The sequence below is a fragment of the Pinus tabuliformis genome, chromosome Q, assembly GCF_031772625.1.
Source record: "Pinus tabuliformis cultivar Carrire ecotype Pingquan chromosome Q, CPIR1, whole genome shotgun sequence".
In the NCBI taxonomy this organism is placed as follows: Eukaryota; Viridiplantae; Streptophyta; class Pinopsida; order Pinales; family Pinaceae; genus Pinus; species Pinus tabuliformis.
The window spans coordinates 283,843,767-283,987,945 of record NC_142296.1 but is presented as its reverse complement, the minus strand read 5'-3'; positions in this window follow the sequence as shown (position 1 = coordinate 283,987,945).

The following is a 144,179-nucleotide window of genomic DNA, read 5'->3' as shown; positions in this document are numbered from 1 at the left end:
CTCAAAGATACAACAATATGGAGGTAAATTATAGGCCTAATCCCAGCTTCAGTGATGATTTTCTATATTCAGGCGCAAAACAGGCTGCTACTAGATTTCATACAGGAAAACTATAGGATGTTCTAGTTCTCCTACAGGATCCCTTGTTTTACTACAAGGACGGGTCGAAAGCTTAGGAAGTGGTTTAGAAGGTAGAATGAAGCTTGGGAAAGGTAGAGAATGTGAGACTAAGGCATGGAGGGGGTGAACCGTATCCAAAGCTCAATCAAGTGCGTGAAGGTGGTTGGATTTGCTCAATGGATATGGAAATTTTCTCATATAAAACAAGAATTCAGATTGAGATTTTAGTGGATTTTGTTGACATGGGTAGATAAGGCTTGGATGAGGTCTTCCTGCAATGTAGAAGCTCTTGCAACAACACACATTCTTGTCTCAATCTATACACAAGTTCATCTATACATAGGAAAGATTTACTTAATGGAAGAAAACAGAACTATTAGTATCTAATGGCTAAGTGTATAAATTGAAGTGTTTTGAAACCAATACAAGACCTAGGAGATTAGAAATGACAAGTTCAACTTATCCTAAGAAGCTTAACGATAATGACCTACTCATCAAGAAACCCTGAATTATGCAAAAAATCAAGAATTTTGTTTTTTGGCTATATGAAAGTGTCTTTAGTCATGATGCCAAAAGAGAGAGATGAGGTGAAAATCACTATCACTAGCTTCTTAGAAATGTCTTCTGTCACTATGATACCACTAGTATAACTATCCACAAATGGAAGCAAACTAATTAATCATACCAATACTTGCAAACTAAAAACACAAAAATCAGTTCAACAACTAACTATGAATGTAATCTAAGCATACATCTACAAAAAGAGGAACCTCTGCTGCTAGGGTTCGGCCCTAACCCAAGAGTTTCAGCCCTTTGAGTCAACTTAGTGCTATATCAAGGGAATGCTTCTCATTTTAATTTAAAATAGCAAAAATACACAAGAGTGATCAGTCATAATTTTCCAACTTGAAAATTCTTCTTAGATACAATGAACAAAAGTCCAAATCCTAATGAGACTCTAGGCCTTCTTATTTATACAACTGAAGTTACCAACAACTTCCTTAAATTTAGGGAGGCTTGGCTCCTAATCTTGAGACGAAATGGTATTTAACTATCACTGGCTTGGATGCCAATGGCCTTAATGGTTCAACTGCTTGCATCTCCGAGCTGATGATATTTGATGGAGGAATATTCGAGTGAGTGAGGAGTTGAGGGAGATCCCATCTCCTAAAATCCCTCTTTCTTGTCTTCTTCGAGTTCCTGCACTTTAATTAGCCAAAATTTTCTCCAAAACTTGAAATCAATGCACATTATACCACTAGACATGACATCGCATGTTTACCCTTCTCATTAAGAAAAATATAATGAAACATGTAAAGAACTATGAGAAAAGTTGATTTTAGTAAGCTGGAGAGTTGTATTAAGGTCCATATAATTTACCCATTGATGAGCCTCATCAGTGACTCTCTTCACATGCTTCATTTTCCTTTAGTTTAATTGATTCTTGACTATGTAATCGGGGAGCTCAATGCCTTTGCCTTGGCTTTTGGAATTACATAGAGTTTGGCTTCGGCTAGCTCCATCTGTACACTAAACAGTTTCAGGAGCCAGCCTTCCATCTTGGCCACTAAGTGCAGTCTCTCTCGGCCTTGGCCCAGACTGAATTGTGCATTGCAGCAAGCTTCTTGACTAACTTTTGGGACTACATAGTGTTTAGTTCCCATAGTCAGCTAGTCCCCACTTCCATTGAAAACTATGCAATCCTTCGCATCATGAGCCCGACTTGCTGCTTCATCTTATCTTGAAGTTGTTTGTCTTTTAGCTGACATTTGCTTGCCATGAGTGTCCCCTTTGTCCCAAGGGTACAATAATTGTTGACAATATCTATAGAAGTTATAGCTAACATGGCATCTAAGAGAGATGAATCAAAGGAAACTATTGAGAATAGTATTAGGGAAGCAACTGAATATATTTCAGTGTATTTTATAGTATATGTAGATACTATGTTGTTCATTGAAAAGGATACAACACTGACATGGCAGTAGATCAAAGAGACTTTTGCAGAGGACGTCAAGGAAGAATTAGAGGACTGTAAGTTTTATCTTAGCATCTAGCGGACAGGGTTATAAAATGTTGCATGCAGGTACCCATCCTTCCCATGTGTAGACATCATTAGCTAGATTGTCTCACACATCGATGAACAGACTATGCTATTGAGCAGTTCAATTGGGATAGAGCTTACCACTTTCAGGGCTAAGAAATTTCAGCTGATTTATCACATTGTTGAGTTGGTTAAGTGCATGGAATCACTCTTATATGCCACCCATAGGTATGTGAACACAAGAGATAGTGTCAAGTGTTGGGTGAAAGAGTTGCCAAATTTTAGATAGATACATACCCATGTTTACAAGGCAAAGTCCCTCAAGAAGTCTTAGCATTTCTTAATCACCTTTACCTACAGAATATATGGTCAAGAGAAAACTGAAATCTTTCATAAAGTGTCGGTGTTATTAAAAGAGTAGTTGGTGAATGATGGTAGGCCATTTAACTGGTCGGATTTTTTGGCTCATCAATTGAAGACCCATATGGCTAAGGCTCAGAATTTGCCCAAGAATGAGAAAGAAAGGTTTTACATGTTCACATACTTACTCGATGCAATATATGCCTAGTAGTAGTTCCCTGGCATGAGCCTGATATGGACACCAAAAGAGACTTTCTTCAACATATAATGCAAGTTTCTTTTTGATAGTATCTATCGAGGAGTGATGGCAAGGCTAACTCACCATTTTATCAACCCGTTGTACAAGATTATCTTTGAGTAGGATCCACCTTACATGTCCCGAAACACAATGGAGGTGATAGTAAACATTACAGATTGTTATGCCTCACCAGGTGGCACCTTCATTAGAGTGTTTGGTAGAGAGAATCCTTTACATGTCCTACCAAGGTATTCCACTAACAAGCTAATCATGCAAGAAGTTTCATACGAACTCTTTACAAGGTTGTTAGCAAGACTGTGTAGGAAGAAGAAAGCGCCATGGCCTGCTCTTCCTTTACAGATCAAGTTATATGAGGTTAAGAGATTAAAATATTGAGATTCCAAGGCTAAGGACATAGCGAAATTTGTGTTCGGCACCAGAGAATTTAATCCATATGATCCCCATAGTATTTGCAAGGACCATTGTGCGAGAGTTTACTTTCCATGGATCCCCAAGAAATTTCATTGGCTAGAAGAGGACCCTTGGAGGTATTGTTACAATCCCTGAAGACTCATTGAGCCAGTCAGTATAGAAAAAGCTTGGAAGGTTGTTTTACAGATAGAAGCAGCTCTGAAGGAAACAAAAAGAACCATCAAAAGAAAACAATCTAGCGAAGGAAAAGGGAAAGACGAAGGTTGTTGAGAACCAAGAGGGAAAGAAAAGATGCAAGATGAAGGCAGATCATATCTTGGAGAAGGAAGCTTTGGCAATGGAAGAAAAGAGGTAGAAGTGGATGAAGAGAGCATAGAGAAGGAAAAGATAAAAGTAGAGGCTACAGGAAGCAGTACTGATGTTGCATGATTCGAGAAGAAGTTGAAGAAAGAAGAAGAGTTGAGGAGGAGAGAAGGACAAGATAAGTAGAAGCAAGAAGAAGAACAAAGGAAAGACATGATCACAAAGGAAATAATTCCAATATAGGTTGATGTGCCGGAACATCCAGCAGTTGAGGAAGGGGGTGAACAGATGCAGGATCAGGAGCTTTCTCAACAGATTGAGCAATTTATTGAAGTGACAGACATCGAGTTGGAACAAGAGCCATAGAATGAAGACACTCACCTTGTGCCTAGAGCACCAAATATCATCTCTTAGTATTGACCACCTCGAGTGTTAGAACCAGTCTCGAGCAAGCAAGGATATATTGTTCTCCTCGATGATGATCCATTCATGGATATATAAAATCTATCATCCGATGAGTTGTAGAAGAATATTGTACAGGCATGGAGGAATCACTTTTTGGATGATCACACACCACCTGAATTCATCAAGGAAAGGGTGATGGTTTTAGACACCGGGAAGCATCCAACTACCCTTGCCTAATCTAGCTTGGCATATGCAAGAACCACAAGCTCAAATGTTAAGTACCTGACGGTTAAGAATGAAAAATTGGCAAAGAACTTGTAAGTTGCAAGGCAAGAGGGAGATCAACTCTGAGCATCAATGCAAATGTAGTTTCTGCATTGGGGTAGATGAGGATAGTGATACTTGCTTAAGTATCAATACTTGGTGATACCATGTAGAAACTCTATGACAGATTTGTCACTATGCATAAATAAGTTGTCCTTTCACACGGCATATAGGAGTAGAGAAAAGAGGTTGTTCAAACTCTTAATAAAATACATGCTTTCATAAACCATGTACAAGAGAGGAAAATTTGGTACAAAGGGTCCCCTCGCTTGACTTAGCAAAGAAGATGACGCCACAGGTAGAGCTCAAGAAAGGAAAGGTTCAAATGTTGATCCAAAACTATAAGTAGCTCGCCCCATTCATTAACAACATCCAATTTCATATGCATGATTTTACAATAGTTTGGATTTCATGGTGAGAAGGTACAAGATCCCATCAATATATTCTCTCGTCGATGATAAACCTAAGAACCAAGTCTGGTTAGAGATCGATAAGTACATGCAGTAGCTAAGATAAGAGGCCACTAGGGAAGACTTGGGACTGAACACACACAACATGCAAAAGTACATCGGTGGTCTTGTCATGGTCAAAGCCATGCTACTAATGGTTCAGAATGCATTGGATATAGGTTCTAAGACCATATACCCAAATGCCATGGAGGAAAGTGTATGCTTCCAAAAATACACCATCAAATAGTTTGGGGGCACCATCACATAGTACCAAGCTTGGAACCAACATGTGACCAAGAAGAATGAATTGGATGTTGCTGAGATGGACTTTCCCCAAATTCTAGAGTCATAGTGTTGTGTCTTGATATCCTATGTCTAGTCTATTTTTTCTTATATGGGTACATGTGGAAAATGTAATATTATTTGTAAATACGTTGTAAGTGAAATTCCAAGTGTCAATATTGAAATATTAAAAGTCATCATGTAACATAATGTATCATTTAGGGAATAAGTTGAAGATTCATGAGGAAAGTCAAAGAGTCACAAAGAGGATTGTCAAGGGTCACCCCACACTTTGTTATAAATAGAATCTCATAACTCATACAAGAAGATTTTAAGAGCCAAGATTTTGGCTAGGCTTAGGCTTAGAGAAGGCTTGGGAGTATTATGAAGAGCCTTGGCTTCTCCATAGCGTAGAGCGAGTAAAATTCTTTGGAGGAGAAAGTGTTCTTGATTTTAATGTTCCACTATTGGGGCTAGTGGTCATCGATGGTGTATGTATGGATGAAACTTTGACTTGTAATAATAATATCATAGCCATCATGCTTTCATGACTATGTTTTTGACGTAGTTAGACTACTCTAGTTACTTGACAATGTATATTATTTAACTTATGAATATGCGTATGAACTACTTTGTATGCATTTTTAGGAATCTTCTTAAATGTGTGTTGTTGGATTAACTCATCACTTTAATTTGTGGACAATTCTACATTTTATATTTTGTCATGCCACTGGTGTGTTCCTTTGAAGCTACATAATATTACATGCTTCTAAGGGGTGCACCTCCTGTTTCCCACCATATGTTAGAACCTTCATGCATCACACTTGACTCTCCGTAGGGTCACACACTTTCTCCCCCCCAAAGTTATCATAATCTCCTTTATGCACTACCATAGTCAAGGCATTACACTACCACTCATTGTTGGGACTCCTACTCTAAATGATGTGAGGTATAATTGGGACTTCATATCAGGGAGATTCCATGAATATTAACAGATCTAGGACCATCAACATTTCTGGTGCTAGAAGGAGGGCCAAATGACACACTGAGACCTTGATGTTTTTTTTGAATTTTTGCACATATTTCATGACTTCTGTTGAAATAAAAACCCCTGCATGTTTTTGTAACTCTTCTTATTTTGAATTGTAATGAGTCTTTTAGATGAATTGTCCAGATATAAGTTTAATGGCGAAGGGGGAACAAGCTTGTTCAAGAACACAATTGCCTTTGCTTGTTTCTATGATAGGCATGATGTCTCGTGATGATATTTCCTATTGGTTCTTCGCTTTCACGTTCAGAGTGCGTACAAAAAAATGGTGTCATACCTTGTGAGCATCCTCTATACACTCTTTTGATCACATTTTCAGAGAATTATGTCAGGATTTTGTTCTTTACGACTGTAAGCCCTTAATAGCAAATTCTTACAATTGCAAAAATCACCTCACAAATCTCTTCAAGATTTTGATGACCGTTTTCATCATTACTATTTTGAATTTCTCAAAGATGAAGTTGATTGGGAATTCTTGGATAAAATATTTTAATATCTTGTTCACGTTCCTGAAAGTCCACATTAGTTAGAATATTTCAAAGCTCTCCCAATATACATCATTTTAGAGCTCCTAAACCTGAGATGGACATGGTTTATATCCCAAGTGACCCTTTGTCCCCTTCCCATCAAACATTCCTATCTTTGTAGGTCGAGTTGGGAGAAGTTTAGAATCCACCTATTGAGCTGTCACCATCTCCTCCCACCCCACTTGCACAGGATTTCTACGTATATTTGAACTGTAACTCTGATGTTTTTCATGCGGTCTTATCTCCTCATCCTCTGTCCTTTAGTCCCTTTCATCCTTTGAATTTTGGTGTTTTGTGTTCATTCGTCTCAGATCTCACAAGTGATGTTTATGAGGGTCAAGTTCTGGATGGAATTCGTGTTGAATAACCAACCTGCGATATCATTTTTGATGAGTATGTGTGGCAATCTGAACAAGAATCTATGGTGAAGCATGACCTTATTTTGTCTACACGTCGTCTAATTTATCCTAACATATTCCATGACTTTGTCAGTTTTGTTCCATCTAGTGAAATTTCATTTTCAGATGTTTCTATTTTTGATCATTCACAGAACACGTGGAATGCCAGTTTTTCATTTGAATGCGAAGATGACAAATCTATCTTCCCTAATCCTCCTAATCTCTCATGTTACCTTTTCAGAAACATAGAGGGTGAAATTTTTCATTTTTCATCATCCCCTCTGTATGATTCGTCAAATCATGATGATACCCCTATCCATCATATTGAATTTCTGATCATGGATGGCGTGATCTTCTCATTCATTCATCTGATCACAATTTTGATTTGTATAATGTTGATTCTTATAAGCCACCAACCTTTGAATATCCATCTTATGATGAATTGGAAACTCCTCAAGTCATCAAGGCACTTCAACCAATGTTGATGGTTATGTCAGGTTCTCATAGCCTTGAGGTTAGATCTACTTTGGATCAGAAATATGTTGAATCTTTCCAGGCTCCTCATCACTCTATTGTCCATATTGAAAATCAATCTATCTTACAATTTTCACATCATCCACTGGAATCATTCGATCCTATTTCTCAGTCATTGGAGGAGTCATACATAGCAATGACTATTGCAAAACAAAACATTTCTTCTTTCTTTATGTTTTCTCATTTTTCATGTTCGAGGGTATGTACATGCTTGTCTTCCAGTCACAATGTGTTAGGACACCATGATACAGTCACAAAGGGCCTTTCATTTTCTTTCCATTTTTACTTTTCTTTGGATGCATTCAAGCTTCAAATGTATTGGTTTATGTTGTTTCATATTTTTTGTTTGTTGGTTTACTTGCATATATTTCCTATGAACCATTCCCTCGCCTACATGGGCCAACCAATGTGCCGATGGCTATATTGGAAGTATCACTTTATGTGAGTTGGCCTATGTTCTATTTAGGTTAGGAGTAGGAATAGCTTTTATTTTCTTGTTAGCTTCTTGATTTGTTTAATTTGTCTTTCTTATTTCGATTGTTTGTTTTCTTTTCAGTCGTAGGTTAGTTTCTTCATGAAACTTTGTTTGGCCTCTTAGACAAGCATGGTGAAGTTCAAGAGGAACTTGTACAACTATCAACACTTGGTTTTCTATCTATTCCATCTCTTTGTGTTAGTCTTGCATATTTTCTATTCGATGATACCTTGATGGAAAATATGTTCCTTTCAGAGAGAGTCATGGTGAAATCATGATGCTTTCACTCTTAACTAGTACCACCTACTCTAGTCAGTTTTCTATTTTTAGCTAACTCTTGTCAACTCAGTCAAGTAGAGTAAGAAGAGGGGGAAAACCTTAAAAAGTATTTCACAGGTATATATAAATATCCTTCTCTGAAGGGACAACCTCTTCTGCTATCAATAAGGTGGGATCCCTCTTTTGCCTCATGAGAATAATTAAGTGTCTATCCATAGTTCTTTGAAAATGAAAAAAATGAAAAAATAAAATAAAGGGAAAAAGAAGAGAAAGGTTTCCTGTCCAGAGAGGTGAAGTAAGTAACTCTACTAGTGTACTGTCTAGGTTTAGTGGCAGCAAAGCAATGCTTTTGTTTATGAAGTGACTCCGTCGGGGTACTATCCAGGCCTATTGGTAGTGGAGCAACACTAGAGATAAAACTAAAAATATGACAATCTATTTTACTTGCGCATCTATATACCTCTTATCCCCAATCGAAGCAACTGAATTTGAATTTTCTTGCCATGTGTGCTCTCAATAGAGAAAATGGTAGCAACTACAAATTTAGCTCAAGCTAAGAGAAGAAGCTATTATAATCGAAGAACTAAACAATACTTTCAGAAGAGTTAGACTCACTTTGCATGAGATAAGGTCAATACGGAGAGCTAAAGTTGTACCGATGTGTCGCCAATGTTGTAGCAGCTATAACCACCCTCCTAAAATTTTCCTATGAGTCGATATTGGAGATGTCCTTCTAAACCACAACAACTAATTTTGCACTGATCCAGGTACTTGTGCTTCATTTGAGCCTTATTATTTTAATCTTGGCTTGTGTTTTCTTACTTAGTTTATTTTCTGACTCACAAGACGATCTCTTGACTTGGTCCCTTGACAATTGTGGGCTTTCCTTAAAGAAATTCACAATTCTTGAGGGAAATTTGTCTTGCACTTGGAAATTGCGCAATCCTAAATTCTAATGAGCCTTGAACTCAAAAAATGCATAGTATAAATGGAATATAGCCTTAAGCTAGTAAATTGCATAGACAAGAGAGGTAGCCCAAAGCCACTAGGCCCAAAAATTTCACAAACCCCATTGTGCTTAGAAACTACACAGCGCATGAGTTAGAGAGTTGACCAATGCTTCCTAGAATTGCACAATCCTTATAGGCAATGCATGGCAGTTTTTCCTAAAAAAAAAAAAAAGAATAAGAAGAAAAAAATCCCTAAAAAAATGGATCTTTTTTTAGTAACCTGAAGGAGGCACTTGAGTTATTTTAGAAACTACCACCAAGTTTCACTTTTTCCTTGATTTTATGCATGCACATCATAAACTCTAACTTGAGAAAATCTATTTAATCAATGCACCTAGAGTTAATTTTCACACTTGGTCTTGGAGTTATAGCATTCCCGAGGAGATCAAGGAGCCTTTTGTGTGATCGGTGTCGCTTTTCTGGGTGAGTTTTTCCTTTCTCGTATTTTGTCACATTTTCTGTCAATTTTTGTTGTTAAGATTGTGGGAGTGTTCTTCCACTTGTTTATTTGAATTATTGTTGGCATTTTAACTTTTTTAGCTTGTAGAAGTGTTGTTTCAAGTTATATATTTCCTTTTCCGAGTATCGCATGTGTTTTTCGGTTTTTTCACTAACAATCAGTGTTGCAGTGACTCTCTTCACATGCACAATTTTCCTTTAGTTTGATCGATTCATGCACTTGTTTCACATGAATGCATAAAAAATATTCATATATGTACTCAATTCACATCATCCTTTAGATCTACTTTTTTTTCACACTCCCTTTGGGAAGATCTGGGTCCCCTTGCCTGGATCTCACACTTCACTGCTTGCACTACACAATATGGGAGCTCAAGGTGTCTCCCTTGGCTTCTGGAATTTCATAGAGATTGGCTTGGGCTGGATGCAACTACACACTATTGTGTTCTAGGAGCCAAGCTCCTAGCTTGGCCACTGAGACTGTGCAATGCGCAGTTTCTCCTGGCCTTAGCCCATGACCTACGCTTTACGTAGTTCCCGTCATCAAGCTTCTCGATTGAATAGTGGGACCGTGTAGTGTGTGCTTCCCACGGTTAGCTAGTCCACTCTATCAGCAAAACTATGCAATCCTTCCCATTATGAGCCTAGCTTGCTGCTTGATCTTCTATTCAAATTGTTTTTCTTTTAGCTCACATTTGCCTGCCATCAGTGTCGTCTATGTTCCACAGGTACAATAGTTGTTGAGAATCTATCTAGCAGTTACATTTAACATGGCATCCAAGAGAGATACATCGAAGGAAATTGTCGAGAGCAGTACTAGGGAAGCAGTTGATCAGATTTTAGTGGATTTTCCAGTATGTGCAGATACTCAACTCTTCATTTAGAAGTGTACAACACTCACATGGAAGTAGATCAAAGACACTTTTCTAGAGGAATTCAAGGAATACTTAGAGGATCAACAGGTTTATCTTAGCATCCAACGGCTGGGGTTATACAAGGTTGCATGCAGGTACCCCACCTTCCCATGTTCATACATCATCGACTAGATTGTCTCACACATGGATGAACAAACTATGATATTGTGCACTGCCAACAGGAGAGAGCTTGCGGCTTTCAAGGTTAAGAAAATTTAGTAGATGTATCACTTTCCCGAGTCAGCGAAGCACATGGACTCATTCTTTTATGCCACCCATAGCTATTTGAACATGATAGACATTATCAAGCACTGGGTGAAAGAGCCATCAAATTTTAGATAGAAACCTACCCATGTTTACAAGACGAAGTCCCTAAGGAAGGCTTACGATTTCTTGATCTTCTTTTCCTATATATGGTCAAGAGAAAACAAAAACCTTTCTTGAAGGGTGGGTGGTCGTAATGGACCTATTGTTGAATGATGGAAGGCTAATTAATTGGTCGGATTTGTTGGCTAATCAGTTGAAGGCTGATGTGGCTAAGGCTTATAATCTGCCGAAGAATGAGGAAGAAAGGTTTGACATGTCCACATACTTATTGTATGCAACTAGTGCCAAGAAACAGTTCCCTTGCATGGGCTTGACATGGACATGAAAATAAATTTCCATTAATATCTATTGCAAGTTTCTTTCTTACTATAGCTATTGAGGAGTGATGGAAAGGCTAATTGACCATTTTATTATCTTTTTGTACAAGCTTACCTTCGAGCAAGATCCACCTTGCATGTCCTGAGAAGGAATGGAGGCAATAGTAAACATTGCAGATTGGTATGCCTCAGCGGTGGCATCTTCATCAGAGTGTTTGGTGGATAGAAGCCTCTCCATGTCTTACCAAGGTATGCTACTAACAAGATAATCATGCAAGAAGTTTCATAACACCTCTCTACATGGTTGTCAGTGAGACTACATAGGAAGAAAAAAGCAACATGGCCCGCTCTTCCTTCATGGATCAAGTTATACGAGATTAAGAGCTTGAAAAATGTAGATGTCAAGGCTAAGGACATAGTGAAATTTGAGTTTGGCACTAAATACTTTAATATTTATGATCCCCACGGTATTTTCAAGGACCAATGTGTGAGAGTTTACTTTAAATGGATCCACGGGAAATTTCATTAGCCAGAGGAGGACCCTTGGAGGAACTATTACAATGCCTCTAGACTCAATGAGCTAGTGACTATAGAAAAATCTTAGAATGTTGCTCTACATTCAATAACAACTCTAAAAGCAGCAACAACAACGACAAAATGAAACAATCCAGTGAAGGATAAGGGAAAGAGGAAGGTTTCTGGGAACCCATAGGGAGAGAAAAGTTGCAACATGAAGGTAGATACTATCTTGGAGAAGGAAAATTTTGCAATGGAAGAAAAGATAGAGAAATGGATGAAAAGTTCAGAGTGAAGGAAGAGAGAAAATCTGAGGCTGTAGGAAGAATAATTGAAGTTGCAGGAGATAGAGAAGAATCTCAAGGAAGAACACGAGTTTAGGAGGAGAGAATGAGAAGAGAAGAAGAAGCAGGAAGAAGAACAAAGACAAGGTGTGATGACATAGGAAACAACACCAATACATGTTGATGATCCAGAACAACCAACAACTGAGGAAGAGGGTGAATACATGAAACATCAAGAGCTTGCTCACTAGATTGAAAAATTGATATAAGTGACAAACATGGAGTTGGAATAGGAATGACATAATGAAGACACTAACATTATGCCAAGAGCACCAGAGGTCATCTCTCAATATCCATTACCTCGAGTGTTAGAACCTATCGTGAGCGAGCAAGTAAATATTGTTCTTCTTAATGATGATCCAATCATGGATGTGTACAATATATCATTTGATGAGTTGTATAAGAATATTGTACAAACGTGAAGGAAGAAATTTTTGGATGATCAAGCATCACCTACATTCTTCATGGAAAGGGTGATGGTGTCAGACACTAGGAAGCATCCAACTTCCCTTACTGAATCAAACTTGGCCTATGAAGGAGTGACAAGATCAAATGTTAAGTACCTGATGGTAAAAAATGAACAACTGGAAAATAACTTGTAGGTTACGAAGCAAGAGGTAGATCAACTTTGAGCATCCACGTAGAATGCAGTTTACACATTTGTGGAGATGAGCACAATGATACTTGTTGAAGTATCAATATTTGGCGATACCATGTAGAAGCTCTATGATGGTTTTCTCACCATGCATAAAGGAGTTGTCCATGTGCATGGCCTAAAGTAGCGGAGCAAAGAGTTTGTTCAAACTCTCAAAAACATAAATGCTACCATTGCCCATGTATAGGAGTCGACAATGTGGTACAATGGGACCCTTATTGACTTAAAAAAGAAGATGAAGCCATAGATAGAGCTTGAGAAATAAAAGGTTTGAATGTCGATTCAGAACTATGAGTAGATCACCCCATTCATCAACAGCATACATGCCTCATATGCGCAGTTGTATAGTAGTTTGGATGTCATGGTGAGAAAGCACAAGATCCCATAAATCGGTTCCCTTATTGATGCAAAACCAAACAACCAATTCTAGTTAGAGATGGATTAGTACATGGAGTAGCTAAGACAAGAGGCCACCAGGGAAGGCTTGGAGTTGAATGCACACAACATACAGAAGTACATCAGTGGTCCTGTCAAGGTCAACACCATGTTTCTCATGCTCCATAATGAGTTGGATACAAGTTCTAATACCATATACCCAGATGACATGGAGGCACGCGTTCGCTTTCATAAAGACACCATCAAACAATTTCAGGACACCATCACATAGTACCAAGATTTTCACCAATATGTGACCAACAAGAATCAAGCAGATGTTGTTGCGCTCGACTTTCGACAAAATACAGAGTCATAGTGTTGTGTCTTGTTAGGTTGCTTCTAGCACATTTTTCCTTAACATGTGGAAAATGTAATATTATTTGTAAATGTAAAATTCCAAGTGTCAATATTGGAATATGAAAAGTCATCATGTAATATAATGTGTCATTTAGGGAAGAAGTTGAAGAGTCATGATCAAATTCAAAGAGTCACAAAGGGGAATGTGAAGGGTCACCCCACACTTTGTTATAAATAGACCCTCACAACTCATAGAACAGGCTTTTGGGAGCCGAGCTTTTGGCTAGTCTTAGGCTTAGAGAAGGCTTGGGAGTATTGTGAAGAGAGTTGGATACTAAATACCATAGAGGGAGTATACTTCTTTGGAGGATAAGATGTTCTTGGCTGTAATGTTCCACTATTGGGGCTAGTGGTCATCAATGGTGTATGTATGGATGGAAATTTCACTTATAATAATAATATCAGATCCAACACACTTTCCTGCATATGTTGTTAATGTAGTTGGACTATTATGGCTACATTGGAAATGTATGTTATTTAACTTACCCATATTCTTATGAAATACTTTGTATGCATTTGTAGGAATCTTGTTGAATGTGTGTTGTTAGATTAAATCATCAGTTTAATTTGTGGACCATTTTCCATTTTATCTTATGATGTCATTCTTCTCATGTGTTCCTTTTAAGATGTGTACTATTACAAGAATCTAAGTGGCACACTTCTTTTCCCCTCCTTATGTTAGAACCTTCATGCATCACACTTGACTCTCTGTACGGTCATACACTTTCTCTCACCCAAAGTTATCATACTTTCCTTTGCTCACTACCATGATCAAGGAATTACATTACCACCCACTACTGGAACTCCTACTCCAAATGATGTGAGGTCTAGTTGGTACTTCATATCAGGGAGATCCCTTGAATATTGGTGGTTCCAACAATGTCAATATATCTATACAACTATTGACTTGGAGGTAACCCTATCAGAGCTCCTGTAATGCGTCCATGATTGATTTGTCTTCTTCCATCTTATGAGGATCATGTATGATCCCAAGGTGGCCTTAAGAAGCCTATTATGATTGAAGAAGAAATACTCGTGTCTCATTATAAATGTACATTGTATCGTAGATGAACCTACGATAATATCTAAGAAGAATATTTTGGTTGGGTTTTCCCCTTTGTTGGGTTTTTCCTTGGTCTCTAACCTAAATCATGGCATCTCTATTATGTATTCTTTTCTTGTATTGTTCCTTACTATCCCACTCCATTGCCAATGTTATTATTATCTCTACATAATTTCTTATGGGGATATGATGTTATGGGGTGAATGTAATGTGTTGAGTTATTGAAAAAGTAAAAAAATGTAATTATCTATAGAAGATAACTCTCTATCCCTAAAAATTAACATGGTATAAGAGTTTTCCTGAAGAAAATTCATTGATATCACACCTCTCTAAACACTTATGATCGATTTATTGATCAAGAAGATTAAAAGTGATGAAGATGTAGGAGACCTAAAAGAATGTTAGGGTTTGAGGGAAATCACTAGGAATCCTTTGTTCTTATAAAGGTTAAGGTTTGGGATAAATCATTGGAATGGACTTAGATATGGAAAAGGCCTTGGAACCCTAGATATGATATGATAAGCAAGAATCTATTTATTTAAGCAAGTACCCAGGTCAAATTCAGAGAAACCCTAGATGTTCTTGTCTCCTAATGGGAGATGATATGATGCAAATCCAATGGTCATATTGAGAGTTAAGCTTGGAAGTTGATTAACTATCTAAATTCATATGGTGCTCAAGAGGAAGAATTTCTTTCATTGGTGACATCAACACATGGTAGGTGATATGGTGCCTTATGAATAGAAAGAGACATTATCAAGAGGAATTTGATAACCTCCTACAATCCTCACTAAAGCGACATCATCAAGGAAAGAAGATTCATCTTGTGGTCCATCAAGATGTAGATTTATGCAGAAATAATTACCTCTAATAGGGAGATTGTGCACGAGGATCAAGGATCTACTCTCTAATCTAGAGAAGAAAGATCATCTTGACTTATCTTTAGGTACACTTTCATTATTCTTATTTAAATTAATATTGTTGTTCTTGCTCTTATTTTGCAGTCAATAGGTACATCAAATGAATTTAAGGACCTAGACCTCAATATCAATATTCAGGAGGATGTAGATCTATCCCATGATTAGAGTGGCACTTCAAAATAGAAAGGAGCTCAAAACTTTGTAGGAAGGATTAGAATCTCCCAATATAATGACTATGAATGAAGAGGCTTCCTACTGAAAGGGAGAAGACATTAGAATGAATGTGATAGTCTGATGAGATTCAAGGAGATAAATGTCCTTCATGCAAAGACCTTTCTAGATGACAAATATGGTGCAATGTCAAATCCTTCCATGAATAGGCTCTCAGATAGAGAAGCCTACTATAAGATACTAACACATGTTGTTAGATGCTCTACTATCATATGTATGTGAACTTTTATTCCAACATGATGTACTTAAGGAATAATCATACTTGGGGCTACATCAAGGTTTTGATTTGCATGAGTATGAGACTCATGATTATAGGTTGAAGCAAGTCAATTAGGCTTGGTAAGATTAGATTTGATATTTCTTTTATATATGCTAATTATTTATTTATGACAAGATCAAATCATCTCATCAGTACTAAATAGTGCTTACCTTAAAGTGTAGGAAATCCACTTCTTGAGATTCGAAGTGCAATAGAGAGATGATGAGGAATTCATTTTCAAGGGAAGTATATGTTAGAGGCTTTTCATGATGGATTACATTGAAGTAGTTAAGGGACTCCTCTTACTAGATCCCTCAATTAGCCAATAGTCAGATGGATCCTTTCTTAAGTGTAGTCTGAGCCAGATAGAGCATGGAAATGTATATTGGGATATTAAAAATATATCATTGAGATACCTACAGTCAGTCATAGATCAAGACAATTTTGCGAATGAAGAGATATTCCTAATCCAAATGAACCAGGAGTGTTTTGATTAGGATGACCACATTAAGGTGCTTCTTTAGTATGCATCTTGCATTGATTTCCTTGATGAGGAGGTAACATAATTCCATTGCACTCATTCCAATAGTGGTTTATAATATTATGAGACGTGTCACTTTGAAAGTTATCCATAGGATCATTAGACAAGGTGCCATTGAGAGACCGCTGAGGAGCTAGTACAAAGGGCGTTCTGAGGCTCCTACAATGATTTATTGTAGAACTAAAGGTATGAGTCCTTAACCAATGAGTAGGTTTCTAACATTATTTCCAAATATTTCTTGAAAGAGAAGTTCTTGGCATTCAGAGAGTAGCTTGGAATTGTGCAGAAAATATCCCTTATGGGAAGGGATCCTAGCTAATCGTGAATAATGAGATTTAGGAGCTGATGGGGGTGTGGGGTACTTCTTCAAGATATAGGATTCTTAGGATCCTTATCATTTGATAACTTTGTCTCCCCTAGTCAAGCTTGGGACTTGACAGCTTACATACCCTAGCATGCATCCTACTTACAAGTCAGGCTTTTTAGGATTACCACTCATTTGGCCAATGAGTCAAAAGACTTAGGTATGGAGGATATTTACCTATTGAAAATTCATATGGTAAATTTATCTCCCTAATTCAGGATGCATGGTGCTCAAACACTTAATCACTAAGGATAATGTTTGATATGACATAGGGTAAGGAGGGTCTTTACCAATTTTGGTAAATTGATATCCTTTATGGTCAATGAGGATCAGTTGGTTTACATAGAATATGCGGGATATTTACCAAGGAGTGTAACCTGATCTCCCCTATTGTCAGTTCATATAGAGTTTGGAGTCTCTTTACCATAGTGGTAAGTTGACATCCGCTATGATATTTTTGCTTCCTTGGATTGGGACATCATTGTTCAGCTAAGATGAGGTCATGGAGCTTGACCTGGAGAGACTTTCATGGACTTGGTTGCGGATTATTCTTCTTCTATGAAATGAGATGAGCGTCTATTATGAAGAGCCATGTACATATGACATGAGGCACATTATGCAATAGCAAATTCCTCCTTAGATGAGAGGGAGTGTTGAAATTTGGGGCAACTTTGGGATGAATTTCCCTAAGAGAAACTCAATTAACCAAAGGAAAATCCATCTTTCAAGAAGATTTAATTTTTATAAAAGAAATATTATTTCGATACTTGTACTATTATTATTCAATGTGGAAAATTTATTTTGGCAGGCCATCATGAAGGCATTGGACAAATCTATTTAGATCGTATTAAGAGAAAATTAGAATGGCATTTTCATTAGGTCACTATCTCGAAAGGAATTTAAATTTGACGCAAGGAAATTATTACTCTTATTATGCTCAAGCCGGCCCTTAAGATAATTAAGTCAACTTGCCCCAAAGGATGTCACCTTTCACATGTGGAAAAAACTATAAATTTGCATCCATAATCCTTCATTTGGCACATTGAATTTAGAATTCTCTATGGCATGTTTACGACCTAATTAAGGCAACTATTGTAGCCTTGTTTGTGGAATTGATGCAACCTACTTTATGGTATCTCTACGACCTAGTCTATGTTCTTTGTGTGGCTTATTCCAGTGATATATGTAGCCAGATTTAGTGGATTTATCTGTGGTCTATTAGGACCTACTTCTTAGTATTACCCGTGGAATAATATGACCTATTTTAGTCCCTTCTAAGACCTTCTATATTGAAAATTCTATGGCCTAGAATTGTATTCTTATGCAACCTAATTATGGCACCATCTGTGACCTAGAATTGCAGTCTTCTATGGCCCAATCATGGCACCTTTTTTGGCCTAGTATGACATTCTTGTATGTCCTAATCATGGCATTATCTATGTGGTATATTAGACAGTTTCAAGCCCTAATTATGTAAAAATCTATGGTTATATTATTGAGAAATCTTGTACATGAGGGTTGAGACACCTTGAAGACTAATCATAGGGTCTGAGGCTTGTATAAATAGGAAAAAAAAAATCTATGAAGAGGTTTTGAGCACAAGATTACAGTTGAATATGCGGTTATAGAAATCCCTAATGAGGGTCGAATATATTCAAGAATTGGTTCTCATGGTGAAGTATAATGAAAGGTAATACCATGTCATCCATAAAAGATATGAATTTTTCTTTTGTTTTGATTAATTCTATGTGTAGAAGGTCCAAGTTGATCGTTCTTGTATGACAAATAATATACAACTTTGGGGGCTAGTTAAGTCTCTTATGAAGGGATACAAGATGTTATGCCTATGAGGCCTTCTTAAGGTCTGTTGAGAGATCATTACAATCTACATGAGTAAAGGGTTATGTTCCTTAATTATGAGTGAAATATGACAATCTGTTTATGTATGGTTGTGTTATTATATTCAAAGTGATGTATGGCAAGAGATATATTGCATTGTTTCATTCTTCAGAAATATATGGTACTTGGTTGTGTCATTATTAAACATTGAGCCCTAAGAGCTCTTGGGGGCTTGGAGTACTCCTTGGAGCTATAATCCAACGACCTACTCCCACATATACCCAAGTAACCATCCAATGGTGGTAAACATGTGACGATAATTTACTATGATATGATTTGACTCCCTATGTGTCAGTTCAGGAAGTGGAATCAACAGAATCTCACAACACATACATTCTATACCTACTACAAGACTCCTAGAAGCCTTTGTAGTCATCCCCATGACTATTCCCTAGGTCCCACTGAGTTTTAGACCATTAAACCACTGGAATCTCCCTTGATATGGATAAGGGTCCATCTGGGAGGCTCTAGATGCTCACACAGTAAGGCATGCATGTGTATATGGAATTTCTCCTCATACTTCTTCATGTGGTTCTAGGATTTGTGCCACTTTTAAAGACCATAATCTAGGTCACTACCAGGAAGCCCTTGTAGCTTTCAAAAACTATAATTTACATAACAATAAGAATTACAAATCAAAACTGACTCGAGGACTAGGCCTGATCATTCCTAACCGGGACTAATAGTTTGTCAAACACTTCACATCAATGCAATCTATAGGAAATGAATACAAGACAAAGCGTAAATGACTAATAACTCATATGAGACTTGACAAGGAGGATCACCAACTTCTTCCCTTGAATGTTTTGACATCAATTAGGTCTTGCATTCATTATCCTTTTAGTTACAAGTAAATACATGAGATAACCATGACCATAACCAACCATATAACCATTCTTATAACTAGCATTAAACCGTGAAAATAATAATGAGATAATAGTCAATAAGGCCACATAATAACAAGTACAAAAGAAAGAGAACTTATCTTTTTTTTAAACATAGGTAAGAGCCGATGAGGTTCAGTTGTTCCATGTACCACCCGACAATAGACATGGTTTAACCAAAATTTTCTTTCAGCTAGTTACCCCAGTGACATATGTTAGCACTCTGTAATTTTCTAAGGTTGCAAAAGAAAATTGTAAAGGTAACCACAAACCTACTCTGTAAGTTGCGATCTAGCACTGCCAGCTTCAGGGAGGGCTTGCTCTGTAAGATTTAACTTTCTTGTATTGAATATTAGGCTAGTTATGAAGTTTATGGTTTGATTTGTATTTTAATGGTTGGTTGATAACTAGATTACCATTGGGATATGGAGTCTGTTTCATAAAGTACGAATTGATTGCAATGTTTAAAGATTGGATTCTTTTAGTTTATGATATGGGGAAGGAATAATAGATTAAGATTCACTCTAGATATAGAGCATTGTTACTTGAATTCTATATTTAAAGTTAGTAGAAAACACAGAAATTATTCAAAGCCGAGAGCATAGTGTAGATTTAAAAAAATTATGTCCTTTAATTATCTATTGAATAATTTAGATTAAGAAAAAAATATGTGTGATAAACAGAGAAATATAAATACATTGAACGATAGAGGCACTTCACCAAGAAATTGAGACAAGAATCTTGTGAAGGAGATTTTTATATTACTAGTAAATTCGCTGATGATTCAAGAACATACAAGCGTGTTCTTGTATATAAAAACCAACCCCTATTACTTCAAATGATGAAGTATTTCTATAAATTTATTACAAAATATCTTGATTTAAAATATTAATATTTTTTAGGAATATCTATACAAATATCTTGAAACAAAATTCAAGATTTTATTACGAAAGTATAAAAATAGACTAGAGTGTTTAAAAAAAAATATCAGTCGGTTGAGTGTTGTTGTTGTTTTTGAGTGTTCTAGTAGTGACTAGGCCCTTAAATGGGTGATGTTGTATGTCTTGCTCGAAGATGTGTCTCATTGTCCCACTATTCCCGCAGTGTTCTATTTCATGACTATTGTGTTGAAAACATGATGTTGTTCTCTATTACTTTGCTGTTGTTTTTTCTCTTAAAAGTGACCCAGGGGGACTGATTCTTTCAGACTATGAATAGATTCTCCGAGGGGCCACGTGGTAGCTAAGGAATGGAGGATGGGATATGAAGTGGAGGTGGAGCCAGGTTTGAAAGTCAAAGAAATATACTTTTCATAGGGGGGATGCTACAGTGATGTATGAGAGGGGGAGGGGTCTGAAATATGGAGAGGATGACACATATCTTTGAGTTCGGACACCCCCTTAAATAATTTGAAATGGAGCTTAGGGAGGTATGAATTTTTCCTTTGTCATTGATCTATGTAGGCTTGATCTGGCCTGTTGAGAGATAAGGAGCTTCTATAAACACGTGACCCTTTTCTTATCGTAATTGCAATAGCGTCGAGGCTTATACAATACATTTTGCAGTGATTCTAAGTGAGAAGAGCTGAAAAATCCTGTAAATACATTCTATAATATATCACATTTGGTCAGGGCTTTCCACATCGCAATCACAACTGGGATGGGAGTACACGGGAGGGGAACCATAAACCCTGAACCGAAAATGTAACAAATTTCAACATAAGAAATATTTCATCTAGCGGGACTTAACCACAAACCCAAACCTGAAGTTTTTCAAAATCTAATTAAGAATCCCAGCGGATCTGGAAAGGGGTCTATTTATTGTATCACAATCGCAATCGGGAGGAGGAACTTTTGTGGTAGGGACTTAAAGTTGGTGTGATTCACTGATTGCGATATTGCAATTGGTGGGGGGACTCATCGATGATGAGAACTATCAACGATAAGACTTAATCACAATTGCATCGATAGTGGGATATGTATTACATCGGGGATTTATGATATTAAAATATAAAAAGGGGAACACGACTAGAGTTTGGTAATGAGAGTAACAAATGGAAATGTGGCTAGAGTTTGGGGATTTATTATTAACAAAGGGAAAATGGATTAAGGCTAGATTTTATGGAAAAATATGTAAAATGGGCATGATTGGGTAAATGGAAATATGGAAATGAGGTGGTGGTTATATGGGTCTCGACTAGAGTTAAAAATCATATGGCATATTCATAATGGGGAAAAAGGTTTTTAACAAAGGATAGATGTGAATATAATTGAAACTGTAGAGGAAATAACTCTTAGGCCTTTATCTACTTCTGAGGCTCAAAATTCGTTCTGGCCTATCTTTCTTTCCAAGAGTTAGATTTGAGCGCAGGACATACCTTTGGAAAGATGTGTCTAAGCACTTTGTGAGGAAAACACCTACAGTTTGATCTGATCCAAACATTTTCATGCAAAAGATATCCTCAAATCTTAGTACTTAGTATCGCTTTGTAAATAGTTTGCAGTATGAAATATTATTTACAGCATCACAAACACAATAATGATCAGCTACAATCAAGAAATCATATAAAAATTATAGGACCCTAATACTGGCTCTAGCTATGGATGGCACTCTCCTTGTGAGATTTCAAGAACATCGTAGACTAGTAGCCTGATCCATTGGGCTGATCGCAAATTTGCAACCTGTTTTTCCATAAAATCTCTGTGACTAAAATTGTTAAACTGAAATCAAACCATTATGCACACTGAAAACTGAAATATCAAATTCACACTGAATTGAAATCTATACTACAAACTGAAACTAAAACTGACCATAATGGTTGAAAAAGGAGGCTCGTGACAGTGAGCTTATTTGCACACTACTACCTACCCTATACTATTGAAAATCATATTGAATGAAATAACACAAATATGCTAATATAGCCAGTCACGTGGATGGCTGCTAATTTGAAGCTTGCATTCCATTTCTGCAAATAGAAAAATAAACTCAAAAAATGGAAACTCAAAATTCTGATAGGAGCCTTCTTCATAATCCATAACCAACACAAAATTTATTTTTTTAAAGATTCCAATATATTTTCCAAAGGATCCTCCAAATCATGGAGAATTTCTCTTTATTGTATTATGCCTTAAAATAACTTCTCATATACTTCCTCGAAACTGCATCTATCCCTTTTTGAATTTTCTTCCCTTGTGTTTTCAAGGGATGTAAGATTATAAACACTGTGTTTATCACTTGTAGGATGTAAAAAAAATTGTTGTTCTTCAGCATCTGCTTGAAACTCAATGATACAATTTTTTTGTATTGAAAAGGTGGTTGGAAGAATTTGTTGACAATTATGTTCATCACCATATGAATTTGTTCGAAAATTGGCTATGCAGGTTCATTATATACATTGTCTACACATACAACTTCAGCAATATGAACTTGACAATCTTCTCTTTGAAATAAATTTTCAAAAAGTGAAAATTCAGAAGAAAATTTTGAAAAACAATCCTCATCCACATCATGATCAGGTAAAAATTTGCAAGGCTGATGTATAGTATTAAGCATTGCTTCCCAGGAGACTATATGATCTTCCATCTCATGGTTACTTAATAACTACGATTTTTTGAATAAAGATGTCTCCAATGTAACACAAAACAAGGTCATCCTCTATATAAAAAGGTCGTTGCCTCGTTATGATTGTTTCAACTTGCTTTCTTACTTGATCAATGATCTTATAATTTTCTTTCAACTCTTCAAATTTAGCATAACATAGGAGTAAAGAGTTATCATGACTTTCTTTCAATGCCTAAAATGTGGCATATCATAGGGGTAAAGAGTTGCCATCAACATAATTTGCATTTCTTGATGTTCAATGCCTAAAATATATACAAGCTCATTTGTATCAATATTTTCATCTTGTTTTACATCATTGTCATAAGTTAGACACATGGTGACTATTTTCCTCAATTGGATGAAATTTAACATCATCCTACGGATAACCTACAATTGGTTGTTGTTCTAAACTTCTTTCAAGTGAATCCACAAAACAACCAATTTCTACCTTTTGGTGATGTGACCCAACAACCTTTCTGTCTTCTTTCATATTTCTTGAAAAGGAGGTATATTTTGTTCTCCAATAAAAAATTTTTTATCTTGCAAAATAAATGGATTCATAAACCTTTCCATGGTTTTCATTAATGTCTCTAACTTAGGGTTTAATAAAGGGGGAAACTCCTCTTTAATTACTTTCCTTCTTTCAGCTTCCATTGTGGATCTTTTAATCGATAGGTTCATTTCCACATCAATAACACTTTTTTGCATTCCCTCCAAAGTGGAAGGGTTTCTTTCTCTGAGATAATAGGAAATTTCAGCATCAAAACCATCTAGATAATGAAGCATAGCCATTCCTGGGGGAGGCTTTATATCGGTGGGTATGGAATCATAAACACTACTAAATCTGGTTGAGAAATCTTGGACTATCTCATTGGGCTGATTTTTTAGATTCCAATACTCATCCATAATGTGAAAAGGGTTCCTTTTAACATTCCATCTATTAAGGAAAATGCTTTGAAACTATTGGAAATCAAGAATACTTCTATCTATCAAAGTTCTATACCATTTCCTAGGTTTTCCTGAAATTCTTTGAGCAAACAACCTCAATTTGACATCTTCATGATCAACTCCTCCAAGTCAATGAAATCAATGATTTTTTCTACATGTTTCATCGTTGTGATATCACCTATACCATCAAATTGAGGTAGCCTCTCATCATAGTTCTTCGGTAGCTCATGCAAATGGAATGACAAATTTAATGATGCATACTAGCTAGTGGTCATAACTAAGCTCTGAGATGAACTTGTACTAGTTGGAATATGTCTGTTGTTTGGATCTTGTTTGAGACAACCAATATTAAGATGAGATGGATTTGTAGCTTCAAGGGAAGGATATACATTTGCATAAAGGGGCTCATGTGAAGATTCGTCATCTTGATTCGAATTTAATAGAAAAAAGAAAATCTTTAAGATACTTTAAGGGAAGGACAAAAGGCAACAAAAAAACATAATATTATATCCTGAAGTAAATTCAGGTCTAAATACTTGACTTTCACATGTTTTCTTCCATCCTTGTGTTGACAAGACCTATGCTTCTTGGAATCTGATTTAAAGTTTCTTGGAACTTGGTCTGTGAAGCCATCGAATCTAGATTCTTTGATAGTGGAGTCACCCTAAAAACATTGAAGCTCTAGATACTTTGAATGTGGAGTCGCAAAGTGAATGATATAACCTTCTTGTGTCTCATCGCTTTCCACCATCAGTAATCATATTTTAGACTCGATATGCTTTTCATGGGAATCTGAAATGTTCAGTTCTCCAGTATGGTCGCCAGGATGTTAGCACTCTATAATTTTTTGAGGTTTCATAACAAAATCATAAAGGTAACCACAAACCTACTTTGGAAGCTAGGATCTAGCCTTGCCAGCTTTAGATAGGGATCTTTCTATAAGGTTTAACTTTGTTCTATTGAATATTAGGCTAGTTATGAAGTTTAAGGTTTGATTTGTATTTTAATGGTGGTTGATAACTAGATTACCATTGGGCTATGTAGTCTGTTTCATAAAGTATGAATCAATTTCAATGTCCACAGATAGATCTCATAGGGAAAGGTAGCCAAACTGGTTGGACTCTTTTAGTTTATGATATGGGGTAGGAATAATAGATTAAGATTCACTTTATATATAGAGCATTGTTGCCTGAATTCTATATTTAAAGTTTAGTAGAAAATAGGGAAATTATTCAAAGCCAAGAGTAGAGTGTAGATTTAAATGAATTATTCCATTTAATTATCTATGGACTAATTCAGATTAAGAAACAAATATGTGTGATAAAAAGAGAAATATAAACACATAGAATGATAGAGCTAGTTCACCAACAACTTGACAAAAGAATCCTATGAAAGAGCTTTCTATATTACTGGTAAATCTGATGATGCTTCAACAATGTACAATAGTGGTCTTCTATGTAAAAACCAACACCTATTACTTCAAATGATGAAGTATTTATACAAATTTATTACAAAATATCTTGATTTAAAATATCAATATTTCTTATGAATATCTATACAAATATCTTGAAACAGAATTTAAGATTTTATTACAAAAGTATAGAAATATACTAGTCTATTTAAAAAAAATATATCAATTGGCTGAGTGTTGCTACTATTTCTGAGCATTCTACTAGTGACTAGGCCTTTAAATGAGTGACATTATCTATCTTGCTGGTAGATGTGTCTCACTATCCCAATATTCCCATTGTGTTCTGTTTGACGACTATTGTGGTGAAAAGGCAGTGTTGTTCTCTATTCTTTCGTTGTTGTTTTTATGTTAAAAGCGAGCTAGGGGGACTAATTCTTTCAGACTATGAATGGATGCTGGGAGGGGCCAAGTAAGCATTGAGGACTGGGGCCCGGGAGATGAAGTGGAGGTGAAGTTGATTTTGGAAGTCAAAGGAATATTCTTTTCGGGTAATTTGTGGGGGGGTTGTGCTACAGTGATGTATGAGTGGGGGGGTGCGAAATATGGAGAGGATGACATGTCCAATGGAGCTTAGGGGGGTCTGAAGTTTTCCTCTGTCGTTGATCTGGGTCATTGAGGGATAAGGATACTTTATAAACACATGACCCTTTTTCTTATTGCAATTGCAATAGGGTCGGGACTTATACAATACATTTTGCAGTGCTTTTCTAAGGGAGCAGAGTTGAATTTTTTTTAAATCCATTATATAATATATCGCATTTGGCTGGGGCTTTCCACATTGCAATCGCAACTCGGAAGATAGTACATGGGAGTGGGACCATAAAATAGGACCCAAAAATGTAACAAATTGCGACATATGAAATATCGCATCGAGCAGTACTTAACCACAAACTTGGACCTAAAGCTTTTCAAAAAATAATTAATAATCTTGGTGGTTCCAAAAAGGGGGTTGTTTATTGTATCGCAATCGCAACTTGGAGGAGGACCTTGTGGGTGAGAGACTTAAAGTTGGTGCGATTCACCAATTGAGATATCGTAATCGATGGGGGAAATCAACGAGGGGGGAGGCTTATCGGTGGCGATACCTATTGGCAGCGAGACTTAACCAAAATTGCATAGGGAGGAGGCTATGTATTAAATGGGGGATTTATGATATTAAAGTATACAAAGGGGAACACAACGAGAGTTTGGTAATTAGAGTAACAAATGGAAATACAGCTAGACTTTGGGGATTTATTATTAACAAAGGGAAAATGGATTAAGGCTAGAGTTTATGGAAAAAATATAAAATGGGCATGATTGGGTTAATGGAAATATGGAAATGAGGTAGTGGTTATATGGGTACCAATTAGAGTTAAAAATCATATTGCATATTCATAATGGGGGGAAAGGTTTTTAACAAAGGATAGATGGTAATATAATTGAAATTGTAGCGGAAATAATTCTCGGGCCTTTATCTGTTTCTGAGGCTCAAACTTCGTTCTTGCCTATCTTTCAATCCAGGAGTCAAATTTGAGTGTAGGATATACCTTTGAAAGATGCTTCTGAGAACTTTCTAATGAAACACATGTATTATGATATGATCCAAACATTGTCATGTAAAAAATCTCCTCAAATCTTAGTACTTGGTGTCACTTTGTAAATAATTGGCAGGATGAAATATTATTTACAACATCTCAAACATAATAATGATCATCTATAATCAAGCAATCCTATAAAAATTATAAGACCCTAACACCATCCTCCAAGCATGAATATGGGATCTTATGGATAAACCACTCCAAAAACAACCAAGGTAATCCCGTTGTTAAATCATCTCCACCCTCACCAAACCAGGATCTCACCAAAACCGACACCGGGATCACAAAGCCAAACCAAGCTTGTAATGCCTCCAAAATCCATCACCATCCTTAAGTAATTTTCCATCTCCTTGTCTTTGAGACTTTAACTCAATCCAAACTAGATCACTAGGCCATAAAGCAAGACTCCACCCTTAGGATTTACTATGTATACCACCAAAACTAGTCAAGGGATTCCTAGGCCTTTTGGAATTTTCCTTACATCATCTCCGCCCAGTATCTAAAACCATCAGGCAATTCCAATGCTCAAAATTGAGAAACAATCCCATCACACTATGGCTATCCAAAAAAAGGAAAGGCAAGGCTGAAAACCACTTTTATAACCCCATGCCATAGGTAACAAGAGAACCATATACCAACATGCAAAGCCATGCATGTCAAAACCAGCTAAGAAATCACACATGCAATATGTTACCTACAAGTATTATTTCTCAAGTTAGTTGACCCTACTCCTCCTTTCTTGATCTTTGCTCTCCTTTCCTTTCCTTGTCCTTCCTGTTCTTTCTTTTCCCTTCCTTTCTCCAAAGCAAAACCTGAGAAAAAAATTGAGAAAAATCTTGCCAACTGATTCTCAAAAGCCTTTTTATTAATGTGGCCTCTATTCTCTTCATTTTCCATTATTTTCCTCTAATTTCCTCCTCACATGCAACCTATCACCTTTCACCTTACTTTCTCCTATTTTCCTTTATTTTTCATAAATAAATGTGCCAAAATACCTTTTTGCCTTTTAATTTCCTTTGTTAATTTCCCTTAGCCATAATCACATCCATTCATGCCCACTAGGATATATTTGGTGCCCAATATTAAGCTTGGAATAAGTGTCCCTTAACCATGGTCTTGTTTTGCCTTTACTAACTTCTATTACATAAGCTTTTAATGAGGGGCTGTTAGAGACCCCTCCCCCTTGGGAAACACCATCCTCGATGTTAAGGCACACCATGACCTCAAGAAAAACACTAAAAGGCAAACATACTACCCATGGCACTATATAACACAACTTGTTGTAGTATTTAGAATGGTCACTGCTAAAACATGACAAACATATTGTTTGCTGGAGTTTTTATAACATAATTCATTATGGTATTTACAATAATCACATATACACATATGCACATTTTCTAAACTAGGAAATAAAAGGCTAGGATGGTTGCATTAGCAACAAGTGAATCCAAAGGCTTACACCTTCACACTGAAAAGTAATGCTAGGATTCACTGCCTTCCCAAGAAGTCCAAAATCCACTACCAAAGTCAAAAAACATCCAATGTCCAACGCTACAATCTTGTTCCACCTGTCCTCTCAGTGAATAGATACCAACTCATTATTATAGGGTGCACTCCCAATGTGCATCTGATTCCATCATGAAATGCTAATGACTAAAACAAATATATCCCCAACCTTTCCTCATTTGCTACATAGTCCCTCAAGAAATCTAGTCACCCCTTTTTGTGAAGTCAATCAACTTTCAAGTTCCCTAACATCCCCTATCCCGGGTGATCCATCCCTTGGCAAGGCTTCCTCGCATTGGAAGGTCAACAACCATGGTATATACCTACCTCAAAAACACCATACCATTCATAGAATGACCATGGAAATTAATGGACACTATTTTGTTCTAGTGTCCCTCAATGGCCCTACGCTTGAGGTGCTTTACCAACATACTGCTGCATGTATTAATTATTTTTTGTCTTGCTACTAATGCTTACATTCAGTTTCAACCACCCAACTTGGAATTTCATGCTTTCCTGTACCAATCACATAACTTCGATTAGATTTAAAATAAATTAAAATAAATTCACATCATACCTCATTGGTAGCTCATCAATAAGGTACAATTGCAATCTTGTTTACTTCCTGTCACAACAAGTCAAACTAGAATCTTTGACCAAATCATCATGTATAACATATCACATAATGTTAGCTCAAAACAAAACCATCATAGATCAAAATCATAAATCACATGTAACCATCATAAACTAGAATCATAGATCACATATAATCATCATAGACCAGAAACATAAATCACATGCATAATAAAACTAAAATAAAATATTGATACTTATCCTTTAATGGAGCCTTAACTTCTACCTTTTCCCTTTCTGTACACACACTAGATTAGTTTCCACACCCAACAAGCACCTAGTTCCTTCTCTTCAACTATGTGCACATAGACATAGTGTGCATCCCACACATACAACCACACATACACCTACACCCAGTGTACAACAAAACACAATATATACTCCTACATCCGGTGTACACCACAACACAATACATACACCTATACTTGGTCTATAACACAAGACAAATACATGCATATAGTACAACACAATGAATACATATGTCACGATACCATGACTACAAAATGCACATACATAGTACCGCATGCCCACGACACAACATGTACGACATGTGCACAATACCACATGTACACCAATACCACATGTACAACATGTACACAGTATCACATGTACAAAACACCATCTGCACAACCTATGCACAATATCACTTGTACATGACACCTCCTGCATAACACATACACAATGCGACATGTACACCACACCACCTATACAACATGTACATAGTACCACATGGAAATAGTACCACATGCATGACATGTATGCAACATCACATTTACATAGCATCAAATGCATAACATGTAAGAAACACAGCCTACACACAGCACCATGTGTACAACATGTACACATCAACACATGCACATAGCATCACATGTACGACCATGCACAAAACACCATATGTACATGGTACCAATTGTAAAACATGCACATAACGCCATATGTACATAGCACTACATATACAACATGTACATAATATCATATGTACACAACACTGTATATCCAACATGCACACAACACCATATTCACACAATGCCACATATCCATCATGTGCACAGTACGATATGTACATAGCACTGCATATCCAACATGTACATAACACCATCTATACCTAGCAATGCATATGGAATAGCACACAACACCATTTGTACAATCATTGAATATAAAATATGCACAACATATACTCAACAATAGCACTTCACAATAAAAAACACACTGCCTCTACCAAGCAACCTTGCTTCCAGTGTCCCTTTGCCATCCACACTTATGCTAGCATGCCTCAGATCACATTTTTTCATTTCGTTGATGTATCTCTAAGTATTAGCCTGTCCATAACATACAAAAAGACATAGTATAATCACATAATATCAATTCATATCCACATGATACTGACCTCATAGATTTATCATGACTACTCTTCCCATTTGACTCCTCATGAACAAGGAATCCATTCATGCCATTCACCTACATAAGTGATCATTCCTCCACAAGAGTGGCTCCTGAGGACCTTGTCAGACAAACACATATGTACATACATAAATGTATACATATATAGAAATCAACACAATTATGATCACAACATAGTTATGGATACGATAAGGTCAAGGTTAGGAGAACTCCCTTTATCTGTTCACAACATGCAAAACATTGAGAACAAAAATTCCCAACATAGACAAGGAATCTGAAGCCTCAAAGCTATTTACTTTACATTTCTTGATTTCTTTTCTCATGAATGTTCTACCATCGTTCATTTACCCCAATGGACCCAACCAACTCAATTGATTATCATATTCTTTCCTTCAATTTCCCTTTACACATGCACTGAGCTTCATTTGAGTCTCATATTACCTCATGGGTTTCATTTAGCTTCTCCCGAGCTCCATTAACTTTCCTCTTTCCCAAAAAATTCCCAAGGCCCTAAAAAATAAACGAAAAGAAGAAGAAACAAACAAGAAGCAAACCATGAAAACCAGTGACAATATGACACGACAGACAAAGTGGCATAGCTATGCATTAGAAATAAACAAGTTGCAATCAAATGCAAAAAGTCACAAAAGACCAAAATCACATGACTAACAACAGACACCATGAATCAATCCCCATGGGTTCCTAGTTCTTCGAAAGGAAAGCTCAACCTAATCCTTCTTCAGAATTTCATGGAAGTATCTTTGCCATGAAATCCCCTGCATCATATTTCCATAAACACATAACTGCTAGTGCCTAAATAAACATAAAAACATACTAGCTACCTTACATTGTTGTGCCAAGAATATTGCTTTGTAAGTGAACACATCCATGCCATCTCTCAAGGGACTCAAATTCCTTGAAAAATCCATCCATAACTAGAAACTAGTTGATATACCTGTCAAATACATGTTCATGACTATAACACATATCCACATAATATCAGACAAAATCAAGGCTAAGAAAACTTATTGTATGCAAAGCACTCATTCGTTTGGAATTAGGGTTTCCAGACATAGTCAAAGCAGTTCTTTCCTGATTCCTTTATTACCTTTTTACCTTGTTGCAATCAAGTCTTACTATGTGTTGTCACATCACCCAACTATTAGTTATGTAAGCATATGAATTGTTACCTTATCATGCTAATAGCAAGAATGTCTCCTGCAACTCTTTACACATGTGAGTAACATGTTCCACAAATCAAGTCACCTTGTATATGAATTTGAAATCAACCTTTACCAATATTAACAAGCATGTCATACTCAACAATAAACTCACATTCATAAGTTATAATATATAATGATATAACTATCACCTACTTACACTCAAGTACATATTAGCTATCTCAACACATATGTTTTAGTACAACCATATTAAGTAAGAACATTTCTTCTTGCAATCTTACAAACACATACTCATATCATGCAATTCATCAAACGTTCAACCAACTTGAAAACATACCATGTTAAATAAATCAACTAGGTGACATAATAGACAACATAATCAAACAATCAAGCACCAAATATACAACATAAGTGTGAAGTATAGGTTGACTTATAGGGTTTTCCACCCTAAGTGTTGTAACGTAATGTGTCATGTCAGCCTACCCATGGTCTGTGGACCATGGGATTGTATAAATAGAGTGAGCCTCTAAGTTGTAAAGATAGCAAACTAGAGATAGATGAGTGCGAATGGTTTGAGCATAGAGTAAGAGTCTAAGTGTATTGGGTCGTAGTAGTAGGAAGAGGCTCTGCTGCTGAGTGCGCAGAGGCCTAGTAGAGTCCACAGCTAAGTGCGTGGACCCCTGTAGCTGAGTGTGCAGGGCGAAGTTGAGTCTGTAACCCAAGAAGAAGAATAATAAAGAGAAGTTTGAATCTAAATACTGTGTATCTGGTTTTGTATGATTTTATATTCATTTGTACTGTTTTGTTTATCACATGCACTTATATGAATGTTGGATATGATGTTAATTATTAATAGGCTTACCCAGATAAGTTAAGTAATCATATAATAACAGGTTAGTAGTAAGGAACTTGGGTAATATTATGGATCACGCCACAAGTACGACTGCATGAAGGCAACATCACAGGTCCCAAGGGACTAATAGATGCCCGTAGCGACGTGCGTGTAGGGTCAAACCGCAGAATGTCAGAGCTCATCAAACATCCCTAGGGTGTGGAAACCTGGTTCTGGCACCCTCCTATACTACTTCAGGTGAGACCTTAGTCCTCGCTCTGTGGACTGTTATCGAAAGGGTCAGTAGTATCAGGATTTGTTTGGCTAAATCACCTATAAACCTGGGTAAGGCCCCCACAAGCCAACAAATGGTTCCACTACTGGGACCGGGATCTGCATAAGGGATGTCTGATGTCGTGCCACTAGAATCCAACAAAGAAAGAAATTGAAGGGTGGTTGGACAAGAAGATTCACGAGTTTGCAGCGCAGGAAAATAGAAATCTGCGACTATCTTAGGAAAAGTGGTTGGAGCACTACTTGTATATAGAAATCCATGAAATTTTATTTGCATCCTTTCCTTCTAAGCTGTATGAGTGGATCGCGAAGCTAGCAGACAGTCAGGGAAGGTGTAGGCTCAACAAACAATCATGTGTACTCTGGACATAGTGTGCAGACTAGAAGAATCAGGAGATAATATTGCACGAGCTGTGGACCATTGGCTCGACCGAATTATAGGAGGATTTATCACTGAGTTTGCGGTAGACACGACTGTAAGCTATAGTGAGGCAGAGAGACGTTTCCTCAAGGTACTGCGAGGTAAGTATATTAAATCTTTAAACACCTAGATTAAGATTCTATTGTGTGAAAAGTGGGTTATGCGAATAAATTAATGTTTGGGACTACGCGAAGTGGGAAGATCTACAAAAGAAGAAGCACTAAATAATTAGAAACTAGTCCCTTAATTCCCCCCTCGCGGAAAAGTGGGGAAAAGCTCGCGAAAGTTTCTCCAAGAAGCATGGTCAGTCTGATAAGGTAGAAAATTCTATGCTTACCACCTCCACCTACACCACCACACGTCTCACCCTCCTCACCTCCATCTCCACCCACCCCACCTCTACCACCACCATAGTTTAGTATGGTGAGTGCGATCAAACTACCGGTATTCAGAGGAATGAAGATCTAGACCAATTCTGGTTCATGGTAAGGGTGGTATGGAAAGCATAAGGCATCATGGATGAAAATATCAAGAAGGCTACACTAGTGAGTGCATTGTAGGATCACGCATTAACATGGTACATCAAGCATTATAATGACCATCCAAACATAGGAATCACAGAAATCCAGACCGCATTGAATAGGGAATTTAGTAGGCCAAAGTTGGAAACACAATCAATCATCGGGTTTAAGGAGATCACAATGCTCGCAGGTGAGACCTCCTGAGATTTGGACCAAAGACTGAAGGGTATGATTCCCGAAGCCAAGATGGCATTCGTGGATGGATAGTACCATGCATGGTTTGTAGCATCAATAACACCACACTTAAGGATGACATATCACAGTAAAGAAATTTCCACCCAGGCCAAAGCTTTGGAAATGGCAGTGAGATTGCATGAGACCCATATGCAAGACCCTAGTCTGGGAGTCCAACAAATCCACGTGCAACTACAAAATTTGTGTCTAGAGATGTAGAGTTTTAAATAGGACAGGACACCTCAGCCAAAGGCGCGCGAGGAGTTATGGTGAATAAAATACAAAGGCCAGGGGCATGACAAGGGCCACTTTCCACTGTTCGAAAATTACTTGGCAGGACGAGGGTCAATGCTGTTACGACCTGAGGTATAGGCAGGACCAAGCACAGTGCCTGGATTATGGTGTGTGATCTGTCAGATAGGAGGAAAGCAGACTACAGATAATCATCATCTATTGTAGAAGTATATGCAAACATCCCAGCAATTTTTTTGTAATTTTTGCAAGTTGGTAGGCCATGATGAATGCACTTGTAGAAGCTACGAATTAATGATGGATCAGACTCCTGCCTACGGGGTGCAAAATGGAGTGCGAGACATCAACCCAAATGTAGGAATGATGCATACTGGATTTCAAGGGCATGGTCAAGGTCGAGGTGGAATGGGACCAGGAAGGGGTCGCAGACAGTTAATTTGTTACAATTGCGGAGGGCCAAGACACTATGCTCGTGATTGTACAAAACCGACAAGGACATCATGTTTGTACTATACTCAGTTTGATCATGAGGTAGAAGACTATCCTATGTTGATAGTGAGACTACATGAAAAAGGGGTACTTCAGCCCCCTCCGACTCAGAATTTGTAGATGATGAGGTCTGAGTTGCGCGAAGAAGACCCGAATGTAAAAATGATGCTTATGAGTGGTATGACCACTGGCGATGATAAAGGTAAGTAGTTAGAAGAAAGTGTGTGGCTTCGCAAGGCTCCTACAAAGGAACCTGAATTTGATTTAGAACGTGTGAAGGAGACATTAATAGAAGCTAAGAAGAGCTTCACGAAGGCCTCCACTTCAAGTAGTAAGGATCAACAAGAACTAGGGATGGATCCATCAATGCTCACTACCTTTGTGGAGACATGCATGAAACTGCTATACAACAGAAAGGTAGTAAAAGGACTACATGAACTTATCACTAGGTGCATGGGGTTAGCAGAACCATGCGTGGTCTGGAAACTTGGAAAGAATGCATTGCACATAGGAAGGGAAATGAGCTTGACTGCACAAATCAGTGAGTATGAAATGGATCAGGTAATCCTGGATCTCGGGTCAGACACAAATGTACTACCAAAACAAACATGGGAACACATGGGCAAATGCACGCTATAATGGTCTCCTATTCAGTTACAAATGGTGAACCAACAGAAGATCTTGCCCATGAGAAGATTGTAGGAGGGAACAATAGATATTGAAGGTGCGAGCACATAGGAAAATTTTGAAGTGATAGAGATTGTCAATGACAGTAATCCCTATCTCGCGCTACTAGGAATAGACTGGGACACCCATATGAGTGGAGTCATAAATCTGAAGAAGCACAAAATGATCTTTGAAAAAAATTCACTACGCATACTAGATCCAGTCAAAGGAGCATGATACACTAAACTGGTGTGTGACAATGATAGTGATAACAATCTCAATTGTATTTACATGATAACTACATGAGAAGAGGATTGGGTGAATCCAACTATCGATGGAAGGATTTCGTGGGAGCGCGAAAGCTCTTGCACTTTGGATTCAAACGAAGAGATAGAGCGATGGAAGAATTGAATGCACAAAATAACAATTCTTAATTGCAACATGATGGTTAGATCACTGCGCTGCGTGACAACAGAGGAAAGGGATCTACCTACATATGATGGGTTGATAGCAGTGGATGAATTCCTCCACAAATTTGAAAGCATAGTACCAGAATAAAAGCAGTTCAATGCTCTGAAGTGGGCACTGCATGCAATGCCCAAACGATGGTGGGGTACACATCAGGGAAGTTTTGAGGACTGGCGTGGATGTAGAAGAATTATGTGCCTACGATTTGGGAAACCGCAGATATGGCTAGGAGAAAAATATGACGGATTAGATGATCCACACACACACCTCGCGAAATGGACCAAGGTCTACAATGGAAAGCCGCAACCTGAATGGGTACATTTATTTTGTCATACCCTGGATGTCATACCCATGAATTGGTATACTAAGATGGAGCTCTGCCATGGTATGAGTGAATGGATGTCTTGTGTGTGAGATTTCTGTTAACTTTCACATTTGAAGACCATTGGTCAGATACTGTTGACGATGTGCTACAGGTAGTAAAAGCAGCTATCTTCAAAAAACCCTAGGAGTCGATGGAAGTACTTCAGCTAGAATGGGCAACACATTTGTGCTGCGTGCTAGAGTGTTACAATGTAAATGTTGAGGAGGATGATGAAGACCCATAAAATATTAACATTTCAGAAATGGAAGGCTGTCACGAGATTCGAGGACCATCACTTGAAGACCCTGACATCACCACGTTGCTAAAGACAAAGCAGGTCAACATTGGAATGGAGGTGGAGCTGAAGTACACAATGCTTGGGAACTATTGGGATGATGCCACGGTGGATAAGGTCACTGATTTACTCTGGGTATACCAATACTTGTTCCCGAGCAACTTAGGGATGATGAGGGTCACCCTGAAACCCGACATGCAGCCAGTTAAGAAACGACCTTACCACCTGAATCCAAAGTATAAAGAAAAGGTCCATGAGGAATTAGACAAAATTCTCATAGCCAGAATTATTGAACTAGTGGAAGAATCCAACAGGGTGAGTCCTATGGTACTACAGGAGAAAAAATAGAAGGGAAAAATAAGAATATGTGTGGACCTTAGCAAGCTGAAATACGATTTTGTACACAATCCATTCCCAACCCAATTCACAGATGAAGTACTAGAGAATGTTGGCTGTCAGGAAGCACACTCATTCACCAATGGGTTCTCAAGGTGCCATCAGATCAAGATTGCTCTAGAAGATAGGATCAAAACAACCTTCACAACATAATGGGACCGCTTTCAATACACCATTATGCTGTTTGGAGTGAAGAACGTTCCAACTATATTTTCTCATATCATTGTGTTTGTGTTCAAAGAATACATCCACAAGTTCTTGGAGGTATATTTGGATGATTTGACTGGCTTTGGATTGGTTAAGCACCATGTAGCAAGCTTACACTTGATTTTGGATACTTGCCACCGACACCAGATTGTGCTGAACCTTAAGAAGTGCACATTCCTCATTCCCTTTGGAAACCTGCTGGAACATGTGGTCTGAAAACAAGTACTGATGGTGGACCCTGTGAAGATTGTCATCGTTCTTAATTTGGAAGCACCACGAAGTGTTAAACAACTGCGCGCTACTTTGGGACACACTAGATATTATAGGAATTTCATCGAAAATTATGCCCAAAAAACAACACCGATGCAAAATCTATTGAAAAAGGATGTTACATATTGTTGGAATGATGATTGCATGAAAATTTTGGATGTCCTGAAGAGGAAACTGGCCTTCGCTCCAATCCTGATCTTCCCAAAATGGGATGTGGAATTTCATGTACATGTTGATGCATCATGTATCGCAATGGGAGCCATACTAACACAAGAGGGCCCAAATGGCATGGATCACCTGATCACATTTTCAATTCAAAGATTGTCGAAAGTAGAAAAGAAATATTCCACCACCGAGCACGAGGGGTTGGAAATGGTGTACGCGCTCCAAAAATACTGACACTATTTACTCGAAGAAGATTTCAAGATGTATACCGACCATTCTGCGTTGAAATAACTGGTGAATAAGCCTATTTTGGGGGGGTGCATATGCAGATAGCTCTTAGTGTTTCAAGAATATGATTTTGAGGTCATAGTCAAGCTGGGATGCCTAAATGCAAGACCAGATCACTTGTCATGAATCAAGACGGGCGAGGAACCAATGAATTTGGAGGAGGGACTACCTGATGCAAAGCTCTTTATAGTGTGCATCACGGATGAACACTTCGAAGATATAATACATTTTCTAACAATAAGAACTGCGCCAAAGGAATAATCAATCCAACAGAAGAAGGAATTTGTGGTGTGCACGGTGGACTTTTCTATCATAATGGGGCACCTCTACAAAATGGGTAATGATGTATTGTGAAGATACGTACCTAAATTTGAATGAGGTTAGATCCTTGTGAAAGCACATGGGGGCACTGCAGGAGGACACTATGCAGGATGTGTGACTGCACAAAATATTCTTCTCGCAGGACTATGGTGGCCAACCTCGCACTAGGATTCGAAAGCGCACTGCAAGGTCTGCAATATATGTCAAGGGACTGGAAAACCATCATGAAGGGATGAGATGCCATTAAATCCAAAAATGACACTGTAGCCATTTGAAAAATGGGAAATCGAATTTTTGGGACCAATCAAACATTGGGGAAAGATGGGCCCATGCTACATCGTCACTCGATGGAGTACCTGACACGATGGGCAGAAGCGTAGCCAGTCAAAGACTGCACGGAAGCTACGACTGCGAATTTTTTATTCGAAAACGTGTTGACGCAATTTGGCTGTCCGAAAATCTTAATGAGTGATCGTGGAACACATTTCTTGAATGAAACCATTAGTGCACTCACAGAAGAGTTCCAGGTGTATCATAAGTAAAGTACACCATACCACCCACAAGCTAATTGGATAGTAGAGGCATTCAACAAAATACTAGAGATTGCACTGATCAAAGTATGTAATGCACAATGAAATGACTGGGACCTGCACATGCCTTATTATGGGCTTACAAGACAACATGCTAGAAATTGATGGGACAGACACCTTTACGGTTAGTCAATGGCATGGAAGTTGTCATGGTGATGGAATACATCGTACCTAGTGTGTAAATAGTCGCACTCATAGGCATGACAAACCATGAAGCTCTAGAAGAAAGGCTCACGCAATTAGAAGAACTCGAGGAAGAACGGTTTCTAGTTGGATTTCATCAACAGGTACAAAAGCAACATGAAAAGGCCTGGCATGACCACCATATCAAATTGTGCACCCTCAAGGTAAACGACTTAGTGCTGTTGTATAACAGTAAGTTTGAAAAATTTCTAGGAAAATTCAAAATGCACTAGCTAGAACCATACATAGGTAAGGAGGTCATAGATAGAGGCATGGTCCAGCTAGCCAAACTAAATGGAGAACCCTTCCTAGGCAAAGTAAATCATAGTCGCTTGAAGCCCTGCGTGGGTGCGCTGGCTATCTGACTAACCAACTGAAGCACAATCTTCACGACTCGAGGAGCCAGACAAGGGTGTGGGACTATAAACACACGCAACAGATGCCAGTACTAAGGTAAGGACACAGTTCAGACATAGATGATTCAGAAGTAAGAATGTAGTAGGTGCAGCAGGTAGCAGCTCAATGTGCTGCCGACATTCAGGCCATTTGGGACCAGTTGGAGGGACTCCATGCCAAGATCGCCACGCCAACTGAGTGACTAGGGGACGAGTCACGATGTTTGTGTTGGGGGCCTGTTGGGCATCAGATCCCCCCATAGAATTTTTTGGTGCTCAAAGCCCAAGTTTTGGTCAAATGTATTGTAAAACTCCATGAATTATGGGCGCAGAGCGCGAAGTATAGGTTGAGTGATAGGGTTGTCTACCCTAAGTGTTCTAATGTAATGTAATGTCATGTCGGCCTGCCCATGGTTCGTGGACCATGTGGTTGTATAAATAGATCAAGGCTTTAAGTTGTCAAGATAGCGAACTAGAGATAGATGAGTACGAATGGTTCGAGCATAGAGTAAGAGTCTAACTATATTGGGTCGTAGTAGTAGGAAGAGGCTCTACAATTGAGTGCACAGAGACATAGTAGAGTTCTCAACTAAGTGCACAGACCCCTACAGCTGAGTGCGCAGCACGAAGTTGAGTCTGTAAGCCAAGAAGAAGAATAATAAAGAGAAGTTTGATTTTAAATATTGTGTATCTGGTTTTGTATGATTTTATATGCATTTGTATTGTTTTTTTTATCACGCGCACTTATATGAATGTTGGATATACTGTTAATTATCACTAGACTTACTAAGATAAGTTAAGTAATCAGATAATAATAGGTTAATAGTAATGAACTTGGGTAATAATATGGATCGTGCCCTGAGTAGGGCTGTGCGATGGCGACATCACAGGTTGCAAGGGAATAATAGATGCGCGTAGCGACATGCGCGTAGGGTCAAACTGTGGATTGCGAGAGCTCATGAGACATCCTGAGGGTGAGGAAACCTAGTTCAAGCACCCTCACATATTACTTCAGGTGAGACCTCAGTCCGCCCTCCACAGACTGTTGCTAAAAGGGCCAATAGTACTGGGATTTGTTTGTCTAAATCACCTCTGAACCTAGGTCAAGCCCCCATAAGCCAACACTACACAATCAATCCACATTAGCATGATATAACTTCATGACCTATCAACTTGACCGTAAATAAGATCATGATATCCATAACAGTAACTAGCTAACATTTTCACATCATAAGGTTACTCATAAACATTTTTATTCATATATAATAATAACATCTTCACATTCGACTTAGTTACCGGAGAATCCACAGTAAGAACCATTTTCTGCCAACGTTTCTGATCCTGGGACTGCAAGATTGGCTGAAATCTGCTTGCGATCAACAGTTTTCACCTTCCAAGGAACATACTATGAGCAGACATCTGGAGTAGCAATGGGATCCCCCCTTTCGCCATTCGTGGCCAACTTATACATGGAATATTTTGAAAAGAAAGCCCTAGAATATTACCCTTTGAAGCCAGCACGGTGGAAGCGATTCGTCGATGATACCAATATAAAATGGACCCATGGTAAGTCAGAGCTTGACAAGTTTTTTATTCACTTAAATTCCATCTCTTCAGAAATAAAATTCACTATGGAGCTTGAAGAAAACATGAGCATTCCTTTTTTAGACATTCTCATCATGAGAAAAGAGGATGGCTCCATAGGGCATAAAGTTTTCAGGAAATCAACCCATACAGAAAACTACCTCCATGCTTATTCCCACCATCATCCAACGCAAAAATTTTGTGTTCTAAATACTCTTGCTATCAGGGCCCTTCGAATTTCTGACGCCGATCATCTAAATGAAGAAAAGAAGCATTTAGTCTCAACCTTCAAGGGTATAGGCTACAAAGAAAATGAGATTAAAAGAGCAATTCAGAAAGCAGAGAAAAGGATGTTATCTCATGAACCTAAGGCCCAAGATCAATGTGAGAGTGGTAGGGTTTTTCTACCTTACATTCATGGGGTTATAGATAAGATTGCGAAAATCCTAAGAAGGAAAAACATAAGCGCACAATTCTCAGCTCCTGGAACTATTAGGCAAGGTATGAGATCTGTCAAGGATAACATTGATAGACATCAACTTAAAGGGGTCTATAAAATTGATTTCTCATGTGGAAAAAGCTACATTGGTGAAACAGGTTGCTCCCTGTAGACCAGACTCAAAGAACATGGAGCTGATTTTAAGAATGAAAGGTCTCGTACTTCCGCCTTTGTAGAGCACTCCTCAAAGACTAAGCACCATGTCTGCTTGGAAAGCGCCTCAATTATCGCCAGGGAAGAGCAACACCATAGATGAAAGATTAGAGAAGCCCGTGAAATTATCAAGCACCCGCATAATCTCAACAGAGACAATGGTATGGAGATTAGTGGAAGCTGGCTTCCCCTAATCAGAAAAGTCTAACTCGTTTTATTAATTTAAATATAATAATAATAATAATAATAATAATAAGATTATTATAAAAATAATATAATAATAATAATAATATTATTATTATTATTAATATTAATAATAATAATAATAATAATATTACTAATAAGATTAATAATAATAATATAATAATAATTATTATTAATATTATTTCTAATTATTATTAACAATAAAGAACGATAATAATAATAATAATTACAATTAATATTAATAATAAATAATAATAAATATTAATGATCAAACATTTATTATAAAAATATTCTAAGATTAATATTTTTAACATTAATATCATTAATACTAATTATTATTAAATTATAATTATAATTATTATTATTATTTATTACATTAATAATAATAATAATAATAATAATAATTATTATTATTATTATTATTATTATTATTATTATTATTATTATTTCTAATTATCATTAATAATAATAATTAATGATAATAATATTAATAATTACATTAATATTAGTAATAAATAATAATAAATATTAATGGTCAAACTTTTATTATAAAAATTAAATATTAATACAATATTCTAAAGATTAATATTTTTAACACTAACTATGATTATTATAGTATCATTAATACTAATTATTATTAAATTATAATTATAATTTTTATTATTTATTATATTAATAATAATAATTAATAATATAAGTATTATTAACTATAACTATCATATTATATTAAAAGTAACTAATTACTAAAAGATTATTATTAATTAATTTAAATTAATTAACAAAAAATTAATTAATTAATTAATTAAAAATAATTTGTAACAGCCGACTCTCATCAATCGATATCGAGAGCCGACTTTCATCTCATTTTACTCTCCTCATTACTATTTAATCACTCAGCTAAGCTCTTCTTCTATCAAGCATTCAAGTTGTCCTGATGATGGATCCGAGTTGGGATTTGAAACGTTGGCAGAAAATGATTCTTACTGTGGATTCTCTTGTAACTAAGTCGAAAGCAATAAACCACAGAGGTCTTAAATCCAGAAACATCACAGTCAGTCTAGATTAGTATGACATAATATCACAACATATTAACTCATAATTGAATGTCATAACCCCATGCGTTTGCATAGGAAAATCCAATTTATCATGATACATATAACATCAATATATTAATGTAATAACCCTAATCATCAAGTTACTAGCATATAACAATAGCAAGGTATATATCATTCTCCTCAACAACATATAACCTAATCATCAAGTTATCTAACATAAAACAAAAATAACAGTGCATACAACCACATATTACTATCATTCATGACTATTTGACACATGTGCATATGACGACACTAATCGACTAGAATTTATCATGTATGTAACCATAACATCAATAGAATGCAAGGCATACACATAACCATAATGCATATAACTACCCTTAACCTACATACTTGCATGCCCAACATACAAACCTGTATGACGATATACTCTTACCTTGAGGTCCAATGATGCAACTTCCCTTTGATGGTTTGCATCACTTTCTTTATCTCAACCAAATCATTAGCATCATAACATATAATTAACATCATGATGAACTAATTGCATACAATGACCTCACAATGCATGCATAACACATATAGACACTGACATGCATAAAAAATGCATATAAAATTGACATGCATCCATGACTAACGCATCCGAACAACAATATCATCAACTTCCACATGGTGACACAACGACAACCATGATCAACACCATGAAAATGAAACAAGCACATATACAAGCTACATGTATGAATGAAAAACACATTTTTCCCATCCAGTCCAAGGGGTGAACCATGCTCTTATACCACTCTCTGGTATAAGATACGACCAAAAGAGAGCACAACTCGCCCTGATACCACTTTGTAATGACCTGATCCCACATCTACCTAAGTAACTGTCCAACCAGGGTAAACATGTGATAAGAAGTTACTAGGATATGACTTGACTGCCTATGTGTTAGTTAAGCAAGTGGAATCAATGTAAACCCAAAACACAGACCTTCTATACCTACTACAAGACTCCAATAAGTTTTCACATTCCTCCCCATGACCAATCCATGTGTCCCACTACGTTTTAGACCATTAAACCCCTGGACACTCCCATGATATGGAAAAGGGTGTGTTTAGGAGGCTCCAGATGCTCGCACAACAAGGCATGCACCCATCTGGGGACTTTTATCCTTAGACATGTGATTATGACTTCGATATTTCTACCACTTTTCAAGCCAAGAATCTAGGTCATTGCCCAAAAATCCCTACATCTTTCAAAATACATAATTTACATAATGAAAAGACTTACAAACCAGAAACTGACTCTAGGAATAGGCCTGACCATCCCCAACTAGGACTGAAATTATGTCAAACAATTATCATCAATAAAATCTACAATAAATGAATAGAAGACATAGCATAAATGATTGATAACTGATATGATACTTGATAAAAAGGATCAACACCCTCTTCCCTTGACTTTTTTGATATAAATTAGGCCTTGCATTCATTATCCTTTCAGTTATAGGTAAATACATGAAATAACCTTGACCATAACCAACATTAACCCATGTAAACAACAATGACATAGCAGCCATTAAGGCCACATAATAAAAAGTAAATAAGCAAGAGAGCTTAGCTTTTATTAAGCATAGGAAAGAGCTGACCAGGTTTGGTACTTTCACGTACCACTGAACCATAGACATGCCTGAACCAAATGTTTCTTTCAGTCAATCACCCCCATGCCATATTCGAAGAATGAATGTGGGATCTCATGGATAAACCAATCCAAAAAAAACCAAGGGAATTGAGAGTTTAAACCACCTCCACCCTCGCCAGACTGTGATCTCACCAAAATTGGCACGAGATCACAAAAACAAACCAAGCTTGGAATGCCTCGGGAATCCATCACCATCCTTGAGATATTTTCCATCTCCTTGCCTCTCAGGCTTTATTGCAATCCAAACTAGATAACTAGGCCCTAAAATGAGACTCCACCCTCAGGATTTAGTGTGTATCCTGCCAAAACCAGTCAAGGGATTCCTAAGCCCTTGGGAATTTTCCCGAGACCACCTCCACCCCTAATTTCAAAACCATCCTAAAATTCCAAAGCTCAAAACCAAGAAATAATACCATCACACCATGACTATATAGGAAAAGGCAAGGAAAGGTTGAAAACCACTTTCATATCCTTGCGAATTCATGTCACCGAAAACAAGAGAACCTATTAACGATGTTGGACCCACCAACATTAGGGAATCTCCCCTGTATGAAGTCCCAACTAGACCTCACATAATTTGGTGTGGGAGTCCCATCTAGTATGATGGCCTGATTTCCATTATCTTAAATATTTGACTCAACTCTTGCTTGTCAGCACATGAGATTGGTATGCTTTGTCTTGTGAGAAATGAGGTTCACATGCCTGGTGATTGTAAGTGTCTCTTGTGTCAATTGTTCTTTCACCATAAAGAGAGAGGGTGGGAGTGAGTCCCAAGTCAGTTGGAAGAAGTCCCAACTCAGCTAGGAACACACAACAAAACATGACGTGCACAGCTTCCGGTGGAACAATCCATAGAGATGCGGTAGTCGCAACACACAAGGGAAGATAACATGTATCAGCAAAATAGTCCACACGAGTGCAACGATTGTTACAAAAAGTTTTATGTGAAAGGTCTATCTGATGTCCGGGGAGGTAGCCACCATAGGCGAGACAACATTAGCAACATATAAAACACATTTTCATGAATAGATTATGCATTACAACAAGTGAAATAACTTCAAGTGTCCGACCTGTCTATGTAATTTGCTCAATTACTAGAGCGGGCAAGGCCAGCACCCTCTGCACAATCTTTGAGGGGAGTCAGTCTCGGGGTGGTTGTTGGGTCCGACTCTTCGGTGGCCGGCATGAAGGTTGAGTGAAATGCTTGCTAGTAGTGTAGCTTGAAAAGACTTGCTTGGTACTTCTACACCGTTGTGGGTGACAGTCGACTGAGTCGATGGCAGGGTGATGGGCTATCAAATGGGAGCTTGGTCATCAGAACTTTAGCAAAATGACTAAGTGTGTGAATGAGAGAATGATGCAAATGTGATCTTACAAACACACAACCTCATGACTTGACGACAAGATGACTCAAACCAACCAGACACACATGTTCAACATGACTGGACGATGGTACAAGCGACAAGTGTGACACTCGTGATTGATCATTGATCGGCCGTGACAGCACTTGCCTGATAGTGAATGTGACATCGTGTGTGAGTGAGATAGATTTTTTCATAGTGAACATAACTTGTACACACGAAGTGAAGACCTTGAGCATCATGAGAACATGGTCGCAAGCAAGACATTGACATCACACGCAAAAGATTTGGTGAAATGAAAAAGCAAGGTTGGTGTGAAGGCTCACATGAGCTCATGGAATGAACCAAAGTGTATGCAACCATCAAGTGAAAATCTCAAGGGAGGCTCTAAGTTTGGGTACAGGCCAAAATTTTGGAGGGTGGTTATAGCCGCTACAACACTTGGCGACAGACTGGTAGAACTCCATCTTCTCTATTTTGGTTCATTGATAATACAGGGCCTTGGTATTTTGGAGATGATTGAAATGTTTTGTAGGTTACTCCGGCTTCCCCACTTACCCCATGGACATACATGGTTCACATTTTTCCAACTTAGTCAAACACAATCAAAACTTCAACTTGATAACAGTTTTTCGAATCCAGGAAGGGTAGTTGAGATCACGAGTTGAAGATTTTCAGAGTATAAGTTTTCATCTCTATTGTTGCTCCGCTGCCAACAGGTCTAGACAGTACCCTAGACGAGTCACGCACAAACACATGCATTGCTCCATTTCCAGTGAGCTTGGTGAGTACCTTGGTGGAGTTGCATGCTTCACCTCTCTGCGGAGTAAGTCTTTCTCTTCTTTTGCCTTTGTATTTTTCAAGAGGACTGTGCATAGGCACTTATTTATTTTTGGTGTGGAAGATGGATCTTGAATTATTGAGAGAAGAAGAGGTTGCTCCTTTAGAGAAGCATGTGAGACCTCTGGCATAGGTTTACTCGTTTATATTTTCCCCTTCTCTGTTTCTACTAGTTGGATGAGCTTGAACACACATAGGAGAAGGCTAAGTATAGGCATGGGGGTTCCCAGTGTGGACACAATTTCATGATTGGACCAAAGCTTCCCTTGTAGACGGTTTGTATTTTCCGTCAATACTTCATCGGCTGAAGGTTATAAGAAACCACAAAGAAGATGGACACAAGACTAGCCAAGTGTTGCAATGTCACAAGTCTCTTCAAATTTCAATGACATACTCTATTCAAAAGCTAGAACGTAGTAGTTGGAAGCACTTATTTTTGAAAACAAAAATAGTAATTGTTTCACAAAATATTGTCACCATGACTATTTGCAGTCAGTATGGGTCTATCATCATTCATACTATCCTCCTTAGCGAGTCTCAAACCTCAGCTCTTCATGTCAAGCTTTGAAAATGAGAGAAAGACCTTAAAATTCAATAAAGCTCTGGTTCCACACTTTCTCTTACTATTTCCTATAGTCCCGCACCCCTTGTTCATATTACCTGTAGACCTGCCTGCTCTGTCTCTAAAGGAGTGGGTGCGGACCCTTGTGAAAGTCAAAAAGGCGCAAGTTTATTCTTAAAAATTCACTTGTGGTTAATTTTGGATGATTCTAGAAGTAATCTTGACGTGGATGGTTCGCTCCTAGGTGGTTCATGCATCCCAAAACTAAAGGAGCTAATCCCTTGATGATAGGAGCTTATCCCTTTGAAGGAGGACTCTATCCCTTTGAAGGTGGACCTAGTAACTTCCCTCCATTGCACTATAAATTAAGGCATTGGGCTGGTTGCTAGGTCGGTTAGAAGCTGAACATTTTTGAGGGTAAATGCTGTTGGAATTGAGACTTCCTAGTTAAGCTTGAGAGGAGAGATCACATACCTTTTGGCTTCATTGGGAAGAGAGAAAAACTTGTCAAAGTAGAGGAGACTTCTTGCTGGACCCTGGGAGGAGCTTGTACAACATCAAGGCACCAAGGTTGTAAAGTTCTTCTTTGATTAAAGTTAACACAATCAGATTCATTTTTCTCAACAAATTGTCTTATGTGATTTGTTTCATGAATTCCTTGATCATCATGATAAGTATGCTTTATTATATTGGCTTTTCAGGTGCTATTTAATTTGTGTGCTTGTTTGTGTTTGCAGATTCTTTACAAGGGAGCTCATTTAGATCAACGGAGCGTGGCTTCCACAAACTTGCACTGGACCTAAGGTAGGCTTAAAACACTTGTTTGCCTTTATTTTTAAATTGCATATTTAGAGAAAGATAGAATTTTTGTGGTTTTCTTGTCGCTAGATATCATTAGATACTAGGGAGGTCGGTCTTGTCTGCAAGAATGACTTATCCGGCCGACAAAATGGCGACTCCACTGGGGACTTGAATTTTTTATTTTTCCTTTGCTTTTACTTTGACTTGAGAAACTATGTTTTTGTTTCTGTTTTTGGCTCGATGTGTGTGGGATTGGGTAGGTTTAGTTAATCTTGAATTATTTTTTGTTTTTCATACTTTTGGGAGAGGACCGCACCCTCTGCTTGTAACACAGTGAGGGCCTATCCGCACTTTTTCTTTACACACAGAGCGGTACCGCACTTGGGTGAACTGCAGGCCTGTGGACCCTGTCAAAATTTTGAAAAACTTAAGATTTTCTCTTCATTCAGCTTAGGATTTGTTAATTTGTTTTTAGCCTCTGCCCAGATCTGCGCATAACTTGTTAGGAACTTTTCTTACGTTAATTCCATTGGCATTAGGGTTTTAGGTGAAATTCCTAGAAGTTTTGGTTGCCGGGCTTGATTTTCATTTTGGCCTCGTAGTAGCTTAGAGCTTGGAAGCCTTAGAAGCCTCAAATCACCTTGGTTTTTACTAGTCTTCTTATGAGTCTGACCGTTTGAAAAATCTTCCTTTGTTGAGAAATCCATCTTGATTTTTTCTTTGCGAAACTTCGAAAGGACTTGTGTTGAAAGTTTTGGATTTCATTTTTAGAAAAGAAAACAAAAATTGGTTATTTTTTGACTGATTTGTGATTCTGGACAAATTAGTCCTTAGTTTTCTTATAGCTAAGTAAAACATCCTTGAAAAAAAATCTTGTAAGCTTTTACTTCAAATAGTTTTTTTTTTTTTTGAATTTATAGATCTCAAGATTAGATTTTTCCATAGTTTTGAGTGTTTTATAAGAATAAAAATAAAAAATATCTTTTGAAAAAGTTTGTTTTTGTAGTATTTGAGTGTTTTAAAGAAAAGGAAAATTTTCGTGACCATAACTAGTTGTCTCGTTTTTTAGTGTATTGGAAAAGACAAAAAGCTCTTCTTTTGATTTGATTGTTAAGGAAATATTTGTTTTTACAAGCATTTGCATTCTCAACTCTTTCCTAGCTAGAAATTCATTGAAGGGAAAAGATTGCTTGTCATCTTAAGTGCATTTTTTAGTGATTTGGAGTCGAGTCTTCACACCATAATTTTCATCTCCGCACCTTTTGACTTAAGAAAATCCAATAAAAAATAGCGCTTAAAGTAAAATCTATCTAGTAATATTTTTACTTCTAGGGCTCTATATCACCAACATAGCTTAGGCTAGTATCTTGGAGTAGGGAGTAATTAACTCTCGAAGGTAGTAAAACAAACAAGTAGCTGTATCTTGCGGTAGGAGATAAATTCCAATTGTTACATCTATGCTCTGGGAAAGCTCCTCTTAAAGGAGAAGCACGAGATCATATCTGAACCAGTGTGGGAATCAATCCTTCCTCATTGGGAACAATAGAAGATATTCACGTATTAAAAATGGTAAACCTCGGATTGACCATTGTCGAGGAGCCTGGGGTCACTTGTTGGTAAACCTTGGATTATGTCAAGGAGCCTTCAAGGGGATTGAGCTTATTACTCTTCCCTTGCGTGCATATCAGATTATAGACTGTTCCCCTAGGTATATTTGTTTTCATTGGTAACCTTAGTGACCATATTCTATAGGATTCTTTCCTAAGGTGACGGTGGAGGGAAGATCCCACTGTACCTGGAGCAGACGTCGGCTAGACTCACTTGGATTTTCTGGGGGGTTCTCTTCACTCGAGACGATTTAGTGGAGAAACTTGTGCCAATCTATTCATTAAGCAGGTTGCCGGGGTAACTGTTCCAACCGCCATTTCTGTATTGAATTCTGCAACGTTGGATTTCATCACCAACTAGTGTTTTCGGTACGGAAAGTTACTGTTTGTGTGTGGTTTGACCTCCTAGATTCTTTAGGCATGTGATTCAAAATTGTTTGGTTCTTTAGAGGCTTTAGGTGGTTTTCATTGAGATTTTTCTTTGTTTGCGAGTGAAGTAGTTAAAATATTTAATCGTGGCTGAATTACTGAGGAAGTCTCGTAGACTTTGGGGCCAACCTCTTGAGTTTTCACCGAGCCAGTTTGAAGGGCTATGAGCCCTTGTAACTCCTAGAGACAATAGAGTTGGGTCACTTGAAGAAGGAGAGTCCTCTTTAGTGATACATCTTGATTATCAAGCTCTAGTAACAAATTATAATCCACAATCTATTTGATTTTCCGAAGTTACTGGTAGTTTTTCATCTACTAGTTATTTAGCTGAGGAACCTGAAATATCTGAACCTAAAACTGAATCTGCTACTACTCCAACATTAGGATTTGCCTCTCCAACTTCCAGTGGTCTTGGTTCACCCAGGGTAGAAAGAGTCATTACCCAAAATCTTCCTTCTAGACTTATTGCTATTGAAGAACTTATTACTCTGGAAGAAAGTATCCCTATCCTTGAAAATCAACTAGCTATAGAACTTAGGGAGCATGAATCGATCTTTTACAGTCCACCTAGGAGCGACGCTTGGTATCTTTCATTGACTAATTTTTTGGAAAACCCGGGACTAATTTTTTCACCACCTCACATTCCTTTTCACCAAACACCTACGGGTTATTATCCTCTGTTAAATATGTCAAGACAATCATCCATGTTTTCTCAATCTCCAGAAACCTTTTTATACGGTGGTCCTTCTGTTCCCTCTGGGTATTAGTCACTTACTGGTACTTTTTCGGGAGCATCTCCTCAACCTATTGAACAAGGGTTATTAACTGGTAATAACGGAACTAAGCCATTGAGTGTAGAAGATATTCTTATGATGTCAGGTACTATTCCTAATCCGCAACCTCAAGGTGGCCAGTTACCGCCTGGGGGACAGCCTCAAAGTCCTCAATTATCACCTGGGGGGCAACATCAAGGTACCCAATTTTCTCCTGGGGGCAACCTCAAGGACATTACATACCTACGGGATAGTACAATCCTCAAGGTCAACCCCAGACTCAGTATGTACCTTAAAATAAAGCCCAGTATCAATATGTACCTCAAGGTCAACCCCAGTATCAGTACGTGCCTCAAGGTTATCAACTTCAAGGTCAGTACCCAACCCAAGGTTTCCAACCACCTTCCGGTCAATCATTTTTCCAAGGAGACGGAAATGTACCTTTGAATTATCATGTTAGCCCCCCATACTACTAGTGTAACCCCTTATTTTTATTGGTACAACCCACTTGTTATATTGATGTACCCATGTAGTGCCCATATTTTTACTATTGTGCCCCATAGAAGCCCACTATTGTTATTATTGTGACCTTACATTATTATTGTTATGTTGGCTCTGATTATGTTATGACCCCTTAGACTCCTATATATAGAAAGGAGGTCTTTCCATTTGTATCATCCAAGAATTGTTCATTTATGTAATGTAAAGGAGGTTTCCCCCTCGAAGAGGCTGAATTCTAATGCATTGATATATCTTTTCTATCTTTTCTTGAGCTGGTTTCATAACATTTGGTATCAGAGCTTTGGATTCTAGGGTTTCGCTGCTCCAAACAGGTCATCGTGGAATTTTCACTATAGCTTTTTTCTATGATGTTTCAGAAGTCGCAAAAAAACCCATTTGAGAATAAATCACGCTGAACCTTGGGTCCGAATTTTAGATCTTTTCGCGCGATATTTGTGGAGATATGATCTGAGGAAGTTGGTCTTTTTGCAGACTCCTGAATTACATTCCAAACAGGTGACCTGGGGAAAATCGTCGTAACTTTCTTTTTGAGCATCGGATTGAAATTTCGCAAGAAGGTACAGAAAGAGAGCAGACTATAGTTTTTTTTTATATATTTGTTAGAGTCAAATCTTGAAACAGTGACATGTGGCACTTCATACAAGTTCGCTCTACTGAACTAGTCTACAATCAGGTCACTGCGGGAGATTGTGCATAACTCTTTCTTGGAGAAGCCAATTTGGATCAGACTAGTGGCATTGGAAAGAGGACACAGAAGGCTACTACAAGCTGCAATTTCAGAACTTAAGGATCGAAAAGTATAGAGTTACAGTCATTTCAAGGTCGAGCTCCTAAACTCAAGAAAAAGCAATATGAGGAAGTTTTATGGCAAGGATCCGGTAAATTGGATACTTCAGATGGAGCAATATTTCGATCTACATGGTGTACAACTGTTACAAAAGGTATGTATTGCATCTTCATATTTAGAACCAGATCAATTTTTATGGTACAAAGGGCTTTTTTCTCGTAAACAACTTGTTACGTGGTCAATTTTCACAGAGGAAATGATAGCACATTATGAGGATACAAAGAGCAACACCTTCTTTAGATCAACACCACAACAATTGGAAAGAGTAAAAGGGCTTTTTGACATAGTGGAAAGCAAAATTATGGATACCAGGAAGCGTACCCCTTACAACTATAAATATGGAAGTGTTATTTCTCGTAGCCTTCCACAACCTACAAGGGTAACACCACAACAATTGGAAGAAAAAAGAGAAAAAGGGCTTTGTTACAATTGTGATAGCAAATGCACTAAAGGTCATAAGTGTGTTGAGAAGAAATTATTTTACATAGAATATGAAGACGAGGAAGAAAAGGATCAAGAAACATCAAAAGAAGAAGATATACGCTAGGACCCCACCCCAGAGAAAGAAGAAACGAATCAGACCATATCTTGTAAAGCATTGGCAAGAATCACCACTCCTCAAACTCTCAAGATAGAAGGACATATCAAGAGGAAAAAGGTGCAAGAAGTGAAAGATCACATCGAGAAAGAATAAATGAATCCAACCATATCTTGTAATTCATTGTTTGAAATTACCACTCCTCAAACTATCAAGATAGAAGGACATATCAAGAAGAAAAATGTTCAAGAAGTGAAAGATCACATCGAGCATCAAGAAATGAATCTGACCATATCTTGTAAAGGATTGGAAGAAATCACCACTCCTCAACCTCTAGAGATAGAAGGACATATCAAGAAGAAAAAGGTTCAAGCAGTGAAAGATCACATTGAGCATCAACAACAAGTTCTCCAACTCTTAAAGGATAATGCCACTTCGGTGCAAAATCAAACGAAACAACAGGTAGATGAACATCGTAGTGAAAAATGTTTTGATGTAGGTGATTGGTTATTTTTACCACTACATCTCAAGCAAGCTATTTATGAGAAGGAAATGTTGGGAATACTACATGCACTTAAAAAATGGCAACCTTACCTAATGGGAAGACTCTTCAAGGATGAGGATGTGGAAGAATTGTTTTGTGCTATTTCTATTATCCAACCAGATTGGATAAACAAAGCAAGGGATGAATGGAAGAAGGATGAAGAAGTATGGCAACTTATTCAAAAGTTTCATAAGATACCAATTCAAACAATATTTCCAGAAATTGAAGAGGAATGAAAAATCATATTGTAACCTGGAGCAGCCATAGAGACAAGAACCCGATAGCTACGAAATCGATCAATTTCAGAGTATCTCATCAAGTGGAAGAACTTACCCGCTGAAGATTCCACATGGGAGGACAAGAATTTTATACAGAAGCATCAAGAACTACTCAAGCGTTGAGGACAACACGTTTTGAAGGAGAGGGGCATGTTAGGCCCCTATACTACTAGTGTAACCCCTTATTGTTATTAGTACAACCCACTTATTATATTGATGTACCCATGTAGTGCCCATATTGTTACTATTGTGCCCCATAGAAGCCCACTATTGTTATTATTGTGCCCTTACATTATTATTGTTATGTCGGCTCTGATTATGTTATGACCCCTTAGACTCCTATATATAGAAAGGAGGTCTTTTCATTTGTATCATCCAAGAATTGTTCATTTATGTAACGTAAAGGAGGTTGCCCCCTCGAAGAGGCTGAATTCTAAGGCGTTGATCTATCCTTTCTATCTTTTCTTGAGCTGGTTTCATAACATATCAACCCTACCCTCAACCTGGTTATGGTCCTCAATATTCTCAACCTACTATGGGTCCGTACCCCGGAATGAATTTAGTGTGGGATCCATCTCAATCTCAACAGATCTTGCAACCGAATGTGCAGTTGTCATCTCAAATTAGACAACCTTTGGTTTCTGGTTCACCCCAGCAACCTGTCGAGTCTACTATCCAAACTTCTGCACCCTCTGTAGTTTCTCAGCCTGGGCCTAGTACGCCTCGTACTCCACCTCAAATGACTGCTGCAACTACTACAATATCTATTCAATCTACCCCACCTACTTCTGGAGTATCGACAACTCCGGTTTCTACTGTTCCTGTATCAACTCCTCAAGCATCTTTACCTCAATATGGATCCACAATTCAAACTTCGGTTCAAATACCTGTAGAAAAACCTGGTCCAAGTATGGTTGTCACAAGTCAACCTCAATTTACTTATCAACCATACCCTCGATATACATATCACCAACCTCAACAACCCCAGTATGGTCCGGTTAATCCTAGTTTTCTGGGAGGATATAATATCGCAAATGCAATTCCAATTCCTAGTTATCCTAGATATCCTCCTCCTGGGGCTGGTCTCATGACCCAGGGTTTTAGGGACCCTAATAATCAGTTACCATTCATTGCAACTTTGGACTTGGCTGACTTGTCGTGCCTTACGAATGATACAATTAATTATCTTCTGTTTTGGCCACCAATGTCGAATAAGTTGCCTAGTGATATTCCTAAGTTTGAAGGCAAATCAGGAGAGGACCCGTCGAACCATGTGATGACTTATCACCTTTGGTATGCATCTAATTCCATTTCAGATGATTCAATCTGTTTAAGGCTTTTCCAGTGCACTCTAATTGGTCTTGCGGCCAAGTGGTACATTGACTTACTGTGAGCCACTTTTTATAACTTTAGTCAGTTAGCTACTTCATTTTTAACTCATTTTTAGTTGCGAGTCAGATATGACAATGGCACGAAATTATTAATTTCATTAAAATAGTCAACGCCCACTTACATTTCAGATCACATTCATGAATGGAGACGTTCACGGTGTTTAGTGAAAGTTTTTATTCCGCATCAGATCTTAGCTGAATGGTTTGTAAAATCTTTATTACCGAAGATCACTGAAGACGTAGCTAAGGCAGGAGTCGCTACTGAAGAGCAAGTAATTGCTCAAGCTCAATACCATGACTTAGTTTATACACAGTCAGGTATGTTACACAAGAAAATCCCTGACCTTCCTAAACAAAATCAAATAACTGCAGCTCCTTCAGGGTCTCATGCCGCTAATGGTATGATTGGTATGGTTAATACCAAAAGTAAGAAGAAATCTTCCAAGGATTCTTCTCCTATCATAACTTTACCAGATTCCCTGACAGGAGATTCTTCCGTGGAAATTTCTGCCGATATTCATGTTGTAGAGTCATCTACAGCCAAATCAAAATCTAGCGGTAAAAATAAAGGGAAGAAGAAAAATAAAACAGATAAAAATTCGAAAGAGAAACCAGAAAAAATGGCATCAATTGATGAGAAACGCAAACCTCGTTATCCTTGTCTCATTTGTGACGAAGAGCATTTTACAAGAGACTGCCCTCATCGCGATGAGGTTGCAAAAATCATCAAAGGTTCCCAAACGCCTGCTATTTTGAAGGATCCTTTTCCTAGTCAAGATAATAAAATGATAGGTTCTTCCTCAAATGCCTCTGAAGAACCCATAATGATGATGTCCCATGTTAGGATTGCGACTCGATCACAAGACTATGGAAGTAAAAGTCCTATTGGTGGTAAGGAAGCAGAATCTTCTAATTCGAACCCATCAACTTCAACTCCCGGGTCCGATCCACTACAGATCGAGAAACCTAACCCAGACTTAGTAATCAGACTGCCCGCCAATGGTATACTTCGAAAGTTAGCTTTCAATCCACATGCGAGAGTGGCTCAAAACTATAACCTTGTTGAAGATTTGGCTATTTCACCTTCGACAATGTCGGCTTTGGAAGTGCTGCAATCATGTCCAGCACAACGTAAATTTCTATTGTCAGCTATAGGAACTGTTGAAGTTCAGGACTCGAACCTCATAATTTTCGATCTAGAAATTAGTACACTGTGCTTACCTCATCAAATGGCTTTCCAGATTCTAGTGCTAGTAAAAAACAAACCTTGTTATAGGACTGTGATTGATGAGGGAGCCTCAACGTGTATTATGTCAATCCAGTGCTGGACATCGCTTGGTTCTCCTATGCATAATCAATCCCCGACGATTTTAAAGGCCTTTGATGGTCGTGGGTTCCATCCTTTTGGCATTCTACAGGATTTACCTATAGGGGTTGAAGAAAAAACTATTAATCTAGATGTGGAGGTGGTTGATGCCCCTCTAGATTACAACCTTCTCTTGGGTTGTAGTTGGTCTTACGCTCTCACCGTTGTTGTTTCATCGGTCTTTTGGCTTATAAAGTTCCCTCATAATGGAAAGATCATAACTATAGACCAACTAACTTACTTTTCATCCCACCCAACCTCTTCTGAAAGTATCCAGCATGTCGGCAAAACAACTATCCCTTATAAGGATGTTGGAGTAGGACTAGTTAAAGATTCTAGTTTACTAGGAACTTTTCCTTTTCGTCCTATCAACGCATCGTCTTCTACTACAACCATTCATATGATTTCATCAGACACTATTGTTTATGATGATCCTTGGACCGTACCTTCCGAATCTGAGATAGATTCATTTGGTGATGTTATGCCTTTGAGTCCATATGAAATTACATATCAAGCCCTACAGTCGTTTTCTGACCCTTCTTCAACCAAAATTGACTTAATGAATGTGGTCCATGAAGAATCACTTTCAACATCAAACTTAGACTCAATAACATTTTCCGAACTTGTTCAAACTGATGAGCAAATTTGTGAAATCCTGTGTGTTGATGATTTACCATGGGAAGATCTTCATCATAGATCTTCATTTTTACCTGAGATTGATCGCTTTGAAAATGATTTTCCATCTATTTTTATGACTGAATATGTCAAGGAACCTTAGAATCCAATGAAAAATCCTAATTCTAAGTTAAATTTGGGAAACATTTCTCGAACTATTCCTATTGACATTTCGGTTAAGCCTGGAATTGTTGAAAACATTCATATAGGTGCCTCTTGTATGGAAAATGAAATTCAAACATATAAGGTCCGATTTCAAGAATTCCGCGACGTGTTTGCCTGGTCATATGAGGAAATGCCAGGAATTGACCCTGCAATTTTTGTTCATGAAATCAAAACTTACCTGAATTCTAAACCCGCCCGGCAATGTTTGCGTCAGATCCACCCACGAAAAGCTGCTTCCATTAAAGCATAAGTTGAAAAATTACTTAAAGCAGGTTTCATTTATCCAATTCCGTTAACGGATTGGGTATCGAATATTGTTCCTGTTATCAAAAAGCAAGGAACAATAAGAATATGTATCGATTATAGGGATATTAATCGAGCCTGTCCAAAAGACAATTACCCAACTCCCTATATCGATCAAATCATTGATGATTGTGCTGGCAGTGAAATATTCTCCTTCATGGATGGTTTTTCCGGATACAATCAAATAAATATTCTACCTGCTGATCAACCAAAAATGGCTTTCATTTGTCCATGGGGGACATTTTCTTATTGCAAATTACCTTTTGGGCTCAAGAACGTCGGGGAAACTTTTCAAAGAGCCATGTCTTACGCGTTTCATGACATCAAGCACATTGTGCAACCCTATCTCGATGATTTACCTGCTCATTCATTACATCGAGCTGATCATCTCATCCATTTACGAGCAATCTTTATGAGGTGTAGGCATTATCGAATTAGGTTGAATCCACACAAGTGTGTTTTCTGTATAGAAATGGGTCGGTTACTGGGGTTTGTTGTTTCGAAAGCCAACATTCGCGTCGATCCCTTGAAGGTTGAAGCTATTTTCAAATTGCCTCCTCCTTCAAGTCTTCGCCAACTCCAAAGTTTGTAGGGGAAAGAAAACTTTTTACGTCGATTCATTCCTAACTACGCTGAGATGACAAAAGGTTTTACCCGGTTGTTGAAACAGAATACTCCATTCTTTCGGGATGAGATAGCTGATAAATCTTTTGATGCACTAAAACATGCGTTGACCCATGCACCGTTACTGCATCCAACCAACTACAGCCAGGACTACTTCTTATATCTCGCCGCCTTGCATTCCACCATTGGAATGGTGTTAGTTCAGGAAGATGAATTCGATATTGAACATGTGATATATTACCTTAGTCGCACTTTAAATCCAACTGAGCTAAAATATTAACATGTGGAGAAATTGGCATTGGCAGTTGTTCAAGCTGTCCAACATTTTCATCATTACATTTTACTATGCAAAACTATAGTAATTTCCGATTGCAAGCCTATGATCTATATTTTCACCAAACAATTGCTAGGGGGCAAGTACTCCAAATGGATTGTGATCCTGTAGAAGTTCGACTTGGAATTTGAAAAGTCTAAGTCGAAGAAATCTTTAGTTTTTGCGGAGTTGATGTGTGACTTCCCGCATGCTGACATGAAAACTGTGGTGGACGAGCCCATTGCGGACGAATCCTTGTTTCTAATCAGCACTTTAGATCCATGGTATGGATATATCATTTCTAATCTCCAGACCCAATCCTTTTAGCCAGAAATTTCAAGATCAGAGCGTCGAAAAATACGATTCCAATCCCAACAATTCAAAATTATTGGAGATACACTTTATTGTCGAGGGGCGGACTCTGTTTTCCGACGTTGTTTAACTCATGAGGAAGTTGAAAGGGTTCTAAATGACTGTCACTCTGGAGCATGTGGTGGTCATATGTTTGGGTTTTCCATAGCCCAAAAGATATTGCATGCTAGCTATTTCTGGCCATCTTTGTTTAAAGATTGTATTAACACAGTCCGAAAATGCCACAACTGCCAAATTTTTGATCGAAATATGTGCACTCCACCTGCTCCTCTCCACCCTATATTTTCTGTCGATCCTTTTGCGAAATGGGGTATTGATTTTATTACATCTAACCCTCACTCGGCCAGGGGCCATGCGTATATCATCCTTGCGGTAAATTATTTTACCAAGTGGGCCGAGGTGATGCCTACATTTGAGGCAGATGGCAAAATTGCTGTGATTTTTGTGTTCAATCATATAATTGCTAGGTTTGGTGTTCCACAAGCGATTATCACTGATCATGGGCATCATTTTCGAAATATTATGATGACTGAACTTACAGACGAACTTGGCTTGCATCATGACAGTTCAACTCCATATTATCCACAGGCTAATGGTCTAGTTGAAGCCATCAACAAAGTTCTAGTCATCATGATCTGATGAATAATAGGGATTCATAGGTCAAATTGGCATAACATGCTATTTTCAGCGCTTTGGGCGTATTGAACCTCAGTAAAAACGTCAACCGGTTTCACTCCTTTGCAACTAGTTTATGGTCTGGAAGCTGTGTTACCCATTGAATGCAAAATCTGGTCATTGCAAATGGTCGTCGGATTACGTCCAACCACTTACGAAGAGGAAAAACGTTTTTTATACTTGGCTTAGCTAGATGAGAATCGATGTGATTCTGCATTAGCAATCAAAACTCATGCCAAACGTATTAAAGCTCTGTATGATCGAAATGTTACCCCTCGTAATTTTTCGGAAGGAGACCTAGTCTTATTGTACGATCAAGCAAATGATAAATTAGGCACTGGAAAATTCGTACCCATGTGGCATGGTCCTTATGTTGTTAAGAAAAAGCTGGCAAAATGGGCCTATGAATTGGTAGACTTTGACGGGGTCTCTTTAGGTAAACCCAGAAATGGTCTTTAACTAAAGAGGTATTATGCTTAAATCTGGGTGTGGAGATTTTTTTAGTTAGGTTAGTTTTCTTTCTAGCTGGTGTGTTTTAGATTAAAAGTGTGCTTAGCTTAGAGAGTGTTTCCTGTCATTATTCCTTCTTATCTTGATTTTACTCTTGATATTGCAGATGTCGACACCTCTCCAAACATACATTGGTTTTGTTGATGGTGCTTGTCGTAATACACAGAACATTTCTTCCACAACTTGGGTTATCTATTCGTCCTATGATGAGTTGGTATCTATGCATGGGGTAAGCCTCGGTCAAAAAATGAACAACATTTCCGAATATAGTGCAATGATTGAGTTATTATCTGAATCTATCTCTTTTGGGATTCAGAGTTTGATAGTGAGGTTAGATTCTGAACTCGTTGTATTACAACTTAATAGAGTATATGCCATTAGAAATCCAGTGGTATTGAGATTATTTTTGAGAATTCGTCTCTTGGAACATGAATTTTACTATATTGAATATCATCATATTCCAAGATATTTAAATACATTAGCAGATGCAATTGCTTCTTGAATGTTAAGTAGACATTTGCAATAATCATACAAGTAAATTTAAAAACATTCAATAACATGTTTTACAAGATAAGCCGGTAATACTGATATAGTATAGCATAGAAGTGTGTCAAATATACATCGTCTTTGATCATAGGTTGAAAAACACCTTATGATCGGAAAAAATGATAGTACAAAAAGAAAAAAATGTCATATGTGTCTACAACAGGAAATCATCCTATCACTAGTGATGATCACAATAAGAAACCACTATACGGGCCACCCTACAAAGGAACCTCCTGAAAGGTCCTGGGACCCCAATCACATAGTGCTGTAGCCTAAGAGGAATGTCATCTATGCTGGTCTCCGGAATGTCTACTATAAAACGCTCTAGATGACTCTCCAATTCGGCCAAGTGTTGCGTGTGGAGCATGATTGTTCAGAGGTCTTTGTTTCAACCGGATGTATACCCGAGGAAGTTTGTACACCCCTCCACGTGGGGGGGTGCCGGGGGGACTTGTCCCCCCTACGGGGGTCCGGGGGCCAGTGGTCCCCCGGCGGGGGCTCAGGGGTAGTGCCCCCGAAGCTAAAAACAAATGTAAAATTTCCTTGTAAAAGTATAGTAATTTCTAGTCAATCTGGGCTGTCCATTAGGCGGATGATCTGACGGTAGAACTTATGTTTAGTTTAGGGTTTTTTTCCCTAGAAGGCAACGCCTCTCTTTGTATGAGGGTACTGTATTTGAGATGTGTATTTTTCTGTGAGCAGGAAACGGAGAGGTGAGACTATGAGAGAAAACAGAGAGGTGATACTGTGAGAGAAAATAGAGAGGTGAGACTGTGAGAGAAAACAGAGGATATTACAATGGATTTGCTGTAGGTTGTGTCTCTTCATTTTGCTGGATAATAGAAAGGAAGGATGGTTGTTCGAGGTGAACGTAGCCCAAACTGGGTGAACCACATATATCTTTGTCTCTCTTGTTTTGTGCGTTTTCTTTGTTTATATTTCTGCAATATTTTATGTTTTCCATTGCTCCGTAATATATAATTTTCTAACAACTGGTATCAGAGCCGAAGGTCTATTTGGCTGATAAACTTGCAGGAAAGAAGGGTTCCTGGTTTGAGTGGGAGCAATGGCGGAAGATGGTAAGTTTAGGGTCGAGAAATTTATTGACCAAAACTTCTCGCTGTGGAAGATGCAGATGGAAGATTATCTGTATCAGAAAGATCTATACCTACCATTGGGCGGAAAAACAAAGATGCCGATGGGTATGAAAGACGAAGAATGGAACCTTCTCGATAGAAAGGCACTCGGAACAATATGGTTGTGCCTTGCTGCGTCAGTCGCCTTCAACATTTCGAAGGAAACCACAACAGAGTGTTTGATGCAGACGTTGTCGAAACTATATGAAAAACCCTCGGCCTCAAACAAGGTATTTCTTATGAAACAGTTATTTAATATGAATGCGTCGGAAGGTGGATCTGTTGCAAACCATTTAAATGATTTTAATACAGTTACAAGTTAGTTAAGTTTTGTAGGGGTAAACTTTGATGATGAAGTTAGAGCTCTGTTATTCTTATGCTCATTACTAGAAAGTTGGAATGGTTTGGTAATGGCCATTAGTAACTCCGTTTCTGGATCTAGTACTTTAAAGTTTGATGATGTTGTCGGTGCCATCCTTAGCGAGGAAATGCGACGGAAAAGCTCTGGTGAGACATCTGGAAATGCTTTGAGTGCAGAGTCTAGAGGAAGAAAAATGGAAAGAGGAAAGAGCTCAGGATATCGCAGTAAATCAAGGAAAGGCAGATCCAAGTCTAGATCGGGGATAGTGTGCTGGAAATGTGGAAAGAAAGGACACCTAAAGAAAGACTGTAGATCTCAGAATGGAAAAGAAGGAGATGCACAGCAAGAAAACAATCATGAAGCAAATGTGACAGGTGAGGTGTTACAAGATGCTTTGATTCTTTCTTTAGAAAATATTACTGATTCCTGCGTGGTAGATTCAGGGGCTTCATTCCATGCCACACCTGATAAGAAATACTTTCATGACTATGTTCAAGGAGATTTTGGACAAGTTCATCTGGGTGATGATAAACCCTGTAAAACCATTGGAATGGGTAAGGTTCTTGTAAAACAGCAGAATGGAAACCAATGGCTATTAAAGGAGGTAAGGCATGTTCCAGATCTAAAGAAAAATCTGATTTCAGCAGGGCAGTTAGGCAGTGAAGGTTGTGTGACAACTTTCACAGATAAAGCTTGGAAGGTCACCAAAGGAGCCCTTGTAATAGCAAAAGGCGAAAAGGTTGGTACATTGTATTTATGCAATGGTATTTCTAACTCTCTTAATGCTTTAACTTCCAAAGGAGCAGATGCAGCATTATGGCATCATAGGCTCGGACACATGAGTGAAAAGGGGATGAAGATTCTTCACTCAAGGAATTTGTTGCCAGGTTTGAAGAATGTTGATTTGGACTTCTGTGAGAATTGCATTTGTGGAAAACAGAAGAGAGTCAGATTTCTCAGAGTTGGGAAAGAAAAGAAGAATGAAAAATTAGAGCTTGTGCATACAGATGTATGGGGACCTGCTCAGGTATCATCTCTCGGTGGCTCTCGTTATTATGTTACTTTTATTGATGATGCAACTAGAAAAACTTGGATTTATTGTATTAATAATAAATCTGATGTATTTGATACTTTCAAGAAATGGAAAGCTTTGGTTGAGATTGAGACAGGAAAGAAATTGAGGTGTCTTAGATCAGACAATGGAGGTGAATACTGCAGCAAAGAGTTTGATAGTTACTGTTCAGAGCATGGAATTTGTATGGAGAAGACAGTTCCAAGAACACCACAAGAAAATGGTGTGTCAGAAAGGATGAACAGAACAATCATGGAGCGTGCGAGGTGCATGAGATTGCATGCAGGATTGCCTTTACAACTTTGGGCAGATGCTGTAGATACTGATGTCTATCTAATAAATAGAGGGCCTTCAAGTTCCTTGGATGGTGGTGTTCCAGAGGAAGCATGGACACGTAAAAAGGTAAACTAATCTATTTTAAAGCCTTTTGGTTCTGAGGCCTTTGTCCATATTGTTCCAGATCTAAAGAAAAATCTGATTTCAACAGGGCAGTTAGGCGGTGAAGGTTGTGTGACAACTTTCACAGATAAAGCTTGGAAGGTCACCAAAGGAGCCCTGGTAATAACAAAAGGTGAGAAGGTTGGTACATTGTATTTATGCAATGGTATTTCTAACTCTGTTAATGCTTTAACTTCCAAAGGAGTAGATGCAGCATTATGGCATCATAGGCTTGGACACATGAGTGAAAAGGGGATGACGATTCTTCGCTCAAGGAACTTGTTGCCGGGTTTGAAGAATGTTGATTTGGACTTCTGTGAGAATTTCATTTATGGAAAACAGAAGAGAGTCAGATTTCTCAGAGTTGGGAAAGAAAAGAAGAATGAAAAATTAGAGCTTGTGCATACAGATGTATGGCAACCTGTTCAGGTATCATCTCTCGGTGGCTCTCATTATTATGTTACTTTTATTGATGATGCAACTAGAAAAACTTGCATTTATTGTATTAAGAATAAATCTGATGTATTTGATACTTTCAAGAAATGGAAAGCTTTGGTTGAGATTGAGACAGGAAAGAAATTGAAGTGTCTTAGATCAGACAATGGAGGTGAATATTGCAGCAAAGATTTTGATAGGTACTATTCAGAGCATGGAATTCGTAGAGAGAAGACAGTTCCAAGAACACCACAAGAAAATGGTGTGTCAGAAAGGATGAACAGAACAATCATGGAGCGTGCAATGTGCATGAGATTGCATGCAGGATTGCCTTTACAGTTTTGGGCAAATGCTATAGATACTACTGTCTATCTAATAAACAGAGGGCCTTCAAGTTCCTTGGATGGTGGGGTTCCAGAGAAAGCATGGACAGGTAAAAAGGTAAACTAATCTATTTTAAAGCCTTTTGGTTGTGAGGCCTTTGTCCATATTGATAAAGAAAATAGAACAAATCTTGAGGCAAAGTCAAAGAAATGTACCTTTATTGGATATGGTGTTAATGATTTTGGTTATCACTTATATGATTATGAAAATCACAAAATCATTAGGAGCAAAGATGTAACATTCAATGAAAAGGTCTTGTATAAGAATCAGTTGCAGGAAAAGAAGAAAGAAAACAAAAACAAGGAATACGCAGTTCTTGATGAAATCACTGAAAAAGTAAAGGTGCCTGAAAATAATAATAATCAACAACCACAACAACAACAACCACCACAACAACAACAGGCACCCCAAACACCTGAAAGTGGTGTTAGAAGATATACCAGGATAAGTAGACCCCCTAAACAATATTCTCCTTCATTATATTATTTATTGTTGACTGATTCCGGTGAACCCGAATGTTATGAAGAAGCAATGCAGGTTGAAAGCAGGAAGAAGTGGGAGGTAGCCATGGAAGAAGAGATGGACTCCTTAATGCATAACCAGACTTGGGATTTATTCAGGTTGCCTACAGGAAAAACTACATTGAAGAATAAATGGATTTACAGGCTGAAGCAAGAAGATGGAGGAAAACAGAGGTACAAAGCTAGACTTGTAGTGAAGGGGTTTGCACAGAAGAAAGGTATTGATTTTGATGAAATATTTTCTCCTGTTGTTAAAATGACTTCAATCATAACTATTTTAAGTCTTGTAGCAGCTGAAGATTTGCATCTTGAGCAGTTAGATGTAAAGACAACCTTTCTCCATGGGGATTTGGAGGAAGAGATATATATGCAGCAGCCACAAGGATATGAGGTGAAAGGGAAGGAGAAACTAGTGTGCAGGTTGAAGAAGAGCTTGTATGGCTTAAAACAGGCTCCAAGGAAGTGGTATCTAAAATTTGACAAGTTTATGTTTGAACAAGGTTATACTAGATGTCACTCTGATCATTGTGTTTATCTAAAAAAGCTAAATGATGGTAGCTATATTATATTGTTATTGTATGTGGATGACATGCTTGTTGCAGGATCTAACATGCAGGAAATAAATGTACTCAAAAGAAAATTGGAAAATTCATTTGCAATGAAGGATTTGGGAGCTGCAAAACAAATCCTTGGTATGAGAATCACTAGAGACAGGAAAAATCGCAAATTAACGTTGTCTCAGAATGAGTACATACAAAAGGTGTTGAAAAGATTTAATATGCACAATGCAAAACCATTTAGTACACCTTTTGCTAGCCATTTCAAACTTAGCAAGGAAATGTGCCCAAAGACCTAAGAAGACATGGATTATATGTCTAAAGTTCCATATGCATCAGTAGTTGGAAGCTTAATGTATGCAATGGTCTACACAAGGCCTGATATTGCACATGCAATGGGAGTTGTAAGCAAGTACATGAACAATCCAGGAAAGGAACATTGGATGGCAGTGAAATGGATTCTCAAATATTTGAAAGGTACCACAAATCAAGCATTATGCTTTGGTCGTTCAAACATCTCCCTACAAGGATATGTTGATGCAGATATGGCAGGTGACAGAGATAACAGGAGGAGCACTACAGGATATGTATTTACTGTTGGAGGAACAACTGTCAGTTGGGTTTCAAAAATCCAAAGTGTTGTTGCACTTTCAACAACAGAAGCAGAGTATGTTGCTGCTACAGAGGCTAGTAAAGAAATTATTTGGTTACAAAGGTTTATGGGTGAATTGGGTAAGGAGCATGATATGGGCAGGTTATACAGTGATAGTCAAAGTGCCATTCATCCTACAAAGAACTCAGCATTTCATTCTAGGACTAAAAACATACAGCTCAAGTACCATTTCATACGATCAGTGTTGGAAGATGGAGAGTTGAAGCTGGAAAAGGTACACACTAGCCAGAATCCTGCAGATATGCTAACAAAAGTTGTAACCGGGGAGAAACTGAGAATATGCTCAGTTTCAATTGGTCTTCAAGGATGATGATGAAGATGAGAAACAACCAGGTCCAAAGAGGAGTCATTGTCCAGCAAATGAAGCAGCGATGGAGTTTCTACAATCATTCTCCAAGTGGGAGATTATTGTGTGTGGAACATGATTGTTCAGAGGTCTTTGTTTTAGCCGGATGTATAACCCAAGAAGTTTGTACACCCCTCCATGCGGGGGGGACTTTCCCCCACCCGCGGGGGTCCGGGGGGTCTGATCCCCCCCCGGCTAGGGGGTCCGGGGGCCAGCAGTCCCCCAACGGGGGCTCGGGGGCAGCACCCCCGAAGCTAAAAACAAATGTAAAATTGCCTTGTAAAAGTATAGTAATTTCTAGTCAATCTGGGCCGCTCATTAGGCGGATGATCTGACGGTAGAACTTATGTTTAGTTTAGGGTTTTTTTCCCTAGAACGCAACCCCTCTTTTTGTATGAGGGTACTGTATTTGAGATGTGTATTTTTCTGTGAGCGAGAAACAAAGAGGTGAGACTGTGAGAGAAAATAGAGAGGTGAGACTGTGAGAGAAAACAGAGAGGTGAAACTGTGAGAGAAAACAGAGAGGTGAGACTGTGAGAGAAAACAGAGGATATTACAGCGGATTTGCATTAGGTTATGTCTCTTCATTTTGCTGGATAATAGAAAGGAAGGACTGGCTGTTCGGGGTGGACGTAGCCCAAACTGGGTGAACCACGTATATCTGTGTCTCTCTTATTTTGTGCGTTTTCTGTGTTTATATTTCTGCAATATTTTATGTGTTCCATTGCTCCGTAATATATAATTTTCTAACAACAATGTCTCTGTAGATTTGTCCTGTGGGGTTGGTGGTGCTGCAGCTAGTTGTTTCCTCTCATAGGGCTGGAGAGTGGTTGGTCTCCGTGGACCTACATCTGCATTTGAAACTCTTACTATCAATTTTGGGATGAGATTAAAACAAAAAAGAAAATTAGAAAATGTTGAATATGATTTTAACTGAGTCATCCCATTGCTCTCCTGGTGGAAGAGCCATGTCCGGGTCACCACGATAATCTATCCCAACATAAGGGGAATCCTGAATAGCAAAAAATTGGTTCTCCAACCAATGAAAATACTCAGGAGTGAATCGAACAACCTCTGTTCCCTCCTCAGGATGACCGGCCATAACTGCAACCCAACGCATCAGTTTTGGGCTCTCAGGGAAGTCCAGCTCCAACGGTAAGATGCTGTGGGACCAGCATTGGAACCCTCTCCAGACCAAAGCTCACGACTAAAGCACCATATCCAAAGGTCTTCAGTTGTCTGTTATTTGCTCTAGTTAGTTGGCCTTTTATATTATCCAACATAGCATCGCACCAGTTGAAGATGGTGCCTTGAAAGCAGTCTACTGCCATCCGCATTTGGGATCTAGTGGCTATATATAGTGTTGCACTTCCGCAGAGCCTGGTAGTAGTAAATGCAATCACTTTCAGCTCAGGAAGGGATATGGTTTTTATATCTATCCCTTTGTCTCTAGTTTGGTCGTTGCAGAACTCTAGTCGGAGGCTATCGACAGACTGGCCACCTGGCCTAGTCCCGAATAGAGTCAAATGTTCACCTCTCTTAGGCAAACCAGTCAAAAAGTAAATGTCTTCCGCCTCCATTTCGAGCTGGTGGCCACCAATGAAGAAGCACTGGTCATGTATATTCCACCTGTCTACCAGCCACTGCAAAAAGTCCACCTGGGCCCTCATGCCAGGTATGGCCCATAATTTGTATAAACCGCATGCCTTCAATGCTCAATCGAAGGTTGATGATTGATCGTGGCGAGATCTACATCCTTGTGCTCCCATTCCCGCCAATCAAGCATCATGTATACCGTAAATTCAATAAAAGGCGGATTAGAATATCTAAAATCAAAATTTTTGGGTGGAATTTGAAAGATTTAGGTTTAAAAACCTTTGCTACGGGGACCGTACCCTCTCTGTTAGAGACAGTGCATGGGTCCACACTTTGCCTTCATCGTAGGTGTGGACCCCTGACTTTTTTCCTTTTACGAAAAAGTTGGGGTCCGCAGGTTTCCTGTGATATGCCTGCGGACCCCCGCGCGCGTGTTTTAACCTAAAAAATTTCCTAAAAAACAAAATAAAACCCTAAAAACAATTTTTAAACAAATGAAATGAAAGAGTAGGATGATGTGGATTACCTAGAGGAGACAGCGTTCGATTCCAACAGACAGATTTTCCACAATCTTCACGGGAAGTTTCTGACCAAAAGCTCTCTTTTCTCACTTTGAAGTCAAATGGTAAAAATGAATTTACAAAAGCCCTTTTCATAAGATTTTTTGAATAAATGAGTTTTTAATTTGTTTCTTTTTCACTTTAAAGAGGTAACTTTTGCAGCATTTTTATCTATTTTAAACAGGTATGAGTAATTTTTGAGTTTTTATGCAAGGTAATAGATTTTTCGGGCCAAATTGGTCATTTTCGACAAAAAACATTAGAGTCACCTTTAAGCTATTTTCTGACTCCTAAAACATGAAAAGATTGCTAAGTTTTTCTTTTTAATCTCGTTAAAACGGAACAAGAAAGACGGTCCACTTACAACCCTTTTCTGACCGTAAAAACATAAAAAGATTGCCGGATTTTTTTCGTTTCAAATTCGATATTGGTTATAAAACGACGTGTCATTGATCGCTTTTTTACTTTTTCAGATGAGTGAAACTAATTATGAAAAGTACTCCTTGGTCGTAATGATCAAGCGGTTCTCTCAAGTATTATTTTATACTTTTTCTGGCTTGAGAGACACAAATTTACAAAAAATGACAACCATGGAGTCTTCTTAAGTTTTTTCAGACTCTCTAAAATTGAAAAACGCCGAGTTTCTCCTATACTGGACTCGTTAAAATTTAACACTAAAGGACCTGTTCAATTACAAACAGGAACGGACCACTCCTTCTTAGGGTTTGAATTTAAACTAAGTTGGACTCATCCGAAGGATGAGCTTATAATCAAGCAAATGTTATCATCCTCAATCTTGTCAAAAATAAAGAGGTACTTGCCAGAAATGGTGGGGGAAAAGAGAGAAAAATGAGCCTGTTTGTCATACTTTGTAACCACTCTTGAACATGACATTTTTTATTCACCTGGGTTGGGAAATCCTTTGCCTAACAGTTGATCAAACCATATTGAAAGTCTTCAGCCGGTTTCTGGGTATTAACTTTGGGTCAATTGTCACCAAACCATCTGCTATGTCATTATGTGTTCAAGAGGTCAGTGCAAATAAACCATTCATCTACAAAATATCTATCATCCATCTTGACCATCCCTGAGTCAGTCCTTGCAACTATATTTCTTCAAACTTGATCTATGATTTCGTGTTGCGGGCTTGCCTACGACGGATCGCTTTCTATCGACTTCAGCTCGTTATCTAGAAAGATGATCTACAAATCGTCAGTACCTTGGGATTTTTATGCCTCAATCATAGGTTTCTTGGCTTCGACGATAGGTTGCATCATTGACCTTTGATCAAAGGATTTCGTGACATGTTCAACATCAACACATCTATTCACGTTTCATGGATTGTACTGAGTACTTTGAGAGCCATTGACATTAATGGTGGTTTCTCTCACACTTGTTAACAGTTTACATCATTGACTGGTAATCAATTGGTTTCTACCATGTTCGACTTCGACACATTTATTCACATGGTTAGAATCGTACTATTTCGGGAAGTAGAAATCAAGACCCTGGATCTAGTTTCCACCATACAGGCTGCGAGGAATTTTGTATTCATTATACAGTGGACTATTCATAAACAGATGGCTACGTCAATACTGTGTCTACATGTGTCTAGACTTGTGATGTATTACAAGATCATTCCTATATCAGAGAAGTTGTTATTTTTCTAGTCAGTTTTGATCTGAGTATGGGAATGCCTACCTCAGCAATGATATGATCTCATATATATATGTTGTATTGAATGTTATTACAGGTTCCAACTGTGTTCTCAACAAGACGATCCTCGAAATGATAAATTACTTCACTCTTCTTAGATGATAAATGAAATCCTCATCTACTACAGACTTCGCACTTTAGGGGGCAATCTGCTACACAAAATATTGTCACCACAACTATTTGCAGTCAGTATGGGTCTATCATCATTCATACTGTCCTCCTTAGCAAGTCTCAAACCTCAGCTCTTCATGTCAAGCTTTGAAAATGGCAGTGAGATTGCATGAGACCCATATGCAAGACCCTAGTCTGGGAGTCCAACAAATCCACGTGCAACTACAAAATTTGTGTCTAGAGATGTAGAGTTTTAAATAGGACAGGACACCTCAGCCAAAGGCGCGCGAGGAGGTATGGTGAATAAAATACAAAGGCCAGGGGCATGACAAGGGCCACTTTCCACTGTTCGAAAATTACTTGGTAGGACGAGGGTCAATGCTGTTACGACCTGAGGTATAGGCAGGACCAAGCACAGTGCCTGGATTATGGTGTGTGATCTGTCAGATAGGAGGAAAGCAGACTACAGATAATCGTCATCTATTGTAGAAGTATATGCAAACATCCCAGCAATTTTTTTGTAATTTTTGCAAGTTGGTAGGCCATGATGAATGCACTTGTAGAAGCTACGAATTAATGAGGGATCAGACTCCTGCCTACGGGGTGCAAAATGGAGTGCGAGACATCAACCCAAATGTAGGAATGATGCATACTGGATTTCAAGGGCATGGTCAAGGTCGAGGTGGAATGGGACCAGGAAGGGGTCGCAGACAGTTAATTTGTTACAATTGCGGAGGGCCAAGACACTATGCTCGTGATTGTACAAAACCGACAAGGACATCATGTTTGTACTATACTCAGTTTGATCATGAGGTAGAAGACTATCCTATGTTGATAGTGAGACTACATGAAAAAGGGGTACTTCAGCCCCCTCCGACTCAGAATTTGTAGATGATGAGGTCTGAGTTGCGCGAAGAAGACCCGAATGTAAAAATGATGCTTATGAGTGGTATGACCACTGGCGATGATAAAGGTAAGTAGTTAGAAGAAAGTGTGTGGCTTCGCAAGGCTCCTACAAAGGAACCTGAATTTGATTTAGAACGTGTGAAGGAGACATTAATAGAAGCTAAGAAGAGCTTCACGAAGGCCTCCACTTCAAGTAGTAAGGATCAACAAGAACTAGGGATGGATCCATCAATGCTCACTACCTTTCTGGAGACATGCATGAAACTGCTATACAACAGAAAGGTAGTAAAAGGACTACATGAACTTATCACTAGGTGCATGGGGTTAGCAGAACCATGCGTGGTCTGGAAACTTGGAAAGAATGCATTGCACATAGGAAGGGAAATGAGCTTGACTGCACAAATCAGTGAGTATGAAATGGATTAGGTAATCCTGGATCTCGGGTCAGACACAAATGTACTACCAAAACAAACATGGGAACACATGGGAAAATGCACGCTATAATGGTCTCCTATTCAGTTACAAATGGTGAACCAACAGAAGATCTTGCCCATGAGAAGATTGTAGGAGGGAACAATAGATATTGAAGGTGCAAGCACATAGGAAAATTTTGAAGTGATAGAGATTGTCAATGACAGTAATCCCTATCTCGCGCTACTAGGAATAGACTGGGACACCCATATGAGTGGAGTCATAAATCTGAAGAAGCACAAAATGATCTTTGAAAAAAATTCACTACGCATACTAGATCCATTCGAAGGAGCATGATACACTAAACTGGTGTGTGACAATGATAGTGATAACAATCTCAATTGTATTTACATGATAACTACATGAGAAGAGGATTGGGTGAATCCAACTATCGATGGAAGGATTTCGTGGGAGCGCGAAAGCTCTTGCACTTTGGATTCAAACGAAGAGATAGAGCGATGGAAGAATTGAATGCACAAAATAACAATTCTTAATTGCAACATGATGGTTAGATCACTGCGCTGCGTGACAACAGAGGAAAGGGATCTACCTACATATGATGGGTTGATAGCAGTGGATGAATTCCTCCACAAATTTGAAAGCATAGTACCAGAATAAAAGCAGTTCGATGCTCTGAAGTGGGCACTGCATGCAATGCCCAAATGATGGTGGGGTACACATCAGGGAAGTTTTGAGGACTGGCGTGGATGTAGAAGAATTATGTGCCTACGATTTGGGAAACCGCAGATATGGCTACGAGAAAAATATGACGGATTAGATGATCCACACACACACCTCGCGAAATGGACCAAGGTCTACAATGGAAAGCCGCAACCTGAATGGGTACATTTATTTTGTCATACCCTGGATGTCATACCCATGAATTGGTATACTGAGATGGAGCTCTGCCATGGTATGAGTGAATGGATGTCTTGTGTGTGAGATTTCTGTTAACTTTCACATTTGAAGACCATTGGTCAGATACTGTTGACGATGTGCTACAGGTAGTAAAAGCAGCTATCTTCAAAAAACCCTAGGAGTCGATGGAAGTACTTCAGCTAGAATGGGCAACACATTTGTGCTGCGTGCTAGAGTGTTACAATGTAAATGTTGAGGAGGATGATGAAGACCCATAAAATATTAACATTTCAGAAATGGAAGGCTGTCACGAGATTCGAGGACCATCACTTGAAGACCCTGACATCACCACGTTGCTAAAGACAAAGCAGGTCAACATTGGAATGGAGGTGGAGCCGAAGTACACAATGCTTGGGAACTATTGGGATGATGCCACGGTGGATAAGGTCACTAATTTACTCTGCGTATACCAATACTTGTTCCCGAGCAAAATTATGGACTTAAAAGGGATCGTTGGCAACATAGGGATGATGAGGGTCACCCTGAAACCCGACATGCAGCGAGTTAAACAACGACCTTACCACCTGAATCCAAAGTATAAAGAAAAGGTCCATGAGGAATTAGACAAAATTCTCATAGCCAGAATTATTGAACTAGTGGAAGAATCCAACAGGGTGAGTCCTATGGTACTACAGGAGAAAAAATAGAAGGGAAAAATAAGAATATGTGTGGACCTTAGCAAGCTGAAATACGATTTTGTACACAATCCATTCCCAACCCAATTCACAGATGAAGTACTAGAGAATGTTGGCTGTCAGGAAGCACACTCATTCACCAATGGGTTCTCAAGGTGCCATCAGATCAAGATTGCTCTAGAAGATAGGATCAAAACAACCTTCACAACATAATGGGACCGCTTTCAATACACCATTATGCTGTTTGGAGTGAAGAACATTCCAACTATATTTTCTCATATCATTGTGTTTGTGTTCAAAGAATACATCCACAAGTTCTTGGAGGTATATTTGGATGATTTGACTGGCTTTGGATTGGTTAAGCACCATGTAGCAAGCTTACACTTGATTTTGGATACTTGCCACCGACACCAGATTGTGCTGAACCTTAAGAAGTGCACATTCCTCATTCCCTTTGGAAACCTGCTGGAACATGTGGTCTGAAAACAAGTACTGATGGTGGACCCTGTGAAGATTGTCATCGTTCTTAATTTGGAAGCACCACGAAGTGTTAAACAACTGCGCGCTACTTTGGGACACACTAGATATTATAGGAATTTCATCAAAAATTATGCCCAAAAAACAACACCAATGCAAAATCTATTGAAAAAGGATGTTACATATTGTTGGAATGATGATTGCATGAAAATTTTGGATGTCCTGAAGAGGAAACTGGCCTTCGCTCCAATCCTGATCTTCCCAAAATGGGATGTGGAATTTCATGTACATGTTGATGCATCATGTATCGCAATGGGAGCCATACTAACACAAGAGGGCCCAAATGGCATGGATCACCTGATTACATTTGCAATTCAAAGATTGTTGAAAGTAGAAAAGAAATATTCCACCACCGAGCACGAGGGGTTGGAAATGGTGTACGCGCTCCAAAAATACTGACACTATTTACTCGAAGAAGATTTCAAGATGTATACCGACCATTCTGCGTTAAAATAACTGGTGAATAAGCCTATTTTGGGGGGGTGCATATGTAGATAGCTCTTAGTGTTTCAAGAATATGATTTTGAGGTCATAGTCAAGCTGGGATGCCTAAATGCAAGACCAGATCACTTGTCATGAATCAAGACGGGCGAGGAACCAATGAATTTGGAGGAGGGACTACCTGATGCAAAGCTCTTTATAGTGTGCATCACGGACGAACACTTCGAAGATATAATACATTTTCTAACAATAAGAACTGCGCCAGAGGAATAATCAATCCAACAGAAGAAGGAATTTGTGGTGTGCACGGTGGACTTTTCTATCATTATGGGGCACCTCTACAAAATGGGTAATGATGTATTGTGAAGATACGTACCTAAATTTGAATGAGGTTAGATCCTTGTGAAAGCACATAGGGGTACTGCAGGCGGACACTATGCAGGATGTGTGACTGCACAAAATATTCTTCTCGCAGGACTATGGTGGCCAACCCCGCACTAGGATTCGAAAGCGCACTGCAAGGTCTGCAATATATGTCAAGGGACTGGAAAACCATCATGAAGGGATGAGATGCCATTAAATCCAAAAATGACACTGTAGCCATTTGAAAAATGGGCAATCGAATTTTTGGGACCAATCAAACATTGGGGAAAGATGGGCCCATGCTACATCGTCACCCGATGGAGTACCTGACACGATGGGCAGAAGCGTAGCCAGTCAAAGACTGCACGGAAGCTACGACTGTGAATTTTTTATTCGAAAACGTGTTGACGCAATTTGGCTGTCCGAAAATCTTAATGAGTGATCGTGGAACACATTTCTTGAATGAAACCATTAGTGCACTCACAGAAGAGTTCCAGGTGTATCATCAGTAAAGTACACCATACCACCCACAAGCTAATTGGATAGTAGAGGCATTCAACAAAATACTAGAGATTGCACTGATCAAAGTATGTAATGCACAATGAAATGACTGGGACCTGCACATGCCTTATTATGGGCTTACAAGACAACATGCTAGAAATTGATGGGACAGACACCTTTACGGTTAGTCAATGGCATGGAAGTTGTCATGCTGATGGAATACATCGTACCTAGTGTGTAAATAGTCGCACTCATAGGCATGACAAACCATGAAGCTCTAGAAGAAAGGCTCACGCAATTAGAAGAACTCGAGGAAGAATGGTTTCTAGTTGGATTTCATCAACAGGTACAAAAGCAACATGAAAAGGCCTGGCATGACCACCATATCAAATTGTGCACCCTCAAGGTAAACGACTTAGTGCTGTTGTATAACAGTAAGTTTGAAAAATTTCTAGGAAAATTCAAAATGCACTAGCTAGAACCATACATAGGTAAGGAGGTCACAGATAGAGGCATGGTCCAGCTAGCCAAACTAAATGGAGAACCCTTCCTAGGCAAAGTAAATCATAGTCGCTTGAAGCCCTGCGTGGGTGCGCTGGCTATCTGACTAACCAACTGAAGCACAATCTTCACGACTCGAGGAGCCAGACAAGGGTGTGGGACTATAAACACACGCAACAGATGCCAGTACTAAGGTAAGGACACAGTTCAGACATAGATGATTCAGAAGTAAGAATGTAGTAGGTGCAGCAGGTAGCAGCTCAATGTGCTGCCGACATTCAGGCCGTTTGGGACCAGTTGGAGGGACTCCATGCCAAGATCGCCACGCCAACTAAGTGACTAGGGGACGAGTCACGATGTTTGTGTTGGGGGCCTGTTGGGCATCAGATCCCCCCATAGAATTTTTTGGTGCTCAAAGCCCAAGTTTTGGTCAAATGTATTGTAAAACTCCATGAATTATGGGCGCAGAGCGCGAAGTATAGGTTGAGTGATAGGGTTGTCTGCCCTAAGTGTTCTAATGTAATGTAATGTCATGTCAGCCTGCCCATGGTTCGTGGACCATGTGGTTGTATAAATAGATCAAGGCTTTAAGTTGTCAAGATAGCGAACTAGAGATAGATGAGTACGAATGGTTCGAGCATAGAGTAAGAGTCTAACTATATTGGGTCGTAGTAGTAGGAAGAGGCTCTACAATTGAGTGCACAGAGACATAGTAGAGTTCTCAACTAAGTGCACAGACCCCTACAGCTGAGTGCGCAGCACGAAGTTGAGTCTGTAAGCCAAGAAGAAGAATAATAAAGAGAAGTTTGATTTTAAATATTGTGTATCTGGTTTTGTATGATTTTATATGCATTTGTATTGTTTTTTTTATCACGCGCACTTATATGAATGCTGGATATACTGTTAATTATCACTAGACTTACTAAGATAAGTTAAGTAATCAGATAATAATAGGTTAATAATAATGAACTTGGGTAATAATATGGATCGTGCCCTGAGTAGGGCTGTGCGAAGGCGACATCACAGGTTGCAAGGGAATAATAGATGCGCGTAGCGACATGCGCGCAGGGTCAAACTGTGGATTGCGAGAGCTCATGAGACATCCTGAGGGTGAGGAAACCTAGTTCAAGCACCCTCACATATTACTTCGGGTGAGACCTCAGTCCGCCCTCCACAGACTGTTGCTAAAAGGGCCAATAGTACTGGGATTTGTTTGTCTAAATCACCTCTGAACCTAGGTCAAGCCCCCATAAGCCAACACTACACAATCAATCCACATTAGCATGATATAACTTCATGACCTATCAACTTGACCGTAAATAAGATCATGATATCCATAACAGTAACTAGCTAACATTTTCACATCATAAGGTTACTCATAAACATTTTTATTCATATATAATAATAACATCTTCACATTCGACTTAGTTACCGGAGAATCCACAGTAAGAACCATTTTCTGCCAACGTTTCTGATCCTGGGACTGCAAGATTGGCTGAAATATGCTTGCGATCAACAGTTTTCACCTTCCAAGGAACATACTATGAGCAGACATCTGGAGTAGCAATGGGATCCCCCCTTTCGCCATTCGTGGCCAACTTATACATGGAATATTTTGAAAAGAAAGCCCTAGAATATTACCCTTTGAAGCCAGCATGGTGGAAGCGATTCGTCGATGATACCAATATAAAATGGACCCATGGTAAGTCAGAGCTTGACAAGTTTTTTATTCACTTAAATTCCATCTCTTCAGAAATAAAATTCACTATGGAGCTTGAAGAAAACATGAGCATTCCTTTTTTAGACATTCTCATCATGAGAAAAGAGGATGGCTCCATAGGGCATAAAGTTTTCAGGAAATAAACCCATACAGAAAACTACCTCCATGCTTATTCCCACCATCATCCAACGCAAAAATTTGGTGTTCTAAATACTCTTGCTATCAGGGCCCTTCGAATTTCTGACGCCGATCATCTAAATGAAGAAAAGAAGCATTTAGTCTCAACCTTCAAGGGTATAGGCTACAAAGAAAATGAGATTAAAAGAGCAATTCAGAAAGCAGAGAAAAGGATGTTATCTCATGAACCTAAGGCCCAAGATCAATGTGAGAGTGGTAGGGTTTTTCTACCTTACATTCATGGGGTTACAGATAAGATTGCGAAAATCCTAAGAAGGAAAAACATAAGCGCACAATTCTCAGCTCCTGGAACTATTAGGCAAGGTATGAGATCTGTCAAGGATAACATTGATAGACATCAACTTAAAGGGGTCTATAAAATTGATTTCTCATGTGGAAAAAGCTACATTGGTGAAACAGGTTGCTCCCTGTAGACCAGACTCAAAGAACATGGAGCTGATATTAAGAATGAAAGGTCTCGTACTTCCGCCTTTGCAGAGCACTCCTCAAAGACTAAGCACCATGTCTGCTTGGAAAGCGCCTCGATTAACGCCAGGGAAGAGCAACACCATAGATGAAAGATTAGAGAAGCCCGTGAAATTATCAAGCACCCGCATAATCTCAACAGAGACAATGGTATGGAGATTAGTGGAAGCTGGCTTCCCCTAATCAGGAAAGTCTAACTCGTTTTATTAATTTAAATATAATAATAATAATAATAATAATATAATAATATAATAATAATAATATTATTATTATTATTATTATTAATAATAATAATAATAATAATAATATTACTAATAAGATTAATAATAATAATAATATAATAATTATTATTAATATTATTTCTAATTATTATTAACAATAAAGAACGATAATAATAATAATAATTACAATTAATATTAATAATAAATATTAATAAATATTAATGATCATACATTTATTATAAAAATATTCTAAGATTAATATTTTTAACATTAATATCATTAATACTAATTATTATTAAATTATAATTATAATTATTATTATTATTTATTACATTAATAATAATAATAATAATAATAATAATAATAATAATAATTATTATTATTATTATTATTATTATTATTATTATTATTATTAATTCTAATTATCATTAATAATAATAATTAATGATAATAATATTAATAATTACATTAATATTAGTAATAAATAATAATAAATATTAATGGTCAAACTTTTATTATAAAAATTAAATATTAATACAATATTCTAAAGATTAATATTTTTAACACTAACTATGATTATTATAGTATCATTAATACTAATTATTATTAAATTATAATTATAATTTTTATTATTTATTATATTAATAATAATAATTAATAATATAAGTAATATTAACTATAACTATCATATTATATTAAAAGTAACTAATTATTAAAAGATTATTATTAATTAATTTAAATTAATTAACAAAAAATTAATTAATTAATTAATTAAAAATAATTTGTAACAGCCGACTCTCATCAATCAGATATCGAGAGCCGACTTTCATCTCATTTTACTCTCCTCATTACTATTTAATCGCTCAGCTAAGCTCTTCTTCTATCAAGCATTCAAGTTGTCCTGATGATGGATCCGAGTTGGGATTTGAAACGTTGGCAGAAAATGATTCTTACTGTGGATTCTCTTGTAACTAAGTCGAAAGCAATAAACCACAGAGGTCTTAAATCCAGAAACATCTTCACAGTCAGTCTAAATTAGTATGACATAATATCACAACATATTAACTCATAATTGAATGTCATAACCCCAAGCGTTTGCATAGGAAAATCCAATTTATCATGTTACATATAACATCAATACCTTAATGTAATAACCCTAATCATCAAGTTACTAGCATATAACAATAGCAAGGTATATATCATTCTCCTCAACAACATATAATCTAATCATCAAGTTTTCTAACATAAAACAAAAATAATAGTGCATACCACCACATGTTACTATCATTCATGACTATTTGACACGTGCATATGACGACACTAATCGACTAGAATTTATCATGTATGTAACCATAACATCAATAGAATGCAAGGCATACACATAACCATAATGCATATAACTACCCTTAACCTACATACCTGCATGCCCAACATACAAACCTATATGACGATATACTCTTACCTTGAGGTCCAATGATGCAACTTCCCTTTGATGGTTTGCATCACTTTCTTTATCTCAACCAAATCATTAGCATCATAACATATAATTAACATCATGATGAACTAATTGCATACAATGACCTCACAATGCATGCATAACACATATAGACACTGACATGCATAAAAAATGCATATAAAATTGACATGCATCCATGACTAACGCATCCGAACAACAATATCATCAACTTCCACATGGTGACACAACGACAACCATGATCAACACCATGAAAATGAAACAAGCACATATACAAGCTACATGTATGAATGAAAAACACATTTTGCCCATCCAGTCCAAGGGGTGAACCATGCTTTTATACCACTCTCTCGTATAAGATACGACCAAAAGAGAGCACAACTCGCCCTGATACCACTTTGTAATGACCTGATCCCACATCTACCTAAGTAACTGTCCAACCAGGGTAAACATGTGATAAGAAGTTACTAGGATATGACTTGACTGCCTATGTGTTAGTTAAGCAAGTGGAATCAATGTAAACCCAAAACACAGACCTTCTATACCTACTACAAGACTCCAATAAGTTTTCACATTCCTCCCCATGACCAATCCATGTGTCCCACTAAGTTTTAGACCATTAAACCCCTGGACACTCCCATGATATGGAAAAGGGTGTGTTTAGGAGGCTCCAGATGCTCGCACAACAAGGCATGCACCCATCTGGGGACTTTTATCCTTAGACATGTGATTATGACTTCGATATTTCTACCACTTTTCAAGCCAAGAATCTAGGTCATTGCCCAAAAATCCCTACATCTTTCAAAATACATAATTTACATAATGAAAAGACTTACAAACCAGAAACTGACTCTAGGAATAGGCTTGACCATCCCCAACTAGGACTGAAATTATGTCAAACAATTATCATCAATAAAATCTACAATAAATGAATAGAAGACATAGCATAAATGACTGATAACTGATATGATACTTGATAAAAAGGATCAACACCCTCTTCCCTTGACTTTTTTGATATAAATTAGGCCTTGCATTCATTATCCTTTCAGTTATAGGTAAATACATGAAATAAACTTGACCATAACCAACATTAACCCATGTAAACAACAATGACATAGCAGCCATTAAGGCCACATAATAAAAAGTAAATAAGCAAGAGAACTTAGCTTTTATTAAGCATAGGAAAGAGATGACCAGGTTTGGTACTTTCACGTACCACTGAACCATAGACATGCCTGAACCAAATGTTTCTTTCAGTCAATCACCCCCATGCCATATTCCAAGAATGAATGTGGGATCTCATGGATAAACCAATCCAAAAAAAACCAAGGGAATTGAGAGTTTAAACCACCTCCACCCTCGCCAGACTGTGATCTCACCAAAATTGGCACGAGATCACAAAAACAAACCAAGCTTGGAATGCCTCGGGAATCCATCACCATCCTTGAGATATTTTCCATCTCCTTGCCTCTCAGGCTTTATTGCAATCCAAACTAGATAACTAGGCCCTAAAATGAGACTTCACCCTCAGGATTTAGTGTGTATCCTGCCAAAACCAGTCAAGGGATTCCTAGGCCCTTGGGAATTTTCCCGAGACCACCTCCACCCCTAATTTCAAAACCATCCTAAAATTCCAAAGCTCAAAACCAAGAAATAATACCATCACACCATGACTATATAGGAAAAGGCAAGGAAAGGTTGAAAACCACTTTCATATCCTTGCGAATTCATGTCACTGAAAACAAGAGAACCTATTAACGATGTTGGACCCACCAACATTAGGGAATCTCCCCTGTATGAAGTCCCAACTAGACCTCACATCATTTGGTGTGGGAGTCCCATCTAGTATGATGGCCTGATTTCCATTATCTTAAATATTTGACTCAACTCTTGCTTGTCAGCACATGAGATTGGTATGCTTTGTCTTGTGAGAAATGAGGTTCACATGCCTGGTGATTGTAAGTGTCTCTTGTGTCAATTGTTCTTTCACCATAAAGAGAGAGGGTGGGAGTGAGTCCCAAGTCAGTTGGAAGAAGTCCCAACTCAGCTAGGAACACACAACAAAACATGACGTGCACAGCTTCCGGTGGAACAATCCATAGAGATGCGGTAGTCGCAACACACAAGGGAAGATAACATGTATCAGCAAAATAGTCCACACGAGTGCAACGGTTGTTACAAAACGTTTTATGTGAAAGGTCTATCTGATGTCCGGGGAGGTAGCCACCATAGGCGAGACAACATTAGCAACATATAAAACACATTTTCATGAATAGATTATGCATTACAACAAGTGAAATAACTTCAAGTGTCCGACCTGTCTATGTAATTTGCTCAATTACTAGAGCGGGCAAGGCCAGCACCCTCTGCACAATCTTTGAGGGGAGTCAGTCTCGGGGTGGTTGTTGGGTCCGACTCTTCGGTGGCCAGCATGAAGGTTGAGTGAAATGCTTGCTAGTAGTGTTGCTTGAAAAGACTTGCTTGGTACTTCTACACCGTTGTGGGTGACAGTCGACTGAGTCGATGGCAGGGTGATGGGCTATCAAATGGGAGCTTGGTCATCAGAACTTTAGCAAAATGACTAAGTGTGTGAATGAGAGAATGATGCAAATGTGATCTTACAAACACACAACCTCATGACTTGACGACAAGATGACTCAAACCAACCAGACACACATGTTCAACATGACTGGACGATGGTACAAGCGACAAGTGTGACACTCGTGATTGATCATTGATCGGCCATGACAGCACTTGCCTGATAGTGAATGTGACATCGTGTGTGAGTGCGATAGATTTTTTCATAGTGAACATAACTTGTACACACGAAGTGAAGACCTTGAGCATCATGAGAACATGGTCGCAAGCAAGACATTGACATCACACGCAAAAGATTTGGTGAAATGAAAAAGCAAGGTTGGTGTGAAGGCTCACATGAGCTCATGGAATGAACCAAAGTGTATGCAACCATCAAGTGAAAATCTCAAGGGAGGCTCTAAGTTTGGGTACAGGCCAAAATTTTGGAGGGTGGTTATAGCCGCTACAACACTTGGCGACAGACTGGTAGAACTCCATCTTCTCTATTTTGGTTCATTGATAATACAGGGCCTTGGTATTTTGGAGATGATTGAAATGTTTTGTAGGTTACTCCGGCTTCCCCACTTACCCCATGGACATACATGGTTCACCTTTTTCCAACTTAGTCAAACACAATCAAAACTTCAACTTGATAACAGTTTTTCGAATCCAGGAAGGGTAGTTGAGATCACGAGTTGAAGATTTTCAGAGTATAAGTTTTCATCTCTATTGTTGCTCCACTGCCAACAGGTCTAGACAGTACCCTAGAGGAGTCACGCACAAACACATGCATTGCTCCATTTCCAGTGAGCTTGGTGAGTACCTTGGTGGAGTTGCATGCTTCACCTCTCTGCGGAGTAAGTCTTTCTCTTCTTTTGCCTTTGTATTTTTCAAGAGGACTGTGCATAGGCACTTATTTATTTTTGGTGTGGAAGATGGATCTTGAATTATTGAGAGAAGAAGAGGTTGCTCCTTTAGAGAAGCATGTGAGACCTCTGGCATAGGTTTACTCGTTTATATTTTCCCCTTCTCTGTTTCTACTAGTTGGATGAGCTTGAACAAACATAGGAGAAGGCTAAGTATAGGCATGGGGGTTCCCAGTGTGGACACAATTTCATGATTGGACCAAAGCTTCCCTTGTAGACGGTTTGTATTTTCCGTCAATACTTCATCGGCTGAAGGTTATAAGAAACCACAAAGAAGATGGACACAAGAGTAGCCAAGTGTTGCAATGTCACAAGTCTCTTCAAATTTCAATGACATACTCTATTCAAAAGCTAGAACGTAGTAGTTGGAAGCACTTATTTTTGAAAACAAAAATAGTAATTGTTTCACAAAATATTGTCACCATGACTATTTGCAGTCAGTATGGGTCTATCATCATTCATACTATCCTCCTTAGCGAGTCTCAAACCTCAGCTCTTCATGTCAAGCTTTGAAAATGAGAGAAAGACCTTAAAATTCAATAAAGCTCTGGTTCCGCACTTTCTCTTACTGTTTCCTACAGTCCCGCACCCCTTGTTCATATTACCTGCAGACCTGCCTGCTCTGTCTCTAAAGGAGTGGGTGCGGACCCTTGTGAAAGTCAAAAAGGCGCAAGTTTATTCTTAAAAATTCACTTGTGGTTAATTTTGGATGATTCTAGAAGTAATCTTGACGTGGATGGTTCGCTCTTAGGTGGTTCATGCATCCCAAAACTAAAGGAGCTAATCCCTTGATGATAGGAGCTTATCCCTTTGAAGGAGGACTCTATCCCTTTGAAGGTGGACCTAGTAACTTCCCTCCATTGCACTATAAATTAAGGCATTGGGCTGGTTGCTAGGTCAGTTAGAAGCTGAACATTTTTGAGGGTAAATGCTGTTGGAATTGAGACTTCCTAGTTAAGCTTGAGAGGAGAGATCACATACCTTTTGGCTTCATTGGGAAGAGAGAAAAACTTGTCAAAGTAGAGGAGACTTCTTGCTGGACCCTGGGAGGAGCTTGTACAACATCAAGGCACCAAGGTTGTAAAGTTCTTCTTTGATTAAAGTTAACACAATCAGATTCATTTTTCTCAACAAATTGTCTTATGTGATTTGTTTCATGAATTCCTTGATCATCATGATAAGTATGCTTTATTATATTGGCTTTTCAGGTGCTATTTAATTTGTGTGCTTGTTTGTGTTTGCAGATTCTTTACAAGGGAGCTCATTTAGATCAACGGAGCGTGGCTTCCACAAACTTGCACTGGACCTAAGGTAGGCTTAAAACACTTATTTTCCTTTATTTTTAAATTGCATATTTAGAGAAAGATAGAATTTGTGTGGTTTTCTTGTCGCTAGATATCATTAGATACTAGGGAGGTCGGTCTTGTTTGCAAGAATGACTTATCCGGCCGACAAAATGGCGACTCCACTGGGGACTTGAATTTTTTATTTTTCCTTTGCTTTTACTTTGACTTGAGAAACTATGTTTTTGTTTCTGTTTTTGGCTCGATGTGTGTGGGATTGGGTAGGTTTAGTTAATCTTGAATTATTTTTTGTTTTTCATACTTTTGGGAGAGGACCGCACCCTCTGCTTGTAACACAGTGAGGGCCTATCCGCACTTTTTCTTTACACACAGAGCGGTACCGCACTTGGGTGAACTGCAGGCCTGTGGACCCTGTCAAAATTTTGAAAAACTTAAGATTTTCTCTTCATTCAGCTTAGGATTTGTTAATTTGTTTTTAGCCTCTGCCCAGATCTGCGCATAACTTGTCAGGAACTTTTCTTACGTTAATTCCATTGGCATTAGGGTTTTAGGTGAAATTCCTAGAAGTTTTGGTTGCCGGGCTTGATTTTCATTTTGGCCTCGTAGTAGCTTAGAGCTTGGAAGCCTTAGAAGCCTCAAATCACCTTGGTTTTTACTAGTCTTCTTATGAGTCTGACCGTTTGAAAAATCTTCCTTTGTTGAGAAATCCATCTTGATTTTTTCTTTGCGAAACTTCGAAAGGACTTGTGTTGAAAGTTTTGGATTTCATTTTTAGAAAAGAAAACAAAAATTGGTTATTTTTTGACTGATTTGTGATTCTGGACAAATTAGTCCTTAGTTTTCTTATAGCTAAGTAAAACATCCTTGAAAAAAAATCTTGTAAGCTTTTACTTCAAATAGTTTTTTTTTTTTTGAAATTATAGATCTCAAGATTAGATTTTTCCATAGTTTTGAGTGTTTTATAAAAATAAAAATAAAAAATCTCTTTTGAAAAAGTTTGTTTTTGTAGTATTTGAGTGTTTTAAAGAAAAGGAAAATTTTCGTGACCATAACTAGTTGTCTCGTTTTTTAGTGTATTGGAAAAGACAAAAAGCTCTTCTTTTGATTTGATTGTTAAGGAAATATTTGTTTTTACAAGCATTTGCATTCTCAACTCTTTCCTAGCTAGAAATTCATTGAAGGGAAAAGATTGCTTGTCATCTTAAGTGCATTTTTTAGTGATTTGGAGTCGAGTCTTCACACCATAATTTTCATCTCCGCACCTTTTGACTTAAGAAAATCCAATAAAAAATAGCGCTTAAAGTAAAATCTATCTAGTAATATTTTTACTTCTAGGGCTCTATATCACCAACATAGCTTAGGCTAGTATCTTGGAGTAGGGAGTAATTAACTCTCGAAGGTAGTAAAACAAACAAGTAGCTGTATCTTGCGGTAGGAGATAAATTCCAATTGTTACATCTATGCTCTGGGAAAGCTCCTCTTAAAGGAGAAGCACGAGATCATATCTGAACCAGTGTGGGAATCAATCCTTCCTCATTGGGAACAATAGAAGATATTCACGTATTAAAAATGGTAAACCTCGGATTGACCATTGTCGAGGAGCCTGGGGTCACTTGTTGGTAAACCTTGGATTATGTCAAGGAGCCTTCAAGGGGATTGAGCTTATTACTCTTCCCTTGCGTGCATATCGTATTATAGACTGTTCCCCTAGGTATATTTGTTTTCATTGGTAACCTTAGTGACCATATTCTATAGGATTCTTTCCTAAGGTGACGGTGGAGGGAAGATCCCACTGTACCTGGAGCAGACGTCGGCTAGACTCACTTGGATTTTCTGGGGGTTCTCTTCACTCGAGACGATTTAGTGGAGAAACTTGTGCCAATCTATTCATTAAGCAGGTTGCCAGGGTAACTGTTCCAACCGCCATTTCTGTATTGAATTCTGCAACGTTGGATTTCATCACCAACTAGTGTTTTCGGTACGGAAAGTTACTGTTTGTGTGTGGTTTGACCTCCTAGATTCTTTAGGCATGTGATTCAAAATTGTTTGGTTCTTTAGAGGCTTTAGGTGGTTTTCATTGAGATTTTTCTTTGTTTGCGAGTGAAGTAGTTAAAATATTTAATCGTGGCTGAATTACTGAGGAAGTCTCGTAGACTTTGGGGCCAACCTCTTGAGTTTTCACCGAGCCAGCTTGAAGGGCTATGAGCCCTTGTAACTCCTAGAGACAATAGAGTTGGGTCACTTGAAGAAGGAGAGTCCTCTTTAGTGATACATCTTGATTATCAAGCTCTAGTAACAAATTATAATCCACAATCTATTTCATTTTCCGAAGTTACTGGTAGTTTTTCATCTACTAGTTATTTAGCTGAGGAACCTGAAATATCTGAACCTAAAACTGAATCTGCTGCTACTCCAACATTAGGATTTGCCTCTCCAACTTCCAGTGGTCTTGGTTCACCCAGGGTAGAAAGAGTCATTACCCAAAATCTTCCTTCTAGACTTATTGCTATTGAAGAACTTATTACTCTGGAAGAAAGTATCCCTATCCTTGAAAATCAACTAGCTATAGAACTTAGGGAGCATGAATCGATCTTTTACAATCCACCTAGGAGCGACGCTTGGTATCTTTCATTGACTAATTTTTTGGAAAACCCGGGACTAATTTTTTCACCACCTCGCATTCCTTTTCACCAAACACCTACGGGTTATTATCCTCTGTTAAATATGTCAAGACAATCATCCATGTTTTCTCAATCTCCAGAAACCTTTTTATACGGTGGTCCTTCTGTTCCCTCTGGGTATTAGTCACTTACTGGTACTTTTTCGGGAGCATCTCCTCAACCTATTGAACAAGGGTTATTAACTGGTAATAACGGAACTAAGCCATTGAGTGTAGAAGATATTCTTATGATGTCAGGTACTATTCCTAATCCGCAACCTCAAGGTGGCCAGTTACCGCCTGGGGGACAGCCTCAAAGTCCTCAATTATCACCTGGGGGGCAACATCAAGGTACCCAATTTTCTCCTGGGGGCAACCTCAAGGACATTACATACCTACAGGATAGTACAATCCTCAAGGTCAACCCCAGACTCAGTATGTACCTTAAAATAAAGCCCAGTATCAATATGTACCTCAAGGTCAACCCCAGTATCAGTACGTGCCTCAAGGTTATCAACTTCAAGGTCAGTACCCAACCCAAGGTTTCCAACCACCTTCTGGTCAATCATTTTTCCAAGGAGACGGAAATGTACCTTTGAATTATCATGTTAGCCCCCCATACTACTAGTGTAACCCCTTATTTTTATTGGTACAACCCACTTGTTATATTGATGTACCCATGTAGTGCCCATATTTTTACTATTGTGCCCCATAGAAGCCCACTATTGTTATTATTGTGACCTTACATTATTATTGTTATGTTGGCTCTGATTATGTTATGACCCCTTAGACTCCTATATATAGAAAGGAGGTCTTTTCATTTGTATCATCCAAGAATTGTTCATTTATGTAATGTAAAGGAGGTTTCCCCCTCGAAGAGGCTGAATTCTAATGCATTGATATATCTTTTCTATCTTTTCTTGAGCTGGTTTCATAACATTTGGTATCAGAGCTTTGGATTCTAGGGTTTCGCTGCTCCAAACAGGTCATCGTGGAATTTTCACTATAGCTTTTTTCTGTGATGTTTCAGAAGTCGCAAAAAAACCCATTTGAGAATAAATCACGCTGAACCTTGGGTCCGAATTTTAGATCTTTTCGCGCGATATTTGTGGAGATATGATCTGAGGAAGTTGGTCTTTTTGCAGACTCCTGAATTACATTCCAAACAGGTGACCTGGGGAAAATCGTCGTAACTTTCTTTCTGAGCATCGGATTGAAATTTCGCAAGAAGGTACAGAAAGAGAACAGACTATAGTTTTTTTTTATATATTTGTTAGAGTCAAATCTTGAAACAGTGACATGTGGCACTTCATACAAGTTCGCTCTACTGAACTAGTCTACAATCAGGTCACTGCGGGAGATTGTGCATAACTCTTTCTTGGAGAAGCCAATTTGGATCAGACTAGTGGCATTGGAAAGAGGACACGGAAGGCTACTACAAGCTGCAATTTCAGAACTTAAGGATTGAAAAGTATAGAGTTACAGTGATTTCAAGGTCGAGCTTCTAAACTCAAGAAAAAGCAATATGAGGAAGTTTTATGGCAAGGATCCGGTAAATTGGATACTTCAGATGGAGCAATATTTTGATCTACATGGTGTACAACTGTTACAAAAGGTATGTATTGCATCTTCATATTTAGAACCAGATCAATTTTTATGGTACAAAGGGCTTTTTTCTCGTAAACAACTTGTTACGTGGTCAATTTTCACAGAGGAAATGATAGCACATTATGAGGATACAAAGAGCAACACCTTCTTTAGAGCAACACCACAACAATTGGAAAGAGTAAAAGGGCTTTGTGACATAGTGGAAAGCAAAATTATGGATACCAGGAAGCGTACCCCTTACAACTATAAATATGGAAGTGTTATTTCTCGTAGCCTTCCACAACCTACAAGGGTAACACCACAACAATTGGAAGAAAAAAGAGAAAAAGGGCTTTGTTACAATTGTGATAGCAAATGCACTAAAGGTCATAAGTGTGTTGAGAAGAAATTATTTTACATAGAATATGAAGATGAGGAAGAAAAGGATCAAGAAACATCAAAAGAAGAAGATATACGCTAGGACCCCACCCCAGAGAAAGAAGAAACGAATCAGACCATATCTTGTAAAGCATTGGCAAGAATCACCACTCCTCAAACTCTCAAGATAGAAGGACATATCAAGAGGAAAAAGGTGCAAGAAGTGAAAGATCACATCGAGAAAGAAGAAATGAATCCAACCATATCTTGTAATTCATTGTTTGAAATTACCACTCCTCAAACTATCAAGATAGAAGGACATATCAAGAAGAAAAATGTTCAAGAAGTGAAAGATCACATCGAGCATCAAGAAATGAATCTGACCATATCTTGTAAAGGATTGGAAGAAATCACCACTCCTCAACCTCTAGAGATAGAAGGACATATCAAGAAGAAAAAGGTTCAAGCAGTGAAAGATCACATTGAGCATCAACAACAAGTTCTCCAACTCTTAAAGGATAATGCCACTTCGGTGCAAAATCAAACGAAACAACAGGTAGATCAACATCGTAGTGAAAAATGTTTTGATGTAGGTGATTGGTTATTTTTACCACTACATCTCAAGCAAGCTATTTATGAGAAGGAAATGTTGGGAATACTACATGCACTTAAAAAATGGCAACCTTACCTAATGGGAAGACTCTTCAAGGATGAGGATGTGGAAGCATTGTTTTGTGCTATTTCTATTATCCAACCAGATTGGATAAACAAAGCAAGGGATGAATGGAAGAAGGATGAAGAAGTATGGCAACTTATTCAAAAGTTTCATAAGATACCAATTCAAACAATATTTCCAAAAATTGAAGAGGAATGAAAAATCATATTGTAACCTGGAGCAGCCATAGAGACAAGAACCCGATAGCTACGAAATCGATCAATTTCAGAGTATCTCATCAAGTGGAAGAACTTACCCGCTGAAGATTCCACATGGGAGGACAAGAATTTTATACAGAAGCATCAAGAACTACTCAAGCGTTGAGGACAACACGTTTTGAAGGAGAGGGGCATGTTAGGCCCCTATACTACTAGTGTAACCCCTTATTGTTATTAGTACAACCCACTTATTATATTGATGTACCCATGTAGTGCCCATATTGTTACTATTGTGCCCCATAGAAGCCCACTATTGTTATTATTGTGCCCTTACATTATTATTGTTATGTCGGCTCTGATTATGTTATGACCCCTTAGACTCCTATATATAGAAAGGAGGTCTTTTCATTTGTATCATCCAAGAATTGTTCATTTATGTAACGTAAAGGAGGTTGCCCCCTCGAAGAGGCTGAATTCTAAGGCGTTGATCTATCCTTTCTATCTTTTCTTGAGCTGGTTTCATAACATATCAACCCTACCCTCAACCTGGTTATGGTCCTCAATATTCTCAACCTACTATGGGTCCGTACCCCGGAATGAATTTAGTGTGGGATCCATCTCAATCTCAACAGATCTTGCAACCGAATGTGCAGTTGTCATCTCAAATTAGACAACCTTTGGTTTCTGGTTCACCCCAGCAACCTGTCGAGTCTACTATCCAAACTTCTGCACCTTCTGTAGTTTCTTAGCCTGGGCCTAGTACGCCTCGTACTCCACCTCAAATGACTGCTGCAACTACTACAATATCTATTCAATCTACCCCACCTACTTCTGGAGTATCGACAACTCCGGTTTCTACTGTTCCTGTATCAACTCCTCAAGCATCTTTACCTCAATATGGATCCACAATTCAAACTTTGGTTCAAATACCTGTAGAAAAACCTGGTCCAAGTATGGTTGTCATAAGTCAACCTCAATTTACTTATCAACCATACCCTCGATATACATATCACCAACCTCAACAACCCCAGTATGGTCCGGTTAATCCTAGTTTTCTGGGAGGATATAATATCGCAAATGCAATTCCAATTCCTAGTTATCCTGGATATCCTCCTCCTGGGGCTGGTCTCATGACCCAGGGTTTTAGGGACCCTAATAATCAGTTACCATTCATTGCAACTTTGGACTTGGCTGACTTGTCGTGCCTTACGAATGATCCAATTAATTGTCTTCTGTTTTGGCCACCAATGTCGAATAAGTTGCCTAGTGATATTCCTAAGTTTGAAGGCAAATCAGGAGAGAACCCGTCGAACCATGTGATGACTTATCACCTTTGGTGTGCATATAATTCCATTTCAGATGATTCAATCTGTTTAAGGCTTTTCCAGTGCACTCTAATTGGTCTTGCGGCCAAGTGGTACATTGACTTACTGTGAGCCACTTTTTATAACTTTAGTCAGTTAGCTACTTCGTTTTTAACTCATTTTTAGTTGCGAGTCAGATATGACAATGGCACGAAATTATTAATTTCATTAAAATAGTCAACGCCCACTTACATTTCAAATCACATTCATGAATGGAGACATTCACGGTGTTTAGTGAAAGTTTTTATTCCGGATCAGATCTTAGCTGAATGGTTTGTAAAATCTTTATTACCGAAGATCACTGAAGACGTAGCTAAGGCAGGAGTCGCTACTGAAGAGCAAGTAATTGCTCAAGCTCAATACCATGACTTAGTTTATACACAGTCAGGTATGTTACACAAGAAAATCCCTGACCTTCCTAAACAAAATCAAATAACTGCAGCTCCTTCAGGGTCTCATGCCGCTAATGGTATGATTGGTATGGTTAATACCAAAAGTAAGAAGAAATCTTCCAAGGATTCTTCTCCTATCATAACTTTACCAGATTCCCTGACAGGAGATTCTTCCGTGGAAATTTCTGCCGATATTCATGTTGTAGAGTCATCTACAGCCAAATCAAAATCTAGCGGTAAAAATAAAGGGAAGAAGAAAAATAAAACAGATAAAAATTCGAAAGAGAAACCAGAAAAAATGGCATCAACTGATGAGAAACGCAAACCTCGTTATCCTTGTCTCATTTGTGACGAAGAGCATTTTACAAGAGACTGCCCTCATCGCGATGAGGTTGCAAAAATCGTCAAAGGTTCCCAAATGCCTGCTATTTTGAAGGATCCTTTTCCTAGTCAAGATAATAAAATGATAGGTTCTTCCTCAAATGCCTCTGAAGAACCCATAATGATGATGTCCCATGTTAGGATTGCGACTCGATCACAAGACTATGGAAGTAAAAGTCCTATTGGTGGTAAGGAAGCAGAATCTTCTAATTTGAACCCATCAACTTCAACTCCCAGCTCCGATCCACTACAGATCGAGAAACCTAACCCAGACTTAGTAATCAGAATGCCCGCCAATGGTATACTTCGAAAGTTAGCTTTCAATCCACATGCGAGAGCGGCTCAAAACTATAACATTGTTGAAGATTTACCTATTTCACCTTCGGCAATGTCGGCTTTGGAAGTGCTGCAATCATGTCCAGCACAACGTAAATTTCTATTGTCAGCTATAGGAACTGTTGAAGTTCAGGACTCGAACCTCATAATTTTCGATCTAGAAATTAGTACACTGTGCTTACCTCATCAAATGGCTTTCCAGATTCTAGTGCTAGTAAAAAACAAACCTTGTTATAGGACTGTGATTGATGAGGGAGCCTCAACGTGTATTATGTCAATCCAGTGCTGGACATCGCTTGGTTCTCCTATGCATAATCAATCCCCGACGATTCTAAAGGCCTTTGATGGTCGTGGGTTCCATCCTTTTGGCATTCTACAGGATTTACCTATAGGGGTTGAAGGAAAAACTATTAATCTAGATGTGGAGGTGGTTGATGCCCCTCTAGATTACAACCTTCTCTTGGGTTGTAGTTGGTCTTACGCTCTCACCGTTGTTGCTTCATCGGTCTTTTGGCTTATAAAGTTCCCTCATAATGGAAAGATCATAACTATAGACCAACTAACTTACTTTTCATCCCACCTAGCCTCTTCTGAAAGTATCCAGCATGTCGGCAAAACAACTATCCCTTATAAGGATGTTGGAGTAGGACTAGTTAAAGATTCTAGTTTACTAGGAACTTTTCCTTTTCGTCCTATCAACGCATCATCTTCTACTACAACCATTCATATGATTTCATCAGACACTATTGTTTATGATGATCCTTGGACCGTACCTTCCGAATCTGAGATAGATTCATTTGGTGATGTTATGCCTTTGAGTCCATATGAAATTACATATCAATCCCTGCAGTCGTTTTCTGACCCTTCTTCAACCAAAATTGACTTAATGAATGTGGTCCATGAAGAATCACTTTCAACATCAAACTTAGACTCAATAACGTTTTCCGAACTTGTTCAAACTGATGAGCAAATTTGTGAAATCCTGTGTGTTGATGATTTACCATGGGAAGATCTTCATCATAGATCTTCATTTTTACCTGAGATTGATCGCTTTGAAAATGATTTTCCATCTATTTTTATGACTGAATATGTCAAGGAACCTTAGAATCCAATGAAAAATCCTAATTCTAAGTTAAATTTGGGAAACATTTCTCGAACTATTCCTATTGACATTTTGGTTAAGCCTGGAATTGTTGAAAACATTCATATAGGTGCCTCTTGTATGGAAAATGAAATTCAAACATATAAGGTCCGATTTCAAGAATTCCGCGACGTGTTTGCCTGTTCATATGAGGAAATGCCAGGAATTGACCCTGCAATTTTTGTTCATGAAATCAAAACTTACCTGAATTCTAAACCCGCCCGGCAACGTTTGCGTCAGATCCACCCATGAAAAGCTGCTTCCATTAAAGCATAAGTTGAAAAATTACTTAAAGCAGGTTTCATTTATCCAATTCCGTTAACGGATTGGGTATCGAATATTGTTCCTGTTATCAAAAAGCAAGGAACAATAAGAATATGTATCGATTATAGGGATATTAATCGAGCCTGTCCAAAAGACAATTACCCAACTCCCTATATCGATCAAATCATTGATGATTGTGCTGGCAGTGAAATATTCTCCTTCATGGATGGTTTTTCCGGATACAATCAAATAAATATTCTACCTGCTGATCAACCAAAAATGGCTTTCATTTGTCCATGGGGGACATTTGCTTATTGCAAATTACCTTTTGGGCTCAAGAACGTCGGGGAAACTTTTCAAAGAGCCATGTCTTACGCGTTTCATGACATCAAGCACATTGTGCAACCCTATCTCGATGATTTACCTGCTCATTCATTACATCGAGCTGATCATCTCATCCATTTACGAGCAATCTTTATGAGGTGTAGGCATTATCGAATTAGGTTGAATCCACACAAGTGTGTTTTCTGTATAGAAATGGGTCGGTTACTGGGGTTTGTTGTTTCGAAAGCCAGCATTCGCGTCGATCCCTTGAAGGTTGAAGCTATTTTCAAATTGCCTCCTCCCTCGAGTCTTCGCCAACTCCAAAGTTTGTAGGGGAAAGAAAACTTTTTACGTCGATTCATTCCTAACTACGCTGAGATGACAAAAGGTTTTACCCGGTTGTTGAAACAGAATACTCCATTCTTTCGGGATGAGATAGCTGATAAATCTTTTGATGCACTAAAACATGCGTTCACCCATGCACCGTTACTGCATCCAACCAACTACAGCCAGGACTACTTCTTATATCTCGCCGCCTTGCATTCCACCATTGGAATGGTGTTAGTTCAGGAAGATGAATTCGATATTGAACATGTGATATATTACCTTAGTCGCACTTTAAATCCAACTGAGCTAAAATATTAACATGTGGAGAAATTGGCATTGGCAGTTGTTCAAGCTGTCCAACATTTTCATCATTACATTTTACTATGCAAAACTATAGTAATTTCCGATTGCAAGCCTATGATCTATATTTTCACCAAACAATTGCTAGGGGGCAAGTACTCCAAATGGATTGTGATCCTGCAGAAGTTCGACTTGGAATTTGAAAAGTCTAAGTCGAAGAAATCTTTAGTTTTTGCGGAGTTGATGTGTGACTTCCCGCATGCTGACATGAAAACTGTGGTGGACGAGCCCATTGCGGACGAATCCTTGTTTCTAATCAGCACTTTAGATCCATGGTATGGATATATCATTTCTAATCTCCAGACCCAATCCTTTTAGCCAGAAATTTCAAGATCAGAGCGTCGAAAAATACGATTCCAATCCCAACAATTCAAAATTATTGGAGATACACTTTATTGTCGAGGGGCGGACTCTGTTTTCCGACGTTGTTTAACTCATGAGGAAGTTGAAAGGGTTCTAAATGACTGTCACTCTGGAGCATGTGGTGGTCATATGTTTGGGTTTTCCATAGCCCAAAAGATATTGCATGCTAGCTATTTCTGGCCATCTTTGTTTAAAGATTGTATTAACACAGTCCGAAAATGCCACAACTGCCAAATTTTTGATCGAAATATGTGCACTCCACCTGCTCCTCTCCACCCTATATTTTATGTCGATCCTTTTGCGAAATGGGGTATTGATTTTATTACATCTAACCCTCACTCGGCCAGGGGCCATGCGTATATCATCCTTGCGGTAAATTATTTTACCAAGTGGGCCGAGGTGATGCCTACATTTGAGGCAGATGGCAAAATTGCTGCGATTTTTGTGTTCAATCATATAATTGCTAGGTTTGGTGTTCCACAAGCGATTATCACTGATCATGGGCATCATTTTCGAAATATTATGATGACTGAACTTACAGACGAACTTGGCTTGCATCATGACAGTTCAACTCCATATTATCCACAGGCTAATGGTCTAGTTGAAGCCATCAACAAAGTTCTAGTCATCATGATCCGATGAATAATAGGGATTCATAGGTCAAATTGGCATAACATGCTATTTTCAGCGCTTTGGGCGTATTGAACCTCAGTAAAAACGTCAACCGGTTTCACTCCTTTGCAACTAGTTTATGGTCTGGAAGCTGTGTTACCCATTGAATGCAAAATCTGGTCATTGCAAATGGTCGTCGCATTACCTCCAACCACTTCCGAAGAGGAAAAACGTTTTTTATACTTGGCTTAGCTAGATGAGAATCGATGTGATTCTGCATTAGCAATCAAAACTCATGCCAAACGTATTAAAGCTCTGTATGATCGAAATGTTACCCCTCGTAATTTTTCGGAAGGAGACCTAGTCTTATTGTACGATCAAGCAAATGATAAATTAGGCACTGGAAAATTCGTACCCATGTGGCATGGTCCTTATGTTGTTAAGAAAAAGCTGGCAAAATGGGCCTATGAATTGGTAGACTTTGACGGGGTCTCTTTAGGTAAACCCAGAAATGGTCTTTAACTAAAGAGGTATTATGCTTAAATCTGGGTGTGGAGATTTTTTTAGTTAGGTTAGTTTTCTTTCTAGCTGGTGTGTTTTATATTAAAAGTGTGCTTAGCTTAGAGAGTGTTTCCTGTCATTATTCCTGCTTATCTTGATTTTACTCTTGATATTGCAGATGTCGACACCTCTCCAAACATACATTGGTTTTGTTGATGGTGCTTGTCGTAATACACAGAACATTTCTTCCACAACTTGGGTTATCTATTCGTCCTATGATGAGTTGGTATCTATGCATGGGGTAAGCCTCGGTCAAAAAATGAACAACATTTCCGAATATAGTGCAATGATTGAGTTATTATCTGAATCTATCTCTTTTGGGATTCAGAGTTTGATAGTGAGGTTAGATTCTGAACTCGTTGTATTACAACTTAATAGAGTATATGCCATTAGAAATCCAGTGGTATTGAGATTATTTTTGAGAGTTCGTCTCTTGGAACATGAATTTTACTATATTGAATATCATCATATTCCAAGATATTTAAATACATTAGCAGATGCAATTGCTTCTTGAATGTTAAGTAGACATTTGCAATAATCATACAAGTAAATTTAAAAACATTCAATAACATGTTTTACAAGATAAGCCGGTAATACTGATATAGTATAGCATAGAAGTGTGTCAAATATACATCGTCTTCGATCATAGGTTGAAAAACACCTTATGATCGGAAAAAATGATAGTACAAAAAGCAAAAAATGTCATATGTGTCTACAACAGGAAATCATCCTATCACTAGTGATGATCACAATAAGAAACCACTATACGGGCCACCCTACAAAGGAACCTCCTGAAAGGTCCTGGGACCCCAATCACATAGTGCTGTAGCCTAAGAGGAATGTCATCTATGCTTGTCTCCGGAATGTCTACTATAAAACGCTCTAGATGACTCTCCAATTCGGCCAAGTGTTGCGTGTGGAGCATGATTGTTCAGAGGTCTTTGTTTCAGCCGGATGTATACCCGAGGAAGTTTGTACACCCCTCCACGTGGGGGGGTGCCGGGGGGACTTGTCCCCCCTATGGGGGTCCGGGGGCCAGTGGTCCCCTGGCAGGGGCTCAGGGGTAGTGCCCCCGAAGCTAAAAACAAATGTAAAATTTCCTTGTAAAAGTATAGTAATTTCTAGTCAATCTGGGCTGTCCATTAGGCGGATGATCTGACGGTAGAACTTATGTTTAGTTTAGGGTTTTTTTCCGTAGAAGGCAACGCCTCTCTTTGTATGAGGGTACTGTATTTGAGATGTGTATTTTTCTGTGAGCAAGAAACAGAGAGGTGAGACTATGAGAGAAAACAGAGAGGTGATACTGTGAGAGAAAATAGAGAGGTGAGACTGTGAGAGAAAACAGAGGATATTACAATGGATTTGCTGTAGGTTGTGTCTCTTCATTTTGCTGGATAATAGAAAGGAAGGATGGTTGTTCGAGGTGAACGTAGCCCAAACTGGGTGAACCACATATATCTTTGTCTCTCTTGTTTTGTGCGTTTTCTGTGTTTATATTTCTGCAATATTTTATGTTTTCCATTGCTCCATAATATATAATTTTCTAACAATTGGTATCAGAGCCGAAGGTCTATTTGGCTAATAAACTTGCAGGAAAGAAGGGTTCCTGGTTTGAGTGGGAGCAATGGCGGAAGATGGTAAGTTTAGGGTCGAGAAATTTATTGACCAAAACTTCTCGCTGTGGAAGATGCAGATGGAAGATTATCTGTATCAGAAAGATCTATACCTACCATTGGGCGGAAAAACAAAGATGCCGATGGGTATGAAAGACGAAGAATGGAACCTTCTTGATAGAAAGGTACTCGGAACAATATGGTTGTGCCTTGCTGCGTCAGTCGCCTTCAACATTTCGAAGGAAACCACAACAGAGTGTTTGATGCAGACGTTGTCGAAACTATATGAAAAACCCTCAGCCTCAAACAAGGTATTTCTTATGAAACAGTTATTTAATATGAATGCGTCGAAAGGTGGATCTGTTGCAAACCATTTAAATGATTTTAATACAGTTACAAGTTAGTTAAGTTCTGTAGGGGTAAACTTTGATGATGAAGTTAGAGCTCTGTTATTCTTATGCTCATTACTAGAAAGTTGGAATGGTTTGGTAATGGCCATTAGTAACTCCGTTTCTGGATCTAGTACTTTAAAGTTTGATGATGTTGTCGGTGCCATCCTTAGCGAGGAAATGCGACGGAAAAGCTCCGGTGAGACATCTGGAAATGCTTTGAGTGCAGAGTCTAGAGGAAGAAAAATGGAAAGAGGAAAGAGCTCAGGATATCGCAGTAAATCAAGGAAAGGCAGATCCAAGTCTAGATCGGGGATAGTGTGCTGGAAATGTGGAAAGAAAGGACACCTAAAGAAAGACTGTAGATCTCAGAATGGAAAAGAAGGAGATGCACAGCAAGAAAACAATCATGAAGCAAATGTGACAGGTGAGGTGTTAAAAGATGCTTTGATTCTTTCTTTAGAAAATATTACTGATTCCTGCGTGGTAGATTCAGGGGCTTCATTCCATGCCACACCTGATAAGAAATACTTTCATGACTATGTTCAAGGAGATTTTGGACAAGTTCATCTGGGTGATGATAAACCCTGTAAAACCATTGGAATGGGTAAGGTTCTTGTAAAACAGCAGAATGGAAACCAATGGCTATTAAAGGAGGTAAGGCATGTTCCAGATCTAAAGAAAAATCTGATTTCAACAGGGCAGTTAGGCAGTGAAGGTTGTGTGACAACTTTCACAGATAAAGCTTGGAAGGTCACCAAAGGAGCCCTCGTAATAGCAAAAGGCGAAAAGGTTGGTACATTGTATTTATGCAATGGTATTTCTAACTCTCTTAATGCTTTAACTTCCAAAGGAGCAGATGCAGCATTATGGCATCATAGGCTCGGACACATGAGTGAAAAGGGGATGAAGATTCTTCACTCAAGGAATTTGTTGCCAGGTTTGAAGAATGTTGATTTGGACTTCTGTGAGAATTGCATTTGTGGAAAACAGAAGAGAGTCAGATTTCTCAGAGTTGGGAAAGAAAAGAAGAATGAAAAATTAGAGCTTGTGCATACAGATGTATGGGGACCTGCTCAGGTATCATCTCTCGGTGGCTCTCGTTATTATGTTACTTTTATTGATGATGCAACTAGAAAAACTTGGATTTATTGTATTAATAATAAATCTGATGTATTTGATACTTTCAAGAAATGGAAAGCTTTGGTTGAGATTGAGACAGGAAAGAAATTGAAGTGTCTTAGATCAGACAATGGAGGTGAATATTGCAGCAAAGATTTTGATAGGTACTATTCAGAGCATGGAATTCGTAGAGAGAAGACAGTTCCAAGAACACCACAAGAAAATGGTGTGTCAGAAAGGATGAACAGAACAATCATGGAGCGTGCAATGTGCATGAGATTGCATGCAGGATTGCCTTTACAGTTTTGGGCAAATGCTATAGATACTACTGTCTATCTAATAAACAGAGGGCCTTCAAGTTCCTTGGATGGTGGTGTTCCAGAGAAAGCATGGACAGGTAAAAAGGTAAACTAATCTATTTTAAAGCCTTTTGGTTGTGAGGCCTTTGTCCATATTGATAAAGAAAATAGAACAAATCTTGAGGCAAAGTGAAAGAAATGTACCTTTATTGGATATGGTGTTAATGATTTTGGTTATCACTTATATGATTATGAAAATCACAAAATCATTAGGAGCAAAGATGTAACATTCAATGAAAAGGTCTTGTATAAGAATCAGTTGCAGGAAAAGAAGAAAGAAAACAAAAACAAGGAATACGCAGTTCTTGATGAAATCACTGAAAAAGTAAAGGTGCCTGAAAATAATAATAATCAACAACCACAACAACAACAACCACCACAACAACAACAGGCACCCGAAACACCTTAAAGTGGTGTTAGAAGATATACCAGGATAAGTAGACCCCCTAAACAATATTCTCCTTCATTATATTATTTATTGTTGACTGATTCCAGTGAACCCGAATGTTATGAAGAAGCAATGCAGGTTGAAAGCAGGAAGAAGTGGGAGGTAGCCATGGAAGAAGAGATGGACTCCTTAATGCATAACCGGACTTGGGATTTATTCAGGTTGCCTACAGGAAAAACTACATTGAAGAATAAATGGATTTACAGGCTGAAGCAAGAAGATGGAGGAAAACAGAGGTACAAAGCTAGACTTGTAGTGAAGGGGTTTGCACAGAAGAAAGGTATTGATTTTGATGAAATATTTTCTCCTGTTGTTAAAATGACTTCAATCATAACTATTTTAAGTCTTGTAGCAGCTGAAGATTTGCATCTTGAGCAGTTAGATGTAAAGACAACCTTTCTCCATGGGGATTTGGAGGAAGAGATATATATGCAGCAGCCACAAGGATATGAGGTGAAAGGGAAGGAGAAACTAGTGTGCAGGTTGAAGAAGAGCTTGTATGGCTTAAAACAGGCTCCAAGGAAGTGGTATCTAAAATTTGACAAGTTTATGTCTGAACAAGGTTATACTAGATGTCACTCTGATCATTGTGTTTATCTAAAAAAGCAAAATGATGGTAGCTATATTATATTGTTATTGTATGTGGATGACATGCTTGTTGCAGGATCTAACATGCAGGAAATAAATGTACTCAAAAGAAAATTGGAAAATTCATTTGCAATGAAGGATTTGGGAGCTGCAAAACAAATCCTTGGTATGAGAATCACTAGAGACAGGAAAAATCGCAAATTAACGTTGTCTCAGAATGAGTACATACAAAAGGTGTTGAAAAGATTTAATATGCACAATGCAAAACCAGTTAGTACACCTTTTGCTAGCCATTTCAAACTTAGCAAGGAAATGTGCCCAAAGACCCAAGAAGACATGGATTATATGTCTAAAGTTCCATATGCATCAGTAGTTGGAAGCTTAATGTATGCAATGGTCTACACAAGGCCTGATATTGCACATCCAATGGGAGTTGTAAGCAAGTACATGAACAATCCAGGAAAGGAACATTGGATGGCAGTGAAATGGATTCTCAAATATTTGAAAGGTACCACAAATCAAGCATTATGCTTTGGTCGTTCAAACATCTCCCTACAAGGATATGTTGATGCAGATATGGCAGGTGACAGAGATAACAGGAGGAGCACTACATGATATGTATTTACTGTTGGAGGAACAATTGTCAGTTGGGTTTCAAAAATCCAAAGTGTTGTTGCACTTTCAACAACAGAAGCAGAGTATGTTGCTGCTACAGAGGCTAGTAAAGAAATTATTTGGTTACAAAGGTTTATGGGTGAATTGGGTAAGGAGCATGATATGGGCACGTTATACAGTGATAGTCAAAGTGCCATTCATCCTGCAAAGAACTCAGCATTTCATTCTAGGACTAAAAACATACAGCTCAAGTACCATTTCATACGATCAGTGTTGGAAGATGGAGAGTTGAAGCTGGAAAAGGTACACACTAGCCAGAATCCTGCAGATATGCTAACAAAAGTTGTAACCGGGGAGAAACTGAGAATATGCTCAGTTTCAATTGGTCTTCAAGGATGATGATGAAGATGAGAAACAACCAGGTCCAAAGAGGAGTCATTGTCCAGCAAATGAAGCAGCGGTGGAGTTTCTACAATCATTCTCCAAGTGGGAGATTGTTGTGTGTGGAACATGATTGTTCAGAGGTCTTTGTTTCAGCCGGATGTATAACCCAAGAAGTTTGTACACCCCTCCATGCGGGGGGGACTTTCCCCCACCCGCGGGGGTCCGGGGGGTCTGATCCCCCCCCGGCTGGGGGGTCCGGGGGCCAGCGGTCCCCCAACGGGGGCTCGGGGGCAGCACCCCCGAAGCTAAAAACAAATGTAAAATTGCCTTGTAAAAGTATAGTAATTTCTAGTCAATCTGGGCCGCTCATTAGGCGGATGATCTGACGGTAGAACTTATGTTTAGTTTAGGGTTTTTTTCCCTAGAACGCAACCCCTCTTTTTGTATGAGGGTACTGTATTTGAGATGTGTATTTTTCTGTGAGCGAGAAACAAAGAGGTGAGACTGTGAGAGAAAACAGAGAGGTGAGACTGTGAGAGAAAACAGAGAGGTGAGACTGTGAGAGAAAAGAGAGGATATTACAGCGGATTGCATTAGGTTGTGTCTCTTCATTTTGCTGGATAATAGAAAGGAAGGACTGGCTGTTCGGGGTGGACGTAGCCCAAACTGGGTGAACCACGTATATCTGTGTCTCTCTTATTTTGTGCGTTTTCTGTGTTTATATTTCTGCAATATTTTATGTGTTCCATTGCTCCGTAATATATAATTTTCTAACAACAATGTCTCTGTAGATTCGTCCTGTGGGGTTGGTGGTGCTGCAGCTAGTTGTTTCCTCTCATAGGGCTGGAGAGTGGTTGGTCTCCGTGGACCTACATCTGCATTTGAAACTCTTACTATCAATTTTGGGATGAGATTAAAACAAAAAAGAAAATTAGAAAATGTTGAATATGATTTTAACTGAGTCATCCCATTGCTCTCCTGGTGGAAGAGCCATGTCCGGGTCACCACGATAATCTATCCCAACATAAGGGGAATCCTGAATAGCAAAAAATTGGTTCTCCAACCAATGAAAATACTAAGGAGTGAATCGAACAACCTCTGTTCCCTCCTCAGGATGACCGGCCATAACTGCAACCCAACGCATCAGTTTTGGGCTCTCGGGGAAGTCCAGCTCCAACGGTAAGATGCTGTGGGACCAGCATTGGAACCCTCTCCAGACCAAAGCTCACGACTAAAGCACCATATCCAAAGGTCTTCAGTTGTCTGTTATTTGCTCTAGTTAGTTGGCCTTTTATATTATCCAACATAGCATCGCACCAGTTGAAGATGGTGCCTTGAAAGCAGTCTACTGCCATCCGCATTTGGGATCTAGTGGCTATATATAGTGTTGCACTTCCGCAGAGCCTGGTAGTAGTAAATGCAATCACTTTCAGCTCAGGAAGGGATATGGTTTTTATATCTATCCCTTTGTCTCTAGTTTGGTCGTTGCAGAACTCTAGTCGGAGGCTATCGACAGACTGGCCACCTGGCCTAGTCCCGAATAGAGTCAAATGTTCACCTCTCTTAGGCAAACCAGTCAAAAAGTAAATGTCTTCCGCCTCCATTTCGAGCTGGTGGCCACCAATGAAGAAGCACTGGTCATGTATATTCCACCTGTCTACCAGCCACTGCAAAAAGTCCACCTGGGCCCTCATGCCAGGTATGGCCCATAATTTGTATAAACCGCATGCCTTCAATGCTCAATCGAAGGTTGATGATTGATCGTGGCGAGATCTACATCCTTGTGCTCCCATTCCCGCCAATCAAGCATCATGTATACCCTAAATTCAATAAAAGGCGGATTAGAATATCTAAAATCAAAATTTTTGGGTGGAATTTGAAAGATTTAGGTTTAAAAACCTTTGCTACGGGGACCGTACCCTCTCTGTTAGAGACAGTGCATGGGTCCACACTTTGCCTTCATGGTAGGTGTGGACCCCTGACTTTTTTCCTTTTACGAAAAAGTTGGGGTCCGCAGGTTTCCTGTGATATGCCTGCGGACCCCCGCGCGCGTGTTTTAACCTAAAAAATTTCCTAAAAAACAAAATAAAACCCTAAAAACAATTTTTAAACAAATGAAATGAAAGAGTAGGATGATGTGGATTACCTAGAGGAGACAGCGTTCGATTCCAACAGACAGATTTTCCACAATCTTCACGGGAAGTTTCTGACCAAAAGCTCTCTTTTCTCACTTTGAAGTCAAATGGTAAAAAAGAATTTACAAAAGCCCTTTTCATAAGATTTTTTGAATAAATGAGTTTTTAATTTGTTTCTTTTTCACTTTAAAGAGGTAACTTTTGCAGCATTTTTATCTATTTTAAACAGGTATGAGTAATGTTTGAGTTTTTATGCAGGGTAATAGATTTTTCGTGCCAAATTGGTCATTTTCGACAAAAAACATTAGAGTCACCTTTAAGCTATTTTCTGACTCCTAAAACATGAAAAGATTGCTAAGTTTTTCTTTTTAATCTCGTTAAAACAGAACTAGAAAGACGGTCCACTTACAACCCTTTTCTGACCGTAAAAACATGAAAAGATTGCCGGATTTTTTTCGTTTCAAATTCGATATTGGTTATAAAACGACGTGTCATTGATCGCTTTTTTACTTTTTCAGATGAGTGAAACTAATTATGAAAAGTACCCCTTGTTCGTAATGATCAAGCGGTTCTCTCAAGTATTATTTTATACTTTTTCTGGCTTGAGAGACACAAATTTACGAAAAATGACAACCATGGAGTCTTCTTAAGTTTTTTCAGACTCTCTAAAATTGAAAAACGCCGAGTTTCTCCTATACTGGACTCGTTAAAATTTAACACTAAAGGACCTGTTCAATTACAAACAGGAACAGACCACTCCTTCTTAGGGTTTGAATTTAAACTAAGTTGGACTCATCCGAAGGATGAGCTTATAATCAAGCAAATGTTATCCTCCTCAAGCTTGTCAAAAATAAAGAGGTACTTGCCAGAAATGGTGGGGGAAAAGAGAGAAAAATGAGCTTGTTTGTCATACTTTGTAACCACTCTTGAACATGACATTTTTTATTCACCTGGGTTGGGAAATCCTTTGCCTAACAGTTGATCAAACCATATTGAAAGTCTTCAGCCGGTTTCTGGGTATTAACTTTGGGTCAATTGTCACCAAACCATCTGCTATGTCGTTATGTGTTCAAGAGGTCAGTGCAAATAAACCATTCATCTACAAAATATCTATCATCCATCTTGACCATCCCTGAGTCAGTCCTTGCAACTATATTTCTTCAAACTTGATCTATGATTTCGTGTTGCGGGCTTGCCTACGACGGATCGCTTTCTATCGACTTCAGCTCGTTATCTAGAAAGATGATCTACAAATCGTCAGTACCTTGGGATTTGTATGCCTCAATCATAGGTTTCTTGGCTTCGACGATAGGTTGCATCATTGACCTTTGATCAAAGGATTTCGTGACATGTTCAACATCAACACGTCTATTCACGTCTCATGGATTGTACTAAGTACTTTGAGAGCCATTGACATTAATGGTGGTTTCTCTCACACTTGTTAACAGTTTACATCATTGACTGGTAATCAATTGGTTTCTACCATGTTCGACTTCGACACATTCATTCACATGGTTAGAATCGTACTATTTCGGGAAGTAGAAATCAAGACCCTGGATCTAGTTTCCACCATCCAGGCTGCGAGGAATTTTGTATTCATTATACAGTGGATTATTCATAAACAGATGGCTACGTCAATACTGTGTCTACATGTGTCTAGACTTGTGATGTATTACAAGATCATTCCTATATCAGAGAAGTTGTTATTTTTCTAGTCAGTTTTGATCTGAGTATGGGAATGCCTACCTCAACAATGATATGATCTCATATATATATGTTGTATTGAATGTTATTACAGGTTCCAACTGTGTTCTCAACAAGACGATCCTCGAAATGATAAATTACTTCACTCTTCTTAGATGATAAATGAAATCCTCATCTACTACAGACTTCGCACTTTAGGGGGCAATCTGTTACACAAAATATTGTCACCACAACTATTTGCAGTCAATATGGGTCTATCATCATTCATATTGTCCTCCTTAGCAAGTCTCAAACCTCAGCTCTTCATGTCAAGCTTTGAAAATGAGAGAAAGACCTTAAAATCAATAAATCTCTGGTTCCGCACTTTCTCTTACTATTTCCTGTGGTCCCGCACCCCTTATTCATATTACCCGTGGACCTACCCGCTTTGTCTATAAAGGAGTGGGTGCGGACCCCTGTGAAAGTCAATAAGGTGCAAGTTTATTCTTAAAAACTCACTTGTGGTTAATTCTGGATGATTCTAGAAGGAATCTTGACATGGATGGTTTGCTTCTAGGTGGATCATGCATCCCAAAACTGAAGGAGCTAATCCCTTGATGAAACGAGCTTATCCCTTTGAAGGAGGGCTCTATCCCTTTGAAGGTGGACCTAGTAACTTCCCTCAATTGCACTATAAATTAAGGCATTGGGCTGGTTGCTAGGGAGGTTAGAAGCTGAACATTTTTTAGGGTAAATTCTATTGGAATTGAGACTTCCTAGTTAAGCTTGAGAGGAGAGATCACATACCTTTTGGCTTCAATGGGAAGAGAGAAAAACTTGTCAAAGTAGAGGAGACTTCTTGCTGGACCCTGGGAGGAGCTTGTACAACATCAACGAACCAAGGTTGTAAAGTTCTTCTTTGATTAAGGTTAATACAATTAGATTCATTTTTCTCAACAAATTGTCTTATGTGACTTGTTTCATGAATTCCTTGATCATCATGATAAGTATGCTTTATTATATTGGCTTTTCAGGTGCTATTTAATTTGTGTGCTTGTTTGTGTTTGTAGATTCTTTACAAGGGAGCTCATTTGGATCAATGGAGCGTGGCTTCCATAAACTAGCACTGGACCTAAGGTAGGCCTAAAACACTTGTTTTCCTTTATTTATAAATTGCATTTTATAGAAAGATAGAATTTGTTTGGTTTGCTTGTTGCTATATATCATTAGGTACTAGGGAGGTCGATCTTGTCCGCAAGAATGACTTATCCGGCTGACAATAATATACCAAGCAAACAAAACAAATGTAAATAAAAATAGTAAGAAAAGCAAGCAAAGTGAAAACAAAGATAAGAAGTAATGCAAAGCAACGAAGTGAGCAAGCAAACAAACATGTGAACTAGAAAGAAAAGACAAGTGAAGAAGAAACCACTACTCCTACTCCTACATTAAAAGATTAGGCTTATGTGAAATGGAATTCCAGTGAAGCCACCTTAGGCATACTTGAGCTATAGTAACAAAGATATGAGTGATTAAAATAGATAAAAAATAGTGTGCAATAGAAAATGAAAAAAGTTGGAAAACTTGCACAGGAGAGAGAAGGTTTCACATGTGGGTAGAGGAATGTGTCACAACCACCCAACACACATGCTTACCTCTTCCATGACTAGTGTTTTTCAACAAACCTCAGAGCCCTCTTACGAGTATGTGTTGTTCTACACCAAGTTTCTTAGCGAGTGCGAGGAAGGACTGAAGCTTGTTACTTACAACACGACTCGCCAGGTAAGATTGTTCTAGTCATTTAGTAATTGGATCATAAAATTCATGATGGCTATTTTGAAATATTTGTGATCTTTGAGAGGATGAATTCCTGATTCAGGAGAGGGGATCACAATGGGAATCTAATATGGATATAAGTATCTAGTCATTCTCATCAGCCATGTGAAGATAGTGAGGGCCTGCCATAGCCATCAGCGTAGGTCGAGGTGCCTCACTTTCTTGACAAAAATCTAAGGACAAAGACGTTACTAGGTGAAAATCATAGTGTACGAAGTGATTTTCATTGAATGTAATGTTGGGAAAATGATAAACTACATGACATCCACCCAAGGTAGAAGAAAAATAAGACCAATCAGTCGAGATGGAAGATTCCCAGTTTGACATGAAAAATGAAGATTTTTGAACAATTGTATGAACACTCTGAATGAGGGACCAAGTTTGTTGTTCGCTAGACATGATAGAACACCCACCTGTAGCTAGTGAAAAAGTGCGCATGAAACATGGTAATCATAGAAATGTGGAAAGGATGTCAGCACTGTGAATGTGTGAAACTAGTTGGGGTGTGGTGAAATTAGAGTAACTTGATTCACGCGACAGGTTGTGCCCTCATCATCTCACAAGGATATTGCCAGTGTGATGAGTGGAAAGATTTGATGTGAAAAATTTTAGAAAGACCAAGATGTTGATTACGAGACAGAACATTTGATAAGTATGATTCCAAATAAAGATAGTCTTTGAGATGATTCACTTCAATGTCCCATGATTAAATGAGGGACATACACTCCTAATGCGAAGTAGATGTAAGAGAGGTGCAGGAAGACGGACATGCGATAACCGACTTGCAGATTCGATCATTAGCAAAAATATGAAGTTTTGAAATATCACACCCAGAATAGTAAACATTCTTTACACAGGGATCCATGTCAAGTGCAACCATGCAAATATACGGTTTGTTCGTGAGAAACAAGATCTGATTTGGTTTGGTAGGCTTACTAGAGTCGTGAGGTCCTAACATAACCATCAATGGATGTTCAAGTGCTTGGACTCCCTGGCACATCCTGGAACTTTCTAGAATTGAAAAATTGCATTTTGAGATGTGAACCAAATCATACATTGCTTAAGGATGGCTATTGTTATTGATTTCAAAACTGCTTTCAAGATGACAACCATCTCTATCAAAGGCTTCATCAATATTTTTTGCAAGCTGACTTGACGAGCTATCTTCATGCAACACACAAGATGATGAAAAGTGGGAAGAGTCCTGTGTGTTGAGACTGTTTTCATCATGGGAGACATTATTGCCTTGTATCGATTGTGGAATATCTTGGATGCATGTTGATGTGCTATGAATGATAGGACACAAGGGCAAGTGAGGTGCAGAGGAAGGTTTGATATGGATGTTTGATTTGAATGGTGCACATTCCAAAATTGAGTTAGAGTGTACATGAGATGACAGTAGATCATATGATGTGCTTGGGTGTTCATCACAACATACGGAAGCATGGGAGTGATGATAGCTCAATAATAGAGGTTGATTGAAAGAATTGATTGTGCATGATGTTTCACCAAGATTCGTGGATTGAAAATCAATAAAAAATGGACGCTCAATGTTTTGAGAGGAATTGATTATGTCTTGATTATTCCCATGGAGTGAAATGCTTGTGAGTGACGTAGCTTGGAAAGAATTTCTTGGTGGTCTTGCACTGTTTTCGGTGACAATTGATCGAGTTGATGGTGGGGTGATGGTTCAGCTATCAGACGAAATCCTAGTCATCAGAACTTGAACAAAATGAATAAGTGTGTGAATGAGTGAAAGATGCAAATGTGATCTTACAAACACACACCCTCATGACTTGACAATGGGATGACTCAAAACAACCCAACACACATGTTCAACATGATTGACCGACATTGCAAGCAACAAGTGTGACACTCGTGATTGATCATTGATCGACCATGATGATGTTTGTGCAACAGTGACTATGAATCCATGTGTGATTGAAACAAATGTTTTCATATCGAATATAACATGTACAGATGAAGTGAAGACCTTGAGCATGACCAGAACATTGTCGTTAGCAATAAATTGAAATCACATGAAAATGCTTGGGTGGAATGAATAAGCATGGTGGGTGCGAAGGCTCGCATGAGATCACAGAGTGAACCCAAGTGTATGCAACCATCAAGTGAAACTCTTAATGGAGACTCTAAATTTGGGTGTAGGCCAAAATTTTGGAGAGTGGTTGTAGCCACTACAACATAACCGTATACCAACATGCCAAGCCATGCATGTCAAAACCAATAGGAAATCACACAAACAATATTTTACCTACTAGTATTCTTGTTGAAGCTTCTTGATCCTACTCCTGCTTGCTTGATCTTTTTTTTCCTTTCCTTTCCTTTCCTTTCCTTGTCCCTCATTTTCTTGCTTTTCCCTTTTTTTTGCCAAAGCATAACCTAAGGGAAAACTTCTACAAAATCTTGCCAACTAATCCTCAAAAGCCTTTTTATCAATGAAGCTTCTATTTTCTTCATTTTCCATTATTTTCCTTCAATTTACTCCTCACATGAAATATGTCACCTTTCACCTTCCATTTCTCATACTTTCCTTTATTTTTCATAAATAAATGTGCCAAAATACATTTTTACCTTTTTAATGCCTTAACCATTTCCTTTGCCAATTTTGCTTAGCCATAAAAACATCTAGTGATTCCCACTAGGATATATTTTCTCAAAATTTAGCTTGGAATAATTGTCCATTAACCATGGTCTTATTTTTCCTTTATTAACTTTTATTACATGAACTTTTAACCAGGGGTTGTTACATATAGGTTTGGAGGATCCTTATCATTTATTAGGTTGATCTCCCCTAGTCAAGACTGAGTCTTAATGGAGTACATACCCCAGCTTTCATCCTACCCTCAAGCCAAGGTTGTTGGGATTGTCACTCATTTTTCTAATGAGTGAAGAGTGTTAGGTATGAAGGATCCTTACCTTTGGTAGAAACGTCTCAAAAATTGATCTCCCTAAGTCCGAGATGCATGGTGTTCAACCACTTGAGAATTAAGCATCATGTTGGATATGACAAAGGGTATGAAGGATATTTACCACTTGTGGTAAATGAATCTCCCGTATGGTTGATGAGGATCAACCAATGGACATATGGTACGGAGGATCTTAACCAAGGAGTGGTAAATAGATATCCCTTATTATCAATGGATATGTGGCTTGGAGGATCTTTACCCTAGTGGTAAAGTTATCTCCACTATGATAATTCTTCGTCTTTAGATCAAGACATCATTGTTCAATTGAGATGAGGTCATGCATGTTGACCTACATAGATTTCCATGGACTTGGTTGTGGATTATTCATTTTCTATGAAATGATATGATCTTCTATTATGATGAGTCATGTACATCTGAGACAAGACACACGGTGCAACAAAAAATTCCTCCCTAGCTAAGAGGAAGTGTTGAAGTTTGGGGTAGCTATAGGATGAATTTCACCAAGATAATCTTAATTACCCCAAGTAAAATCGTTCTTTTCCCATAAAAGAATTAATTTGGATAAAATAAATATTATTTTTATACTCCTATTATTATTTGATGTGGGAAATTTTATTAGGCAAGCCATCATCAAGGTATTGGGAAAATATATCTAGATAATTTTAAGAGAAAATTAGAATGGGCTTTCCATCAACTCAACCTCCCAAAAGGAATTTAAATTTGACTCGAGGAAATTATTACTCTTATTATGCTCAAGCTAGCCCCTAAAATAATCAATACGACTTGCCCCAAAGGACAATACCTTTGCACGTGGAAATAAATATAAATTGGAACCCATACTCCTCCATTAGTCACATTGAATTAAAACTTGTTTGTGGCATCTTTGTAGCCTAATTAAGGAAACTATTGTAGTCCAGTTTGTGGCATTTATGTAGCCTAAATTGCGGTATATTTGTGGCCTTATGTTTGTTCTTGGCACAACTTATTTCACTGATATATGAGGCCTACTTCTGTGGATCTATCCGCATGCTATTGTGACCTACTTCTAAGGATTACCTATAGCCTATAGCCTAATGTAACCTATATCAATCTCTTATGTGTCCTTCTATATGGCATCTTCTGCAACATAGAATGACATTCTTCAGCGGCCCAATTATGGCATCATTTGTGGCCTAGGTTGACATTCTTCTACAACCTAATCATGGTATCTTTTGCGACCTAGTATGGAATTCTGTTGTAGTGTAATCATGAAATTATGTTTGTGATATATGAAAGAGGGTTGATCCCTAATTGTATGAAAACTTGAGGGTGTGTTGGAAAGTAGCCTTATACATGAGTGTTGAGATATCTTGAATACTAATCACAGGATATGAGGCTTGTATAAAGAGCATTAATGTAGGTAACAAAGGTTTTGATATGAGGATTAGGATCAATGAAGCATTTACAAAAAGCCCTAACGAGGGATGAGAATATTTAAGAATCAATCTTGAGTTTGAAGTATAATAAAATTCAGTGTCATGTCATCCATCAAAGGTATGCATTTATCTTTTGTTTTGATCAATTCTAAGTGTAGAAGATCTAGGTTGACTAGTCTTGTATGGAAGAGAGTACACAACTTGGGGGGATGATTAAGTCCCTTGTGAAGGGCTACATGATATGATTCTTATGAGGCCTTTTAATGTTTATATAGATATCATTATGAGGTCTTCTTAATGTTTATATAGAGATCATTATAGTCTACATGAGTAGAGGGTTATGCACCTTAATTATTAGTGATGTATGAAAATATGTTTATGTATGGAAATCATATATGGTAGTGAGCTTATGGTAGTGTTATTATCTTCAAAGTGATATACGGAAATATTCCATTCTTCATAAATATATGGAAGTATGGTTGTTTCCTTATAATATTTATGTATAGTAGTCCTTATGAAAATTATTTGACATTGATGTATGATATTACTTATGTTAGACTTCAACTTATGATAGTGGTCTATGACTTGTTCTTATAGAAATTATGGTTTGGGCAAAAAATCTTGTAAGTATGACAATGATATTTGGCAGTGATTTGACAATGAATCATAACAGGTGTATGTTCTTGCATTGTAGTAATTTTTATTCTATTCAAGATAGATATTTATACTACTTACATTGATTTGGAGGTATCCCTATGAGAGGGCTTATATGCCTCCATGATTGATGTCTGCTTCCATCTTATGAGGACCATGTATGATCCCAAGTTGGCTCTAGGAGGCCTATTGTGATTGATGGTGAAAGACTCCTATCTCATTATAAATGTACATTGTATCTCAATTGAACCTTTGACTAATATCTATGAAGAATAATTTGGTTGGGTATCCCCCTTTGTGGAATTTTCCCTGGTCTCAAACCTAAATCCTCTTGCCTCTATTGTGTATGATTTTCTTCTATTCTTCATAACCGTTATGCTACATTGTTGATGTTATTTATCTCTCTATATAATTGCTAATGGGGATATGATTTTATGGTATGAATGTATTGTGTAATTTTTTTGATGTTTAAAAATGTAATTATCTACAGTAGAGAACTATGTATCCCTAAAAATTATGGTATCAGAGCTAGGCTGAAGAAAATTCATTGAGATCACCCTCATGTGTCACCTATGATGGATTTCTTAATCAAGAAGAGTAAAAGAGATGAAGATGTCAGATACCTAAACGAATGATAGGGTTTGAAGGAAACCCCTAGGAATCCTTTGTTCTTATAAAGGTTAGGGTTTGGGAGAAAACCTTGGAATGGTATTGGATATGGAAAAGGTGTGGGACCCTAGATATGATACGATAAACAAGAAGTTATTGAGTTATGAAAGTATCTAATTCATATTCATAGAAACCATATATGGGACTTCCTCCTAATGGGACCATGGAAAATTTTAGGGGCTAATATTTGCAAGTGGGCTAATTTTCCATGCTTTTTCCCAAAAATTGATTCGATAATTTTCATTTTTCATAAAAATCATTAGCCCAAATTTTATAGTATAAGGCTACTTTGCCTTTAAAATCGCCAAAATTTTATATAGAGACTATATAAAATTATTAAACATTTGAATTTCTTTTTACATAAATGTCATCAAATATTTTATAGATTTCATATAATGGAATAGTGATATTCGCCAAGGTTTCTAAACTTTAATTTAAATTTCCATCCTTAAAATTTTCTCTGAATGGGATATGGTGTGATGCAAATCCAATTTTCATATTGATAGTTAAGCTTGGAAAGATATTGATGATCTAGATTTAGATGGTGCTCAAGAGGAAGCATTTTTTACAATGGCGACATTGGCATATGGTTGTTGATATGGTGCCTCATGGATAGAAGGATACATTATAAAGAGGGAGTTGATAGCCTCCTAGAATCGTGATTAAAGGGATGTGATGAAGGAAAGAAGATTAACCTTGTGGTCCATAAAGATGCAAATTTCTATAGAAAGAATTAGGTCCAATAGGGATATGGTTCAGGAGGATCAAGGAGCCATTCTCTAATCTAGAGAAGAAAGACAATCTTACCTTATATTTAGGTACACTTTCATTATGCTTATTTACATTACTATTGTTTCTGTTGATCTTATTTTTGGTTCAATACGTACATCAAATGGATGTAAGGACCTAGTCCTTAATACCAATATTGAGGAGGATGGAGATCCATCCCATTATTAGAGTGCCACTTGAAAATGGAAAAAATATCAATAATTTGAAGGAAGGATTACAGTCTCCCAAGATGATGACTATGATTGAATACAATTCCTATTAAAAGGGAGTAGACTATCAGAATGAATGCAATAGCCAGATGAGATGCTAGGAGAAATATGTCGTTCATGCAAGGACCTTTCTAGATGAAAAAGATGTTGCACCATCAAATCCGTCTATGAGTATGCTCTTAGAGGGAGAGGAATACGATGAGATACTACCACTTGAAGTGATATGTTTTACTATGAGATGTATGTGAAGTTGGCTTTGTCCATGATGTACTTAAGGAATAATCATACCTAGGACTACCTAAGGGCTTTGAGGTGCATGATTAGGAGACTCATGATTGTGGATTGAAGCAAGTCCCCTAGGCTTGGTAAGCTTGGATTTATGGGATTTTGATGCATGCATCAACCTCTCTTCAAGGATGAAGGTATGTATTTGATATTTTCTTTTATGTATGATAATTATTTATTTTTTATTAAATAAAATCATCTCATAAGTACCAAAGTTTGTTGACCTCTCAGCCTAGGAAATCCACTTCTTGAGATTAGAAGTGTAATACAAATATGATGAGGAATTCCCTATCAAGGGAAGTATATTGTCAAATAATTTGCATCATGGATTAAACTGATGTGGTTGAGAGACTCCTCTTTAGATTAATATTTTGTGGATCCCTTAATGAGCCAACAACTAGATGTATCCTTACTTAAGTGTACATTGAGTGAGGTAGATCTTGTACATGTATATTTCGATACTGGAAAGCTAGTATTGATTTACCTACAGATAGTCATGGATTGAGACAGTGTTGTGACTCAAGAGATATGTCAATGCTAAATGAATCAAGAGTGTTTGGATAAGGAAGAACACATTGAGGTGTTGCTTCAATATGGATCTTGACTTAGTTTCCTGCATGAGAAAGTAGTTCACTTCCATTACACTCAGTCCACTAGTAGTCAATCATATTGCTAGTACTGTGACTTTGAAATCAATCCACAAGATTGTCAAACATGATACGAATAAGGGAGCGATGAGGCTTTAGCATAGACAGAGCAGTGAGGTTACAATAGTGATTTATTGAAGAACTGAAGTGATGATGCTTTAGTTGATGAAAAGGTTGTTGACATTCTCACCAAGAATTTTACAAAAGGGAAATTGATGTTTAGAGAGAAACTTGGATTTGTGGAGAAACAATCCCTTTCGAGAATGGATTCTAGCTGATCACAGACACTAAGCTTTGGGAGTTCCTCGGGGCGTGGCTACACCTTGGAACTACAGGGTTTGGATTTTCCTTATCGTTTGATAATTTGATCTCCCATAGTCAAGTATGGGACTTGACAGAGTACATACCTTAACATACATCCTGTTCACAAGCCAATCTTGTTGGGAATTCCACTCATCTGGCCAATGAGTGAGGATATTTTGATATGAAGGATCTTAACCTATGGCAAACATGACTGGAAAATTGATATGTCTAAGTCTAAGTTGCATGTTGCTCAACCACTTGATCACTTAGGATCATGTTGATTATGACATAGGGTATCGAGGATTATATCACTTGTGGTAAATCAATCTCCCCTATAGTCAATGAGGATCAACTAGTGGGCATAGGGCGCGGAGGATCTTTCTCAAGGAGTCTTAAATCAATCTCCCATATTTTCCTTTGATATAAGGTTTGGAGAATCTTTACCCTATTGGAAAATTGATCTCCCCTATGACAATTTTCCTTCTTTAGATCAGGACGTTATTGTTCAGCTAATATGAGGTCATGGAACTTGACCTCGAGAGAGTATGATGGACTTGGCTGTGGATACTCTTCTTCTATGAAGTGATATCATATTCCCTTATGAAGAGTCATGTACATTTGAGATGAGAGACATGGTGCAACACAAAATTACTCTGTAGCCGAGAGGGAGTGTTGAAATTTGGGGTAGCTATGGGATGAATTTCCACAAGAGAAACTTAGTTACCCTAAGGAAAATCCATATTTCCCCAAAGAGGATTTAATTTGGATAAACAAAATATTAGCTTGATTATCCAACTATTATGATTTGATATGGAAAATTTATTTGTGAAAACCATCATCAAGTCATTGGGAAAATATATCTAAATAATATTAAGATGTGATTTTCATCAAGTCAACCTCTCAAAAGGAATTTAAATTTAGTGCAAGGATATTATTACTCTTACTATGCTCAAGTCAACCCTTAAGATAATCAAGTTATCTTGCCCCAATGGACGTGCCCTTTCAGAAGTGGAAACAATTATAAATTGACACCCATACTCCTTCATTTGAAACATTGAATTCAAAGTTCTCTATGACATCTCTATGGCCTAATTAAGGAAACTATTGCGTCCTATTTTGTGGTATCTCTATGACCTAGTATTTCTTTTTTGTGTGACCTATTTTAGTGATATATGTAGCTTAGTTTTTTGGATTTATTTGTGGCCTATTATGTCCTACTTATGAGGAATACCTTTGGCTTAATGTAGCCTATTTTTTTCCCTTATGTGACCTTCTATATGGCATCCTCTACAGGTTAGAATGGAATTCTTCTGCTGCCCAATTATGGCATCATCTACGGTCTAGAGTTTCAATCTATTCAGGCTCAATCATGGGATAGTTGTTGGCCCAGTATGGAATTCTTCTGTGGCGTAATCATGACATTATCTTTGTGATATATCAAGCAATGTGGAGCCCTAATTGTGTGCATAATTGACATTATATTATGGAGTAGTCTTGTACATGAGGGTTGAGATGTTTGAACACTAATAATAGGATCTCAAGCTTGTATATAGAGGATCAATGCATTTTATGAAGACATTTTGAGCAGAGGATTAGGGATGATGAAGTAGTTACAAAAATCCCTAACCAAGGTTTAGAATATTTAGGAATCAACAATCAAATTGAAGTATAATCAAAGGAAGTATAATGTCATCCATGAAAGGTATGCATTTTTTTTATGAATTATAAGCGTAGAAGGTCCAATTTGAGTAGTCTTGTATGGAAGATAATATACATTTTGGAGGGATGGTTAAGTCCATTGTGAAGGGCTACAAGGTATGATGCCTATGAGGCCTTCTTAAGGTCTATTGAGAGATCATTACAATCTACATGAGTAAAGGGTTATGTACCATAATTATCATTGATGTATGATGGTATGTTTATGTATAGAAATAATATATAGTAGTGAGATTATGGTAGTGTTGTTATATTCAAAGTGATGTATGGCATTATTCCATTCTGTAGAAATATATGTTAGTATGGTCGTGTCCTTATAAAGTTGATGTATAACAGTCTTTATGACAATTATTTGACATTGACGTATGACAATGCTTATGTCAAACATGACCTTATGATATTGGTGTATGACTTGTTCTTATAATAGTGATGGTTTGGTAGAGACTCTAGTATGTATGACAATGATATATTACAATGATCTCGCCATGAAATATAACATGAGTCTGTGCTACTATGGTGGTAATGTGTATCCTAATTGAGACAAATATCTATACTACTTACAATCATTTGGAGGAGGCCTATCAGACATGTTGGAAATACCTCCATATTTGATTCGTCTATTGTCATCTGATGAGGATCCTTTATGATCTTGAGTTGGTCCTAGGAGGCCTATTGTGATTGATCATGAAGGACTTGTGTCTCAATATAAATGTACGTTGTATCTCAAATGAACATTTTATGAATATCTAAGAAGAAAATTTTAGTTGTATTTGACCATGTGTGGGGTTTTCCCCTGGTCTCTCTGACTTAAATCACGGTGTCTTTATTGTGTATAATTTTCTTGTACTTTTCCTTACTGTTTCATTACATTGTTGTTATTATTATTCTCTCTACATAATTTCTAACGAGGTTGTGTTGTTATGGGGTGAATGTAATGTGTAAAATTGTTGAAAAAGTTTGAAAACACAATTATCTATAGCAAAGAACAATCTAGACTTGAAAATTAAAAAATGCTAATTTGATTGATTTAAATTTTACATTTACGTTTGGAATTAATATAAAATAATAATATTTACTTTCAATTGATATATTTGAAAAGATATGTAATATTAATTCCACCTAGAAAACGAAGTAAAAGCAATATAAACGTTATATATAATAATAATAATAATAATAATAATAATAATAATAATAATGTATAAAAATATCCATATATTATAAAGATTAATGTTAAATTTCTTTATAAATAGATATAATGATTAAATTCAAAAGATAATATCTCGTTGTGAAAAAATAATATTTATAAAACTATTTACAAATTTAAGAAATAAATATGTGATTTGAAGACTCTATATGCAAACACTGTAAAATTAGTTTTGTTGATGATTAGGTATCGTTCTTAATTTTGTTGATGATTAAATATTACCCTATTTTTGTAAGTTCTACATTGGTGAAGCTACATCATGGTCATGTCCAAGAATAACACTCGAATATGGTGGGGTATTCGACCATTGGTTTAACATCTAGGAGTGCCTTAACAATGCACTTGATCATCATCTATCTAAGACCCCACAAACCATTCAATATTATTCTTATTTTTAAACATTATTATTGGTTATCTTTGTTAAAACTAATTGAAAAAAAATATTGAATATTAAATTGTTTTATAGATAGATATAATCATTAAAATCAAAAGATATTATCTTAATGTAACAAATTAACATTTTTTTAATAACATTTACAAATTTAATAAATAAATATATGGTGGGAAGATCCTTTATGCAAATATTATAAAATTAGTTTTGCCCATGATTAAATGACACCTTTATTTTTATTGTTATTTGACATCATTTATAAATTTAAGAAATAATATGTGGTGTGAAGATTCTATATGAAAATAATACAAAATTAGATTTGTTGATGATTAAATATCAAACTTAATAATTATTGAAATTCCTTAACTTTATTTAAAATATAATTTTGTCCGTTTTCCCTAGGTCTGGTCAAACTAGCCATTTGCTAGTCTAATATAGCCTTTAGATAGTCAATATAGTTGTTGCTTGGTCAAAAAGTATAGCCATTGGATATTTCCCTTTGACTATTTAACATGCAAGTTAGATTGTCAACTTATCCTAACGATGAACCACATTGTTCACAAATGAAATATCATGTGATTTACACCCAAAAATTCTCTCAAAAACAATATAGATCATAGAAGCCTCAATTCAACTATCACAATTAATCTTAAACTCATGATTATTGGTTTTCCAGTTAAAAATAATATTGAAAAAAAAATATTAAATATTAAATTTCTTTATAAATAAATATAATTATTAAAACCAAAATATATTAAAAATTTAAGAAATAAATATATGGTGTGAAAATCCTCTGCACAAAGACTATAAAATTGTTCTTCAAATGATTAAATATCACTTTTATTTTTAGACGTGATTGTTGATTCTCCGATTTAAAATTAATATTGAAACAAGAATATTCATGATTAATTAAAATAGAATAAATATGTAATGGCAGATCCTATATACAAATACTATAAAAAAAAAAAATTTCAATAATTACAGGTCACCTTAAGACCATTTATATATTTAAGAAATAAAAGAAATAAATGTGTGGTGTGAAGATTTTATAGGAAAATATTACCAAAAAAAAAAAATACTTATGTTCATATCAAAGAAAATCATGCCGGCTAAAAAGATTTTCCCAGTGTTATGGTGAAAGCTTGTCTGTCCCCTCAAACTGATCCTTTTCTCTTGGCTCGTCTTTCACAACAAGAATTTATCTTGGGAAAACTTGAGGAAGCGATCCTGGCAGGGCCCCAGCAGATGCGTGTTTTGCAAGATGCAGGAAGAACGAATTTCAACATGTTCTTCAATTGCAGGATCTTTCTACAAATCTGGTATGATATTGCATCGTTTTTTGCCTTTCAGCTCCCTAACTTCTCTTCTATTGATGCAGCCTTCGCCTGGTGGGGAGGACAGGATGCAATCAAACGCCCAATCCTCCCCACAACAATCTGGTGCTTCTGGAAATGGAGAAATCTAAAAGTTTTTGAAGACTCTAACATCTCCTCCAAATTTGTCCTATCTTCTGTCTCGGCACTCTATCCTCCTTCCTCATGACAGCTTCTCGTCTGAAGGGTATAGAGTTTACAATTTTGTTTTAGAAGGCTCTGATTAGATGTGCTATATGTCTCATTAGTGATGATGTCTTTTTGACTCAATATGTTTCTATGTATGGCTTCAGCTATGAGGCTATGCTGTTTCTCTCTTAAACAATGGCTCTCCCTATCGCTGTCTTGATTTCTTAAGACCCATCAGTTTTATGATGTTAAATATATTTCCTTAATATAAATATTTATGCTTTTCTTTCTGAAAAAAAAAATAAAAATATTCGTTCTTAATTTTTTTGATGATTAATATTACCCTTATTTTTAAACATGATGATTCATTCCACCGATTAAAATTGATATAAACATTAAAATCTTTTGATTACAAATTCTATATGTAACCATTAATTTTTTTTGTAAGCTTGGTTTTTACCTCCGATTTTCATGTCCATTATACACCCCGCTACGGGGGAAGGGTAGTCCAAGATTTAAACCCAAAACTTCTGGTTCGATGAGACTTCATTTCCATGGCCATTTCCACTTGAACTACCACATGGGGACATGCAACCATTAAATATCACTCTTAAATTCAAATTGCTTTATAAATAGATATAAACTTTAAAACGAAATAATGATTTTAGAAAATAAACATAATTTTTTTTTTTATTACAAATTCTATATGCAAACATCAAATATCACTCTTAATTTTAAACATGATTATTGATTCTTTCCGTTAAAATTAATATTAGATGTTAAATGGTTTTATTAATAGATATACTTATTAAAAATCAAAATATATAATTACCTTGTTGCGACAAATTAATATTTTTTAACAATATTTAGAAATTACAAAAATAAATATGAGGTAAGTATCCTATTCACAAAAACTATAAAATTAGTTTTTGCAATTATTAAGTGTCACTTTTATTTTTAAACATAATTCCTCATTATTCAATTCAAAATTAATATTGAAATAAGAATATTCATGATTAATTAAAATAAAATAAATATAACAGGAAAGCTTTTATGCAAATACTATAAAAGTTAATTTTTCCACTGACTAAATGTCACCTTTATTTTTATTTAACACCATTTATAAATTTAAGAAATAAATATTTATTGCTTGAAAATTCTATATACAAAAATTCTAAAATTAATTTAGTTGATGATTAAATGTTGTTTTTAATTTTGAAGTCTGTTAATGATTAAATATTTCCCTTATTTTAAAACATAATATTCATTCCCTCCATTAAAATTAATAGTGAGAAAAGAATATTAAAGGCTAAACTACTTCAAAAAGAAGTATTATTATTTTGTTATGACTAATTAATATTTTTTCACAATATGTTTAAATTTTAAAAACTAAGTATATGGTACGAGGATTATAAACCAATAGTACAAAATTAGTATTTCCAATGATTAAATTCACATTTATTTTTAAACATGATTATTGAGTCTCCCCATTAAAATTAATATTGAAATTAATATTAGTGATTAATTCAAATGGAATAAATATGTGGGGTAAAGATCCTCTATGCAAATACTATAAAATTACTCTGCCAACGATTAAAGAGGATTTTTTATTCTCCCATTTAAAATTAATATAAAAAAATATTGATAATTAATTAAAATGCTTTCCTTCCTAATTACCGCAAGAAATTTAGATTTAATTTTTTTTTAAGGAATTTCAATTAACAGATTCGTCCTTTCCTGTCTCATTTTGTTTTTCTTACCGTCGCAGTTTGCCTCACAGAATATTTCGAAGGAATATTCATACGAGAGCCAACAACTGGGTCTAGTAGGTTACTCGGTCTAGTAGGTTGCACTCTCGTCTTAAATTCAAAGTTAGAAGAGAAGGTTCGGTGGGTATAGAGATATATATATTAATTATTGAGTTATTAATAATTTAAAATTTTGGTCATTAGGTGTTTATCAAAAAAAATATTTCACATTTTTTAATAATTAAACTATTTATATAATGTTATTTGTTTAAAAAAATTGAATTTAAAAAAAAAAATTACATTAAATTGACTAAATTGATATAAATAGAAAATACCAATATTTTAAATCTTTAGATATAATTATACACATTTGAAGCCACTGCATTCTTCTGTAATCCGGCGTTGTGTGGACCCCTGCTTCAAAGGAACTGCACCGATCATGATTTAGAGGAGAGCAACGATAGCGAGCAGACCGTGTGTTGGTGGGAAACGTGGAGAGCAGGATTTGGATTGTGGAGAGCTGGATTTGGATTTGGATGTCCAATTGGGTTTGGAAGGGTAACCGGAGCATTAAATCTGACCAGGTAATTGAGAGAAAATTCTCGGAGAGTACTCACACGCAGATCTGAAGTATTTCCTATCTTCTGCGCTGCGAATCTGGTGTATAGTATTCCTGCACTGCGGGACAGGTAATATAATATTTTATTATATTGTTTCTGCGCTGCGGATCTGAAGTGTGCATTTTAGCCGCGGAAACTGAGCGCTCCTGCAGGAAATTTTCTGCCATATTTTTTCAAATTTATTAATAATCATATATAATCTACGATTTTTGATCTGCCGCGATCTACCGTTCTGGGTTCCACTGTGAGGCGATCTACCATTTTCGAGAGTGAATAAGTTTGTTTGCACATTTTGGATTCTAGATCTAATCTTCTGTGGCTAGATCTAGATCTAGGCGGCTAGGTTCTAGATCTAATCTTCTGCAACGAGATCTAAATCTAATCTTATCTTCTGCTTTATTTCTTTGCGGTTGGGTTCTATGGGCAAGTAAAATATGGCTCCCAGCTTCGCGAAAATAGCTGCTGGCTCATCCGCTTCTGGAGGGCAAGCTCCTGCCCATATCGTCAGTGAAGCCCCAGCTCCCACTATCCAGGTGGTCCAGGCCTCACTCGATGAGGCTTTGAAGTTTTCCGAAAGTGCCCTAATCTGCCGGTTCCATGGTTTTTGGCTGCAACTTACAGCTCTCCACAACTAGATCTCGGAGGTATGGAAACCTGTCATTTTTGATGAAATTAATATCAACCCCTGTGCTAGGGGTTCCTTTATAGTAGATTTTGAAAATCTTGAAAGCAGACAATGTATTCTAGATTCCGGCCCTTGGTTTTGGGAAAAATGAGGCCTATTCATGAAGCCATGGAACCCATCATTCGATCCCTCTACATCAGTCATAACTTCAGCACCAGTTTGGGTGAGATTGCCAAGCCTACCTTTGCATCTTTGGAATCTTTCGTCGCTAAAAGCCATTGGAGATGCAATTGGGAAATTTTACTGCAGGTGCCCAGAAACAGAGGAATATGCAAGAACCACTTATGCACGCATCTGTGTGGAAATGGATTTCAGTGTCAGATTCCTAGCTGAAATAAACCTACAAGTAAAGACTATGTGTGGAACCAGAAACTCGATTACGAAAGTGTCCTCTTCAGATGTCGATCCTACTTTGAGACAGGACATCTAGTCAAAAATTGCCCAAAAGCCTCCTAGAAAAATTCTGCTAGAAACAACCACCACATATCTACATGGTGGGAAGGAGCACAAAAAGAACACTACACTATCATCAAAGAAGAATACTCTAGAGAAAACTTTGAATCACAAGAAATCGGGCAGGAAAGAAACAACTCTCAAGATAGGCAGGGAGAAAGCCCTCCCCAACAAATCAACAATTATGAGGATTCGACCGCACAAAATAAGTCTTCATTTAACAGCAAAGGAGATCTCCTAGACCAAACTTCTTCTTCGACTATCTTCAAAAGGATGAACACAATAGATCGTGAAGCTAAAACACCAGTGTCCCAAGAACCAGAGGAGATGAAGGGGATGCAAGATAAAGAAAGTTGGAAGGCCGTAGAGAAAAAAAGGAAAGCTACAGCACCAATCTCGCCAAGAAAGACAAGGAGCTAGATAATTAAAAACTAAGAAAGTTATAGGTCGGATAGACCAATTTGGTCTCAGTGGACGCTAACCATCATCATCATCATCATCATAATGTTTAATAAAATAAAAACTGAGTTTTATATAACTTTGTATATATTTATATTTATTATAAGAAATAAGCTTTATTAAATATTTTTTTATCTTTTATCTTTTTCCATAAAAACTAGCCTTTATTAATAATAATAAATATATTCTATAAGGAAAATAACAAATAATTTAAACTGTTAGACCATGTTTTTCTTGAACGATGCTTTCCTAAATTTATTAGGAAACTAATTATAGTCACCTTATCATATACTACTTTGGCATTTGTATTAGTCACCATTATTATGCTCTATGATTTACTACCTGGTATTTATATTAGTCAACTTATTTGTTTTATAATGTTCTAATATACCTTTACGAAACTAAATTTACCGCAAGGGAATTCTTACCTCATGAGTAGTTTGGATTTATATATCTTTGGAAGAGGGAGGAATCTTTATTTAAGCCGATAGGCTTTTTATAGTGAGGTTTTATTTCGGGACACTATAGTAGAATCGTTGGACTATAAAGAATATAATTATTTGATGATGGGTATTGACACAGTATATCGACGATTGTTATAGTTTCTGGCTCATCTATCTGATTCGAGAAACATTTTCCCGCAGCCGCTTGCTCAGGAAAGGGACATTTGCCAAGGTCTACCATGCTAGAAACATCAACACCAACAAGAGCGTTGCCATTAAAGCCATGGACAAAGAAAAGATCCTCAAGGTTCAAATGATGGAGCATATTAAAAGGGAGATTTGGGTAATGATATTGATATGGCACCCGAACATCGTTCGGCTCTACGAAGTTATATCGACCAAATCAAATATTTACATCGTTATGTAGTACGTTGGGGGTGGCGAACTCTTCGAAAGGGTTGTGGAAAGGGGAGATTGAAAAAAGAGGAGGCGAGGCAGTGTTTTCAACAACTGATAAGAGCAGTGGATTTTTGCCATAGCTGGCGTGTGTACCACCGGTATTTGCAGCGAGAGAACATTTTATTAGACAAAAAAGGGGATGTGAAGGTCTCAAACTTCAGACTCAGTGCACTACCTCAACAGTTTGGGTAGGACAAACTTCTCCACACGGTGTTTGACACACCATGTTTGTTGGGTTCTGTTATATTCTTTCCACGACTAGCTCCCCTAGTTAACTGGGGGGTTAGAGGGGCAGAAGAGCCCCCCTTCATTGCGCCGATTGTGAAACGGAGGGGTCACAAGGGGTTTGATGGTGGCGCATAACCCCCCTATATGGGGTCCAGGGCAGCGCCCCAGGGGAAAAAAAATTTGGACCCTATATTAGGTGAGGCGAACCTACCTATGGTTTTGTGCATGGTTTTCACACATGGTTTTGGGTGTGATGATTTTCAGTCCATGGTATTCGATGCTTCGGCATGTATATATAAATGTATTGTAACATTGAAATGAACATCAGGGAAAATCAATCTGGTAGTTCCAGTTTTGGGATTGAGGGGGAAATCTTTCTGTATATTTGTTTTATGTGTTATGCTCTCGCATTGCTTACTTTCTGTTCTTAGAATTTGTATGCAGGTAATTTATGTACGGGGCTAAAACCTACATTTGGTATCAGAGTCCTTTTGGTTTCAAGTGGACGCCTTTGTTACTGGGCGATTTCTCTTGGGTCTGTGGTTGCCTCTATTCAGTGGGAGATATGCGGGATCGATTCTGGTGGTGAAAGAAGATGGCGAGCAATGGAAAGATAGAGATCGAAAAATTTAATGGTTAGAGTTTTGAGTTGTGGAAATTCAAGATGGAGGATCTGTTGTTGGACAAAGATGAATGGATCACGGTAGATCTAAGTACTAAACCAATGGGAGTGTCCAATGAAGAATGGAAAAAGATGAATCGAAAGGCAAAGAGCACAATGCGATTGTGTGTCTCAGATTCAATATTGTTGAATGTATCAAGGGAAGCTACGACGAAGACTTTGTGCCAGGACAAGTTAGGTACTATGTACCAATCTAAGTATCTGGTGAATAAACTGTTCCTACAGAAAAAAGTTGTATAACCTAGGAATGAAAGATGGAGACTCGATGATAGAGCATATCAACGCATTTAATATTGCGGTAAGTCAGTTATTATATGTTGATATTAAAATTTCAGATGAACATAAGTGCATCAGTTTGTTGAGTTCTCTACCAGATTCGTGGGATAGTCTTGTTATTGCAATAGGTAGTAGTGAAACTCCTTTGCAGTTTGATGAAACAGTCTCATCCTTGCTGACAGAGGAGATGAGATGGAAAAATATGGAGAGACAGAATGGTGATGTCTTATCTATACGAGGAAGGTCCCAGAACAGAAACAAAAATAAGTCATCAAGTGGAAGATCTAAATCTCCAGGAAAACTTGTAAATGTGGTGTGTAGGAAATGTGGAAAAGAAGGGCACTACAAAAGGGACTGTAAATCTAAACCTCCCGAGAAAGGAAAAGGACCTGATGATTCTCCTTCTATAGAGGCGAAAACCACCTTAAATGAAGGTTGGGATGTGTACTTGGCTACTTCCAGTACACAAGTAGATCATGGGGCATGGTTGATTGACTTAGGTTCATCCTTTCACTTCACCCCCCATAGAGAGTGGTTCTCCAAGTATGAGAAATATGATGGTGATGATGTCTTCATGGGGGCTGACAGGAAGGCTATAATTTTTGGTTGCGGAAAAGTTAAGTTGAAGTTGCAAGGTGGAAGGATTAGAACACTTCTAGGTGTTTTGCATATTCCTGCATCAGCGAGAAATCTGATTTGTGTAAGCAAGCTAGATGATGCAGGTGTAAAAATAGTGTTCAAGAAAGATACCTACAAGATGGTTAAGGGAGCACTGGTATTGATGTGGGGAGTTCAGATTGGTGTTGGGCATGGAATCCCCCCACAACATGTTTTGGGGCTCAAATCCCAAGTTTTGGTCAAAGGTTTTGTAAGACTCCACGAATTGGGGCGCAGAGCGCAAAGTAGAGGTTAAGTCATAGGGTTGTCCACTCTAAAGTAATGCAATGTAATGTAAAGTCATGTCAGCCTACCAATGGTTCGCGGACCATGGGATTGTATAAATAGAGTGAAGTTCTAAGTTGTAAAGATAAGGAAGAAATAAGAGAGAAGAATACAAATGGTTCGAGCTTAGAGTAGGATTCTAAGTGTATTGGGTCATAGTAGTAGAAAGAGGCTATGTAGCTGAGTATGCAGAGGCCTAGTAGAGTTCGTAGATGAGTGTGTGCACACCTGCAGCTGAGTGCACAGGGCGGTGTCGGGTCTGTAATCGGGATTGAAGATTAATAAAGAGAAGTTGATTCTTATTTTTGTGTATTTGTTGTACATTACCTTCTTTATGATTATATTGGTTTATTTATCACGCGCACTGATATGATTGTTGAATATACTGTAATAACCATTAATCCTACACACACAAGTTAAGTAATCAGATTAAATAGCAAGGAACTTGGGTATTATAAGGGTTGTGCCTCGACTAAGGCTGCATGGAAGCAACATCGCAAGTTGCGAAGGGATAACAAGTGCGTGTAGCGACGAGTCAAACCGGAGACCTCTAGAAGCCTGTCAGACATCCCTAGGGTGCGAAAACGTGATTCTAGCACCCTCCCTTACTACTTCAAGCGAGACCTCAGTCTGTGCTCCGCAGACTGTTGCCGAAAGGGCCAGTAGTACCAGAATTTTCTTGGCTAAATCATCTCTGAACCTAGGTCAGGCCCATACAAGCCAGTAAATGGTTCCGTTGCCAGGACTGGGATTTGCATAAATGATGCTTGATGTTGTGCCACTGGAATCCATCAAAGAAAGAAATTGAAGAGTGGTTGGACAAGAAGATTAACGAGTTCACAATGCAAGAGAATAGTAATCCGAAAGTATCTAAGGAACAATGATTGGAGTGCTACTTGCGTACAGAAATCAATGAAATTTTCTTTGCATCCTTTCCTTCTGAGCTCTATGAGTGGATCATGAAGTTAGTAGATAGCCAGGGAACATGTAGGCTCGACAAACCAATAGTGTGGACTACGGAATTAGTGCACAGACTAGAAGCATCATAAGATAAGATCACATGAGCTGTGGACCATTGGCTCGACTGGATAATAGGAGGATTTATCACTGAGTTTGTGTAGACACAATTGTTAGCTACAATGAGGCGGAACAACGGTTTCTCAAGGGACCACGAGTTAAGTATATTAAATATTTGAACACTTGGATTAAGATGCTATTGTGTGAACAACGGGTTATGCAAACAAATTAATGTTTTGAACTAAGCGAAGCGAGAAGATCTATAAAAGCAGAAGTAGTGAAGAGTTGGAAAACAGTCCCTTAATTTTACCCTTGCGGGAAAGCGAGGAAGAGCTCACGAAAGCTTCTCCGAGAAGCATGGTTAGTCTGATAAGGCAGCGTATTCCACATTTTCCACCTCCACCCACAACGCCACCCATTTCACCCACCTCACCTCCATCTCCACCCACTCCACCTCCACCACTACTGCAGTTCAGCATGCCGACTGTGATCAAAATACTCATATTCAAATGAGTGGGGAATGAACATCTAGACCAATTCTAGTTCATGGTAAGAGCAATATGGGAAGCCCAGGGTGTCGTGGATGATAATATTGAAAAGGCTACGCTAGTGAGCATGTTGCAAGATTACGCATTAACATGGTATATCAATCATTATAATGACCACCCAAATGCAGGGATTGCAGAGATCCAGGCTACGATGAATAGGGAATTTAGCAGGCCAAAGTAAGAAATACAACCAATCATTAGGTTTAAAGAGATCGTGATGCTCCCGGGCGAGACCTCTTGGGATCTGGACCAAAGGCTGAAGAGTACGATCTGTGAAGCCAATATGACATTAACAGATGCACAGCATCGCGCATTTTTTGTAGCCTCATTTACACCACACTTAAGGACGACACTGTCACAACAAAAACATTCCACCCAGGCCGAAGTGTTGGAGATGGAAATGAGATTGTATGAGACCCCTATACAAGACTCTAGGCTGGGAATCCAACAAATCCATGCACAACTACAAAATTTGTGTCTGGAAATGCAAAGTTTGAAACAGGATAGTACACCTCGGCCAGAGTTGTGCGAAGAAGTATGGTGCATAAAATGCAAAGTCTAAGGGCACGACAAGGACCACTGTCCAATATTCGCGAACTAATTGGCAAGAGGAGGTCCGATGCTGCTAAGACCAGAGACACAAGTAGGGCCGGGCGCAGTGTCTGCATTATGGTGCATGATCTGCCAGATAGGAGGAAAACATACTACAGACAATTGTCATCTGTTGCAGAAGTATACGCATACGTACCAACAATTATTTTGTAATTTCTGCAGGTTGGTAGGCCATGATGAACACACCTGCTGAAGCTATGAACTAATGATGGATCAGAATCTTGCCTACATGGTGCAAACCGAAACACGAGCCCTTGACCCAAATGCAGGGATGACGCGAGTTGGGTTTCAGGGGCACGGTCGGGGTCGAGGCAGAATGGGACCAAGAAGGGGTCGCGGACAAATAATTTGTTACAATTACGGAGGGCCAAGGCATTATGCCCGTGATTGTACAAACCCGACAAGAATATCATGTTGGTACTGTACTCTATTTGATCATGACGTAGAACAATGCCCTTCGCTGATAGCGAGGATGTGCGAAAAGGGGGTATTCCATCCCCCAACAATGTAAACTTTGAAACGGGAACTATAAACTCAAAACGGGAACTCTGGAAAAAAAACCCCAAAAAATATCAAAAACAGTGCTAAAAACGAAAAGTGTTGATGCTAGAATAACACCTTTTTATTTCTTGGGTAAATTTTCAACATATTTTAAAAATGGCAGTGAAAACTAATTTTTTGCACAAAAATTATCAAAAAAACACCCTCAAAATGAATAGTGTTAATTCTAGAAGAACACTTTCTTTTTTCGAAAGTAAAATTTCAACATTTCGAAATAATGGCGTAAAATTTTTTAACGTGACCCCGAAAAACATTAAATTTTTAAAAAATAATGAAAACAAAATAAAAAAAAATAAAAAATAAATAAAAAATAAAAAATATTAAAACAATGAAAAACAAAAAACAAAAAAAGTTTAAAAAATTAACAAAACATAAATTAAGATATATAATAAAAACAAAACACAAAATAAAAATATAAAACTTAAAAAAAATCAAATATAAAAAAAAAATATCAATCATAAAAATAAAAATAAAAAAAATTAATTAGGCAAAAATAGAAAAAAAAAAAAAAAAGTTAAGAAAAAACAAAAAAAAATAAAAAACAAACTAGATTTAAAAAAAAAAGAAAATTAACAAAAATAAAAAATAAAAAAAGTTAAAAAAAAAAAATTATCTCACAAATCAAAAAAGAATTTGGAAAAAAAAATAAATTTAAATATATATATATATATATATATATATATATATATATATATATATATATATATATATATATATATATAAGTAAAAATAGAGAAATTAAAAAAAAAAAACATTAGCAAAAACCGGGAAAAAAAAAAAAAGAAATTAAAAACAAACTAGTTAAAAAAAAAATAGAAAATTAACGAAAAGAAATTAAAAAACTAGTGAAATTAATATTAAAAAAATAAAAAATAAATTCAAATTATAAAAAAAAAACAAAAAAAATGCATATTTTTTATTAAAAAAAAACCTAATTATTTTTTATTAAACCTACAATTTTTATTTAAAAAAAAAAAAATTAAATTTAAATTTTATTTTAAACAATCTTTTTCTTTAAATAATTTTTTTTTAATTTAAAAATACAAAAATTAAAAACATTTTATTTTTTTTTCAAAAAAAATTTAATTTTTTAATTTCAAATTTAAAAAATAATTTCAAAAAAAAATTTAAAATTTATTTTTTTTTAATGGATTTTTTTTTATTAAAAAATAAATAAAAATTTTGCGGCCCTCCGCTCCCCAGCCGCCCGTGGTGGCGCAGCCGTGGACGGAGGGCTTGTGAATCGATCCCCCGCCCCCGGCGGCCCGTGGTGGCATGGCCGTGGGTGGAGGGGCCTGCATGCAGGCCCTCCACCCATGGCCGCGCCACCACAGGCGGCCGAGGAGCGGATGGCCGCAAATATATATATTTTTTTTAATAAAAAACAAGAAAATCCGTTAAAAAAGAAAAATTAATTTTAATTTTTTTTTTTTGTAATAATTTTTTAAAGTTGAAACTAAAAAATACTTTTTTTTAAAAAAACATATTTTTTTTTTTAATTATTTGTATTTTTATTTTAAAAAAAAAAGTTTAAAAAAATTATAATTTTTTTAATTAAAAAAAAGTTTGTTTAAAAAAAACAATTTTAATTTTAATTTTTTTTAAATAAAAATTTTAGGTTTAATAAAAATAATTATTATTAACTTCATATATATATATATATATATATATATATATATATATATATATATATATATATATGCATATGCATTTTTTGGGTTTTTTTTTCAATTTTAATTTATTTTTTGGTTTTTTTTTTTTTTAATTTGAATTTAAAAAAGAAAATCAAAAATAGGTATTTTTTTTTATAAATTGTAAATGCTTTTTTATTTTTTTATTTATTTTTTCATTTGAAAAGACATATATTTTCCGCCATTTTCATATTTTTTTGGGTTTTTTTTTTTATAATTTGATTTTATTTTTGTTTTTTTTTAATATTAATTTTACTAGTCTTTTAATTTTTTAATTTTTTTTCCTAGTTTTTGCTAATGTTTTTTCTTAATTTCTCTATTTTTACTTACTTATCTATATATATATATATATATATATATATATATATATATATATATATATATAATTTTTGTTTTTTTCCAAATTCTTTTAGGGTTTATGAGATAAATTTTTTTTAACATTTTTTATCTTTTATTTTTGTCTTTTTTATATATTTTTTTATATTTGTTTTTTAGAGACAATTATTTCATTTGAATTGAAAATTTAATTAACAATGTATAAGTATGTAGAATATCGAAAATGCAAAATATCGACCTTCTTTAAATATGCAAAACAATAAAAATCTCACTACAAAAAATAAAAATAAAAAAATAAAAACAAGATAATATGAAGAAGATGACCACTTCCAAAATTATTAAATTTAAAAAATAATTATTTACATTTCATACAATAAAAAAATTTAAAGTCAAAAAATGGGTCTTTTAAAAAAAGGGTGTGATGCAAAATAACCACTTTTGTAAATCAGCATGAAAATCACTACCATTCACTACCATTCTAAAACGCAAAGTACATAAAAAGAATTAAAGTGCCAAAAACTATGCCCTAAAAAAAACATGTGTGTTCTGCATCACCCATTTTTAAAATCGGGTCAATTTTTTGCTATCTTTACAAAACGGGTAATAGTATCAGTTCCCGTTTTAAAGTTTACATTGTTCCCCTCCGACTCAGAATTTATAGATGATGAAGTCTGAGCCGCGTGAAGAAGACCCAAATGTAAACATGATGCTTAGGAGTGGTATGACCACGGGAGATGATAAAGGGAAGTAGCCAGAAGAAAGCACGTGGGTTCACAAGGCTCATACAAAGGAACTCGAATTTGATTTAGAATGCGCGAAGAAGACATTCATGGAAGCTAAGAAGAGCTTCACAAAGGCCTCCACTTCAAGTAGTAAGGATCAACTAGAACCAGAGATGGATCCTTCAATGCTCACTAAGTTTCTAGAGACATGCATGAAACTACTACATGACAGCAAGGTAGTCAAAGGACTACAGGAACTTATCACTAGGTCCACGGGGTCAGGAGAACCGTGCGTGGTCTGGAAACTTGGAGATCATGCATTACACACAGGAAGAGAAATGAGGTTGACTGCGCAAATAGGTGAGTATGAAATGGATTAGGTAATCTTCGATCTAGGTTCAGATGCGAGTGTATTACCAAAGAAAACATGGGAATGCATGGGCAAACCCGTGCTACAATGGTCCCCTATTCAGTTACGAATGGCAAACCAACAGAAGATTTTTCCCATGGGAAGATTTCAAGAGGTAATAGTCGATATTGAAGGTACGAGCACACAGGCGGATTCTGAAGTGATAGAAATTGTCGATGACAAAAATCCCTATCCCACGCTACTAGGAATAGACTAGGCTATCGATATGAATGGAGTCATAAATATAAAGAAGTGCAAAATGATCTTTGAGAAGAAATCACTACACATGGTAGTACCGCTAGATCCAGCCGAAGGAGTGCGATACACTGAATCGGTGCGCAATGATGATAGTGATGACGATCTCGACTGTATCTACAATATAACTACGCAAGGAGAGGATTGGGTGAATCCAAATGTAGATGGAAGGATATCGTGGGAGCGAGAAAGATCTTGCACTTTGGATTCAGAGGAAGAGATAGAGCGATGGAAGAATCGGTTGCATGAACTAACAATGCTGAACTGCAACATGATGATCAAATCATTGCATTGCGTGACAACAAAGGAAAGGGAGCTACCGGCATATGATGGATTAATAGCAGTGGATGAATTCTTGAGCAAATTTGAAAGCGCAGTTCTAGAACAGCAACTATTCTATGCGCTAAAGTGGGCACTGTGTGCAACACTTGCATGATGGTGGGGTACGCATCGAGGAAATTTTGAGGACTGCCGAGAATGTAGAAGGATGATGCGCCTATGTTTTGGAAAACAACAGCTTCGAATGAAAGCCAATCAACAGGGGGGAACACCTTGGGCGCCCACCTTTCCTAATGGGTATGGACATATGTTGTACAGTCTACATAAGCACGCACCACCCCCACACTAGAGAATCAGAACAAACCACAGTAGTAAGAAAGGCGAGGCACGCTACCAATTCTCCATGACAAAGCCTTCAATAGGGTGTGCAGAGTACTGAATAAGGTTCACCAGGTGAGACGAAATTACTGGGATCTACATGTGCCAACAGTTCGATGGCCCTACCGGACCATGTGCAAAACCTTGAACGCGAAGACTATTGCAAAGGTGCGGAACAAAGTGGAGACTGTAATTATTGAAGAAAATACAAAAAGGAATCCACACATATTGGACCATGTAGGGGTGAAAGTGCGCGATGAATAGGATAAGAAATCACACATCTACGTGACGTCGAACATATAAGGATTTAGGAAGCCAATCGGCGAGGGAACCTTAGACTTCACGAACTCGAAAAGGATAGGGTACGATTGAGGAATAAAAGCATTTTTATGGACACTGAGATCAAGAGGTTGGAATACGAGATTATGCAGGAATGTCTCATCGATAAACCAAGGATGACAAGGCAAGATATAGATGATCATACCACTGCATTAGAAGAGTGTCGCTAAGAATTTATGACTCTGCTGCCATGGCTAGGACTGCACCTCACCAAACATAGTAACCAGGGGAGCGCACTACACACAATAGAATGCGGCACCGATGCTTGTGCAAGCAGATGAGGAGTTTCTGAGGAATATGCTGGAAGGCGAGGTGAAGTCTTGCACAGGTGGTGCAACCACCTGACTAGCCATAGGGAGCATAGTCTTAGCACTCCAAACAGTTGAAAGAGAGTGCAGGACTCTAAGAGAGTCTGTTTGGGAGCTGTACGATGAGGGAGGTGCACGCAAATTCAACAGGGCACTAGGGTCATGCCCGCACACGGGGGGCTACATTGTCACCCGAGTAGACTGGGAAGTAATCGTTGGTGTCACTGTTCATGAAGAGATGTCCAACTTAAGGCAAAGGGGAGAGGGAGCATGCATTTAAGAGATGAATTAAGGCCTAGATTTAGGGCAATCTATTGCCAAGAAAGCATTGGCGGCTCAGAATTGGGGGAGCGGTCAAATTTGAATTCAAAAGTTGCTATAAAACTCTAGGGGCTAACCACGAGACGACACTTGTTCATTTGATATTTGAGTAGTTGATTAGAGCACAGAGTGTTGAACATCGAGCAAGATTTGAGCCCCGAAGTCCTTTAATGACCATAGACAGCTCAAACAGAATGACGACTACAAGGAGAGGTTTGGGCTATGTAGAATGCACCATCGACGAAGCTGCGTAGAACCCCATGGTGCAGGATGTCCCCAGAGATGCTAGGGATGCACCAGAAATTCTGAAATCACCTCAGACGCTGAGGCCAAAGAGGGATAAGCAGGGCGTGGGACCAATCCACATGTCCCTACGGAATCTGCAATTCGTTAAACTCTCCATGGAAGAAAATGGCAAGGCTGTCACCATTGAGACAGACGAGGAGGAGGAGGACCTACAGGCTCTCGTAGATGAGAAAGAAGCAACAGAAGACATGGAAGAGGACATCTAGCTGGTGCACGCTACAGTGAAATTTCTCGAGTATGTTCCTCCACAAAAAGGGAAAGCTAAGATACCCAAGGATTTGGATGTCGCTAAGAGTGCACTACAAACCCTGATCCTCCTCGATGGAGTTGCGTTTGAGGGCTCGGCCCTGGGCCATGTGCCCACGATGAAGTTTGAAGATTGGGACCTCACGGATAGTGAGAAGTTCTCACATTTAGAGACTGAGAACTTCATGAATCAGAGCACATAGGGGTCAGTTACAATACTAAAGCCGCAAAAATGGTTGTGCGGTGTGGAGAAGGTCAGACTACTTCAGCTACTATGTATTCCACACTTTCACCGCGCGCCTATCAAAATTTTCATCATCATGTATATGCTTTGCCTGGTGCGTGATGGGTACTTATGGCTGGAGGAGCCTATTCCAATCATGACGGATCTTATCGACAGGATTTGTTGGCTCCCCTATAAGCGAAAGGACCCCACAAAGATAGCTGGAAAAAGGGAAGATTTGGCACTCGCAGAGGCCATGAGGAATAAATACAAACTAGAAAAGAAGAAAATGGGTTATGCAATTAGCAACATTAAAGATAAAGGCGTGCGCGTAGCCACCCAACTCCGATCTGGGAAGGTAATGTAAAAATGCCACAGAGATGGGGTACCACCACTGGTAGTTACGCTGGCAGAACAATGCATCGAGGGGGTCCAATTCAACTGGGCCGAGTTCCTCTACGAGGAGTTCCTAACTAACTGCAAGGAAGCCTAGGAAGAGGGCAAGACCTTCCACTACACATGGTTTCTCTTGTCTATTTTACAAGTAACAGGGGAACTACTTGAGGATAGTCAGCTCCCTAATATTGAACAAGAATTACCAGAGCCCGCAAAATACATGTCGCTCTGGACTACCAAGGACACCACACGGATATGCGAAACAAAAATATTTTGGTTTCTCATGGAGGCGAGCGTTCGGATGTGGATCAACAGGAGGTCGTGCCTGTCCCCCACAGTGTACAAAAGTCTACAGAACTTTGTAGACTTCAAGGCAGATATGCATAATGTGTATATCAAGGCACGTAAAGGTATGGGCTGTCTGCGAGGTAGCGAAGGCAACCGCAGAGAAGGCAAAGGTCACCGAAAAAGCAGCAGTAGCGCAGGAAACAGGAGCCACCATGATGTAAGAGGAAGGGGGCTTGAACTTGTCTACGGGACAGGGAGTCGACACAGTAGAATGTGTGAACCCGAGCACAACATCCACCTAGTTGAAACAGCCACGCATCACTGAGAGATCAGGTACACGAAAGAAGGTCAAGGCATCCAAACTGGACATCGAACCAATTACATTGACAGAAGGAAACCTCTATGACATCGACGACACGGTTCATGAGGTCACCAAGGAAGTGCTCCAGGAAGCCATGACGGAGCAACATATTGTGGGGGCCCTAAGGGAGCAGCTGCAAGAACTTCATGTGCAGCCCCCACAGGAAGGAGTAGTATCCACGTACAATGCCACATGTACATCAACAGTGGAGCTGCTGCTACGCACAAAGATTCCCAACACCATAGTGCTATCGGAAGGAGAACTAATAGTAGAGAAAGAAGATGACAGAGCTGCAGTAAGCAGGATCAAGCGAATGGGCCTTAATTTGGCTGCCCTTCCACGAGACACATTTTATCAACTATAGGATGGCATCACAGCAGAACTCCGTGCCAGGGAGGGCCATGCAATCAAGGTATTGATTGAGCAGAATATCAACATCGAACAACTCAGCCTACAGCGTGATGAACTACTGTCATAGAATCAACAGATCATGCAAATAGTTTATGAAGCATGCCGGTGTGTTCTAGAATTTTCCATCACAACAGACCTACCCACAGAGATGTGAATCCACTATCTAGAAAGTGGAGTCTGTAGTGCATTCGAGGAAACAACACGAGTACAGTTGGAGCTGAACGTCACGATTGCTGAGCTGTGGATGAAGGTACAGCCTTCCACTCCTCCGAAAGTTAAAGAAAAGCGTGTTAGCATGATTCAAATAGGACTGGAAGAAATTGGACGAGCAGTGTATGTTGTACCAAGCTTTTTATGTCCTCACATCCATGCAAGAGGACCCCAACATATAGCGCCTGGAAACAGAGGCGTGCAAACTACAAGAGCAGTATGATAGTGTAGGGGGAACTGCATAGACAGTTATCCTCACCCAATGGCTAGTAAATATGGAGCAAGAAAGGGCACTGAAGGAACAGGTGGATGTTGAAAGATAGAAAGAGGCACTTCTCAAAGCACGCGTCCAGCCTTGGATTGATGAGGCCTTCACCATTACGGCTGAGATTGAGGGAAATCTCGCATAGATGTAGGAGGTATATGCGCCAAGCCAGGTAGTAGATCCTCACGAAGAAGCATCGGTGGAATGCATGCATCAGGTCCAGCAAACCGCAGAATAGTATGCCACAAACCTCCAGGTAGTACGGGACCAGTTGGAGGGGCTCTCTGCGAAGATCACTACACCAACAAAGTGATGCAGGATGAGTCACAATGATGATGTTGGGGGCCTACTGGGCATGGAATCCCCCCACAACATGTTTTGGGGCTCAAAGCCTATGTTTTGGTCAAAGGTTTTGTAAGACTCAATGAATTGCGGGCGCGGAGTAGAGGTTAACTAATAGGGTTGTTCGCCCTAAAGTAATGTAATGTAATGTAAAGTCATGTTAGCCTACCCATGGTCTGTGGACCATGGGATTTTGTAAATAGAGCGAGGCTCTAAGTTGTAAAGATAAGGAAGAAATAAGAGAGAAGAATACGAATAGTTTGTGCCTAGAGTAGGATTCTAAGTGTATTGAGTCATAGTAGTAGGAAGAGGCTCTATAGCTGAGCGCATAGAGGCCTAGTAAAGTCTGCAGCTAAGTGTGCAGGCCCCTGTAGCTGAGTGCGCAAGGTGGTGTCGAGTCTGTAATCGGGATTGAATATTAATAAAGAGAATTTGATTCTTATTTCTGTGTATTTTCTGTACATTGCCTTCTATATAGTTATATTGGTTTATTTATCGCCAGCATTGACATGATTACTGAATATATTGTTATAACCATTAATATTACACACACAAGTTAAGTAATAAGATTAAATAGCAAGGAACTTGGGTATTATATGGGTTGCAGCTTGACTAAGGCTACGCGGAAGCAGCACTGCAAGTTGCAAAGGGATAGCAAGTGCGCATAGAGAAAGGTCAGACTGCAGACCTCAAGAAGCCCATCAGACATCCCTAGGGTGCAGAAACCTAGTCCTAGCACCTCCCATACTACTTCGGGTGAGACCTCAGTCCGCGCTCCATAGACTATTACGAAAAGGGCCAATAATACCAAAATTTGCTTGGCTAAATCACCTCTGAACCTGGGTTAGGCCCATACAAGCCAATAATTGGAACTCTGTACAAGCTACAAGGTAGCATTGTTATTGATGGGTGCAATAATTCTATGGTTCTTGAAAGTGGAGAAGAAAATCTAGTGGTCTTTGGAGAATAGACCATGCTATGGCATCAAAGGCTTGGACATTTTAGAGAGAAGAGCCTTCAAATACTTCACGGTAATGGTATGTTAGAAGGTATGACTAATACCTCTCTAGATTTTTATTTCTGTGAAAATTGTGTATATTGGAAGCAGAATCCGGTGAGTTTCCCTTCTAGTGGTAAGAGGGCGAAACAGATATTACAGCTTGTGCACAGTGATGTGCTTGGCCCTATGAAGGTTCCATCACTCGGTAAGTCTGTGTAATATGTATCAATTATAAATGAATTCTCAAGGAATACCTGGATATATTTCCTCAAGAAGAAACCTGAAGTATTTGATAGTTTTAAAGAATTTAATGCTCTAGTGGAAAACTAGAGAGAGAAGAAGATAAAGGTGCTGAGGAGAGATAACGATGGAGAGTTTTACAGTAAGGAATTTGAATAATTCTGTAAGAAGTGTGGTATAGCACAACAGAAGACTACTCCATACACACCTGAGAAAAATGGAGTTGCAGAAAGAATGAACAATACATTGATGCAAAGGGCAAGAAGCATGCTCAGTGGCCCCGGGATAGGACCGGAATTCTGGGTAGAGGTGGTGGAGACAACATGTTATCTAGTCAGCAAATCACCTTCATCAGTGTTGGAGGATAAGAATCCACAAGAGGTATGGATTGGTAATAAACCCTCTCTTTCACATCTGAGGGTATTTGGATGTGATGCATATGTACATGTTCCAAAGGAGAAAAGAACAAAGCTGGATAGTAAATATGAAAAGTGTATCATTATTGGGTATAAGGATGGTTTAAAGGGTTATAAGCTTTGGAACCCAGTAACAAGGAAGGTTGTGTACAGGCGAGATGTGGTGTTCAGAGAGGTGAAAAATGTTATTAAACATGAATTCCCATCAAAGGAACCTGAGAAGATAGAGTTTGAGCTAAAGGAGGAAGAATCAGACTCTACAGCAGAAGAGGAATTAAAAGATGAAGAGCCACAAACTCCAGTTGTGAGAAGATCAGTTCGAAAAAGAAGGCAGCCAGAAAGGTATATTCCATCTACTTTTGTTCAAATTTTTCTTTATCTATTACTGATTATGATACCAGAATTGTGAAGGAATCAGTAGATTCAAAGGATGGAAAACTCTGGAAAGAGGCCATGGTTGATAAAATGGCATCTTTGCACAAAAATGAGGCTTGGGATCTGGTGGAGTTGTCAGCTAGAAGAAAACCCATTGGAAACAAATGGGTGTTAAAGAAGAAGACAAATGTAGAAGGAAAGATGGATAAATACAAATCTCAGTTGGTAGCAAAAGGTTATTCCCAAGTGCCGGGAATTGATTTTGGTGATATTTTTTCTCCTGTTGTCAAGGTAGCTTCTATTATATTACTTTTATTTGTTGCAGATGCTTTTGATTTTGAGGTAGAATAGATGGATGTCAAGACAACATTTCTTCACGGGGATCTAGAAGAGGAGATATACATGAAGCAACCTAAAGGCTTTGCGGTGAAGGGTAAGAAAGAATTGGTATGCAAGTTAAAGAAGTCTCTGTATGGGCTAAAACAATCACCAAGGATGTGGTATGAGAATTTTGATACATTTATACGGGGACTTGGCTTCACCAGAAAAAAAGAAGATCACTATGTATATTTTGAATTAATTGGTGACCATGTTATTTATTTGGTCTTTTATGTGGATGACATGTTGTTGGTTGAAAATGACAAAGAAATTATCTAGGATATGAAGACCCAATTGTCCTCCAAATTCGACATGAAAGATCTTGGTGCTGCAAACTATATTTTGGTCATGGAAATTAAAAGAGATTGGGAAAAGAGGAAGCTATGATTAAACTAGAGAAATTATGTCGAGACAATATTGCAGAGGTTTAATATGAAGGATAGTAGACCGATGAAGGTTCCTGTTCCTGTAGGTGTAAAGTTATCTGTTGAACAATGTGCCAAGACACAAGAAGAGGAAGAGGACATGTCCCATGTTCCATATGCAAGTGTAGTTGGTAGCCTGATGTATGTGATGATCTGTACTATAGCAGACATTACACATGCAGTGGGAGTATTGAGCAGGTTTATGTCAAAAACAAGGAAGGACCATTGGACAATAGTGAAGCGGGTATTCAGGTATTTGCGTGGCACTAGTGATTATGGTTTGTGCTACCAAGGAAGACCAGGATTGGATAGAGTTTTGGATATTCATGGCTTTGTTGATATAGACTGGGCTGGAGATCTGGATCACAAAATATATACAAGTGGGTATGTGTCTAACCTATTTGGAGGTGCAGTTAGTTGGATGAGTAAGGAACAATCTGTAGTGGCACTATCAACTACAAAGGAAAAATAAATGGCAGCCACTCATGCAAGCAAGGAAGCAGTTTGGTTACAGAGATTGTGTTCAAGCATGGGGTTAGTATAGGGAGCTATAAGAGTATACTGTGACAGCCAAAGTGAAATTTTATTGGCAAAGAACCCTGCTTACCATTCAAAAACAAAGCACATTGATGTTCAATATCACTTTGTGAGGGATATGATAGAAGACAGAAAGGTGTTGCTAGTAAAGGTGGACACTTTGAAGAATATTGCAGATGCATTGACAAAATATGTGAGCTCTAAGAAGTTCTCTTGGTGTAGAGAAACAATGGGCATTGCAGGGCTGGATAAATGACTAAGCTCTCCTATGGCCCCCTATGGAAAGAAATAACAAGTGGGAGAATGTTGGGTTGTATTATATTCTTTCCATGACTAGCCCCCCTAGTTAGCTGAGTGGTTGGAGGGCGGGTGGAGCCCCCACTTCGTTGTGATGATTGCACAATGGGGGGGTCATAGGGGGTTTGAAGGCGGCGCGTAGCCCCCCTCTACGGGGCAGTGCCCCAGGGAAAAAAAAAATTGTGCCCTATATTAGGTGGGGCGAACTTATCTATTGTTTTGTGCATGGTTTTCGCACATGGTTTTGGGCAAGATGGTTTTTGGTCCATGGTACTGGATTCTTCGTCATGTATATACATATATTGTAACATTGAAAGGAACATAATGAAAAATCAATTTGGTAGTCTCGGTTTTGAGATCCAAGGGAAAATCTCCATGTATATGTGTTTTATGTTTTATGCTCTCACATTGTTTATTTTCTGTTCTTAGAATTCATATGTAGGTAATTTCTATACGGGGTTAAAAGCTACAATGTTGAGATGTTAGTGTTGTCATTGATGGCCATATGGATTTAATATATATATGTACATCTATATGTGTGTGTATGTATATACACACACACACACACACACACACACACACACACAGACATAACCCCAAGAAGCGTTAGTCCTAAGGAGCAAGAGTAGCAGTACCAAAGAGAAGAACAATAAGTAGTTCAAAGAGAAGTCATCAAGAGCCAAAGGAAAGCCATCGAAAGCCAAGAGTAGAAGCCAAGACAAGACAAGGAGGAGAAAATCCAAGAGAGGACCGCAAATTCCCAAAAGAAAGAGCCAAAAGTGAAGAACAGTGATATCAAAGAAATATCATATCGATGTTTTTTATTATGTTTCACCACTCAAAACTCCGATCTCTGATCTCTAACTCCAATCTCTGATCTTCAACCTCTGGTTCCAATCTCCAATCTCTGATATGGACCTTCGATCTCTGATATGGAACTCTAATCTCCGATATGCTATATGGACCTCTGATCTTCGATGTGTGATATGGACCTCCTATCTCCCACTTTCGATATGCGGACCTGACTTGATTTAAGTTAACGATTTAATTATTAAATCACATCGGCCACTTTATTAGAAATTTCATATGGCACCTTCAATAAGACCCTCTGATTTCCGATTGTCGATATGATCGTGGACCCAATTGGATTTTTATATCAACATTTTTTATTGTGTTTCACCACTCGAAACTTCGATCTATGATCTCTGACTCCAATCTTCAATCTACGCTATGGAACTCTAATCTATGATATGCGATATGGACCTTCAATCTCTGATGTGCGATATGGACCTCCGATCTTCGACTTCCAACATGTAGATCCAACTTAATTTAAATTAACAATTTAATTATTAAATCGCATCTGCCACTTTATCAGAACTTTTGAATGGCACCTCTGATAAGACCCTCTAATTTCCGATTGTTGATATGGTGACAGACTTGATTGCATTTATCATAACGTGTCTATTATACTATCTCATATACCTCATCCAAACTTTCCTATATCACAACTTTTGCACATTGTGTCATGTTAAAGCTTCTGATACCCATATAAAGAAAAATATTTTTTTTGACATCTACCTAACCTATACTATGTGTCTCAATTTGGCTTCCTCCACAGGTCATGTCTCTTCACTTTAGGGGTAAATCCATACATATATGAACTCAGATCTTAGTTTCACAATGATTCAAATTAGTCATCCATCATAGAGAGTAAGATATAGTTCACAACTCGTGAACTTTACAGCACAGAGGAAAGGAAGCTTAAGGTCAAAAAGAAGAAGAAAATTTTGATTGGGTTATTCTTCCTCAAGCTCGTACAATGGACTTCAAATTATCCTTGTATTGAAACTTGTGGGCACTGATAAGGAGCTCGGACTATTCTAAAGTTT